The sequence below is a fragment of the Dipteris shenzhenensis genome, chromosome 28, assembly GCF_047967505.1.
Source record: "Dipteris shenzhenensis isolate YYH24624 ecotype China chromosome 28, Dip_SZ_1.0, whole genome shotgun sequence".
Classification (NCBI taxonomy): Eukaryota; Viridiplantae; Streptophyta; class Polypodiopsida; order Gleicheniales; family Dipteridaceae; genus Dipteris; species Dipteris shenzhenensis.
The window spans coordinates 5,670,646-5,814,824 of NC_141623.1; the positions used below are offsets into that span (position 1 = coordinate 5,670,646).

At 42.2% G+C, this 144,179-nt stretch overlaps 3 protein-coding genes across 3 annotated transcripts; 2 read left to right on the top strand and 1 right to left on the bottom strand.

Annotated features, from left to right (window-relative positions):
* The first annotated feature begins 17,841 nt into the window (after positions 1–17,841).
* On the top strand, positions 17,842–90,618 carry LOC147883087 (uncharacterized). The gene is made up of 11 exons (XM_087399681.1): positions 17,842–18,127; positions 30,271–30,490; positions 30,686–30,933; positions 31,097–31,246; positions 31,326–31,687; positions 31,765–31,954; positions 46,046–46,159; positions 56,023–56,232; positions 56,451–56,684; positions 78,055–78,272; positions 89,926–90,618. The coding sequence occupies exons 1-11, from the start codon at positions 17,915–17,917 to the stop codon at positions 90,149–90,151; spliced, it is 2,385 nt and encodes a 794-aa protein (XP_087255807.1). The 5' UTR covers positions 17,842–17,914; the 3' UTR covers positions 90,152–90,618.
* An 18,942-nt stretch (positions 90,619–109,560) lies between these two features.
* On the top strand, positions 109,561–110,462 carry LOC147883088 (photosystem I reaction center subunit IV, chloroplastic-like). Its single transcript, XM_087399645.1, has 3 exons — positions 109,561–109,889; positions 109,972–110,037; positions 110,132–110,462. Exons 1-3 carry the CDS (start codon positions 109,662–109,664, stop codon positions 110,231–110,233), a joined length of 396 nt encoding a protein of 131 aa, XP_087255771.1. The 5' UTR covers positions 109,561–109,661; the 3' UTR covers positions 110,234–110,462.
* Positions 110,463–139,304: 28,842 nt separating this feature from the next.
* Positions 139,305–140,145, bottom strand: MRPL11 (mitochondrial ribosomal protein L11). Its single transcript, XM_087399923.1, has one exon. The coding sequence runs from the start codon at positions 140,044–140,046 to the stop codon at positions 139,597–139,599; it is 450 nt and encodes a 149-aa protein (XP_087256049.1). The 5' UTR covers positions 140,047–140,145; the 3' UTR covers positions 139,305–139,596.
* Positions 140,146–144,179: the final 4,034 nt, after the last annotated feature.

Sequence of the window (144,179 nt, forward strand, 5' to 3'; positions counted from 1 at the left end):
ACATTGCGATTTATTTATGTTGCTTTTGTAGTGCATTTCTCTACATAGGTCGAACTTGTCAGCGCTAACAGTTGTGTCATTGAAGGTGTTGATGTAGATGTGGCATGTGTGTTGCTAGCTGAAGGCAGAATTGTGCATGAAGCTTGTCGAACATCATTTCGTTGGTCATAATTGCCTTCATGTTTGTGGTGTACACGTCATGCTAGGTTGGGTGCGCTTCTCTAACCGTGTGCTCTTGTGATTGAAAAGGTAAATATAACAGGCACAGTCCAAATTGATCTTCCGAGTTTGTATTCTTGTTGTAGTTGTTGAAGCATATAATTTTGAAGCGCTTTCTTAGTTGTTTTGTGCCATTTTTGATGTTAAATTTGCTAGCAAAGGTTGTCAAGCATGTGTCTTGTAAATTCTGGCCATGCTTGAGATATTTTGAAATGATGTCATCGAAGAAAATGTTTGTACTTCCTGGGTCTAGTTTTTGCAGGTCCATGCGCCTTTTCAGCATGAGGGTCATGTTTTCAGCAGTGTTCCTATTTATGTAAATGAATTCTCTTGTCGCACTAGTGAGAGGCAATGATAGGCACACGGCTTGTTGTGAGCTTATGTGTTGCGTATTGAGTATTGCATTGCCCACCTTCCTAATGCGCTCGTTTGCAGGAATGTTGTTCTCGATATTGTGTGCAATTGCAACCTTAACCATGTTGTTTGTTTCCTTGTCAATTTTTGTTATGTAAGAAGCATAGTAGGAGGCCACCCCATGGGAGTTCATCACAATTTGGATGTCCGTGTTTGCCTCCCAAAGTTATGAAATTATAGCATTGAAGTTGTTTTTGTTTATGTCTTTTGGGTCTCTTTTGAAGAATAGTGTTGGTTTGGAGATACTACTTCACAAGGTGAGTATGTACTCATCCTCTACCATGTCTAAACTGACCAAGAATGCGTCAAATCCAAAGCGATGTTCTTCTTTGGTCCAAAAGTAGTTTGACACCTTTTTGAATGCACACATGTAACTTTTCTTATTGGGGTGGTCTTGTAGAGGTTGCAACACACGAGTTTGTTTAATCGGTGGCCACAGGAACCCGAACCGGTACCTTTTTTTCAATTTGGTGCAGGTTTTCCGGTGCCTATGGGTCTGAATGTCTCGCAAGTGTGGTGGCAACCTGTCACTGTCTGTTGAAACATGTTGGTCCACATGACCTCGTTCCGTAGATCGGAGCATTGTCTGACCATAGCAAGCCATGATCGTGTTGGTTGTCCTTGTTCTGATATTTCGTGACGAAGAAGTCCTGCATCGATCCCAGAATGGTATTGTCTTGTCGCAGCAAAGACTTCATTGCAACCTAATGGTTTGCTGGAGCTCAATCAGGGAGTTGTTGGCCCCACTATGTTGCGGCTTTTGGAGAGTTCCTGCAAACATGATAGCAGTGGGGCCCATCATCGCTCGGCAGTAGAGAAAGTCACAAAGAAGGTGGGAGGCCCTAGTTGCCTTAGCATTGTGAAAACATTTCATTTGAGCCTCTTCTTGTAGTCTGTTGATGTGTGCAAACATATGAAGCCTTTGTACCCTATTTGGGATTTCAACAGTTGTTCAATGTTTGTGACGAGGAGGACCATATGTGCTTCCAAATCGATTCCTTACAATTGCCCTTTGCGCATCCAGCCAGTATGAAGATAGCACTTGTTGGATCAGGACCTTCATTGTTTTGAAGAATAAGTTGTCAATGGAAAAGCAAACTGGCAATCTTTGTGCTTTAGCTCCCACTTAATGATGTCTTGGTAGTTCTCTTTGATAATGCATTGTACATTTGGCGCTCATCGTAGAACAGTGGCGATGGGAACCCAAGCTCTTCGCAGTCATGATCATGAAAAAGGTTGAGCGGTGTTCAACCACTAATGGCTTGTCTTCGAAGTCCACCACTTGTTGGGTTGTGTATATGCCATGCACCAATGTGTGTTGCTTCAACATCTTTTGTGCCATCTGTGTTTGTTGTTGTGTGCCTGCGCTATTTATTATTGTCAAAGGCTTGCAAATTTTCAATATGTTGTAGCCACACAGTATTAATGGCAACGTTATTTTCCTTGTAAAGGGGGCTACTCATCAGCTCTCAAAGTGCACGCATTGTAATAGTTGGGCGTAGCAAATTGCTAGCGTAGTTATGGTTATACCGTAGTCGATGCTTGATTGCAACCACAACTGTTGTGTTGTCATCAATAAAGCGAGGCAACAACCTTTGGGCCCTGTCAACATTTGGGAATACATTGGCAACACTATAGTGTAGTCCAAATTGGCCTTCGTATGTCAATTCACGGATTTGCGCAAATGGTATTCTCACTGAAATCAGATGCTCCTCCACTTTGTTCAAAGAAGTGTAGTCTTTCTTTGCAGGAAAAGCCATTTTGTGCTTGCAGAATTTCAACAAACCTCTTCTTTTAACTTGGCCATGGCATAGCGAACAAATGTATTACCCTTTGATAGTTGCAAACTGTGGACATAATTTTTTTGGATTTCACGAAGGCCTCATTATTGCTGTTTGCTATTTTCATTCTCAACTTAAACGTCAGGCAGCCACAACAACAGCATGCAAAACTTGGAGTGTCCGCAACTTTGTTATGGTACCTGGCTCGCGCTTTGTTAGTGATTGTTCCCCTTGTTAAACAAGCTCTTTGGGTACCAGTTAGAGGGGGGGGGAGCGCAGGGTTGGGCATCGATTGTTGGAACTGCTATTAGAGGTCTTTGCTCTTGATAGTGCGTGGTGTAGTTGCGCGAGAAGATCCTGTAAATTTTGTTGCACACACTTTTGACACTGTACTTTCTAGGACAATGTTGTTTTTCAAAGGTTGCAGCAATTGCTATTGTGGGCTCATCAGGATATTCCTTGATAATATTAACTAAGTTTTGTTCATCCTCAACTGCTACCCACATATTGCAAGCTCATTTTGTACTAGTTGAAAGCAATGGAATGATTGTCTTTGGTGTTGTTGAATCATTCAGTAAGAGCGAGTGTCTCTTCTTTCTTTTTGGGTGCCCAATTGCAATGTCACATACTACATTTGCACCATCAAATTTTAATAATTCAAAACAATCACCAAATTTGTCATGAAAGGCCACCTGCAAACATCGTGCGAAGACGATGAATTTTGCAACAATGTTGCGACATTCCGTAGATGCATAGCGAGTTCATGTACTTCTACCATACAGTGGGAAACGTATTGGAGTTTGCCAAGCAATATCAGCATGGACCATGTCAGCCAATGCTTCATAGCCATATGTCAGATAAAATGCCAAGGAGCAAGTAAGAACCTTCGTATTACTAGGATACTCAAGCATAAAGTCATTGTTGATTTTGACATTGTACAGACTGGTATCAAATGCCATGTCCATATTGTGGTTTTCTTGCATAGTTTTTTCTTTGACTACGATTGCACCACGCAAGTTCAGATTCTTCATGTGCCGCAGTGGCTTGCAACAGGTGCAATTTGTTCAATGGAGGACAAAACTCATCATGTGCAGCAATGCCTTTTAATGAAACGTAACAAACAAGTTGGCCTTTAAAAAATTAGAGCGAGGCTTTCAAAACTTCTTTTTTTTTTTCCAAACTTTTATTCTTGCAGTGTATACGTACAATAGAAGTTGTAGGTCTTGCACAAGCAAAGAACTGTTGAAAGCATTACTCTGTACACAAGAAAGTATGCTGCAAAAGAAGCAGACACAAAAATGAACTAAAAAGTTGGAATCTTGGGTCAAACACTTGCTAATGAAAGCAATCACAAAGCCAGCAGTATTCACAGTGATCTCTCTAGAGGGTTTCTTCTCACAACATGTTCTTGGTGGCAAGCGACGACACTGCGAGTGTGAAACTCTATGAAAGGACAATAAAGTTTGAGGATGTCATCGACATGAGCACGTATTTGTATTACCACTTGCAAACCCTCACAATCCACAACACAACTCTTCAAAGAAGGCACACGCACAATACTCTGTGTGGTGTTGCAACTGTAGCAAAAAGGACGGCTTGGGTCCCGGCTAACGCGTGGCCCTCCACAGGCACCACATTGAAACTCGACCAACGGGCTGTTCAGACTGATAAAGTGCAGCACACCAGAGACCTACTCAAAAAAACAAAAGAATTTGTTAATGTAGTTCTTTTTGGTGGGCCTACGGACTTGTAATGAGTTGTTATACCTTCTTCCCATAGCCTAGCTGGGAGACTTGTCTGGTGAAAGTTTCAAGCAGTGTTGCACGAAGGGTGTCCTTTGGGATTGCCACTAGAATGGTGAAATTAACAACTCCGAAGGCATGGCGGGCACGCATAAAAGATATGTTTTTTGCAACATACATAACAATGCCCTTGTCTTTGAACTCTTGCACTAGCGTGCAAGTGTGTGTCTCCTCTTCGCAACAAATGTTAACTGGATGACAATAACGTGTCATTAGTAAAGGAACTACCTAGGCATGCCAATAAATAGGTTTGTTTGTTTTTTATGGACTTATTGTAGCATGGTCCTCGGCATTTGGCCCATTAGCAACAACAGTGATCTGGTCTAATGGTGGGCCGTTGAGGCCTACTGTCATGACAACAAATGCTATGGTGTCCATCAAAGACACGAATGAAGCTTTTGTTGTCTTTACTTGGTTTGCTACCCATGGTGCATAGATCCTTGTTGCTTTGTCTAGCACAAAAGTTATGACACCATCAAATGGTTTGCCTTTGAGAATTGTTGTCATCACGTCAACTCATAGTGATATAAAAGAAGTGCCACCCTCTCCTGCAACTCTTTCAGTGATGGCAGGCCCTTCTACTTTGAAGAAGCTATCAACTTGAAGCACGTCTTTTAACTGCAATACATATGCATGTGGAACATGGAGGGTGATTGTTTCACAACATTGTGCATTCGTTAGGTCTACCCGCATGAAGATAGGGTAAGGGACATCCCTAGCCTTGAAAGTACCATACTTTGCTAGAACTTTGCCTTTGAAAGCAAATCGGTATGGGACAACAAACTCTGACAATACATCTATGGGAAGAATAGGAAGATTGTTTGGATGCATCAAACCCAAGTTTGCCAAAACTATTGCTCCTCCTGTAAAAGCGAGAGATCAAGGGGGATCAAAGCACCACGAGAGAGACATAGGGTAGCAAACACTCAATCTATTGCAATGTATATGATCAACAATGCATGATAGGCTTCTTATATAGAGAGAGCCTTTAGAATTAGTCAACACTTGTGGGATCCTCTGGTTCACATCTCTCCTTGTGGATGTCCTCAATCCACATCTTCACATCATGTAGTCCACATCCTAGGGTGGCTACTTTAATACATTCCTATTCGATACCTTAGCCTCTAATCTATGTGCACATGGCACCATATCTCAACACCTCCCCTTGGTGCCATGATCCTTTGGCTACTTCAAGGTGGTCATATGTGAATTACAAGATCAAATCCTCCCCTGGGTGCTTTCATAGCTACTCTCAGGTGGTCAGGTTTGTTTTACAAATGTGTGGGCTAAAGATGGCAAGGCTTTTGCTTCTCAATACATGTTCTTGTCATTCTGCTCATGGCTTGATGATGACTCCACGTAGTTGACCTACTAGTTCTTCAATCTGCAATCTTCTTCCTTGTGTCCTAGCTTCTTGCAATTGTGACACTTTGGTTTGCTCTTCAGTCTGCAACTGTCACTTTGATAGTGACCTATCCTTCCGCAATGGTAACACTTCGTTGATGTTTTACTGAACAATTAGCTTCTCTGCAAGGTTCATAGCAATGTGTGGTATTCTCAAGATTCCAGGCCCTTAAGCCATTCATGGCTCTTAGCTCACCATGATTGAAGCCCCCATGGTTGAACACATAGTTCTCATCCTCCACCTCATCATCTCTGAGAACTTCCTGCCCACAATTCTAAAACTCCTCATCCTCAGATTCTTTAACCTCTATAATCATACTCAATTTACCTGAGACTGATTTAGCTTTCCATACCTTGTTGTGATCCACACCCCACTTCTCACCACATTTAAAACAAAGTCTCCTCTTACCACTTCTCATGGCTTGTTCCTTAATGATCCATAAATGTTTCCTCAACCTTGTGCTTGGGTTTGGTACATTGCAACACAAGGTATGGGTCATCTTCCTCATTATCCACAAAGTTGGTGACAAATGCAAGTATGGGTTTGGTACATTGCAACACAAAGTATGGGTCATCTTCCTCATTATCCCCAAAGTTAGTGACAACTACAAAGTTATTCCCCTCTTCTAGATAGTCACAGTGACGTCATCAAAACATCCCTAAATTGTGGTGAGTCATTATTTGTCTGTCCATTGTTTGTCGCTCCATCTTCATGTAGAGGAACTTGAATTGCCACCCATCTCTTCATAGTTGCAATTTTCACACAATTGTCATGATCCCCTGTGATGCATACACTACAAAAACAAGAAAGTTTTCTTTGTTTTGAGTAGGTGGTTGTTTGAAAAGCCCCATATGTTGTGAAAACTATGAGTTTCTTTAATGGCCACAGAGTCGTGTCTATTTCTCCTTTGCACTTCATGGAGCACTCTGTGCACGGCACTATTCTTGAGGCTTTGTTTACTATGTGTTGATTATGCCGCTGCGGGAGTGAAAATTTTAGGTGAGCGGCTACAGTTTGCGAGCAAACTTGGGCAAGTAGTTGCCATTTTTTTTTTACTTCTCGTACTTTAAGTGAGCGATGGCACCTTTACTCAATTATATGCTAGGTTATTTATAAGTACACACACACACACACACACACAATGGAGATGGTATAGTTAGCACTTGTAATAAAGGTGCTTTGGACATGTAATGCAATAGGACAATTTTCCATGAACCCTATAGTGTGATATTTGAGATATGTATACCACAAAGAGCTAAATAATTACTTTCATAAACTTGGTGTGTATATATATATATATATATATATATCTATATATATATATATATATAAAGGAGAGTGAGACGCCTATAGGTCCTAAACACATTGAATTGACATTAACCCGATTAGGACTGCTTGGGTAACCCTCCCTAGACATGATATTTTGAGTGACCACCACAGTCACTATATAGATAGCATAATGCATTGGAATGACGCTTCCTGTCTTTCTATCCAATTGAGATGTTTTCTTTCCCTAGAAAACATTATCGGGATGAGCTTTTAACACGTGCAAGTTTTGAGGAATTTGATTTTAATGAAATAATGCGACCTTTAAGCCAAGCATGATGGCAATTTATGGAGCCCCTTGGTATACTATAGAGATTAAAATGAGAGCCATGGTAAAGGGGAACCCTCATGGGTTAGACTCGATAGTACTCAAAAGATATACTAATGAAATATACCTCATTTACCACTAAATACTAATTTTTCCTTAAGGTATTGCACCAAATTACAGCCGCATTGGACCTTATGATTACCATTACTTATATGTATGGGAAGTAATAGGAAGGCGGTCCTTAGAAATGGACTGAAGATGAAGGAAAGGTTTGAAATGCAAAACGCAAAACCTGTTTCTACACCTTTGGCCAATCATTTCAGATTATGCAAGGATATGTGTTCCAAGACATAGAAGGAGATTGAATATATGTCAAGAGTTTCATATGCATTAGCAAATCTGGTAGCTTGATGTATGCAATGGTATGCACAAGGCCATATATTGCACATGCAGCGCGAGTTGTGAGCAAACTTATGAACAATCCGGGTAAAGAATATTGGATGGCCCTAAAGTGTATTCTTAGATAGTTGAGAGGTACGATTGCTCATGCCTTCTCTTTTAAAGGTTCAAACATTTCTCTACTAGGATATGTTGATTCAGATATGGTAGGTGATAAAGATGGAAGGAGGAGAACCACTGGGCATGTTTTTGATGTAGGTGGAACAGCAATAAGCTAGGTTTCAAAGCTGCAAAAGGTTGTTACACTTTCTACAATAGAAGCCGAATATGTTGCAATTACTGGGGCTAGTAAAGAGATGATTTGGTTGCAAAGGTTTATGGAGGAACTTGGGAAAAATCCAAACCAAGGAAAATGTAGTCCTATTTTGGAGCTATTTTAGTCCTTGTGTAACAATTGCTTGTGCAAGGACCGCACTAGTTGTAGTAGTAAATCCTAAATGAGGGAAAAAGTATATCATTTATGCTTTTTTGGAACCATTTTCACTACCAAAGTAACATTAACAATAGTTTTACAATTTCTTGTGCAATGATCACTCCGATTGTAGTTTAATTGTATTTTTCTAATGTATTTTCTTGCAACCAACATGCTAGTTCTTGGAGCTATTGTGGTTGTAGAGACTTGCATCTTGAACAAGTAGATATGAAGACAGCTTTTCTTCATGGAGATTTGGATGAAGAGATTTATATGCAACAACCACATGGATACGAGGTCAAAGGAAAGGAGGAATTGGTATGTAGGTTGAAGAAAAGTTTGTATGGTTTAAAGCTCCAAGGGAGTGGTATTTGAAGTTTGATAGGTTTATGGCAAAACAAGGTTATAGTAGATGCCATTCAGACCACAGTGTTTTATTCTCAAAAACTAGACAATGGTAGATACATGATCTTGTTATTGTATGTTGATGACATGCTTATTGCAGATTCTAACATACAGGATATAAATGTGCTCAAGAGGAAGTTGGCAAATACATTTGCAATGAAGCATTTGGCTACTGCCAAGCAAATTCTTGGCCTAAGAATAATAAGAGACTAGAAAAATTGCAAATTGACATTGTCTCAAATGAGTACATTGAAAACGTATTGGAAAGTTTGGAATGAAGAATCAAAAACCTGTTTCTACACCTTTGGCTAATCATTTTGAGATCATGCAAGGATATGTGTCCCAAGACATAGGAGGAGATTGATTATATGTCAAGGGCTCCATATGCATCAACAATTGGTAGCTTAATGTATGCAATGGTATGCACAAGGCCAGATATTGCACATGTAGTGGGAGTTCTGAGAAGATTTATGAACAATCAAGGTAAGGAACATTGGATGGCTATAAAGTGGATTCTCAAATATTTGAGATGCTCTACTTCTCATGCATTATGTTTTAAAGGTTCAAAAGTAAGCTAGGTTTCAAAGGTGCAAAAGTAGACTATGTTGCAGTTACAGAGGCTAGTAAAGAGATGATTTGGTTGCAGAGGTTTATGGACCAAATCAGGAAGGGGCAATAAAATTGCAACTTGTATAGTTATAACCAAAGTGTTATTCATCCACAAAGAATTTAGCCTTCCATTCAAGAACCAAACATATACAACTCAGATAGCATTTCATCCGATTTGTTTTGGAGGATGGACAGTTGAAGCTAGAAAAGATACGCACTAGCCAAAATCCTATAGAGATGTTCACTAAGGTGGTAACCAGGGAGAAGTTGAGCACTTGATCAATTTCATTTGGTCTTCAAGAATGAGGCCAGATCCAAAGAATTTCAATGAGTGTAGTGATGATGGAGTTACTATGATTAGTTTCCAAGTGGGAGATTCTTCTATGTGGAGCGTGATCTTTTTTAGAGGTTGTTTTTAGACATGCTTTGGACCAGGAGTGCTTATACCCATTATATGAAGGGGTGTAAGGGTGCAACGCCCCCCCTAGGACTGCTGTCACCAGGGGTTCCAAGGGGGCAACTCCCCTAAAACCAAAAATACGTGAAAGTTGGTGCATGAATTGTGTGGTCAAATTTTTAAGATAAGGATGTGGCTCACATAGCAGAAGAGCAATGGATATACTACTCTTATCTTGTATCTTACTCACTTGTTGGGATAAGAAAACTCTAAGACTAGCTGTTTCTATGTGGACGTAGCCCACACTAAATGAACCACATATATCGGTATCTCTTTGTCTCTTCCATTTTGTGCACTTTCTATATTATGTATTTTACACATTGCACTTCTCGCATTGTTTCTCCATTATTACATTGCTCCTAACAAATGATGGTAGTATAGCTACTACTACCATCATTAGTAGACCTACTACTACTGGCAAATGGCCTAGTACCACGTAAATGGCATATTATTAGTGGTTGTATTGGTGATAATATTTATTGTGATCCTACTACTGGTACTACTCGCACTACTATTGGTAGTTATGTAAGCGCCATCGACTAAATGCTACTACTAGTGGTATTAAGTCAATATCAATGGCTTTTTTTAAATACTTTGGAATCGAGAAGTAATTTTCTTCTCCTATCCAAGCTCGACTTGGGACATGGCCTAAGAATTGGCACCTAGTCACTACACCCATAAGGTAGGGGACTAGATCACACCACAATTTATGATTAGGGACCTAGGATCTCTTGTACAAGAGGAGAGATCTTATCTATCATTTTATTAAATGCGTGTCTAATAAAAATTTGTACTTTTCATACAACCTACATGTTTTCTGCAAGTTAGATCATACATGCATGCATCAAATTAATTGTATGTGTCATGTTTTGTGCATGTGTTGGGTCTATTATAATTTGTCTAACAAAAACTATGCGTTATGGATTTGTGCGAATTGTAATGCATCATGAAATTGAACATGTTATATCATATTTGTGTCATGCATACATGAGATTAGCTCTATAATGTTATACATGTGAGATTAGATGGCACCATGGAGGGCACAAATCATGTTCGCCATGTTTTAGCTACCTACTCAGTGTTTCTTTCTTCCTTTTGGAGCCTTACAAGGGATTGTTCTTGTAACTTGGAGCATGAATTTTGAGAATTTATATGACACATAGGATAGCTGTAAAAAGCTCCATGTTATTCTATAATGGTTTGTTAGATTTGAAAGTGGAGTAGGGTTTCCTAACCCATAGTTGCCAATCAGTGAAACATGCTCTACCTTTTTTGGTACCCTAACCTATCTTTAAGAAATGTTTCAAATTTCTCATTGTTGAGCCAAAAGGTATATTCTATAAGACTCCTCACATTGAAACTACATTGTTTCCTCTTTGGATTGAAGCATGCAAGAGCGACATGGATAATTCTCAACAACTATGGTAAAATTGCCCTTTCTATCCTTTAGCTCCAACCTTCCCTTGTTGGTTCCACCATATCTGACTACTGCATTCCATTTAGAAACTCAGTCTCAACATCCATCCCCCATCAATTTTGTGGATGTGTAGATGATACATGGTTGCCTTGAAAACGAATCATGAAGATGATATTTCTTCTAGAGGATTCATATACAAACACCGTGAGGCCAAAAAGGGGAAGTCTACCATAGTGGTTGGCCCTTACGTCCTTACTGTCAAGGTCCTAAAGGGAAATGGCAAAAACTTCAATGTGAGGAAATGATCTTAGAATGTCGTTATGCTCTTTGTTGTATTTTTAGTACCTAGATGCCTACTTATCATCTCGATGCTTGAAGCATAATAAACTCAAGCACACACACGAAATCATTCAATGCCTCAAGCTCTTGCTCACACCTTAGACACACATATACCATACATTTAGCTCCAACCTCTCCTTCTTGCTTTTAGAATATTTGGCTACCTCATTCCATTTAGAAATGTAGTCCCAACATCAATTCCCCATCAATTTTGTGGATGTACGGACAATAGATGGTTGCATTGAAAAGAATCATTAAAATTATATTTCTTCTAGAGGATTTATATAAAAACACATAAAGTCCAGAAAGGGAAAGGCTACCATAGTGGTTGGCCCTTTCGTGCTTATTGTCAAGGTCATGAAGGGAAATGGCAAAAATTTTCAATATGAGGAAATGATCTTAGAACGTCATTATGCTCTGTTGCGCTTTTAGTACCTACTCATCTACTTATCATCTCCATGCTTTTTGCATAATAAACACAAGCACACACACAACCATTCCACAACTCAAGCTTTTGCTCATACCTATACCACACACAATAGTTTGCAAGTTGCATTGTGGTAAGTAAAAGAAACTAATCTTGTTTTGAAAAAAGTAGATGATTACTTTGAGAAGCTTGATCATTGCTTGATGCACATAATATCATTCATTGGCTTGGAGTTGCAGTCCACATTTACCCCAATATGTAGTAGAGTATTTGACCAGTCCCCCAAGCACTGTGCTCACTCACTCTTCCATGACCAAGTGTGTGTTGTCTCTTTTTGATGGATATGCGACGACATAAGGAAACTCTGTTACACCAAATTAGACAACAGGAGGGGATCACACCACAGAATATTGAGGTGGCACAAAGAGGTGTCACTGAACTCTACTCAAGGGAGACCGGCCGATCCGAGGTCTCACCCTTGGTGTCGCTCACTATATACAAAGATTTTGAAGACCATGCCCCCCACCCACAATGAGAAATAGCTCAATAGCTACAGATACATGACATCTTTGTGTCCTATTGGGGGGATACCATGACTCTTGGATATGTCCTCAAAGCTTTTGCACTACCTACTGGAGTCTCTTGCGAGCATTAGAGATTTTTTTTCTGATTTCAAGTTTTTGACATCATTAGCTTGGCTTAGCACTTAGCAAGGGCCTTAGTGAGCCCTTTGCTTTAGCCCTTGGGAGCTCCCTTGGTGGCTTGTATGAGTTATTTTGCTAATTGTACTTTGAAATTAATACAGCTTTCTTTCTTTCTTTCTCCCACCCTATCCACTACAACTCAAAGTATGGTTATGATACTAGGATGACTATGTGCTCTTAATTTCCAAGGTTGAGGACTTATAGCCTCATTAAAGATCCAAAAGTTGGTATAGCGGCGGTTATGCAACATATTAGGGGAGATACAAATTTGGGAAATCTAGTTAGATACAAGATTTGTTAATTGTAACAATAGATGAATGTTATATATCTTTATGTCCTAAATTCATCACCTTGCATTGAACATAAACATGAATTTTTGGATACTAGTATGTTTTAGTATATTTTTCTACAAATCATTAAACATATTCGTGTGGGAGAGGGGTTCTCTTGTGAGTATGATTTTAATATATGATACCATTATCATTAGCTTGTCATACTCCCAAAGATATTGAATTTGTAATTCCTATTCTATTTCTCAAGAGATAAAGCAAAAAATTAATTTTTACATCGAGCTTTGGCCCTCTTGGAAGATGAAAGTCGTCCTTTACAATATGATTCACTAAATGATATGTCAAAAGAACTTCTAATATTGTGTGGAAGGATGGGGATTGATATGGGAGGAAAGAATCCTCCCCCTAATCTAGCTCCAAGTATCTCTAAATTGACACCTGAGGTGACACCTCTCCCTTTCATGCATGGATTCACTCTACGAGTTTGTTATTTTCTCATCACATGAGATGGATGCATGGAAACCAAGCTTCGAGGTAGATGATGTGTGGGTCACTTCCATCCACTTTCCACCTCTTCTCAGTGCCAATGATGTTACCATTCAAGAAGATGAGTTGTGAGGCAAGCGAATCAACCTCTCCTAGTCACCAAATACTGGCAGTGGATCTTCCTGGAAGAAATGGAAGAGGATGAGGTGAAACCTAGGTGGTCAAAGGAATTTGAAGATGATGTCAACCAACAAGATGCAAGTATGAGTGACTTTGAGTTAGATGACTCATAGGAGGAACTTCCTTTGGTTCAAAAGCCGAAAAAGAGTATTGTGGTGCCAGCTAAACCTCAAGCCAGAGTTCAAAACAAGAGACGAATTCCCCAGGTCAAAGGCCAGGGTGTCCCTCCCAAAATCCTTGCCCCCAAGGCAAAAAAGGGGAAGAAAAAAATGGTGAGTAGCCCTTTTTCTTTCCCCACATTAAATGTATGTGGTGTGACTGATCCTTTGAGGAGTCAGGAATTAGCCAATTGGCTGAGAGGGAACTCTCTTTCCCCAACCTTTCTTGCACTACAAGAAGTTAAAGTTATTAATGCGGTTTTGTTAAATAGACTCAAAAGCATTGATAATAGAAGAGTGTGGTATTTAACTTCTCATGAAGAGGGTAGAGGTGGGACTGCAATATGGGTCTTATCTCACTACAAAGACTGTGTGTCCAACTTTCAGCAAGATTTAAACCATAGATGGATCTCCATTGAGTGCAAGCTGAAAAGAATTGCTTTTATTGTGGTTTCTATGTATGCTCCAACTAGTACTATTGCTAGAAGAGCCACGTGGTATGCTCTGATGGATTCTAGCAGTGACTCTGTGATATTAGGGGATTTAAATATGGTTGAGGGGTCACAAGATAGATGGTTGCAAAAAGGGTCTGTTCTTAGAGGCCCTAAGCTGTAAATCTGGGAGGACCTTAAGGAAAACTTACAACTTGTGGACATTGGTTTTTCTGTCATTTTTACCTGGTGCAATAGACAGATAGGGGAGCTCAGAAGAGAGGCAAGATTGGATAGAGTGTATGTCTCCTAGTCGCTTCTTGATCAATCTTTGGAATTCAAACAAAAGATTTTCTCCTCCCTCACATTATCAGATCATAAACTTGTCTCTGCCTGGCTAGATATGGGAAATGGGAGGAAAGGCAACTCATGGTTTAAATCAGACCCCTCCTTATTCAAACTTCAATTTGTTAAAAGACAAGTCATTGAAAAATGGAACATGGCCTTCTCCTCTATAGAATCTTGCTCTCAGGGGTGGCAAAATGTTGTGTGAAATGTTCAAACATTCTTAAAAGAAGCCAGAAAAAGCAAAGCTGCCATCAGGGCCAGAAGAATGGACAAGTTGAAGGAGGAACTAGAACAACTAGAACAAAAGGCAAGGCTACAGGATAGTAATGCCCAGCAACAACTTCTAGACAAAAGAAAGGAAATCAGAATTTAGGAGCATGTCAAAATACAGAATGCTAAGATTTACTTCAGAGACTAGTGGGCTGGTAAAGTTGATAGGCCAACTAAGGAAACTTTTAAGATGATTAGAAAAAAGAGGAATCAAGAAGAAGTCCCTCTGTTGCGGAAGGAGAATGCATCATTTGCCAAGTTAGAGGAAGAAAATATGGAGGTCATTGTTGGTCATTTCCAAGAACTGCTTAGTACAGTAGATGCAGATGATGAACATATTATTGATGCCAGGATGAGATGCCAGCAAGTCAGGAAGTGCACAATGTCTAGCTTGGATAGGTTGTAGTTGGAAAATGATTTTTCCATTCAAGAACTTAAAGAGGTTGCTTTCTCTGTGGCTAATGGCAAAACTCTAGGAGAGGATAGACTCCCAATAGAGTTTTATAAGTCTTTCTAGGATACAATTGGCCCTACCCTAATGGCAGTATGGAAAGAGAGCTCTAACCAATGCTTTCTGCCCCATCACCTAAATGGAGGGGTTATCAAACTCATTCCAAAAGATGGGGATAGGACAATCTTAAAGAATTGGAGACCTTTAACTATGTTAAATTGCTCTTACAAGATTTTGGCAAGTTAAAACTTGAGTGTTTGGATTTCCCTAATTATAATGGATCTCATGACCTTGATAATACATTGTTCATCAATTCAATCAATACTTCACCAAATTTAAGCATCATAATGGGCACAATTTGGCATCAACCACCTTACACTTAGAAAAGCCACTTTCTTACCACTTATATATAAGGAGGATCAAATTTTCACATTATAATGTTTACAACAATTTCATAAAAAGTCATTGAAAGAGTTTACTACTAGATTTGGCATTTATGTTTGGATATTAAAGCTAAAGATGATACAAAGAAGCTGTATAGATTTCTATTAGGCCTTAGATGCTATATTTGACATGATTAAGAACTTATAAGCCTAAAATACCCTAAAAATGGTGCCATTGTAACCAAAAGAAAGGTGGGATTGAGGACAATAGGTGCAACAATGCACATTTCTTGCTTAAAACTTACCTTTTAAGATTCAATGGTATGAGGATTGATGTGAATTTATAGTGGCCCCATTGCAAGAGGTTTACATGATTTAGGTAAACCTTGGAGGTATCACTTTGAACTAGTCATGGATATACAAAATATACATGTACTTTTAAACACCGAGCAGAGCAAGTGTCTTATACAAAAGAGGTCTTGATTAGGTTATAAGGAGGTGTGTTCTTGACTTTGAAAAGGGTGCAGTGCTTTCAGAGGCAAGTCATGGAATTGTTACAAAGACATTTTTCATGAGAGAAATAATAAGTAAAAAATTCATGTAAGCAAGCTCATGGTGGCTTATAGTCTTCAAGAATTCCTACAATTATGCTAAGAAATGTTTGTAGCATTAGAAAGAATGCTAGCATCACGTGTAATTAGGTGGTGACATTCCATGAGAATTTGCTCCCAGGTCTCTATGTAGGGTAAAAACTACCATGGATGGAACAGGTAGAGTTAGGAAGTTAATAATTGGGGTTGTTGGTAAGGAGGTCATGAAAGGGGGCTGAGTGAGGAGTATAAGGGATAGGGGTAGGGAGGTCTAAAGAGGGACATGAGATTCGAGATGCAATTGAGGTGAGTCTTACAGTAAGTGGAAAGGGGGGATAGCAGAAAACCAAACATCATGGCATGCTGTGATAGCCAATCCAAGGGATACCAGACAAGTTTTTCAAAGAGAACAAGAATGAGTTTAAGAAAAATGAAAATAAGAAGACAAGAGATGTATATGTTTGCAACCTAAGATCACACGATAAGCTTCTTTGTAAGGATAGATAAGGGATCTCATAAGTAAATATGTTGTAAGTAGGAAGACAACACACTAGAAGACCAAGGCCCTAAAATAGGAAGACAACAACACTAGAAGGCCAAGGCCTCAAAATAGGAAGACAACACTAGGAGACCAAGACCTTGAAGGTTTAAAAGAAAGTGAGTGGCACACATTAGACAAGTCTTTCCACATTTTTGGAAAAAAGCCATGAGTAAAGATGTTGTAAATTGGAAGCCAACAACATTAGGAGACCAAGACCTTGAAGTAAAAAAAAAAAGAACTACCTTGAAACCTTACTGTGAGCGCCACACATCCGATAAGTCTTTCCATGATTTTGAAAAATTTAATCCGTTAAATATTTTGAGCACAGATGGGGAGAATAAGGGTTGGGAGGGTTAAAGTAAGAAAAAAGCTATGCTCTAAAATTCAGGCCTTTAAGGGAATTACAAAGAGCTAGTGTGAAAATATACTTAGAAAATGCATGTAAGTAATGTAGATCTTTAAGAAAAATAATGGATCACTAGTGAAGAACTTTAAACTCATCTCATTTTGCAGTTTCATCATTCATGCAACATAGTGCAATGGTAAGCTAATTTTTGTTATAGTGATGGTACTAGCTGTGGAGACGGTAATTATGTGCAGTATGAGATAAAGCCTTGTGTGTTGTTTGGTGAGACAAGGAATTCAATTAAGATTTCTCCAACGAGATTTTCTTTATTAAATCTGAAGAGGATACTTGGTGGCTTGTTGCATTTGAAAATGCCAAAGATGCCATGAGACATTGAAATTGGTTCTTGACGAAACATGAATCTCTCATTGATTAAGAGAGGGCAAAACCTATTTGTGGATGGGCATGGCACATTTTGACTTGAATGGCATCTTACACTCAATGTTTGTGTGTGATACGAGTGCAAACGCAAAGTATACTCGTCTCATTTGGTACCCACTGTGAAGAGATGCAAAGGAAATGGTTCTATGGGAAAAGTAGGATGGACTCAACGAAATTACTTGCAAATAAAGTGCAAGGCTCAAGCAAAATATGAGGAGTTTGAGAAAAAAAGCACACCAACATCCGAGTATGTTTACGTAGATGGGAGCTTAATAGCGAGCATCATTGATTGGTACCTATGGACAGCTACGTGGAGGCAAGCCATAGAGAAGCAAACCGCATTAGCCATAGAGAAGCTCGTCCGTTTATCATTCATACATAGTGTCACAAGGTGATGGGATATAGATTACATTACTCACCACCTCGTTTCATTATGTAGCCAACATCCCATAATCGCATAGACCCAAAAAAGAAAAGAAAAGTTGCATACGGTTACACGTCTTACGTCTCAATCCTGTTTGTGGTGTCTTGCATGAAGCTGAGCTTGCTTTAGACATGGGACGTGCCAGTACACCCACACCCGACTCCGCATCGTCAGTACCATCAGGCCGTGCAGGGACTCCCACGCTCTCGGGGCGTTCCTGCACTGCTTTGGGTCGCCGAGAGCGTGTACAAGTCGTTGTTCGTTGCCGACCACTTTCTTTGAAGGAAGCTGCTGCAGGCCATAAAAACTGTGTTTCGGTTGACATCAAGCGAAATACGGTGGAGGTGTGTTTTATCTTGCTTCCAGAACAGTCATGTCTCAAAACAGTTTTCGATGACTTCAGCTGCTTTATGTGTCTTGGCAATTTTGCACTCAGTATTTTTGGGAAAGTTTCAGACATACTCAGTAGCGACTTTGTGGCATTAGTCTAGCAGACCATAAACCTCTAATATACCGGCATTTCTATGCAAACAAAATACAGGTGTGCGAGATGGCAATTCCGTATTTAAATTAGACATTACTTTGCGCTACAGAAACTTCAGTTTTTATAGATATGTGTGTGTGTGTGTGTGAGAGAGAGAGAGAGAGAGAGAGAGAGAGAGAGTTTCGCCCATGAAGGCCTATAGCATGCAAAATGCAGAAGTTTAGTGCTTTATCGGGCTCACGGCTCCCACACAGAGTTCATCTTGCAACATTGCCATGTCCACAAATTGTGGAGCATGCTATTGCTGCATACATTGCCGAATACTTCTCCAGAACCTGTGTTTACGTGTGTGCATATACATGTTTGACGGAGACTTTAGAGTAGTGTGCATGGGAACCCGCTGCAGGGGTGGCGTTGGTGAATGCTACGCTAGTATCTCCAACACGTATTTGGTCTTCTTCTCACTGCCTTTTCTCATTCAACATTACAATGTGGGGCATTGAGGCTATGTCATTGCTTGGGTTTATGTGGTAGTAGCTGCAAGATGAGTTCACAACTTTGCATTGGCCATTTAGCTTTTTATGTTTTAAATAAGAGAGAGAGAGAGAGAGAGAGAGAGCGATATTCCAGTTTTTTGGAAGATTTTGTTTCTTGACTTGCTTGTTTATTTTTGCTTAGTCACCTGCTTCCTTTCTTCTTTATTTCTAGTTTTCTTTCTCTTTTGTTTATTTGACATATTTTAGTAAGCACTAGGTTTGCCCAAGAGACTCTGCGGGTCTTTAGAAACCCAATATAGCTGCTTATGCGTGGGCACTGATGACGACATAAGTGTTGCTTTGCTTGCTAAGTATGTCTTCCTTTTGTTTTTCATAAAAGTTTTTGTTTACCTCTTTTTTCTTCTCTTTCTTTTTCTCTTTTATTTTCTGTGTAGATTTTTGATCTTTAGAACAACAAAAAATCTAAATTTGTATGATTGGACTTATTCTAGTCCTACAAAGGTATATACAATATTAGAGGTGGTATGTTAGTGGCTTCTGGATCTTGCAAAAAACGAGAGAGTGAGCTAGTTAAGGACATTAAAGTTTTGGTCATCACCCACCATGTAGAGTCCTTTTTGGGTTTTATATGTGTCAATGTTCTCATCGTCTGGAGTCCTTGTGGATAGCTATGGTTGAAGTTCTAATGCCAAATCCTTTCCCCAACTAGAAGACAGCTTCAATATTCAATTTGCAGCAAATCTAAGCACCTAGCACTTGAAAAACGATGGCTGGAAACTCAGTACAGCAAGAAAAATTTAAGGATGAAGTCGGAACTTGAATCGCAATAGAGGGACAAAGAGAGAAAGAGAACAGGGTGCCCATACTAGGGGCAAGGGCACCCCCCACCCCGGGGCCCCCAAAGGTCTTTATTGCTATAGAAAACTCTTTTACAACTGGTCTATGGAGGAGCATGAAGCTGATACAACTTGGATTCTCCATCTATACAAAGAGTAGGATTGCTCTCTAATTTATAAACTTGGCACGTAGCCAAAAATCTAGGCTTTCCCCAAAAAGTTGGGGCTTGCTTTTAGTCAAAATAGGCCAGCTTCTCGTAGAAAGCAACAGCTTTCTTATCCAGATACGCGATTTCCTTGCTTTTAGCCATGTGGGCCCTCTTTTAGGTTGCTCGCCCCGTGGCCATCTCCTTTCTCCACAAAATTGGGCGCTCTGTCATGACAAGAGAAATCACCAATCCGTGATTAGCAGACATTAAAACATTATTATAAAATGGTGTAACATGTATTTGTATTTATGATGGACACCGGCCGATTTGTTATGGTGGTGGATCATCTGAGTAGACATGACTAGTAGAGCTGGAGCCACTGCTTAAGACGGCATCAAATTTGGACATGTGACACTTATTTTATTAATAAAGATGTGCACACGTGTCTCGGTCTTAGGGGCAATAGGAAGGGAAGGGTGCATTAACGTGCATTGAATGATGCATGGGTCATAGGCTAAGGGTAGGCGTAAATGGGAAGATGGAACTTGAGTGATCTCAAGGAAGATTAATGAAAGGGTATCACCCTTTCAATCTGAATCAGGGAGCATTCTCTCTATTCACATTGCATTCATCCACCTTCATTGATCTTCTGATTTGCGCTCTCTTGCCTAGCTAATGGCAAGGATTTGATGACACTGCTTGGGTTGTTTCAAATCAAGTGCAAACTGTTAGAATGTCACTGTCCCCACCTGTGAGTCCCCCGATTCGAGGGGACAAGGGGGCAGGAGACTATAGGGGACGGGGGGGGGGAACCTAGAAGACCTATCTGGCCTGGAACCCACGCAACAACAGCATGATGGCGCAACATTGGGGGCGCCTCCTAGAGCAGGAGGTAGCTGTGTTTGTGGACTGCATCAACATCTATGATACCCAAGCCCCGCAGTGCCTGTGGCATGATCACCGTCTGCCAAGTGACCCGAGCTCTAGTATTCCGTGTGCCGTCCGATCCTACCCAAAGGAAGTTCCGAACCAACCGTCAGAGTTGCCCAGTGCATCCTCTGTGAAAGCACCAGCAGGAGGCGATATACCAGGCCGTGGCAAGAAGGACCTGGTTTGCTACTAAGGCACGCCCTGCTAGGGAGAGCTTGGCCGAGCTCCAGTGGAGAAGCTTGCGCCGAACACTCTCAAGGACCGGGGCGATTTGCTATTTTGCTATAATGTCAATATCAACCTGGCAACGGAGGTATCTCGCTATCTGGCCCCGCTGTATCCATCTGAACCCAAAGTCACTCCCCCACTCACGGATCTCTTGTGTCTCCTCATAGCCCGTGAAGAAACCTATAGACTTTGTCGAGTTGATCCGCGCACTCAAGGCCTCGCAGTAGATAGCCAGGGCTCCATTGACTCTCTCCAAACTCGCTGTGGTGCCCTCAGCATACAAGGCCGCGTCATCTGCAAACCCCGAATCGAGCAGTTTCTCCTCTTGTCGGATTGGGAGTCTCAACCCTGTGAGGCCCGCCACCTGTGATCTCAAGTAGTAGCCCAAAGCCTCCACCACGAACAAGAAGAGGAAGGGAGCGAGTGGGCAGCCCTGGTAGACCGAGCGTGAGAGAGGAAAGGCCTCGCCCGTGTGTCCTCCGATAGGCATCTGGCTAGAGCTCCCTGCATAAAGCGCTGAAACTCCTCTCACCCATCTGTCTAAGAAACCCAATCTCTGCATAGTGCCCTCCAAGAAGGACCACTCCACCCTGTCGTAGGCCTTCTCAAAATCCAAGAGGACGGTCAGCGGCTGTGAGTCCGCCCTGGACCAATCCATTGCCTCCCAAAAAGTGAAGATGTTGTTCAAGTTGCTGCGCTCCTGGGCAAACCTCGTCTGTGTGTCGTGGATGATGTCAGTAAGATGGCGCCGTAACCGCAAGCTCAAGACCTTGGCGAGGATATTGTAAGCGGTATCAAGTAGAGTGATCGGTCTCCACTGCCGGATGTCTGATCTATCTCCCCCTTTCAGGATCAAACAAATCCACTCCATCCTGAAGCTCAAGGCGAGCGCTCTCGAATCTGTCGCTAAGCCACTGAGAACCTGGGTCCTATTCTCTGAGCTGCTCTATGGAGGTGAGGTCTCTCCTCAAAGCCCGCTCACGCTCTCAAAGCATCCTCCTCCGCCTAAGGGCGTGAGCCTATAACTCCTCACTCCTCCTCTAGATCGCATCGGCCACCCACGAAGGCCAGCCCTCCTGATGCTGCGGTGAGGGAGCAGAAGGGGACGTCGTCTTACCCTTGCTTGCTGGCAGGGGTGTCAAAGCAGGGGAGGGGAGGGAGGCTGAGGAACCTGCTACGGAGCTGGAGAGGGGGGCAGCGGGGGCGGGAGGAGGTGGGGGGCGGAGGGAAGGGGGCGGGTGGTGAGAGTGATCATAGCAGGAGGGGTGGGGGGGGGGAGTGGAGGGGAAGGGATCTGGAGGGGGAGGGGGAGGGGGAGGGGGGGGAATAGGGGCGATCACACGCCCCCTCTACTAATCAGGCTCGTCGGGGCTCTGGATCCGCTCCTCCTCAACCGTTGTTTGGTCATCATCCGCCATCGCCATATAAGGAACTCCTGGGGCTCGCTGTTGATGCGAGGGTGGATGTGGATGTTGAACCTCTACCACGTGAGGATCATTTGGCTGGGCGGTGGCCCCTTCCGCTGGGGGGGTGGATCCCCACGCAAGGGCTCATGCTGCTGCTACTGCTCCTCCTTAGGTGCCTCGCGACAACCCTCTCTCTCTCTCTCTCTCTCTCTCTCTGCGTTTGGCCCTCTGCCTGTGGTGCTTGCGAGCTTGTTTGCTTGGTTTCTTTTTCATTTTAACTTGGGTCTAGTCCCCTTCTGAAGGGGTCACCCAGGGGGTCTGAGACTTTTGCTGCTCCTGTCTGAGGGGGCGCGGGACTCAGGTCTGCTGGCTCTGCCTACTCTCCGGGGGAGGGGGGGAGGCGCTTGGCCATGGCCACAGGGGCAATCTCTGGCTAGGTGACCCATCTGTCTGCACTGAAGACACTGGTTTGGTAGCCCATAAATATCCACACGCTGGCGAAGTGTGCCCCCTTTAAGGGTCTCTAGGAGGATCAACTCTAGGAGGGACTCTGGGCTCTCAGCCACTAGTCTGATCCTGGGGACCCCGTCATCTGCTACAATTGAGGCGGCCAACTTTGGCAGGGACTCGAGCACGGTGCCAAATGCTTGACCAATGGAGGGGAGGATGGCCCGATACTCCTTGGGGAGCCTTGGGAAGCGGAGCGTCATCGAAAAATGGGGAACACAGTGTGTCATGTCCATGTTCTCCACTGTAAACCCATGATACTAAGGAAAGGTAAACTAGATGCGGGCCAAGGAGGATGGGACTCTGCTCCACGAGTGTAGAGGTAGTGTCGGGGGAGCTCAGCTGGATGAGGAAAACGCCTCTTCCATAGATGGTGACCTCTTGAATGTGGTCGCCCTCTAATGTCAAGCTCGCTTGGATCCACTCTCGCACCTGTCTTTGTGTAGGCGTGAGGCCCACAATTCTGTCCGCGCCTTGTTCTTGAGGGACTGAACTGCCTGCTGTACCTGTTGCTTGTCAGCTAGGGAAAGAAGAATCTTAACGGGTGTGGGATTCGAGGGTGCTGCCATAGAGCCCCTTTGGCAAGACCAAGGGTCACCGCCAAGATTTTCTTTCGCCTTAACAAGCACAAATGCTCCCGCTGCAGGGAGGAAGAGGAGCAAAAAAGGGGGGAGGGGAGGTGAGGAAGAAGGGTGTCTGAGGGGGAGGTGAAGGCGAGGCGAAGAGGGGGAGGAGAGAGGTGGAGAGGGCGGAAGGGAAGGTAAAAGGAAGAAGGAGAAGGAGAGAGAGAGGGAGAAGAGAAGGAGAGGAGGAGGGAGTGAAGGAGCGGAAGGAAGGCGGGGGAAGAGAGCTTGCGGGGGAGGGAAGAGGGGCGGAGAAGAGGGCGGGGGAGGCGGAGGGGAAAGATGAAGGGAGAGGCGAGATGGTTGGGGGGGGGGCGCAATGGCGGGGGAGGCAAGAAGTCGGGGGGAGGAGAGAAGGTGGAGAGGATAGAAGGCGGGGAGGTGAGAAGGCAGGGAGGAGGAAGGGGGGAGGGTGGTTGTGATGCGGAAGGGCAGCAAGGGGGAGAGGCGGAAGAGGCGGGGCGGAGGAGCAGCGGGCATTAGGGCAGCCAGGAGGCAGCGAGGCGAGGCCGCCGCGGACGAAGGGGGGAGCTCACCCGCTCAGCTCAGCTTGTCAAGGTCAAACGGTCGTGCCTTCTACACCTTCCAAGACGATATAGACAACTGGGGAGAAATCCTCTTCCCTCTTATTAGTCTAAAGGTCTTCGGAGTGGGCTTGCCAATCTTCCTAGCCCACTCCTACATTCTTATTCTTTCTGTACTGATCCTTAGCTAAGATAAAATCAATACCATGTCACAAATTTCTTGCTATCCTATCTTCTTTCCAATTTAAGTCACAAAATCTAGTCAAGGTCTTTCCCATAGCATAGGTTGTGCCATGCTCTAAAGTACCTTTGATGTATTTCAACACGGACATCCTTGATCCAATGGTTCTCCCCATGCTTTATGGGAAAACTACTCAAAACACCAACTACATAGTTGATGTCTGGTTTTGTGTTGCATAAATAAATGAGACTCCCCATGGGCCTTCTATACATAGACTCCAATGAGAAGAATCTTCCTTTGAGAGCCTCACATCAGCCTCCATAGGGTGCCCACTTCTTTGCATTCAGACATTCCAAGTGCCTTTGGAATCTCTCCATCATACTTTTGTTGTGATATCAAGATGTGATCTGGCTCCTACCAAACCTCAATTCCCAAACAAAATGCATAAGCCCAACTTTTGTCATCTTAAACCCTCAGTGCAACATCTTGTGTCTTAGACAGCTTGACTTCATGTCTCCCTACGATGATAAGGTTATCCACATAAAGGATAATCATTGTATAATTGCCTTGCTCAACAAAAACATATTAATTAGCATGTGAGGGGCCTCTATTTAAACCAGTACTCACAAAATAAGTGTGAATCATTGTTGTTACCACACGTGGGGACCATAAAGTACCTTCCTGAATCTACAAACTTTGCCTTCTAATTGAGATCCCAAAACCTAGTGGCTATTCACCATGCATACCTTCTCCTTGATATTTATGCTAAAAAAGGTAGATTCTTCATCCATTTGCAAGATTGGCCACTCTTCTTGTGTTGCTAAGGCGGGTTAATCAGCAAATGTCTCCTATTAGCCCAATGTTTCATGTCAATTGTGGGGGAAAATGTCTCCTATTAATCAAATCCTTCACTTGTGTAAATCTTTTTCAATGAGCCAAGCCTTATACTTATTTAATTAGCCATCGGAGTTATACTTGGCTTAATGAATTCATACTTTGATTGCATAGCTTCCATCCAATTTGGGTCTCCTTGCATTTCTATTAGACTTGTGGATTGTTCACATCATCAACTCAATCATAAGTGCATTATTGGCCCTTCATTGCTTGTGGACAAATACCACTTGGATACTCGTGGACTATATCTATTTTCATAAGTAATAGAAAGCATATGCAAAACCTTAGTAGGGTAGTTATAAGCAACCGCTTCTGAAGTGTGTATGCTAGTAGTTAGAACTGTCATATAGATGGGATGGTCGTTCTCTGTTCTATGTTATTGATTCAAAAATTTAGGAGTTCCGAATGAGGAAGCATTATCTGTCTGCAAAACTCTATTTTGTTTAGTCTTGACTATGTTTCCTGTCTGATGTACTAAGTTTTCAGCAGTAATGAAATGTATTTCAGCCCTATTTGGGCAGAGAGATATTCGGTTATTTATTGCCTTTTCGGTCCCTTTTATATTCCTCCCTCAGAGTCTCTCACTCACTCCACGTGTCCCCATGTGAATATTTTCATCTCAGTTTGTATGGTGATTAGAGAGAGAGTGAGTTAGGCTTTCTCCTCTCCCTGCTACAGTTCGTTTTTTATTAGCCTTCTCCTCTAGTGCTAGCCTTTGAACACAGCTGAGTCTGCTTTGGAGTGCTAACAGAAACTCAGTACAAAGATCTTTGTATAAACGGATGCTCAAGTATGTGCAGGTGTGTGGATATGTATGTGTGACAGCATATGTTGTTACTATGGTCTACACTAGATTGAAACTGCTGTTGGAAGGGTCACCTCCCCATCTGTAAGCCCCCATATGAGGAGAGCATGGGGGAGGGAGACGAAAGGCATGTGCCCAAAAGAAAAGGGGAGGGAGGGAGCTGCCACATGGGCAGCACCTCATAGGTAAAGGACAGCCAAAAGGGGCTGCCACATGGGCAGTACATGAGCTGCCATGTGGGCAGCACAGCAGCCTGGCAGAGGCGCTTCAAGGCCTGTGTGTACAGGCTGGAACAGGCCCCCTAACAGAGGCGCATAGGAGGCGGGACAGAGGCTGCATGTGGCGCAGCAAAAGCGCACACGTGTGGGCAGAACATGGTGCCGGAAAGGGGTGCAGCAGAGGCGGGACAGACCAGCAGAGGGAGTCGGCCAAGAGAGAGGCTGGTTGGGCTGCTTGGAGGCAGCCAACCAGGCCTTATATAGGGCAGACCAAGGGGGCTGGGATCCTGCCTTGAAAGGAGGGCTAAAGTCCTAGAAGTGTGGGCCTAAGGCCCCGGTTTGAGAGCCCTTAAAGGGCTGGACCAGCAGCAGACTGGCCGGCCAGTCTGGTCGGCCAGAATGATGCTGACCTATCGGTTTTTTGGAGCAGGCCCGGGGCCTATAAAAGGGGGCCATTCAGCCCTCACAAATCATTCTCTGGAGCAGCCTTCACACAAGCAGCAGGAGCAGTCTTCTACCCATCTTGGAGCCTATACTTTGGAGGACCAAGAGACCTAGAGAAGCTGCAGATGGAGCTTGAAGGGTTGCCCACCTAGGCTGATCTATAGGCACCAAGGTGGAGAGGATCATTCTGGACAGAAAGTCTGTTAGAAATGACCCAACAGAGGGTACACACAGCGGAAGACTGATAGAATTGCCCAGGAGCTCACACAGTGTGGTGTGGGGTGTGGAATCACAAACTTCTTAACTTAATGTGCATTTGGTGTGCAAGCCAGTAAATAGACAATGCTCAGCGACAAATATAGAAGCAACACTTTATATTTCCGTCCGTCCCACAAAGTAGGACAGGATACAATACCAAAAGGTTCTCCTACTAGATGTCAAGCTCTTCTAGATCTCTGAGCCCGTGTGCTCCACCTCGAGCGTATGTAGACTCTCTGTCGAGAGTGCTCTTCTCCACCTTACTGCCTGTGAATCAGCCTAGGTGGGCAGCACCTTGCTGAGCTAGGTCTGCAGCCTTCCAACTCCCTTGGTCCTCCAGGATAGGCTCCAAGTGTGCTGGGTATACTGCTCCTACTGTTCCTGCTTTTGCTACTCCAGAAGATGATTGTATGAGGCTCAATGGCCTCCTTTTATATTCTGCAAAACCTCCCTAAAAGGGCTCTCATAACAAGGGCCCTTGGCCCACAAAAGTAGGGCAGATGCCCTCCTATATATGCAGGGTCCAGCCCCCCGCTACCCTGCCATTTTCTAGGGTGGTAGGCTGCTTGGAACCAGCCCTACTAGCCCTATACCTAGCCGACCAGGCTGCTGGTAACCCCCGCCATGTTGCGCCTTTGCCAGGCCCTTCTCCAGCGCCATACAGATCCGTACACCCTGCAGATGTTAGTGCTATGTCATCACATCCAAGGATCTGCACAGTCCCATACAGCCATGCGTAGTCCCTATGATCAATGCCAAGGCATGGGCATCTCTGTCTTCCCAAGCTTCGAGCTCCTCTTTGTCTATTGCCATGAGTATATTCCCTTGTTTGTCCACCATGTCCTCCGGCTTCGCCTTCACTCCCGTTGTCAGTTTCCACAACTTCCGAGCCACTAAATGACTCCGGATCTTCACCTTCCAGATCGAGTAGTTTGTCCCATCCAGTTTCCCAGACTCTAAAAAGTTAGGGATAGTGAAAGAAAGATAACTGGGGCAGGATGAAGGGAGAGCAGGGACTGAAGAGGCTGAAGAGGTCGACATCTCTGCTGCTAAACCACATAGCAAAGTCGATCAAAGTCAATCTTTAGTAGACCAAAACTCTGATCGCACCTGATTGAACCTGAGTCACCCTCCTTCTTGCAATGGCGCTGTCCTCCAGTCGTGGAAGTCGATTCCCAAGAGCTTCTGAATCAGGGTCGTCCTTCAGCAAGGTCCCTGCCTTCAAGCTCCCACACCTGTGAGCCTTCTACTTGGGCTCTGATACCATGTTAGAAATGACCCAACAGAGGGTATACACAGTGGAAGACTGATAGAATTGCCTAGGAGCTCACACAGTGTGGTGTGTGGTGTGGAATCACAAACTTCTTAACTTAATGTGCATTTGGTGTGCAAGCCAGTAAATAGACAATGCTCAGCGACAAATATAGAAGCAACACTTTATATTTCTGTCCGTCTCACAAAGTAGGACAGGATACAATACCAAAGGTTCTCCTACTAGATGTCAAGCACTTCTAGATCTTTGAGCCCGCGTGCTCCACCTCGAGCGTATGTAGATTCTCTGTCGAGAGTGTTCTTCTCCACCTTACTGCCTGTGAATCAGCCTAGGTGGGCAGCACCTTGCTGAGCTAGGTCTGCAGCCTTCCAACTCCCTTGGTCCTCCAGGATAGGCTCCTAGTGTGCTGGTGTCTACCGCTCCTACTGCTCCTGCTTTTGCTACTCCAGAAGATGATTGTATGAGGCTGCCTCCTTTTATAGGCCAAAGGCCTTCCCCAAAAAAACCGACTAGCAGCCTCAATCTGGCCGACTCAAACAGGCCGACCAGGCTGCTGCAAAACCTCCCTAAAAGGGTTCTCATAACAAGGGCCCCTGGCACACAAAACTAGGGCTTTGGCCCTCACTTCTAGGGCAGATGCCCTCCTATATATGCAGGGTCCAGCCCCCCGCTACCCTGCCATTTTCTAGGCATGGTAGGCTGGCTGGAACCAGCCCTACCAGCCCTATACCTGGCCGACCAGGCTGCTGGTAACCCCCGCCATGTTGCGCCTCTGCCAGGCCCTTCTCCAGCGCCGTACAGATCTGAACACCCTGCAGATGTCAGCGCCATGTCATCGCATCCAAGGATCTGCACAGTCCCGTACAGCCACGACGTGCAATCACCCGTACTAGAGACGCTGCTGTTCCGTACTGTTCCTTCAGGGATCGTGCTGCCCATGTGGCAGCCCCCTCCCTCTCTCTTCTCTAGGCATCTTCTGCCCTAGGTCTCCCTCCCCCACGCTCTCATCATATGGGGGCTTATAGATGGGGAGGTGACCTTTCCAAAAAGTCTACAGATGCTTGAGGTGGAGCACGCGGGCTCGAGTCTAGAGATAACCAGCAGATAGGAGGAGTACCTTGTGGTAAGATCAGAGGACCACACCACTGGTGGGACTCTAGATCTATCTCTTTTGTATTGTGTCCATAGCTTTGGACGGAAATATATTATTTTGGTGGTTTCTCTATCTGGCTGGTTCATTGTCTATTGATGAGTCTGCACACCTATGCTATGCACATAAGTTTAAGAAGTTTGTGATTCCACACCCCACACCACACTGTGTGAGCTCCTGGGCAATTCTGTTAGTCTTCCGCTGTGCGTACCCTCTGTTGGTCGATTTATAACTACTGCACTATGTATTGTGTCTTCAAAGCATGGGTTTGGGCATGTTCTTGGATTCATCAGAGATATATACCATCAGATCCTTGGATTGTTGAAGAGGACCTCATAACACCGATGTTATAGTTCTTCTTTGAGATGCTATTTTCCGAGGAAATTATGCTTACAGCGGGAGAATCAAAGTATTACAGAGCAAATAAATCTTATTGATTTGAAATTACAATTCTTCTGTTATTGTAGACTCTGGCATGCTAATGCACATATGTTTAGAGTTCTCAGTGCTGTGGTAAGCTGCGGGTCATTGATCTTGCGTGGGTTGAGCTTTCAGAGTTTTTAAAATTTAATCCAGATTAGAGACTTTGATTTTTTCCAAGGTTTGACATTGTTGCCGCTACATTGGGATTCTGAGTTTCATGGAAAACCAACGTTTGCTATAACCTGTTTCCTAAAGAGTCACAGAAATGGCATATTCATCATTTTTGACACTCCATCATGTCCTGCTACCCAAGGATTTATTGGAGAGCACAAACCGAATTTGGCTAGCTGCTAGAGACTATATCACCTTGGAAGGCACTAGTATCACCTCGGAAGGCACTAGTATAAGTGCAACAGGGACTCTAAAGTGGCCAGAGAGAACATCTAGATTTCCAGGAGATTGGGTTGTGGCATATTTTCAACTTCTTTATAGCATTACAAATCACTGGGTTTGTTATATTGGATTTTTGAAGGATATGGAATTGCCAACTTCAGATCTCTCCCCTTTTGTACTTTGTCTTTTTTCAAACATGTGTTTGACATTCTAAAGAGATATGTTGGGAAAAAACGAGGGACTGATTAGTAAATATATCAACAGGTGCATAATGTTGGAGGACGATTTGCCGCTGATTACCCACCAAAAACATTCACTTTTGACAGGGTCTATGATGAAAAATGTACACAGACAGAGCTTTATAAAGATGCGGCACATCCTATTGTCCATAGTGTAATGTGTGGTTATAATGGAACAGTGCTTGCTTACGGACAAACTGCTTCGGGAAAGACTTACACTATGGAAGGCTTTGATCAGCCTCAGGGTAATTTTATTTCTCACTGTATAGACTAATTCTGGTGTATCATCACTTTTTGATATGCCAATGCCTGTTCTTTTAGTTGAAACTCTTGTATTGAAATATACAAAAAATACCTGGAAATTTTTTCCTTGGTTATATCAAGGGAATTTAACCTATTCACAGCAGAAGAAAAAATAAAACTTTTTTTTTTGGGCCCAGATCTGTGGGGTATTATTCCCAATGCATTTGAGCATATTTTTCACCACATAAAGCAGAGTCAGAGCTCAGACCATTTTCTGGTGCGAACCTCTTACCTTGAGATTTATAATGAAGAGATACGTGACTTGCTTTCACCTTCCACAAATGGAAGTTTGGAGCTAAAGGAGAGTGTGGAGTCCGGTGTGTACGTGAAGAATCTCACTTCTCTGACTGTGAACAGCTTTGCTGACATCAATCATCTTCTGATGGTTCTAATTATTCCTTTATCTCTAGTGTACTGATTCATTTCAGATTGAAAATAACCTTCACTATTTCAAAATTTTAAAGATAATCGATTCTGTCCTTTGACTTTTCTCCCAATAAACAAATCAAGAGGAGTCACTATATTCTATTATGTATGATTATGCGCAGATAGGTAAGAAAAACAGGGCAGTAGGAGCCACAGTCATGAATCAAGATTCTTCACGGTCCCATTCAATCTTTACAATAACAGTTGAAACCAGCTCAAGTGGGCCTAATGAAAATGGAAAAACACATATACGCGTTGGGAAACTGAATTTGGTAAATGCTTCTTCCATCATCATGAATTGTTGCCTTAGTGCTGAGTGCATTTCCTTAACAAAAAACTTAGTAACTGCAGGTGGACCTTGCTGGCAGTGAAAGACTGAGCAAGACGGGAGCAACTGGTGAGAGATTCAAAGAGATGACCAAGATAAACTGGTCACTATCTGCTCTTGGTAATGTTATATCTGCACTGGTTGATGGGAAGAGCTCCCACATACCATACCGAGACTCAAAGCTTACACGCCTGCTTCAGGACTCCCTTGGTGGGAACACTCGAACTGTCATGGTGGCTAACATTGGACCAGCTGATTACAATTATGAGGAGTCTTTAAGCACCTTGCGATACGCTAATCGTGCAAAAAATGTAAAGAACAAGCCTCATGTGAATGAGGACCCAAAAGATGCTATAATACTTGAATTCCAGCAAGAAATTCAAAGGTACAAATATTCTTACATTTTCAAAGATGAGTCATGCAATTCATCTCAGAAAAAGCTAAGCCAAATTAATTCTGCAGGCTCAAATCCCAGCTTCAAGCGAGTGGCCCAGAGCTGGATACCATCAGAAGGATTCACTCTCTAGAGAAGGAGAAACAAATGGTTAGTGAGCAACTGCAACAGTACAAGGAAAAAATTATTGAAGCGACTTCGAGTCAGCACATGAGTGAGCAAGCTATTGCATGCTTAAAAGCAGATCTAGAAGGGAAGGCAAGTCATCCCATCTCCATCTCGAGAGTTAAAGATCTTGCAACATTGATTGAATTCATACTTCGAGTCAGAAAGTTAGCGAGCAAGCTATTGCATGCTTAAAGGCTGTGCTAGAAGGGTAGGCAAGTCTTCCGTCCCCATATATCTTGGACAAAGCTCTTACAACCAGCTTCCGAGTCAGTAAATTCTCATTCTTTTCTTTGACTGATGGTCTAGGTAGATGTAAATGAAAAGTCCGCAGGTCTTGTCAGGTCAGAGCCTATCTGTATAATACATTTCAAAAACCTCAGCATTTTCTCCTCATACGTCACCCTGCTTCAACATGTATCCACTTGCTTGTTAAATTTTCTTTTGTATTTTTATTTATTTAAGACAACATGCTTTGCAAGAGAATGAAAATGTTTTTCCTACTGTTCAGTTAGGTCATGGGGGCTAGGTCTAGCATTTGAGGGTGGACCCCCTTGCTTGAGATTGAAACTGCAATGTCCTGATTTTAGAGGATGAGTTTGGGAATGCTCCTGGATTCATCTAGGTATATGGACCCCCTTGCTTGGGGTTATGGGCATTAGTGACCCAGAAGAGTGTTGCAGACCGACCTAGCAACCATTTAAGAGAATGTCTCAGGGCCTTGGGTGTGAGTCAGGATACATGCCAAGAGGCATGGAGATACAAGATAAGAAGACAAACGAATGAACCTCTTCGTTAAGGTCAATCAAACTCAAAAATGACTTTAGAATAGGTCAATGTCTACGACTACCTCCTGTAGGAACCTGCCGGTGAAGTCAGAATTCAATTTTGACAAGGTTGAATTTTAAGGGTTTTAGGTGACACATGGCAGGCTGCAGGCTGAGCTGGCAGCATGGCCAGCTGGCCCAGCAACTTGGCAATGGGAAGGGGCAAGTGGCATGAGAGAGGCGGACAAGTTTGGGGGCCCGCCCACCATTTGGTGGGCTGGAAAAGCTTGCCTCTTTGAGACAGCCAGCCCCCAAAAACCTGCCATTTTGGGCAGATGGTGGGCTGGGCCTATAAAAGAAGACACTCCCCAACCCTCTCCACACATTCCCACGAATTTTGCAGCAGCCTCTCCCTTTCAGTGCAGCAGCCCTCCTCCCTCCTCCATCTTGGTGCAGCCAACTTCTCACCCAAGCCCTCTTGGTGGTGTAGCAGACTTTCTCTCTCCTTTGCTAGTTGTCCTCTCTCTACTGTGCAGGCTTCTCTCTCTACAGCTCCAGGCCTTTCTCTCAACCCTGGAGTAGCAGCAGCATCCCTTTCTCTTCCCCCTGCCTGGGAGCAGCAGCAGCAGCAGTCTCTCTCCTGTGCCAATCTTTCTCTCTCTACTGGGCACAATTTCTCTCTCTACAGTTTCAGCCCTCTCTTCCTACAGAAATCTCTCTCTCTTCTCATCTCTGGAGCAGCAGCCAGATCTCTTTCCCTTCCCCCTACCTTGGAACAATTACATCATTTTCTCTCTACACCATTACTCCTCTCCAAGGCTTTCTCTCTTTACCCTATAACAGTTTTTCTGAGTTTTTCTCTCCCTTGCATTGAAATTTATCTTTTCTAGAAACCTAGAACATACACGTACTACTGTGGGATGTAGTTGTGACTATTCAGGCATCTTCCTTGCGGATGGAGGTGCCCTTGGTGTCTAGTTCTCACTGGCTCCAGCCTTTGAGTCATCCTTTGTAAATGGTTCTACTTGAGCACTTTATTCTATAGTCGTCTCTACATCTTCACTCTCCAGAGTTTGAGTCAGTGTGCATTGCACCTTGGTCTTGTATCTCGATTTCAAGAAACAAAAGAGCCTGGATGAAGGAGGGGGGGGCGCCTTGACCCCTCAACACAAGTGCAATTGTGTATATCTCTTAATTGCTATTCATATTAAGCAATTTTTCACGTTATGCAAACTCTCACTCATGCAATCTCCATTTCAATATGCATCCATGAGCACCTCGTAAAATTCTGCATAGAAAGTCTGTAAATTCCTATCTCCAAGTTGTTAAAAAGCACATAGTAGTTTCATCATAGGATAGAGATATAATTAACCAAGACCATCCCTTGTTCAGCAAAAAATTTCAGATAGTTCCACTCATCCTAGGTTGCATGCACCTTATATTATGCAATTTACATTGTGTCTAGTAAATTGTTACCTTCTTTTAGTTTATATCTCCATTGGCTTCAGAATGTTTGTAAACGGCCTTCAGTTTCCTAAAGGGCAGTAAACTTCTTCTACTTTAGCATCCACATTGCATTACAGCCAATAAGCATCATTTACAGCCACTCCTCATTTACCAAAACCACACATTTGATTAAATCCACTTACGCTTAACAACAACTGGATGGAGGCTAGAATGCCCCTACTCAATGAAAGCATACTCAAGTGACACCCCATTGGCCCCAAACACTTGGCGCCCCATTTTATTGCATCTTTTAGAGAATCTCTTCTGTTTACAACAAGTGTTCAATCTCGCACACTGCCACATTGGCAAATCCACTATATGAGCCAATGCTTGGCTTCTTTAGGCGTCCAAACCTTCAGTGCAACGCTAGCCAATGCTTGGCATTGTTAGGCATCCAATCCTTCCATGCATCAATAGCACTCAACTGCTAAGGCATAACTAGAAATCTCAAGGCTTCTGTGACCAATACAAGCTGTCCAATGCATCTCACTGGGCATCCAGCTTGTCTAGAGTGGTTAGGCAGTCCCAAAACAACATGTCTAGCACCACAAAGGTAGAAAACCACAGCAAAGTCTTCTGAATTTGCTCAAGCATCAACCAAGCTCAAAAAGCACTGCTGAACCTGACGTATGGATCCAATTTGGACACTTCCACAACCCGAGATTGCCAGGGAATGGTTCGAACAGCAAGAAGAGACTAAAAGAGCTTCAAAAAAGAAGCAGCATAACTTCAAAAGGGTAGCATTCTCGACATTAAAGTCTTCCAAAGAAGGTCCAAACTTTTGTACTAGCCATGCATCAGAAACACCAAGATGAGTCGAGGACTTGCTTCGAGTTGTCCATGGAAGAGGAGCGACCCAAACTCTGTGGAAGTGGAGAGTAGGAGCACACCGACACACACTAGCAGGATAAACACAAGAGTGTGGGGATAAAACAATGTGTGTACCTCCCCTAGCACACAATCAACCTTTTATATGAAAGGATAAGGTTACAACACTAAGTACGGTGTACTTAGTGTACTTAACAAATAAAGTACTAACTGTACTTAAGTGTACTAACTGTACTTGGGTGGCCATAGTGCCTTTACCCCAACAACCTCCCACTTAAAGGCAATATGCCCTCAAGTAAAAATAAATGAGGCTCAACCTATACCCATCAACTGTCGGCAATGTGCAAACCGCTGTGCAGGCAAGCCTTTTGTCAACAGATCTGCTGGATTATCATCTGTGTGAATCTTGACAAGCTGAATCAGCTTATCATCTATTACCTCCCTGATGAAGTGATACTTCACATCAATGTGCTTTGTCTTTGCATGAAAGACAGGATTGTGTGCCAACTGAATAGCACTCTGACTGTAACAATGCAACAATGGAATATCACCTGTAATGCCCAAGTCTCCCACTAGCCGAGATAACCATAAGGCCTCCTTGCATGCCTCTGTAGCTGCAATATATTCAGCTTCTGTGGTAGACAAGGCTATGCACTGCTGTATCCTTGACATCCATGACACTGCACCTCCAGTGAATGTATAAACATAACCGGTAGTAGACTTCCGGTTATCGGGATGACCAGCAAAATCTGAATCCACATAACCATGCACCTTTGCATCTCGCTTGCCAAAGCATATGCACAAATCCTGTGTGCCCTTCAGGTATCTCATGATACCTTTCACTGCATTCCAATGCTTCTTGCCTGGATTTGCCATATACCTGCTAACCACTCCCACTGCAAACGCAATATCAGGTCTGGTAGCAACCATGGCATACATGAGACTGCCACAAGCTGAAGCATACGAAATCTTGGCCATTTCAGCCCTATCAGCATCTGAGTGTGGGCTGTCCATTGCACTGAGTTTCACATACGGAGGCAATGGAGAACTAAGGGTCTTCCCCCCCTCCATATGAAACCTGTGCAATACTTTGCCAATATATTCGGTTTGAGACAAATACAACAAACGCTGTCCCCTGTCTCTCCGTATCCGCATTCCCAGTATGTGATTTGCATCACCAAGGTCCTTCATATCAAAGGCCTCATGCAATCTTTTCTTAAGGTCATCAAGCTCCTTACGAGCTCTACCAGCAATAAACATGTCATCCACATATAAAATGAGAATGATTAAGCTGCCATTTGCAGCCCTTTTGGTATATAAGCAGTGATCGTCATCACTTCTCCTGAAACCTTGGGACTTCATGAAGGTATCAAATTTCTTATACCATTCCCTTGGTGCCTGTTTCAGCCCGTAAAGGCTCTTTTTAAGCTTGCATACAAGTGACTCCTTGCCCTTGACTGCAAATCCTTCTGGCTGCTGCATGTAGATCTCCTCATGAAGATCACCGTGAAGAAAGGCTGTCTTCACATCCATTTGGCATAATTCCAAATTCTCACATGCAACCAAAGCAAGTACAATCCTGAGTGTGGTCATCTTAACCACTGGAGAAAAGATCTCATCAAAATCGACACCATACTCCTGCTTAAAGCCCTCGGCAACCAACCTGGCTTTATACCTTGGCTTAGCTCCAAGTGTGACTTTCAATCTATACACCCACTTGCATGGCAGTAATTTCATGCCCTTAGGCAACTGCACCAATTCCCAAGTACCATTTTTATGGAGACTGTCCATTTCAGACTTCATGGCTAGTTCCCATAGCCTTTTATCATGCATTTGCACGGCTTCCTTGTAACAGGAAGGTTCTCCACAATCTGTAAGCATAATAAAATCTGCTCCTGGAACAAATCTGTCTGGCGGTTTCATTTGTCGAGTGGACCTTCGGATCCATTGGTCTTGCTGTCCAACTTGCTGCTCACCTAAAACAGGTTGCTGTTCTAGTAGATCAGGCTGCAGAATTATGCCTGGGAGGTCTTCCAAAGGTGGCATGTCCCGTTGTACATCTTCCGCCACTGCGGGCTGTCCATTTGGACCTGCTGCAGCATCATGCATTGGCTGATTACGGTGCTGTTGTGGCTGATTCGCAGCCTGCCTGAATTGTACAGGATGTCCCGAGTCATCAATGTCAACCTCTGAAGCATCAGAAGGCTTATCTGCTGCCTTAAACATACATGACTCGTCAAATAAGACATCATTGCTGCGTATTAGCTTCTTATTCACAGGATCCCATAGGCGGTAACCCATCTCACCACTGTCACCATATCCAAGAAAAATGCATTTAAGAGACTTAGGATCAAGCTTGCTGCGATCTTCTCTGCGTATATGCACGTACGCAGTGCAGCCAAAGACCCTCAAGTGCTTATAGGAAGGAGGTTTTCCTGTCCAAAGCTCCTCTGGCACTCTGCCATCTAGTCTTTTATTTGGTGACCTATTGATGAGGTGTACTGCTGTTTTTACAGCTTCAGCCCAAAATCCATGAGGTAAAGCAGCATGTGACATCATAGAGCGAGACTTTTCCTGTATGGTTCTATTCATACGCTCTGCAGTGCCATTTTGCGCTGGACTGTAAGGAGCAGTGAGTTCTCTTTTAATACCTCTAGCATCACAAAATGCATTGAATGCATTAGACATATACTCCCCACCGTTATCTGACCGCAAAGCCTTCAGTGTTCTGCCTGTTTGGTTCTCAACCATAGCAAGCCATTTCTGGAACACTGGAAAGACATCACTCTTCAATCGAAGAGGATACACCCACACCTTCCTTGTGGAATCATCTATAAATGTGACAAAGTACCGTGCACCTCCAAGTGAAGGACTAGGCATCTCACACACGTCTGTATGCACAAGCTCAAGTTGAGCATCTTTATGTCCTAATCTCCTTTTATGAGGACACTGTAACTGTCTACCATATATGCAGTGCTCACAAAACTTTAAATCAGAAAATTTAAGAGACGGTAAGTAGCCAAGGCGAGCCAATTGCTCCATTCCACTTATGCTCATATGTCCCATCCGGCTATGCCACATAGAAATATTCGGCAGCTCGGTGGCATGAATATCAGCATGATTACATACTTTAGCATAAAGAGTATACATTGTGTCAACCTTAGAGCCTCTGGCAACAACCAGGGCACCTTTGGTGACCTTCCAGAAACCATGACCAAAGCTGGTCACAAAACCTTCGTCATCCAACATGCCAGTAGAAATCAGATTTTTCTTGACTTCGGGTACATGCCTAACATTGTGAAGCATAAGCTGAGTACCATCAGCAAATACAAGCCTGACATCTCCAACACCAACAATACTGCATGCATGATTATCCCCTAGAAAAACGACTCCATTACTGCCTGCTGCATATCTTACAAACAATTCTTTGTAAGGTGTAACATGGAATGAGGCACCTGAGTCAATGATCCAAGAGTGCATGTCTGCAAAATCTCCTGCATGGAGAGAATGAGCATCCAAAGTAGAGAGAAATAGAACCTCTCCCTCACTGTCATAACCGTGTGTAGAATGAAGCTCTTCAATCTTCACACTGCTCTTGCCATTGCTTACTGGTACAATTGCTTTTGCATCTGACGCATCAGTGTTTTTGGCTTTGTCTCTCTTATCATTTTTCAGTTTAAAGCACTGCTTTTTGGTATGTCCCTTTTTGCCACAGTAGTAGCACTCAACATCTTTGTTGGAGCGGGACTTGCTCCTCCCTTTTCCCCTTTCCTGAGATTTGCCTCTTTGCTGACTTCTCCCCCTTGCATTTAAGGCATTGTTAGGTTTTACTGCATCTTGAGCTTTCAGCTTCTGCTCTTCTTGCAAAATCAGCCCCGTGATATCTGAAAAACTTATGAAAGTGTTTGCATTTGTTACAGCTGTGGTGAATGTATCCCAACTTTCAGGAAGAGAGATCAAGAGTGCCATACCCTTGGTTTCCTCATCCACCACATATTTTTGATTTGCAAGTTGAGTGACAATTGAATTAAACTCATTGAGATGTGCATCCATGCAGGTCCCTTCCTTCATCTTCAGATTGAAGAACTTGCGCAGCCAATATATCTTTGTGGCTACACTCTGCTGCTCATATGTGTCCTGTAGCTTTTTCCACACACCCCAGGCTGTTTTTTCACCATCCACATTCCAAACAACACTCTCATGGAGTGACAATTCAATTATGGACTTTGCTGACAGATCAGCTAGTGCCCAAGCATCATCAGATGTGCCAGTGGGCTTCACACCTTTGTGTATAATAGGAGCATGAAACTGCCTGAGAATTAGCACATTCAGGACCATCTTTTTCCACATTGGGTAGTTAGCAGCACCCTGCAACTTTTAAATATTGAGAAGAGAAGATTCCGAGGATGAAGCCATTACAATCAGCAAGAAATATAACCCACACTTGGGTGCCTGACTCCCTGCAAACTAAGTGCACAGATGCACTTGTAGTTGTGCTCAAAAGTTAATTCCTGCAATGGAACACAGGACCTGCAACTTTCTCCCACTTAACAGTAAATACTGTCTGTTTCCTGCCTGCTGCAGATCCAGAACAGAAATACTTAATGCATTAATTGATGTTCTGTAGTACAGTACAGCAGTACCTTTATTTGACACAATGTATGTCCCTGCTGTAACAGTGAAAACAGCACTATTTTTATGCACTTTAAACTTCAGTAAAGTGACTGTTTACAGTCCAAAAGTTGACTCCGGACAGCACCTGACTGTACTTTCTAGTACAGCAACAGAAATTGACTGTATAACTGTCCAAAAACTGTCAGAATTAGACTTTCTCTTGCCTCTATAACTGTGTTACACAGTTTAGAACTTGAATGAGGCAAAAGCCCCTTGACTGGAAGCCAATTTTTGAAGATTTTAGTGCATACACCGCTTCCCAAAGCTCCATTGATCACATAAGGCATCTAGGTGTTTCCCCCAACACTGATATGCATAACAATGTCAAAAGCCCCAATTCATATGCATCTGCCACTGTCCCGTAAGTCATAAAATGCATCAAATCCTTGCACAAATCAACTCCAATCAGGAGGATATACGCCAACAAGTGCGTGTATAAGCCAATGCTTGGCTGTGGCTACAAAAGCCCCTTGATTCCGCAATTCAAAAAAAATGAGAATTTCTCTCACATAGGAGGCATAGATCTGCAGATCTACCTCACTGACAATACATTTGACCCACAATGCTCAAGTATGAGCTCAGAAATTGCGCTGGGACAGAAAAGAACTGAAGGCTGAAGGAACCAAAAAAAGGAAGCGGATGAAGCGGGCTGCTCTACGATGTGTTGCGCATCGTGAACGTCTCCGAGCTCTCCGGCGATGGCGATGGTGAGTACAAGCACCTGTGGCCACTTGTGGCGCTGATGGCGGAGTTGCTGGCGCCTGTGGCGCTGGTAGCGCCGCTGCTTGCGCCTATGGCGTTGGTGGCGCCGCTTCTGCTGGCGCCTATGGTGTTGGTGGCTGCTGGCGTCGCCGGTGGCTTTGGCCGCTGGCGTCGCTGGTTGCCTTGGCAGCGCTAGCAGCTGCTGGCGTCGCTGACGACGCTGGCTGCTGGCTGCTGGTAAGACCCACGTTTGGGCACCCACATGAATAGGCAGCTGCTGGATAGGCGAGGATAGGGAGAGTGGCTCTGATACTAGTTGTGGAAGGGGAGAGTAGGAGCACACCGACACACACTAGCAGGATAAACACAAGAGTGTGGGGATACAACATATGTGTGTACCTCCCCTAGCACACAATCAACCTTTTATATGAAAGGATAAGGTTACAACACTAAGTACGGTGTACTTAGTGTACTGAACAAATAAAGTACTAACTGTACTTAAGTGTACTAACTGTACTTGGGTGGCCATAGTGCCTTTACCCCAACAAACTCTTTGCACCTATCTCCTTCTAGGCCCCCCAGTTGAGTAGCAGCCCACCAAAATCAGCCGGCTCCAGCCCTAGTGGATGAAGAGCAGCAACAAAAGGGCCCGAACCAACTCCAAGACAGCTTCAGGAGGAGGGTGTCGAGCTTCAACAACTAGCCCTCAGAAGGGCAGCAAAGGCAAAACGAGAGAGAGACATCATGAGCGGCGGGCTAGCAAGAGATTCCTGCTCCAAAGGTAGACGCTCCACTCTAGGAGGGCCGACCACACCAAAGTACCTCTGGCAAATGGTGCAAGGCAAAGGAGAGGGCGCAGCATCAAGTCGGCAGGAGAGGAGTTGCTGAAAATGGCAGGCTGAAAAGACACGCCACCCAAGAGAGAGGTGACCAGCAGGCATCAAGCAAAAACAAGAGCCCTCGAGGGCCAAACGCGCAAGGAGGCGTTGGGATAGGCACACACGAGGACGTGAACGCACATGCAAAGCCATGCATCACTTTGACTACTAGGTGGCATTTTGACCTACCATGTCAACTAAAATTCTAATCCACTCTTTTTGGTCACAATTCCTTGGCCTTGCCCCTAGCAGTTGAAGCTAATAAATGCACCTAGGGACTAGTGCCACACATAACATCAATTCTTAGGGGGTATTTTAGGAACTAACAATTCCTCTAGGCCAATTCCCCAAGGCCCAACTTATCCAAGGGTTTATTTGCAACAAAAATGTCACGACCCCGTGACAATGTCTAGTTTCCACTGACACTTGTTTTTTTCCAAATTGCTAGCTGAATATTTATTTTGAGGATATTTTCTTTGAATGATTTTTATTGGTCAATAATTACAAGGAGGCAATCTAGATTTCGTACCTCCATCTCTTTGATGGTGGAAGAAACCTAGACTAGTATCCAAATCCGCAGACAACTAGCTAGTCTCTCCACGCAATGAAAATATTAAATGGGTATGGCGTATGCAATGGAAAAATCTTGTGAACATAAAAGGGAATAGTTAATCCAAGTGTGTCCACAAGAGAGAACTTACAAACACCACATCTGCAGTAATAGACAATAGTAGAACAGTCCAAAATATCTCAAAGTATATTGCACAAAACTGAACCTTGTATAGTATTAGTTGAGTTTGTTGCAGGATCATATCCCTTTGACTAAAGATCAGCCTTATTTTTTCGACAATCTCTTGTCAGATGTTGAGGCTTATCACAATAAATTTTTCTTTTTTTCTTCGTGTTGTCTCTGTTAGAAGAGTCTCCGTCCTTAGAAGCGTCCTTGCTTTTCTCATTAGCTTGCCTTTTCTTGCTTGCCCTTCCCTTTTCCTTTGGTGTTGACATTGAGTGCCTCCTCATTGCGAGTATCTTCACATGGCTTCCACCTTGCTTCATCTTGGATCAACAAGGGACCAAGCTCTTGAAAGTCAACAGCTTTGATCTCTCTCTCATTGTTAGGGTTGTTGCTAACCTATTGAATCTCCTTGGCAATTTACAAGCTACCAATTGACTGTTGTCCACCTTCTAACTTGTAGCGGCCAATAGATCTTTTAACACTCGGACTTGGAGAGTTCACTTGAAAGAACTAATTGGAAATAAGAAGAGAATTTAGGCTATCCAAGCAGGACCTCATGAGCAGGATTTCAATAATCATCAATATTGCCTCAGCATATTTAAGCACCCATTCTTTGACATCCTTTGGATCTACCATTGGGATTATTGTCCGTGTTGCATCCATGTGGTCCTCCGGTTTCAATTCTCATCCTTCAATTACCTCCCACAATGCACCTGCAATCATATGACTCTGAATATTGGTTTTCTAGATCAAATAGTTTGTACCATCCAGCATCCTCGTTGCACCAAAGTTTGGAATTGGCATGTGGGACACCATGTCACACCTGTGAGATTTATTGCAAAGGGAATTTTTTCTTACACCTTTATTGATCAGAAGTCGGCGGTCGCCTTCCTCTTTGAGTCGTTGAAGTTGATCTTTGGATGGATGGCTTGATCACCAATGCATACACCTCTTGGCGTCAGTTCTCACCCTCCTTTGAAACCCTAGGCTCTCATATCCCTCTTCCACACACCATCATCTCATGGCTCTCTAGATAGGCAGTTAGGCTCGGATACCATGTCAAAAGAAACCTAGGCGATACCCACATTCTTTCTACATGGAAGTCACAGTAGCCCATATGGCAGTCTACTACCCACATGTCTGCCATGTAAATGTCCTCTGCCTAGATCTTCTTATGCCCACATAACAAAGACTCTCGTTCCCCCCATTCCTACACTGGTACCATGTCCTTGTGCTCTTCTCATATGGGGGCTTACAGGGAAGACAATGGACCTATTTGATGTTTCCCCTCAAAAGAATTCTTAACAAATCTTGATCTGTGTGTACCAATATCACCCCTGTATTTCTTGTCAGCATACTATCTTTGTTGAATCAAACGTGGGCAACCGACCTCATATATAGTCTCGTAGCCTCTAGACCCAATCCTCTCCCTGAACAATCTCTTGATCTGGGAGAGTGTATCCAAACGTCACATTCCCTATGTGACTAGCTTGATGCTGTAACCTTTGTGTGGTACCTGAAGGAACATGTGGAAGGAGTGGAATGCCAAGCTAGCTAGAATGGAAAGATGGAAAGCATAATGAAAAGCAAAATGAAATGAAAAGAAAGTACAATTGCAAGAGATAACCAAAGTACTCACAATGTATTGATAACTTGATGTTGACAACTATCAAAAGACTCAAGACTAGTACAAGACTATATAGTGTGAGCCTCTAGACTCTAGAAAGTCACAATGCATATGGGATAATCTCCCATATGACACATGGCACTGTCTAGGACTCACTAGACTATAAAATAAGTCCTGAGGACCTAGGACACACAAATACACTCACTTTGACTTCATATTCTAACATCCCCCCATGAAGGAAAAGTGAGGGAGTATTGGTTCTGAAACGTAACCAAGAGCTGAACATGGTAGTGATGGAGTCAATGAAACCAAGAGCAGAACATGGTCATCTATAACATGATGGAGTCTATTGCTCTGTGCACCCCAAGTAGCTCAGAGGCTCAAATGAAGCATGGCTACCTGGCCAAAACATCGGTCTAGGGAATGCACCAATATCTAGGAACTCGGCCAGGCCTGATAGCTCGAAACATCTATCCATAAAGACCAATAACATGGTTCATCTATCCATCAAGACCAATACATGGTTCCCCAATACATCCCTCCCTAGCTTCATATTGGGAAACCGGGATGAAGTCACACACCACTCATAAAAGAAATAACATTAGTTTAGGAGGACTATCCAAGGTTGAGTACCTTATAGAATCAATGAAAACAAAATACTCAATACATATAATTTTATGAGGACTTCCCAAGGCAGAGGACCCCAAAATAACATCAAGCATGTAGTAATAAAAAAATACATCTCTTATGATAAGAGATGTCCTCCAAGTAGCCATTGCACATGTGTGCACATCCCTGTGAGACGATGATGATGTCGATGAAGCGCTAGGCAGGAATGCCCCAAAAGATGTGTTGGTGAAGTCCATGGGGTAGCTAAATGGAGCAGTCACATAATGACTCTCAAAATGGCTAAGGGAGAGTCACCGATGTCAAAGTAGATGCTGGAGGTGTCACAAGCACTCTTAGAGTGGGTCAAAAGTGGAGCTTGGGCACCAAGGACAATCGGGGCGGTAATTGGAGAAGTCAGGAAGTGTTTGGAGCTCACATAATGCTCCCACAGCTCTTAGGAACCTTAAGAGCACAAAAGCCTCAAACAGGGCAGAAATGATGTGTAGACTGAAGTAGCAACAGGCGGAACTTTCGAGTCATGAAATGAGGCATGGATAGCAGCAGTCGTTGGTGGGAATCCCGAGGGCAAGAGCAGTAGCTTGGCAGCAATCCCGAGGGCAGCGTGAGCAGCAGATCCAAGGCTGATGGCGAGGGAAGAAGCGATGACAATCCCGAGGGCTGGACGTACAATCGTACGGCAGGCGAGTCAAGTTGTATGGCAGATCGTACGGCAGCTGCGTAGGCAGTATGGGCAGATGCAACGGCTGGTACGGGCATGTACGGCGGATCAGTAGGCTGGTATATGGCGCACCAGTCCGTATAGTTTGTACGGATTACGGCTGATTCGCAGCTGCTAAAGGAGCGGCCGATGGCGAGGCATAGGTCTGGCTGAAGGGGCTGAGAAAGAGGGCAACGAGGAAGAGGAAGGACAGCTCCATGTTGAGGCTCAAGGAAGGAGAGAAGAGGGCAGCGTTCCAAGGAGGAGGAGGGAGAGTAGCTTCATTGGCCTCCCTCACCTCAACCTCTGAGAAGGGAAAGGGAAAGAGAGAGCAGGGCTACGAACATGGCTTTGATACCACATGAAGAAACATGTGGAAGCAGCGGAATGCCAAGCTAGCTAACTAGGAACGGAATGGAAAGATGCAAAGCATAATGAAAGGCAAAATGAAATGAAAAGAAAGTACAAGTGCAAGAGATAACCAAAGTACCCACAATGTATTGATAACTTGATGTTGACAACTATCAAAAGACTCATGACTAGTACAAGACTATGTAGTGTGAGCCTCTGACTCTAGAAAGTCACAGTGCATATGGGATAATCTCCCATATGACACCTGGCACTGTCTAGGACTCACTAGACCATAAAATAAGTCCTAGGGAACTAGGACACAAATACACCCACTTTGACTTCATATATTCCAACAGTACCTCCATGTACCCTGCCTTTCAAACCCATAGTGCCTTCCTTCTGCTCAACTCGTTTCTCTGCAATTCTAAATATCGAGGATTCTTTCTCATCTATATATGCACCAAGCTGCACATTTGTAGATTCAAATCAACCAAAGGACAAGGGAACCTCAAGAAGGGACTTCTTTGTATTTGTAAAGATTTTTTAAATAAAAAACAGTGAACTGATCGGGAACCATATTAAAGTCATATTAAAGTGCAAAAAATCTTAGGACTTTTGTTTTCATATAATTACATCCCCAATCTTGAATTCTCTGGTAAGTACTTGGTGAAAATTGGATCACAAATTCTCAATGCTATTCTCTTGCCGAGATCACTTAATAATCCTATCAATTGATGATAGCCTTATAGGGTTGAAAGTCTTACAAAAAGGCTTATGAATCCATGCAGGCACAGTTAGAGTTGGAATCCTTAAAGGCTGAGAAGGAACGGACTGAGGAAGAAAAGGAAAGAGTTGTAAGCCAGTTGCTGAGACAGCTTAGAGAGATGGAGCTTCAAAATCAGGTATGGGCAGTTTTAATGTAAAATTTGAGTACAGGTTCCATGCCAATTGTGATAAATGAAACTGATGGTCAAAAACAGAATTTCATGAGAAAAATTCAAAAACTATGAAAGTAATCAATCCAGTAGCATGATTAGAGTTTCCATGATGAATTATGTGTATGCATGCAAATTAAAGACTTCTCTGTTGAAGTCATTCTCATTTTTGTGTTGCGAATCTTGCAAAAAACCTGGTAAATTTGTCGAACCTTCACATATCAGGTGCTGCTCTTGGCCTGCTACCTTCCTGCCCACGTTTGCATGTGTGGTGGCAGGATCCTATCTTGCGGAAATGGTTGCATTAACTGCTCCTTCAGGCAAGGGACGTTTTGGCAGTTCTCATATTCCCACGTCGATAGCATGTAGCTGCTTTTATTCATGTGGTTTCTTCCTGCCCTTTTCTCATGAGGTGCTGCCTTCTTTACTCAAAGGCTAATGCCCATCATTAGTAATAAGAGGTGTGTAGCTAACAAGGGGATGTATAGTAGGTGAATTTGTGAAAGCTGTATACATTAGTAGCCACTGCTTGACAAAGACATTTCTTGAAAAACAGATCCCACTTTTGATGGAAGCTTGCTTTGGGGACCAAATCTACAAAGAAAATCTTAGTCTCCACCATAGGGGTTTGAACTTTAGCTGGCCCGTCGCATGGCTCCAACAACAATATCTAATTGGGCCCTTTCATGTATCCATTAGGAAGTCATGGTGTAAATATCCAAAAGGTATGAAAAGTGGAAGGTGTAGCAGCTTGACACTTGAAAGGCAATCTCAAAAACAATGTTTGAACCTTGACACTTGGCCATCGAATTCCTCTTCCATTCTTCTTTTCCTCTGAGGAATGAGATCTTTTAAGTATGACCGAAATAACAAAGTCAAGGATAACTTAGTTGAGAAGGTCATGTAGTAAAGAAGTGAGGTGATCACATCCAATCTGGAGAGTGGAATGCCACTAAGGTGCCGTAAATCTTGCCCTAGGTGGCCATAAGGGTATGAATGATGTCCTGCCAAATAATATGAAGTTATTAAGAGGCAAGGCTTGAGTCCCTCTATGTCGCTCATTAGCCTCTCTGTCGCTCATCGATCATTAGCCTTGGTGTACAGCCTGTTTTGGTACAGCCTCGCTACTGATTAGGCAAGTCTCGGGTATCCATGCTTGAGATGGAAAATGCCCCCGGAACCTATGGTACAAGCGTGGCTGCCATAGTGTTTGCTGTGTTGTGACGTAAGTTCTCTTTTGGAGAAACAGGTTGATGTATTAGGATGTTTGTTGCCTATAGGGTGAGAGACTATAGGCAGTGGCAGTCCAAGACAGTGGAGAAAGCTCCTGTATGCTTTCTCTTTCTTCTTTGAGCAGATAGGAGGTTAATTGGGCACTAGTGACAGCTATGGGGAACTGTGTGGCCAATTGTGGTTACTAATAATAGTTCTGGGCTGTGTGCAAGCTTCCTGGATTAGGGATGGAGACCTGTTGCCAGGGTAGGTGAGAGTGGTGAACAACAGAGGGGTATGCAGGGTTTGTGGATGCCTAATGGAAATGTGGAATGCCCAAGATGCAAGAAAGAATGTATCGTTTGTGTAGCCTAGAATTCATGGCCTCTCGCTTAATTAAAGAAATACCGAAAGGGGCGCCAAGGCTTGGGGCCAATTAGTGTCTTTGTCTTGGTGGCAAGCATGCTTGGGCAAGAAATATGTCTTTGGTGTGTGAAGGGAAAGACACAGTGTGTAATGATTGCAGTGTCGATTCGCTCCATTGTTGAAGGGAGAAGTGGATTTGCTGCAATTGCCGCAGGGGCGCTCTAGCTCCCATTTTGTCAGGTGTATATTTGCTGAATTGTTGATTTAACAATGTTGGCTGGTTATTTGTAGTCTACTGCCCTTTAATTTATTTAAGGCTGGTTTCAGTGAACATGTTACATATTCTGTTCCTACAAGACTAGATGAGAGAGTTGAGGATGCAACTGGCGGATGCAATAGTTAGAATCCAGGTGCTTGAAGGACCTGGTAAATAGGGAAGTAATAGATGAGGTTGTAAAGTCTTGCACAACTTCCCCCCCAACCTCTTCACAGCCAAAGATTTAGTCCACACTGAAGTAGAGACAGCCAAGCAGGATGTCATTGTGGAGTTTGATTCAAAGGTAAACAAGGTTGATATTGAAGAGGAGATTAAAGAACATGAAGCTAGATAGGATAATGCACTTCAAATAAGAAGTGGAGGAATGCCAGACGGATGGTACAATGAGGAGGACTCATTTGATGATACCTTAACACATGTCAAAGCAGCCTTGCCTAACATCGATTGGTCAGCAAACGAGGGCGACGCGCCTGATAATCTTAATGAAGATGGTGAAGCTAAAGCAGTCTGTATTGGTCAATGTAAAGGACATGCTCTCATTACATTTAATTCACGAGATTTACGATTCAAGGTTCTAAGGTAGTCTTACAAGCTGAAGGGACCAAGGTATATAGTTGAGGAACTCACAAGAGCTCAGCTAAAGGATAAAGCAACGGAATTCGCCAAAGTTAAGGCTGCTGGGAAGGATGGAAAGTGGGCAGTGTATCGTGGAGGAATAGCACTCATTAGGGAGTTTAAATCAAAACCAAAAGACGCTCAGTCTTAAAATGATGTATGACCGATTACGTATGCTATCTTTTAGGATTTAATTTAGAGATTCTAAATAATTGGAGTTTTGCACTCCTTGGGAGCTGCAATGTGCCCTCCCTAAGCTGATGTACTAGATGGTTCTTTTCTATTGTTCCATAGACTTTTGGTTTCTCGTGGACGTAAATAGACTCTCTCTCTTTCTATCTTTATGTAGTCATTGTCATATCTGCCATGCAGTGAGACTGGCTATGATCTCTGAGGACAAAAGTATACATGGAGAATGAGGCATGAACATAGTAACTAATATTGTGTATAGTGTTGTGATCTGAGGGACTCTTCTTTGGTTCAAGAATGCCTTCTCCGAATTTGCTTCCTTGTAAAACACCCAAGGTCCTGACTGTGTGAGCTAGTGGCAATGGATGGCCAGGCGATGTAGCAAGTACCTCCCCTTCTCCTCCTAATCAAGGGTGCAATTCCTTGCCCAAACACTCTTGCCAACTCAAGGGTTTTCACATTTTCTCTAGTTGGAATAAACCGAGCCATCTTAGTTAATCTATAAACTATTATCTACTTAGAGTCACGATTTCTATGTGCTCTAAGTAGAACATCGAGATACTTTCCCACTTGCTAGATGGGATCTCCATTGATATGAAATAGACCATCAACTTCGAACGTTTTGCTTTATTTACTTGTGGATAATAGCATAGCTGAATAATATTCTAAGCTGGGTCTGGTTTCTTACTTTAATAAACACGGCTCCCGTAGCTTTGTCAAGTCCAAAAGGTTTATCAGGATATTAAGCCAATGGCTATCAATTATTTTATAAGCTGAAAATTTATTTCAGCTTTCTCCCAATTGGTAAAGACCTTGATTCAAAGTGCCTGTAGTGATTATTTGCTAGTCATTTTCCCTATCGGTGACAATGCATTGCCAAATGGCATTGTAGTGACCTAACCCTATTTGCTAACTTTATCATCTTCAAAAATTCCAGTCAAGCCTCTTTTCACAAAAGAGGACATAGAAATTAAATTCTTCTTTATCCTTGGCACATACAAGACATTTGGAAGGAATATATCAGTCCCATCAACTGTTGATAGAAAATTCCTCCCAACTCCTCTCACAGGATATGAAGAATTATTTGCACAAGACACTCTTTCGCCCGCCAACAAGAACAGGCTGCAAATCTGCAAATAAATTCTTCTTGGAAGTAATGTACCTAGAAGCACCACTATCAAAGTACCAAATTGCATCTGAGGCGTCACTCACATTGAGTGAGGCAACCTCATGTTTGGCATCACACCTGGCAACATAACTGCAAACCAAAAAGACTTATTTTCTGTATGAGGGTTTGCTTAAGACTACCCTTGTTTGCATCTGATGCATTGGAATCTGACACTTTCAAAAATTTTCCTTTGTTTTTCCTTTCTTTCTCCAACCTTTTCGTGTATTCATTGCCGTGGTGTTCAAGAATCTTGCAATAATTGCATTTACATTTTTTCTTGGGTTGATCTGCATTTTCAGATATTTTCTTTGATGGCTGAGCTGAATCAGTCCTAGACTGAGAGCCACCAAAATGAGGCTTACTTTTGCCTTTAGCCAACAAGGCTCGATCGCCATCATGCACATCAAGAAAAGTATTTCTCCTTGTTTGTTCTTCCTACAACAACAGCATGCCTCATGGACAAATCAAAGAAGTATGAAAATACAAATAAGTCTCTAGCAAATAAGTCAGAGTTGTAAGATATAAGCTTACTATCATGTATAACTTCATCAATGTTTAGCAGCTGCTCTCCAAGATTCTAGATCCTAGTCAAATCATTTGACATTGAGTCACCCTCCAACATCTTGGCATTATCAAGCTGTTGTTTCAAGAAAGAGCCTGGCCTCATTCCTTGCCTGATGCATATTCTCCAAGGTAGCCCAAGCTTGCTTGGAAGTCCTAGAGGAGCAAATAGGAGGTATGATGAACCTCTTAATAGACACGGTATGAGTGACAAAGCATGGGCATCTCTGGCATCCATCTCCTTTGATCTGAGTAGGGGCAACTAGTACAACTAGCCTCACGTATATGGCTGCATCTCTTTGATGGGCATCTTCACTTGCAACAAAAGCCCATAGACTCTTTGCAACCAACGGATCCTTTATCATAAAGCTCCAGAGGGAATAATTGGTGCAATCCAATTCATCCTCCTAAACATCTCCCGGATTTTGATTTTGGTTAGAGCCATCTTCAAAGATGTATGTGCAAACAGTCCCAAAAATTGATGTGCTGTGAGCTATACTGCCCCAACAAAAGAACACTGTTCCACAAGGCTAAACAAATGCAGCCTCAATGTATCAGTTTTGTTTTGATAAAATGGACTGTTTGAAGAGTGCCGATACATAAATAAATCTGCCCCAGTTCTTGGACCAAATGTATAGTAGATACAACAAAATTACAGCAGGTACAGCAGCAAAAACGGCTCCGAAACACCTGCAAAGGTACTGTTTGATGAGCACAAGTATTTGTTCTGAATCAGGTCCAAAAAACTCCTCCAGAAACCTTAAAAGCAGTCCCACAACAGTCGCCTAAGAGGCAGCTGTACAGAAACCGTGACACCCAAAATCAGCTCCCAAATGGAGCTGCTGTTGGTTGCTTAGTAGGTGCTTGTTTGCTGCAGCAAGGTCCACCAGAAACAGCTCCGAAATACTGAGATGTTAAGGCTGTGCCAAAGATATGGAAATGAGTCGCCGATGTAGGAGACCTCTGAAAGAAGGCAGAAATAGATTAATCAGCAGGCTGGAGTGCTCTAGGAGCACATAAACCAGTCGATTTTTCAGAAAAGTAGGTGCCCATCTATGGACAGATAAGTGGTAAAAAAGTCATCATCCTTGCACATTCAAGGAGTTTAGACAACATTATCTGAAAAAAGGCAGCAAGCACGCTCGCCTTATTCTATCACCAACAGATTTGGTGGCCTTGCGACATATCAAAGAGCAGTAGGGGATGGCCAGACCACCACAGGACATAGAGGATGAGTGGGCACAGCGACACGTCACAAATTTCTAAACATTTGAGTCAACCCCAAGACACAGTGAAGTGGAGGAGGAGGAGCTAGCCAACATGAGAGCAGTCTGGATTAGTAGCCGACACAGTACCACCAAGAGAGGGACGCAGAGACCACATGCGTGACAGAGTCCCCAAAGTACACTCTATTAAGGTCCGACCTATCTCTGCTTTCCTCAAGGGGGACCGATAGAGACGAGGGGTCACTCTGGACAGAGCTTAGAGAGTTTAGAGAGCGAGGAGACCGCATCCCCCATCACAGTGCGAGACAACTCGACAGACAGATACGAGATATCTTCGCAGCCTACCAGAGAGCCATCACTGTACCAGGCTTTGTTTTTGATTTTGTTTCTGAGTCCCAGCGCCGAGACCGACTTGTTTTTCAGTTTGTACTTGATACTGGATAGATTGATATGGCCTACTATGCAGTTGCAGTTGACTATTTCTATTCATGATCATGATTTTGTTAGCATAGATTAGTACTCAGCAAGGGCCCTAGTGCGCCCTTTGCTTCAGCCCAATGAGGCTTGTATGAGTTCGCGCTTTTCTGTGTACTTTCTCCCATAGGCCCGCGAGGTCTCCCGTGGATGTTAATACATCTTTCTTTCTTTCTTTCTCTCTCTCTGTGCAAACACACTAGGGCCCAGAACCAACGGGCTGGACCCCCCCGCGTATGGTCTATATTTCAAATGAAAGTTTAGAGTACAGTTAGTTTTCAGCTCAAGGCTGAACCATCATAAACATACGTGAATCTCACTCTTTACAAGAGCTCATGGCTCATTTCTTTGGCAACATGCCACTTGTCAAATTCCTAGTCTACTTTCCTAATTAGATGCTACATAGGGAAGCTCTGGGATCTTTGTAGACTCCCCTTGCTAAGCAGCCTTAGCTTCCCTTAAATGTAGGGTATGTTATCCCTCTTGGTACTTGCAACCATTTAATGAAACATACCACCATGGCGCCCATTACATGTTAGTGCTTTTGCATGCAAAATAAGATTCTAGACTATTCCTAGTCACTGTGGGCGTCCCCACTAAGCACATGTGTGCACATACATAGAAATACTCTGGTTGACCCAAGTCAACCCTTTTGACTGTGATTAAGCTGCTCTGACCAAGGGTCAAGGTGCCTTAATTAAAGCCAAAACTTTCCGACCGGGGTCAAGAATAACTTGGTTCAACCCTCCTTGGCTAAAGCCAAGTCTTGTTGGTTGAAGCCAACATTCTCTAACCGAAGTCAGCTTTGAGATGCTCTAGTCAACTGTAGTTAACCCTCTTGGCGTGAGCCAAGTCTTCCTAACCAAGGTTAGGCTTACCTAACCAAGGTTAAGTAACTTTGACCGAAGTTAATACTTTGACCAATCGAAAATAACTCTTTGACCATACTTAAATAAATGAAGAACTCCATAATTATGATCAAATAAAATTGTCAACTGGAACTTTGACTTGGAGTATTTCAACTTGGTGACACTCCAAGTTCACCAGTTGGTTCAAGAGGGCTCTGTTTGATAACTTTGATGACCTAACTCAACTGGATGGCCACCTGAATGAGTGGTTGACCAACTGTGGTGGTAGGAACCGTGTCTTGATGTCTTTCAGGAATCCGGATTTCATATAATGCACTATCTTCATCAAAGCATCATAATGCCACTTCTCATATGGCAGATGCATGGAAGCCAAGATAAAATTCTCGTTGTCCTTTGAGAGGACCACTAAGAAGTAACTTGTGGACTGATTGAGCCAGGAAATAAACACCCAATGGGTGTGTTTCCCATCGTACCTTTGGAAGTCCAATTTCCCTAGAAAGCATGTCTTGATAGCTTTCTGGCCTCTCTCCAAATTCGTTGTTGCCTGGATCAGTGAGAGGAGTATTTCCTGATCTTGGTCCTCCTTGTCTGCTTGTTGCGTGTCTGAAGTCGCTGTTCTGTTTTGGCTTGTTCCTCCTAGAGTTGGAGCATCCAAACGAAAAAGGTTCTCTGACCTTTATTCTGCTTCTACATCATGGCGACCATGGCTGATCGGGTTACCATGTATGAATTAGAGGTGCTCCTGTAATCATGGTGGATCTTTTGGAGCGTGTCTGTACCATAAACTGAACTGGCTCACCTGATCTCTCAGGGGAAAAATAAAACTGAAGCTCGGATACCCGGTGAGATGCCTACCTTGCTCTCTCTCTCTCTCTAGCCTATTATCTCTCTACTACGCAGAATGAATAAGCTATAAAGAAAAATTACACACAAGAACTCATGTGCTTTGCTGTGAGTGAGTGTGAGGATGAGGCAGAATTTGGTTGCAATAGTCTGTTAGCTTTTAGGCTTGCAAATTACTCACTTTGAGGTGCATGAAGGAAACCACATAAAATGATAGACAGCCTCATGAGATGACACTGTGCATGCAGATTTTTGCAGCACCACACAGGCCGTGGGGCACACCAAAAAAACACAATGCTGATCAATCTTAGATCAAGCTTGCAAAAAATCGAATCTTCTTCCAAACAGAGCACACACGCTTTGGCAAGTATAGCTAATGCACGCTTTTCCTTCTTTGATTATTGCTTCTGCATTTTTTGTGCATTCAGAGAGCAAGAGGTCGTGCATGATCCATTCTGCCAAGCCTCTGACCAGTAATCTCTGCAAGACTGCCCATTTTCATCAGATCGCCGCTACACAGATGACAAGCTTGCATGCTCAGTTCTGTCTTATGACCCTCGATCCAACATGGAGTCAATAAAAAGATGCCAAAACAGAGTCGCCACAATCGTGGAGATTCACAAACTACTGTGCTCACGAAAAAAAACCGTCCCTCCTCCAAACTGGAACAAAGAACAAAACTGAGCACCTGCAGTATGCCGCAAACATCCTTGTTCCCCACAAATAAGGTGAGACACCAGGAGAGAACACAGCTACCAGAGATGTACAAAGGTAAGGAAACTCAAGACTCCCTACACGACTCTCTACCAAAATCTGTGAGCAGCTGCTTCTCAAGCATTACAGAACAGACTCACAACTCTCATGGAGTTGAATGGACAAAAGGACCGCATTCATCTTCTTCATGTGGATATATAGGCTCGCTGCCGCTCCGATCACAATCAGTTGCGTGAAGTCTCGAAACCGCCACGTGGTCAAACATGCAAACGTTCCAGAGCATCCATGAGTCACAGCCACGCTAGTCAACCAATAAACTCACTCCAACATGCATGTTTCAATCATATACTAGCTCCACATCTATCAGCCAATCAACACTTACCTTCACAAAGCCTTGTAGAACCTCAGAGTAGCTGAACCCCCTATGAGGGCGTGCCCCTAAGCAGTCAATAACTTCAACATAGTCCCCATCTTCACAGAGAATATTTGCTGTCTATTACTGAATCAAAAAGTGAGTACAGTTGTGGCTCGTAGATGGAGAACAGCTGTATGAAGGCCACCCTTCCTGTGAGGATGGAGAATGGAGATGAGGCAGACTGCTCCTTCCATCCTGCTCCCTGCTGCTGTCCACGCGGGGGCCTGGTGCTGAGCTATGTTTGGAGCTGCTGCTTGGGGATCCTCTGACTGGTCCTAGAATGAGGGGAAGGGTAGTGTTGGGCCTGTCCTGCTGATAGCTGACTGTACTTGCTGACCCTTCCTACTGTCGGACCTGACTGGACTGCAGCCATCTATCCTGACTTGCCATGTGGCAGATCAGGTACTTCTGCATGCTTCCATGGCAGGTCTGGCCTGACTGCCGACTTGTAGCATCCTCTGCCACTTTTCTGGGAACCTGCACCTGTTCCTGTACCTGCACCTGTGCCCGCAATTGATGTTGGCAACCTGCAGGTGGTGTCAGCAGTATGCATAGGCTGTACGGGTGCACTGCTGTCTGCTACGTCTGCTGTTGAGGCTGCTGCCAGCAAGGCAGTTATGCCACGGGCTTACAGATGCCCGTGACATTGTATGGGACAATGATTGAGTGCACTTTCTGTATGGAAACTGCTTTATTTCTAGAAGACATATGTACTAAGTATCTAAATCATTACCAAAATGCTAAGACATGGAAATTGCTATCCATATATTTCTTTCATCATACAATCGACGTTTTTGTCTTGGGTGAGAATTGTTATATTAAGAAGAGATGGGATATATTGCTGATCTCTGTTTCTTCCCATTTGATGGGCAATCTGAAATCGGGTTATAGCCTTGGGCAGGAATTGTCCAAGGGAAAGGAGGATCGTGCCCTACTCGAGAGGAATCTCAAGGCTCTTGAAGACAAGCTTTTGTGTGGGACAAATACCAATAATGAAGTTTTACTGGAAAAGTCAAGGCAGAAGGAACAGGAATTGGCAATAGTTGAGCAGCAATTGCAAGAAAAGCAAAATCTTGATGAAGAGCGCCAACGCAAGATTGCTGAATTAGAGGTTTCTTATATCTCCCTCCTTCCCTTTTCCCCTAAATGCAACAAGACCATTGGAAAGCAGCATGAAAGGACACCCAATTTTCCTTCATGACCCTAGCACAATGGGGAAACATTTCTACATTCACGTATGTTTAGCTTGGGTATGCTTTGTCCTTCATTTAATCAGCCTTATCATGTAAGAATTATTTATCCAGTCATCATTATTTTACGTTGATGCAGGAAGCACAACTTATGGCTGAGGAGAAATGCAGCACTATGGAAGAAGAGTTGGAATCCAAGACTCGGAAGTTAAGAAGGTTGATGGCACGGTATCAACAGAGTAAGGTTGACATTGCTGCTTTAAGAACAGAGCTTCAGGACACAATACATGAATTTCATCAAGAACGAGCAGATCTGCTGTGGTCAATCCAGTCACTCAATCAACAACATCAATTGAAAAATATTATAATTGAGGTGCCTCATGCTTTTCAAGTTTTCAAATAATAATGGTTCTGATCAGTTTTACCCATACAGCTGTCAAATTACGTTTTGTCAAAGAACTATTCAAGAGCGTGTCAGCCCTCCAATTAGTGAATATTTTTACTTTTATATTATCTTGAAGATTGGGACTATCCTAAGATTGATCTCGAATGATCAGTTTTTCTTCACTCTTCCCATGCAATCTCAGCCACAAATGAATATATGTACAGCGGGCATGCTTTTTTGCTTGATTTATTTAAGTCAAAGGGTATCATGCATGCCACCACAAATAGATGAATCCATCCAAATTCTCTATCCAAGTCATGCTCTGTTGACTAAAGAGAGATCAAAATGTAGTTCGGTTCGAACTAAATTAGTTCTCTTTAAATAAAAGTGTATGCTTTTGAGCCTCTTTCTAGGACCTCTCAAAATTGACGGAGACCCATGCCCTTTAACAAAGTAACAATATATTCCATTTGACACAAGAAAAGAACAACTGCTGGCAGAGTAGGTAAAGCAATCTTCTTGGACCAAATGCTAGGTATTAAGAAAAGTGCTCGACAACAGTCAATGGAAGCAACAGGAAAAAGACAAAAGAAGACAACCCTTCAAGGGAGAGGTAATAGTTGAGAGGTGCCAGACAGAGGTAGAAGGCAGCATGCACTCATGTATGACATAATCGTTGGGATGGTCTTGCCTAATGAAGCAAGTTCCAAGGTGTCACCACAATGTAAATATCCTAAGTCAAAGTACAGTTGACCATTTATTTGATCATAATTAAAGAGTTTTATATGTGTTAATTACGGTCAAAGAGTTATTTTAATGGTCAAAGGATTGACTACGGTCAAAGATACTTGACTCTAGTCAAGTAAACCTGACTACGGTCAGAGAGTGTTGACTTCGGTCAACAAGACTTGGCATGCGCCAAGAGGGGTTAACCCCGGTTAACCAAGATGTGCCAACCTCGGTTGGAGAGACTTGGCTATAATTAAGGCGCCTTGACCTTGGGTCGAAGCTCTTTAATTATAATCAAGAGTGTTGACTCCGGTCAACCAGAGAATATATATATATATATATATATATATATATATTTGTTTAGATGTGCACATGTGTTCAGTGGGGACGCCCACCGTGACTAGGATTAGTCCACAGTGTGTTATTTGCATGCAAAGCGCTAACAATTAATGGGTACCATGGTGGTGCGCTTTAATTAATTGTTGCAGGTACTAGGAAGGATTATTTTTCCTAAGCGAAATGGGAGCCTGACAAGCACCTAGGAAGCGGTTCGTGTGACCGAGAGCTTTGAAGACTCCAGAATAGCCCTTAGAGGCTTGTAATAGGTTTTAGTCTAGATTTTAGACAAGTGGCATGTTGCCAATTTGAATGGGGCTTGAAGCTCTTGTAAAAGAAGGATTTTTCTTTTCACGTTTTATGAGAGAGACTTACGAGACAGCTCTAAGCTGAAGCTGAATTTCTGTAATAGATTTTCTGAAATGAATAAAGACCTTCGGGGGGGTCCAGCCCGACAATTTGTCCTGGGCCCTAGTGTATGCTCAGAGAGAGGGAGTGAGGGAGAGCTTTGAAGAGTTCAATTCTGTTTTTGCAGTGACGCCATAGCTGTCTCTCACAGTCAGTACGGTTTTATTGGTATCAGAGCGTAGGCTCATAGCCTCTCAAGGCTGTGACGATTCTAGTAAAGAAGCCTAAGAGGAGCTAGCTGGTAGGCCTGCGGACGATCGACGAAATGTCTTTATTAAAAGCATTAACGAAAAAGGCAGCCGGACAGACGGGAGTCACCGGGTGAAGGTTTTGCATCGCCAATCGATGCTCAATGCTATGCTTTATAGGCGCTTGCGCTGAATTGGTGTTTCGTAATCTGTTTTGTTGGGCAGCCCTCGTCGAAATCCTGAGCCATAGTCGACCACAGAAGAAATGATGGTTCTGACGCAGAGCTAACGAGAAGCAAATAACTATGCGTGAAGTGATGCATAAAGAGGCTAAAGATATCTAGTGGAAAGCCCACGCAGGGTGCCGTGGAGATTTTCGCAGGTGACGAAGGCGCTGTAGCGTGGGTCGCGAAAAAGAGGCGTGGAGGTAGTTGTAAAGCACCGCTCCTGTGCAAACGTAAGACTGACGGTCACCAAGGCGCGACGCGCAACGACGAACAGACTATGACCAAAGTTTGGGCAGGTTTGCAGGCGCTGACGTGGCGCTGATGTGGCGCGGGACACGTGGCAGAGGTCTTGCAAGGTGCTGATGTGGCACACGTGTGTATTCTGACACGTGGCAGGTGACGTGGCAGACACGTGTGGATTCCTGACGTGGCAGTACAGGTGGCAGTCAGCTCAGATGCTGACATAGCACTGACACGTGGCAGACAGGTGGTAAAACTGTGGTTAGTGTAAGTCTGGTTAGCTGGACTTTGATCAGATGTCCAGTTAGTTGGCCCAACCAAACCAGACCAGAGCAGAACTAGTCTGGTCAGTTTGACCAGACAGTAACTATCCAGTCATAGACTAACCAGACCAGAACCAGTTAGTCTGGTTAGACTAACTAGCAGTTACTCCATCTGGTTACTGTTCTTTCAAAAAAAAAAAAAAAAAGGACAGTTGCAGAGACAGTTTTGGCTATCAATTTTTTTCCCTGCCTGTCAGACTTTTACTGTCAGAAAAGTAGCAGAAAACCAGAGAAAAGCAGAGAAAACAGAGATTTGCAGAAAAAAGAGTATGCATGCCTTTGAGCAGTAAAAAGAGGGAAAAACAGATGCCTTTTGAAGCCATCTGCAGCAGCCAGAAAAGGGCAACATAGTTGATGATGCTTTGGCAACTGTGTGGGTACATGCCTTGAACTGACAGCCCGTACTGGCATAGATTGTGAATGCGAAACACCTCTTGTTGAGGTACTTTTTCTGTTGGAAAAGCAAAGGTAGTGTGCATTAGTTACTTGCACAGTGTGAGAAAATCTGCAGATCTCAGAATATGGATCAATCACCTATCCAGTGGGATTCTCAAGATAGGGATGTGCATCCAAGACAGAGGAATGTGCCGCAAACTCAACAAGAATTTGAACAAATGGTACGCACTCGTATACAAGAGCTGGAAAATCTAAAAAGGGATCCCAGGGCTCAGCATTTGTTTCCAGCAGAAGCTATGCCTAATCCAGTATATGACGTGCCAATGCCAGAGGCACACTCTCGTGTACAGTCTGAGAGAGAGAGATCTCATAGATCTCATAGGAGACGGTCCCATAGTAAAAAGAGATCGAGGCGTCATCACCGATCTCCTAGTCCATCACCGTCTACCTCGAGTTCGACTTCTGTGTCTTCTTCTTCCTTATCAGATAAACCATCCAGGAAAAGAAGGAAACACGAGAAGTCTGGGAAGAGAAAGTCTTCCAAAGCGACCAGGGAATTTAAAGAGGGAGGAAAATCTGTTAAGTTTATGACCTACAATGGACAGTATGGTCATACAGACAAAGCATTGCAGTTTATCAGACAGTTTGATGCTGCATTCGGTACAGAGAAATTTTCAGAATCCTCCAAGTTAAGAATGGTCAGCCTACACTTAACAGCAACGGCTAGTGCATGGTGGAGTGCACTGACCACAGATGGGTCAGCCCCAAGAAAGTGGAAGGGCTTCAAGAAAGCCTTCTACCAGCAGTTCATGCCTAAAGAGTTTAGAGACCATGTTCTTCAAGACTGGGACAGCTTGCACATGGATGCAGGAGATACAGTGGATGGGTACAACCAAAAGTTTTGGGATGCTTATTTGCAGGTTGCACCGTTCAAAAAGATCTCCAAAGGCACCCAGATGAGGAAGTACAGAGCAGGTCTCACTCCAAGAATTCAGGCAGTAGTGAATGCTTTGGGGGCAAAGAATATTCAAGATCTTATGCATTCAGCCTCAGTAGCGAGTCTTGTGCCGCTACAAGATCCATCTACAGTGCCATCCTTGCATGCAGGACGTGCTGATAAAAAGAAATCTGATTTTACAAAATCAGAAAAGAAAGAGTCCCCTAAGGCTGAAAAGAAAGGGTTTCAGCCTCAGAAGTCGAGGGGTACTCAGTTCTCAAAGACCTATAAGGGCAAATCTCTATTCACCCCTGAACAGATAGCGGAATTCCGTAGAGATGGGAAATGCTTCAGGTGCGGTAAAGAGGGGCATGTGGCTGCCCAGTGCCCAGAAAAGCCTTCAACATCGAAGGGAAAAGAGGCAGAGAAGCCACGAGGACCGCAAAAGCCAATGGCGGGGGGAATTCCTGATATATTGGGTCATGCTTTGAACCCAGAAGAACGAGAATTGCTGCTATCATGGGGCAAAGTTAGAGACCAGCAAGCGCTAATTTTATTTGATCCAGGGGCTACTGATAATTTCATATCAGAGGATCTAGCCCTGAGGCTGGGAATAAAGACGGAAGAGTTAGGCAGGGCTTTGGATGCCGATCAAATGTTTTGTGGGAATCCTGTGCCAGTTACTCCCTTGATAGGGAAGCTCCGTCTTCATATTCAGAGTTATGTGGATCAGGAAGACTTCTTCATTTCTCCACTGAAACATTATGATGTAGTTTTGGGGATGCCTTGGTTTCACCGCAAGGCAGTGAAGTTGACTCTTCCTGAAAGAGTGCTGGAATTTGTGCATAGGGGGAAAAATCAGCGTGTAATTGCCAGGAATAAAGGAGACACTATCCCCATTGTATCTGATGTTTCATGCGGTAAAGCAATAAAGTCTGCAATTTCTGCGTACATGGTTTTTGTAAAAGAAAAAGAGAATGATATGCATGCTGAAATGAATGATGCAGACAAAGACAAGTTTCAGTTTCTTGTAAACTTTAAAGATTGCTTTTCTGATGTTTTGCCAGGGGAGTTACCCCCAGAGAGACCAGAAGATCATCAGATAGAGTTAATGCCTGGTAGTGAGCCACCAAACAGACCCCCTTATAGAGTCAGTGCGACTCAGAGAGAGGAGATTATGGTTCAGGTACAGGACTTGCTGTCCAAAGGCTTGATTCAGCCCAGCTCGTCTCCTTTTTGTTCCCCTGTACTGTTAGTACAGAAGAAAGATGGTTCATTTCGTATGTGCGTCGATTATCGCGCACTGAACAAAATGACCATCAAGAATAGATTCCCTATTCCGCGTATTGATGATGTCCTGGATCAGTTAAATGGAGCTTCAGTTTTCAGTAGGATAGACTTGAAGAGTGGCTACCACCAAGTGAGGATACAGCCTCAGGATGTGCATAAGACAGCATTCCGCACAACATTCGGGTTGTATGAATACTTAGTGATGCCTTTTGGATTGACAAATGCTCCAGCCACATTCAACAGAATGATGGATCGCATCTTCCGGAAGTACAGGCATTTTACCGGTACTTTCTTTGATGATATCTTAGTTTTTTCTAAGACAGAGGAAGAGCACAGACAACATCTTGCTATAGTGTTTCAAGAGCTGAGAAATCATCAGCTCTATGCAAACAGCAAGAAAAGTGAGTTCTTCTTGGAAGAAATCCACTATCTGGGGCATATAATATCCAAGAATGGGATACAAATGGATCCAGCGAAGATCCGTGCCATCCATGAATGGCCAGAGCTGAAAACTGTGCATGAAGTTCGAAGTTTCTTAGGCCTGTGTTCTTACTACAGAAGGTTTATCAGACATTTTGCTGATATCGCAGCTCCATTACATGACCTCACTAAGAAAAATGCAGCTTTCACATGGGGATTATCACAGAAGAAAGCATTCAATACACTCAAGGAAAAGTTGACTACAGAGCCTATTCTGGTAGTTCCGGATCTGTATCAGTCTTTTGATGTGGATTGTGATGCTTGTGGAGAATGTGTTGGCGCTGCATTGCATCAGAATGGTCATGTAGTAGCCTATGAAAGCAGACGACTTCGGGATGCGGAAAGATATTTAGGAATCTATGAGAAAGAGTTATTGGCTGTAATTCATGCTATCCATACCTGGAAACATTATCTTCTGGGTGCAGATTTTACTGTCAAAACAGATCACCAAAGTCTGAAATACTTTTTGACTCAGACCAAGCTTTCAGAGAAGCATATGAAATGGGCAAACATGTTGTCAATGTATCATTTTCAGATTGTCCATACCCCAGGAATTCGGAACAGAGTGGCAGATGCCTTGTCCCGAAGACCCCAGGTCAATAATGTGACTATTGCTTATCATCAGGACCTGGAAGGCATGAGGGAACAATATGCTCATGATTTTTAGTGAAATCTTACAGCAAATGCAAGAAGGGCAATCTACCAGTCACTATTCCCTGAAAGATGGGTATTTAATGAAAGATGATTGCCTATGCATCACCCAGGAGATGAGGAAAAAGATTTTGGAAGAATGCCATGCACCTCCCTATGCTGGACACAGAGGGATTACAGCAACAACTCTAGCACTAGAGAGGTATTTCTTTTGGCCAGGAATGCGGAAAGATATACATCAGTTTGTTACTGAATGCCTTACGTGTCAGAAAATGAAGTATGATAGACAGAAGGCACCTGGCCTACTTATGCCTCTTCCCGTGCCTCAGGCACCATGGGAAAATATTACAATGGACTTTATTTTTGATTTGCCGAGATCAAAGTCAGGGAATGATGGGATTTGGACTATCATTGATAGATTCAGCAAGCAAGCTCATTTCATTCCGGTTCGCAAAACCATAAAGGCAGATCATATGGCTAAGCTGTTCATGGCACAAATTTTTAAACATCATGGTATGCCTAAGTCCATTGTTAGTGATCGAGATCCCAGAATGACCAGTCTATTCTGGAGAGCTTAATTTGATAACATGGGGACGAATCTGAATTTTTCTTCTTCTTTCCATCCCCAGACAGATGGTCAAAGTGAAGTAGCAAATTCTACCATTGTGGATATGCTGAAATGCTACGTGGGTGACCAGAGTTCAGACTGGGAAAAGTACCTACCCTTAGTAGAGTTTGCTTACAATAATACAGTACATAGCTCTACAGGGAAAGCCCCTTTTGAAGTCATATATGGAAAGGTGATTTTGCTACCTATATTGAGGACTAAAGATGAAATATTTGCAGCTGATCAGTTTGTAAGAGACCTCCAGACAGCTTACAGCCAAGTCCGGACAGCAATTGAAAGGTCTCAAGAGAAACATAAAAGGGCTGCAGATAAACATAGGAGACAGCTAGATCTCAAGGAAGGGGACTGGATACTTTTAAGGTTTGAAAAAGCTAGGCTCCGCAAGTTTAAAGGCAAACAGAAGTGTATGCAAAGTTATCTCCCAGATATTATGGCCCTTTTAGGGTTACAGAAAGAATAAATGAGGTTGCATACAGATTAGCATTGCCAGAGCATTGGAGGATTCACAATGCATTCCATGTGAGTCTTCTAAAGAAATTCCAGGGACCAGAGCCTACAGAACCAGTATCTGAAGATCCACCAGAAGTGGATGAGCTGGAGGAAGTCCTTCAGCCAGAGCAAATTGTGTACCATACTGTACGTAAAGGCCCTTAGGGTAAGGAATTTTGCAGGTATCTTGTAAAATTCAAGAATTATACGGCATTAGATGCCAAGTGGATGGACGAAGACATGTTATCCGATCATCCACAGCTTTTGGATGTTTACAAGGAAGCTTTTCAGTTGAGGTCAACTGAATAGAAGCCGAGGGGATGTCACCACAATGTAAATATCCTAAGTCAAAGTACAGTTGACCATTTATTTGATCATAATTAAAGAGTTTTATATGTGTTAATTACGGTCAAAGAGTTATTTTAATGGTCAAAGGATTGACTACGGTCAAAGATACTTGACTCTAGTCAAGTAAACGTGACTATGGTCAGAGAGTGTTGACTTCGGTCAACAAGACTTGGCATGCGCCAAGAGGGGTTAACCCCGGTTAACCAAGATGTGCCAACCTCGGTTGGAGAGACTTGGCTATAATTAAGGCGCCTTGACCTTGGGTCGAAGCTCTTTAATTATAATCAAGAGTGTTGACTCCGGTCAACCAGAGAAAATATATATATATTTATATATATATATATATATATTTGTTTAGATGTGCACATGTGTTCAGTGGGGACGCCCACCGTGACTAGGATTAGTCCACAGTGTGTTATTTGCATGCAAAGCGCTAACAATTAATGGGTACCATGGTGGTGCGCTTTAATTAATTGTTGCAGGTACTAGGAAGGATTATTTTTCCTAAGCGAAATGGGAGCCTGACAAGCACCTAGGAAGCGGTTCGTGTGACCGAGAGCTTTGAAGACTCCAGAATAGCCCTTAGAGGCTTGTAATAGGTTTTAGTCTAGATTTTAGACAAGTGGCATGTTGCCAATTTGAATGGGGCTTGAAGCTCTTGTAAAAGAAGGATTTTTCTTTTCACGTTTTATGAGAGAGACTTACGAGACAGCTCTAAGCTGAAGCTGAATTTCTGTAATAGATTTTCTGAAATGAATAAAGACCTTCGGGGGGGTCCAGCCCGACAATTTGTCCTGGGCCCTAGTGTATGCTCAGAGAGAGGGAGTGAGGGAGAGCTTTGAAGAGTTCAATTCTGTTTTTGCAGTGACGCCATAGCTGTCTCTCACAGTCAGTACGGTTTTACAAGGGGTATGGGTTGAGGTTACTTAAAGGAAAGTGGCCCAGTCAAATAGCAAGCTACAAAGGCCTCAAGCTGAACTAAACATTTGTGCTAGGAAAGCTAGAGATCCACCTAAAAGTGAAAGTCCACAATTCAACATGACTTTGGATTTTGGGGAGTCGTGGTATTAATTATGTGTGTCTGGGTGTATGGACTTCTAGAAGATCACTGGAAACCACAAAGACCATGCCCTTTATATAGAGAGCATTGATAACCGTGTTCAATTTGCACCAAACTTCTTGAACATCCAACTCCATCTAATTTGTTGATTCAACCACTGAGCAGCGGCATTGTTATAGCTATCTCAATGCCTCGTGATTGGTCATGACGACGAACTCTTATTTAAATGAGAAATGCTTCCAAGTCTTGAGGGCATGCTGACTACAATGATTCTTTGTCATAAGCTAAAACCTACACTCTATTCGTTCCTCAAATGCAATCACTACCCTACTACAATCTTGCTCCGCCGATGACAGTCTCTAGCATCAGTCCTCACATCAAAGGCTGATCCAGTATGGACTTCTGAATCTCTGATGTTGGACATGCCATTCCTTGGAAACACTTGCCTAACTACTAGACACTTTTAGGTGCCTTGCACAATGCAAGGTACCTATGATGTTGTTCCACTAAATGTGTGACCATTAACCCAATTGTAATCACAAATTTTCCTAGATATATGAACAAAAAAGAATTAGCTCATACCTTTTAGGGTTTCATAGTCTTCCCAAAGCCATAACAGAAGGGCTCTTAAACATCGTTTAACCCTTTGTCCCATGGGTCAAAGCAACCTATGGAGTGAAATGAAATATGCTAGAGAAAGCAAATAACCAAGAAAGAGGGGAGTAAAGTTATTGGATACTATGTGCATCAATGATTAAGAAGGACTCATGATGATTATGGGTTGTGTTCAAGATGTCCTACCAAGGATAGATTATGTAATGAAGGGGGAAAAGAGGCCAATTTAGAGGACCTTTAGAGGCCTCTTAGGTGGGAAATGGGAAGGGACTATATAAGTTCCCATCCACCCCTTATTGTACACTTTTTGATGTGACATCTAATCTTATCTACTCCCACCTCCTTCCTCCCACGTGGGGGTGTGATATTTCAGCAGCAGAGTGGAAGAGATTTGAGCGGCTACAGGTGATTATGGGCTCCAGGATGATTCGGAGTAAGCCCTCGGTCCCCCATCAGATAGTACAGGCAAAGTTTGCCATCACCCCTCTCCAGGTTGATGCTATCTTTAAGACGTTGACTTTCCTCCACAGAGTTTGGGACCTACCTCGTGAGAGACTTCCGAGACTAGCACTAGAGTCCTCCATACGACTATGTGAGAGGGGGGCAAGTACATCATGGTTTGCATGCATTACCGCATGGTTTGCCAGTCATGGGATTCAGATGGATCGGCTTCCCTTGTTTCAGTATAGCATAGATGCACCGCCCGAGTCGATCCCACAAGATGAGATTAACCGCATCATATGGTTAGATCTCCTCCAGCTCTACACATCTCGCACTTGCGGGGGGGACCAGGAGTTCCCCACCAAGACCCAGCTCTACTATGACCACTTTCTGAGAGTATCGGAAGACGGGCTCATCATCAGACCTTAGTATCTCAAGGACAGAGGAGTCTCACACGCACTGAGGATTGCCATCAAGACAGATGCGGGTCTCTTCCTATCAGCTGAGGATTGAGACAAGGAGAGCTGCATGCATACCCAGAGAGCAGCGGACTTGCAGGTTGTGTACGATGGGGGCTGTCGAGACAGAGGAGCACTTTTGGTGTGTTTGCCCAGCCTACTATTAGATCCGAGGGTGCTACCACTGCCTTTTTCAGGAGGGATACGGGTTTGGCCCACTCTCACGACTGATCCACTTCCAGGACCAGGTCTGCATTGGTCTCTACCTAATGGAGATGCGATGACACAGGGAGATACTACTACGACATATCAGAGAGCAAGAGGATGGGACCACCGTACCATAGGGTACTGAGGTAGACCGAGCGCAGAGACATGTCATGGATTTCTATGCATTTGACTCGGTCCCAGGGCACTCTGGGATAGAGGAGGAGGAGCTAGTCGACATGAGAGATATATGGATCAGTGGAGGTAGCTGACACAGCACTGCTAGACGAGGGACACAGAGACCATACACGGTGTGACAGGCGACCAGGGCACACATGATCGAGGTTCAGCTCTCCTTAGGGGAGATCAACCGAGGCGAAGCATGTGAGCTCTTTGCATCTCATCAGAGAGCCATCATGGAGCCTGGATACGTAGAGCCGGTCCACGCACTTGGGACTTTATCTCTGAGCACTTGATATCTTCATGTCACTCTCATTTTGCATTTTGCTACTTTGCTACTTTGCTATTTTGTACTAGTATAGCATTTTAGTACTCAGCAAGGGCCTTAGTGAGCCCTTTTGCCCCGGTCCACAGTGGTCTGTATGAGTTACTTGATTTCGTACTTTGTCCCATAGGCCCGCGAGGCCTCCTGTGAACGTTAATATATATTTCTTTCTTTTCTTCCAAAATCTCTCTCTCTCTCTCTCTCTCTCTCTCTCTCTCTCTCTCTCTCGGTCCTCTATCCCCACCTATAGCCTCGCCCCTCCCCGCCTCTCCCGGCCTCCTTCAGGACCTCTCCTTGCCTCCCCGCGTAACTCACAGGTCGCCGTACCTCGTCGTACAGCACAAGTCGTCGTACTTCGCCCTTACCTCGTGGTACAACAAGGTCCTGTACAGTAGGTCGTTATCCGTTCGTACACATGTCATCGTACAGCAGGTCGCCGTCCGTACTAGCTAGTCTGTACCGCTACCTCTGTACACAGCCGCCGCCTCCGTACAGCCTAACAGGAACAACACCCCCTGGTTGAGCTGAGCTCTTGGCTCAGCTTGGGGGGTTAGCGTCAGTAAAGGGCTTGGAGAATCTGCAAGGCCACCATGGATTTCCCAAAGGTGAAGACTTTTGCCACCACCCCCGTCAGCATGCCCTCTTACTCCGACGTTGCAGCAACACCCAGCCCCTATGCTTTGACCTACAGGAAAAGGATCGGATTAGACCCTCATGAGCACATTTACCACTTGGAGCATGAAGTCAGAGAGCTCAAGCTGCTAGTTGCAGCTCTTAGCAGAAAGGTGAACGAGATGGAGAACAAAGGCAAGCAAGAAATTATTGCAGAAGCTATGGAGAAGCTCAACACATTTCCACTAGCACCAACTCTTGTCTCCAAGGTCAAGGAAATGATCAACACTCAAGTGAGTTCAGCCAAGGAAGAGATGGCCATTGTTGCAGACAGCAAACTTAACAAAGTAGATCTGTACACAGAAGTAAAAGAGCAGAAGTAAAAGAGCAGCAGGCTATAGCACATAATAAGAAGATACTACGCATTGGAGGGCTGCCCAAGGATTGCCTTGGCCTTTTCAATGAAGAAGAGGATTACACAGCAGACGAGAGGATTGCATGTCTCAAGAAGGAAATACCACAAGTAGAGTGGGATCATAATGATATTAGCTGTGTCTCCCAAACAGGAATGCAAGTACTAGTGTTTTTCAAGGAGAGAGTGGGGAGAATTAAGATTCTTCGACAAACAAACAAGTTGAAGGGCACAAGGATTTGGATCTCCGAGGAACTCACCTTAACTCAGCTCAAGCAGAGGAGTCTCGAGCTCACCAAAATGAAGGATGCACGTAAAGCTGGAAAATGGGCTGTGTAGCGAGATGGAACAACATTAATTAGAGATTTCAAATCTAAACCTAAAGACTCTCAATCTTAAACTGATGTTATGAAGGCCACTTCTATTAGTTTTATAGACCTAGTATTTATCGTTGTGATATAATAATCGAGTTGAGATGCCATGTGCACTCCTCGATTCTTTGGCTTATCCAGATGTTGCAAGTCTTTTTGGCATTTTGTACTTTGTCCCATAGACCCGTGAGGTCTCCTGCGGACGGTAATATGACTTTCTTTCTTTCTCTCTCTCTCTCTCTCTCTCTCATGTTCAGGCCCTGGACACAACCCACAGGGGTTACGATAGCCCTGGTCAGGAGCAGAGTCATTGCTAGGAGACCAAGACGGGCAGCACCCACAGACAGTCGCCAACGCTCCATCACTGGCTACACATCAGTGCCTCTCTGACACACATATACCCTTGTGGGGGCGCATTGCATTGACCAGAGCCAGCCAGCCTTGTTGGTGATTGATGGTGATTGACTCGATGATGATGATGATGATGATGAGGATGATGACATTATCAGTGATATGACTATGTACTGCTTAGCCTTAGCGTTCAGCATGGGCAATGATGCTCGTTTAGTAGCTCCACCCTTTCTGCTTGTTGTATCAGTTTTCTATTAGTCTCATAGACCCATTGGTCTTCCAAAGACTTTAATAAACACACACACACACTCTCTCTCTCTCTCTCTCTCTCTCTCTCTCTCTCTCTCTCTCACACGCATTGGTGATACAAGATGTTGCCGCCAGATCCTTTCCCACGACACGATCTACATGTGTTTCAGATGGGAGGATGCCTCAAAATCCCTGGTTCGATGATGAGTGCAGAGAGATGAGAGCCCACCTTACACGTGAGATAGCACTGGGACATTTGACTTTACTAGAGGCACAACAGATGTAGCATATTGTGCATGGGCAAGAGATCCAGACCCCGATCTTAGCACATCCATTCAACTATGCCGTATGCCATGGCTTCCCACCTACCTGGAGCACCACCACCATAGTACCGATACACAAGGCAGGTGATCCCATGGACACTGGGAACTACTGTACTCTTATGATTGGCCACACTTTGGCTAAGATATATGGGTCGGTACTAGAGAGGGAGTCAACAGCCACACATAGGGTCATGGCAACGGGCACTTGGGCAGGCAGGATTTCGGAGACAACACTCCACCCTGGATCACATTTTCACCTTGAGCGCTATTATTGAGGAGGTGAAGTCGAGGCATCAGAAAGTCTACACTTGCTTCGTAGACTTCCGTAAGGCATTTGACACTCTCCCACGCTTTCGCCTAATCAAGAGGTTACAGGAGCTACAACTCCCAGATAATCATGATGTAAAGCAAGGCTGCCCCTATCACCGACTCTTTTCGGGCTCTATATCCGCAAGATCACTTCTTTTGTCGATTGACTAGGCGGAGAGGGTTCGCTCCTGGCTGACCTGATGGTGCAAACATAGTCCTCGTATCATCCTCAGCAGAGGGACTGCAGAAACATCACGATGATCCATGCGGGTACGGCACGACTCACACGAGGACGGGGTGCTTTGGCCCGACTAGAGAGGCGATGCTTCCGGGCACACTTCCAGGACCCCTTGACGAAGGGTTGACTCTTTGACACATTGGTGAGACTGACTGCCATGTACGCAGCAACTTTCTGGGGAGTGATATTTCAGCGACTGAGTGGAAGAGATTTGAGGGACTATAGGTGACCATGGGATCCAAAAGATTCGGAGTAAACCCTCAGTCCCTTATCAGATTATATAGGCAGAGTTCGCCATGACCCTTCTCCAGGTTGATGCCATCTTCCAGACAGTGACGTTCCTCCACGGAGTTTGGGCCTTACCCTAGTGGAGACTATTGAGGTTAGCATTAGAGTCCTCCAGGAGAGAGTGGTGTTGATACGGCATTGTACGCACGGATATCCACGTGGTTTGGTAGTCACGGCCTTCAGATGGATAGACTTCCTTCCTTTCAGTACAGTCTGGACGCACCACCCAAGATGATCTCATGAGATGAGATCAACCGTATCATACGGTTGGACCTCCTCCAACTCCATAACATTTAGGGCTTGGGAGGGAGAGGAGCTCTCCACTAAAATCAGTTCTATCATGATCACTTCTTGAGGATCTCAGAGCACGGTCTTGTCATCAGACCTCAGTATCTCGAGGGCAGGAGAGTTTCACATGCACTGAGGATCGCCATTGGTCAGTTACAAGTCTCATCACATCAGCTGCGGATTGAGGCAGGGAAAGATGCAGGCATACCCAGAGAGCAGAGGACTTGTACACTATGCAAGATGGAGGAGATTGAGACGGAGGAGCATTTTCTATGTGTCTGCCCAGTCTACTATGAGATTTGAGGACGATATTATTGCCTCTTTTAGGAGGGACATGGCTTTGGTCCACTCAAACGGTTGATACATTTTCACGATCAGGTCTGTGTTGGGTTCTACCAGCTTGAGATGCGTCGACGGAGAGACACATTGATGCAATAGGCCAGAGAGCAGCATGGACTGATGCCATAGGTCACTGTCGACAGATCACAGACTTTTGTTACAAACTCATATGCATCTGAGTTAGGTGCTACTGTCGCTGAGGGAGAGGAGCTTGATGATCATGGATCAGCAGTAGGAGTGTCCACCACGATGAGGCCAGACGAGGGACACACACTCAACGTGTGACACGAAGAGAGACCAGAGCACGCACGATCGAGGTTTGGTCTATCTCAGCCTTTCTTAGAGGCGATCACCAGAGACGAGGCATCACCCTTGACGTAGCCCACCGGATCTAGAGATCGAGGAGACCACGCCCTCCCCCACGTCGCAAGACAGCTCGACAAACACAGATATGAGAGCTTCTCACATCTCATCAGAGTGCCACTAGGTTACCTAGATATGTGGAACCTGAGCATGTACTAGGAGTGCTAGCCCTGAGCACCTGGCACTCTTTTGTTACTTTGCTACTCTAGTATTTTGTTCACTAGTTTAGCATGTTAGCACTTTAGCTTTAGCTTTCAGTTTTCAGCTTTCAGCAAGGGTCTTAGTGAACCCTTTGCTTCAGCCCTCAGTGGCTTGTATGAGGTGCCTTTTGGATTCACACTTTGTCTCATACACCTGCGAGGCCTCTTGCAGACGTTAATATATCTTTCTTTCTTTCTTTCTTTCTCTCTTCCTCTCCCTCTTCCCCCTTCCTTCTCTTCTCACTCCTTCCCCCTTCCTATCTCTACCTCCTCCAATCTTCCCCTGCCTCTTTCATTGCATTGGTACCAAAGCACTGGTTTCTGGCACCTTTGTGCTTCCATTCACCCTTTAGTCGTTGAGCTATTGTCCAACCGTAAGAATTGAAGGGCACAGCCTCAACGATTCGTCCAAGCGTGAACGCCCAGCCATCAGACGACGGGCGACTGCAACGATGGACATGCAGCTAGCAACCGCCATCTATAGCAATCCAATGTGGGCTGTTTTCAATGAACCGAACTAGCAGACAACCGGCTCTCCTACTGGCTGAACATGAACCAGCTTGAGCAGCCTTGTGCATATCAGGACCGGAGGGAGCCGATGACAATGGTGAGCAGCAGCTATGAATAGACGGCGGGCTTCTCCATTTGGACGGATAGTAGCTCTGTTGCTCGCTCAACCGCTTAGCCACGGATTCTTGTGATGAACAGATACATCCACGCCGCATTCATGGTGGCCCAAATAAGCCCGAACAGGGCTGGGAAAGGCTCTGAAACGGCTATGAGAAAGCAGCTGGTACAAGGCCCTTTTTTGGGGGAGGGGTCCTAAGTCACCTAGGACAGTTAGGACCTCGACCTAAGACTCCTAGGACTGCTAAGACACTTAAGACACTGAGTTAGTTGAGCCACCACTTGGACTAACCCTAGTTAGCTTAACCCCACTAACCTAACCAACCCCAACTAGCTAAAAAACTGACTAAACCAAACCTAACTAACTAAAACAAACTTACCAGCTAACCTAACCACAAACAAACTAGGCTGGTTAATTAACCTAGGGATTAATAATTGCTTTGTGTGCTAAGGTTCTGCAGGGAGCGTGAGGTCACGAAATCGACGCAGGCGAAGCGGCAAAAATAGGCGTAGGCACACGTGCGGTTTATGCGAAATCAAGCGACATTTTGCAGCTTCCTCATCGACCTTCTCTCAAGCTTCTCCATTGGCATTTCAAGTGCTTCTCAGGGGCTCATTACAGCAGGTTTTGCTGTCTATTTCTCGGAGTCAAGTTCATTTCTTGCCTGCATTTGTACTCCCCCGCGAGACAATCACGATGCCAACCAAACGTTTACCTCGTGTTGAGGAGTTGTCACGGGCTGAGGACACACCATTTGAGGCTGCTCAGCAGGAGCATATGGCATTTACTGAGAGTGCTGCTATAGGTGGGATAACTGCCACTACTCGCCCTGCATCTCCTATACCTATGGAGCAAGGAAAATGTTGGAAGCTCTCTCGTCTATGATTTAGAATGCCTTCTTGCAGATGGGACAGCAGAAAGCGGGCAAACTTATGCTTTTAAGTGTGGTGAGAAGTGGACTCTTGAGCATCGAGAAGTTTGCAAAATGCGTAACAGTGGCACTACAAAACTCAGCATGATTATTGAGATATTGGATGATGAGGATTTAAAGGATGCTTTCGAGATCTTGGATGCCACTCATGATGATTTAGAGCTTGCACATGACGTGGAAGGAGCTCCAAATATTGGAGCCACGAAGGGGGTTGATTTCCCCTTTGATCGTGGTGGTGCTATCAAGCATAATATGCATAGTATACAATAATGACACTTTGAGGAGACCTTTGCTACGACTATTTGCTTGGCTTACTGTCTGACGGCTCCTCCTCCAGTGTCCTTGAGCCCCCTCATGCCTATATTTTGGGAATTGAGAAGGATCTCATGCCTTCCATGCTCTCCATGAAACACTAGTCCATTTTGCCATATGCCATCTTGAAGTTGTGAAAAAGAATGGCAATCTCATACCCTTATTCTTTTGACCACTTCACTACCTCCAAAAAATAGATGGTGTCAATGATGCTCCTGTTTGTAGTTTGAGGAGCGCACTAATGCCACTATAGTAGGAAATTTCAAGCCAAACTTCAAGCAAAAAGCCGTGTCCTTTGAGTGCCCCTAAAACATTCAAGGCCATAACTGTGTCATCCATGCTGCTGCACTCCACGCTCTAAAGGAACTGCCTTGAGTGGTTTTGAACATGAGGAGTGTCATCTTCTGCCAAACGATTACTAAAAGCAATCCCTGTTGGGATATCTCAAGGTGTATGCCTCAGGCACACCTTGGTTTCTATGTGTGTGCGCTAGAGGCACAACTAGGTGCCCATAAGCACAGTTAGGTGGGATAGAAGCCACATAGGATGATTGAGAGAATCTAGGAGCAGATTGAGGAGATGATTGTGGAGCTCAGAGGTCATCAGTGATGTCAGTGATCATGTAAGAGGTGCCTACTTAAGGACCTCATCTTTCTTCATTCCATAAGCAAGATTTCTGAGTTTGTGTTCACTCCGTGCTTTCTTTTCAGTTTACCAACATGGTATCAGAGCCCTTTGATCCCCCTTGAGCCCATTTCTGCCACATCATCATCTTCTTCTTCTTCTTCATCTTCACCATTTCTTCTCTTTCTTCCAAAATCTTGCTAAAGCTTGTTCTCCCTCAGTTCTCCGCCATTCTCCAAGCCCTTCCTGCTGGAGATACCCCTCGTTTGGGCGAACCTCCACCTGCAAGCAATTGAAAAAAAAACGTCTCTACTTGCTGCGCCATTGCTCGAGCCCTGAGTAGATGGGCGACCTCAAGACGAACATTTTGAGTCATTTTTCAGCTCATTTGGTCCAGTAACGAAGGAGAAATCGTCAAAACTCAGGTTCAGCCTGCAGCAACTCCCCCGGGCAAAACAACGCGCCATTTCGCCCAACCTCTGCAGTGGATTCTCTCAGGTATATGAGCTTTCTTTTGCCTCAGAAAGCCCCTTTTTCTTTGCTTTGGAGAGTGAGATACAAGCCCTCTAAGTTGAGGCCTCTGTTTTTGACAGTTTTGACAAGGTTGTGAAAGTAATGCTACATTAGATGCTATTTTAGCATTTCTGAGGTTTTGAAGTTTTGAAAAGCATTAGTACAACTATGGCTACAACTTTCTTTTAAGTTGCTATACTTGGATTTGATTGGAAAGCTTTCATTTAGCCACCTCTGTGAAGCATGTAAGAAAAAGCATCATTGATTGAAATTTGGTCACAAGTCTTTGCTACATTAAATGCTTATATTTTGAAGCTTTTCAGTTGTTATTCTAGCCTTGTAAGAGAGAAGACACTGCCCAATACCTGGGTTAGATCCTCTCATGGCTACCATATTGAATATAGATAAGCTCAATGGTAAGGGTTTCCACACATGGCAGATGAAGGTGAAATTTGCATTGATGAGGGAAAACCTCTGGGGACTTGTCAAACCGGCTTCAACTTCTTCTTCAACAGCCTTCAATGCTGGAGAATCCTCAGCTCCGACACGCCCGGCAAGGGATCCCGCTAGAGAGGAGAAAGCATATGGCATCATTGCTCTTGCTTTAGGAGATGATTATATTCATCACATCTCTGACTTAGAGTCTCCTTCAGAAGCTTGGCAGAAGCTTGACATTATTTTTGGTGCTAGCTCTCACATCTCAAAATTATCACTTAAAATTTCTTTCTTTGAATTGAAGATGGTTAGTGGCACTCCTTTGGCTGCCCATGTCAATTACATGCGGAGTCTTATGACTCAACTTGCTTCTATCAACTCTCCTATCACTATAGATGATGCAATGGCAGTGTTGCTCAAGAGTATGCCTGAAGATTATGATCATATTGTGACCACCTTGAAAAATCTTCCTAATCCTAATCTTGAAGGTCTTATCTCTGCTCTCCAAGAAGAAGAAAGGCACATGGAGCTCCGGAAAGGCAAGGACACAGCCTATGCCATAAAAATCCAGAAGGGCAAGTTTTCACCTTGCAATCATTGTGTGGGAAGACAAATCACCTCTCAAAGGACTGCTTCAAAATCAATCCATGCAAACACTGTGGCAAAAACAATCATCATGAAAGGTTTTGTAGAGCCAAAAAGGAAGCAACTTCAAAGACAGAAAATGCCAATCTACTTTCAGTTGATGTGCCTCCACAAGATGATGCATCCTTTGAAGATTATGCTTTTTGAATCATCTCTATGTATGCTCCAGATCTCTCTTTTGTTGAGTCAGGGTACTCAGCCTGGATAGTCCTCCAAAATGAATGAAATAAACTATTGTGTTTTGTGTGTTTTGTAAACACCTCTGGTCACCATATGATGTAGGCCATGTGTATGTGTTTTCTCCATGGTACCTCCTGTAGACATTGTGTGCATGTACTTGCAGGGGAGATAACCATTGGAAGATCTTTTGTATCCCTTTTGTTTACCTTACACCCATGGGAACCCTTGCTAGCTTGAGATCCTAGCCATTGATAGATCCATGACCACCATGAGATGGCATGTGACACCTTGTGCTAGATGTATCCTTGACATAGCCTGAGGCATTCTCTTGAGGGGGGGTTTTGTTGGGATATCTCAAGGTGTATGCCTCAGGCACACCTTGGTTTCTATGTGTGTGTGCTAGAGGCATAGTTAGGTGCCCATAAGCACAGTTAGGTGGGATAGAAGCCAAGGACCTCACCTTTCTTCATTCCATAAGCAAGATTTCTGAGTTTGTGTTCACTCCGTGCTTTCTTTTCAGTTTACCAACAATCCCCTCATGTGCCTGGCAATGCGGGTAAAACAGGGATGCACTATTGACCGCTCTCCTCTTAGTAATTCATAGGCCCGCCGTGGCCCAAAAGGCAGAAGAAATAGGAAAACCCTCATGAACATAGTCCGTCTGTTGTGGATAAGATCATTAGCATTGCATGCAGCCTTGGTTGATTGTATGGTATGCTATTATAGCAAATTGATGAGATGCAATTGCTGTTTGAGAGTTCTATCGTTCCCCTTGGGGATGAGATAGATGAGGCCTTTGGAGAAGTTGTGTGGTGGCATCCATCTGATTCATGATCTCCATGAAAACAATATTGACACAATTTGTAGATTCAGCTTTGTATATTCTTCAATGACAATAACTTTACAGACTGGGGAAGCTTTTCATTCCACCTCAAAGTTTAATTAAAAACAAACTGGTTTTGTTTTTAATGCTGATTGCTGAGGCCCTTATGTTCAAAGATATGCTCGCAACAGTCCCCAGTGGCAAGACATCTTGTTGGATTTTGTCAGTCGACATCCACAAATATGAAGCATGCACATTGTTGCAACCATGGAATGGGTTGTTTTTTTTAAATGTTTTTTTGGACCATAGCCTGACTTTTGTGCAGCCAAGGTGTTTCTTTCACTTCAAATTTTCGAGGCAAAAGGGAGAACAATCAATGTATAGCTTAGTATACAATCATGGCCTTGACACCAGTGGGAGGATACCAAAAAGCCTAGAAATTGTAAGAGGGCTTATTGCTGTGTTGATCTTAGGTGGAGCATTATATTTTATTTTGTTCTAGTCCTTGAATTAGAAACTCTTTCTCAGCTCATTCAAACAGCATGCGTGTTACAGATCCGGTCACAAAGATGCACTTTTGAAAATTCCAGAAGATGGATCTCATGCGAGTGAATGTTGATATAATTGTCTGTCTGCATATCTTTTGAGAGTCATCTAACATGCCATGAGAATGCTTATTAATTTCACACACACAATTTAAATTCCAATTGTTTGCTAGAGAACTTGCACATGTCATGCCATCTACGTTACGTTTTCAATGTTTGTATGATGGGTTCTTTGCGATTGCCAAGGATACAGCAGAGCGTGTAAAGGCCAAGAAACTCCAATTGATAAAAGAGTTCATTGTAGGATCTTCCAGGATTTTCTCTGTCAATTAATAGAAACATACGAGATATGCAACCATCCCATAATAAGCTTCCTGTTATGAATTACAGCTCTGCCTGATAGTGTTTGTACATGCTGTGGAACAGAGATTTATTCCACCAGAAGAGGTGGCAAAAATAATGCAGCGTATGCACTGGGATGAAGACAGTGAATCTTGGATTTTCAGAAGCAATCATCATTATTCTGCGAATGGGCTTAACAATGGGCCACTGCAGCGACCGGCATCAGCGGTGGGACGAAGTAGACCGACATGTCAGCAAGCTTTACACTACCTGGCTCAAGGCACTACAAATCCAAGATTTTTGTAAGACGTTTTCTGAATAATGAATACAATTGATATAAGTATGTAAAAGAGTGCATACAAAGTTAATACTCATTAGGACGTAATAATAAAGTAGGTCGTGACAGACAATGTCTCAAATTGCAGAGTATGGGAGCTCTTGTAATGAGAGAGTTTCCCACAATCATTTGGACTTTATTGCTTCTCATGGTCTTTATCTACTCATGGAGGACATAGGGAAGCTCCACATAGGGAAGCTCTCTTGGGGTAAGCAGAATAGTTGAGAGACATACTGTAAACTTCTCATGGTGTTTATCTACTCATGGAGGACATAGGGAAGCTCCCTTAAGAGGCTGCAATCTGTTCTATTGCTGCTGCTCAAGATTGGAACACCTCATTTTTTGCCTCCGTTTTGTTGCTGTCACTTCTTGAAAATCAGAAAATTGTGTGCTCGAGATACCTCTACCCTTCGCTAACTTGACAGTCTCGGTCTAGTGCACTGAGAGCCATATTTCTGTTAGTTAGTTGCTTTTTTATTTGTTGGTCATCGTGCCATGGGGTTAGTTACTTCCAGCAGAACCAAATACAGTTTTCTTGAATTGCATTAGCACTCAGTTGGTTACGGGGACCATATGCAACAAGTGTTTTTTGCAAATAGTACTGTACGTCAGATCAGTCTCACAGTTATGGCTGTTCTTCTTGCTGGGTTATTTAGTTGCAAGCAACCTCTTTTCTTGCATCGGATGAGTCTGTAGTAGGGGTCAATTCAAATTATTTGTAGTCTTTCTTGCAACGGCTCAAAATGATAGCCTGTTTGGTGGAGCTTTGTCCTAGGAGGACAAGCTTGATGGCACCTTGTGGAGTTTCATGATAAAGAATTTGTTGGTTGCCAAAGGTCTATGGGGTCTGTGAATGGAGATGAACACCGTCCCGCATATGATGCACTTATTGCATCAGCTACACCTTGGTAGAACATGGGCGTAGTGGCGGGTGCACCTACAGCCCTCGTAGCTTCTAAAGTTGATAAAAGGAGTAAGTCAAAACATCGACTGACTGCGTTCGAGCGAGCCCAGAGTTTGATCAATGCTTGTGAGGAACTTTGTATAAACCTATAGTAGCAATAATGTTTTACTAAAAATGGTTGAATCTACATGACACTATCAAAGATTGTTTTTACTTATTTTTACAAAGATGAAAATGAATACCAAAGGGAAAATTCTTAGCAACATACAAAGAGAAAACCTATAATTTGATAAATAATAAATCCATGCAAGTCAGCAATCATTCAATGGATACAAAAGGGGAAATGTTGCAATGTCTACACCTCAATTGAAGGGGTTTCTTTATTTTGTGGAGTTACATACAAACAACAATAGTCCCACCCATGATATAGAAACTCCTCGTATAAAAACCCATTACAAATCGCTATTTGTAGCACATTGATTTTTATGCTACCCATATGATTTGATTCATTTTGTACATGAAATGATCATATGAACAAAATGTTTAAACTGTGGAGCTAATAAGTTATTGATCACCATGCTAACTAAATATAGATCAACTTCATATGTACATGACCATGTATACACCTCTAGGATGGAGGGAGGAAACCAAGGATCCGAACTCTATATGAGAAAAATTCATGGTCATAAGAAAATATAGAGTTTGATAAGGTCTAGCTCTAATGAAACAAAGATAAGTACAACTGTCTAAAGCTCTAGAATTTTGACATTTTCCGATCATTGTGACTACAAACATGACCATATTTGGAGTCCGATTGACCAAGTTATGGCCCAAATAAAATTGGTAGGAGGAGCCTCCCAAGAGGCCGCGATATCGCGGCCTCCTGGGCAGGAGGCTCCATTCATATGTTTCCGATCATTGTGACTACAAACATGACCATATTTGGAGTCCGATTGACCAAGTTATGGCCCAAATAAAATTGGTAGGAGGAGCCTCCCAAGAGGCCACGATATCACGGCCTCTTGGGAGGCTCCTCCTCCCATTATTTTTTTCCTTGAAAATGGAATTGTATAAGAAATACACATATTTTGAACCCTTTCTTTCACCCCTCTTTCTTTGACCCTCCCAAGAGGCTGCAATATCGCGGCCTCTTGGGAGGCTCCTCCTCCCATTATTTTTTTCCTTGAAAATGGAATTGCACAAGAAAAACACATTCTTTGAACCCTTTTTTCCACCCCCCCTTCTTCCTTGACCCTTGCAAACACATAGTCAAACATTAAGACAATTGATTACTCACAATATCATGGGTAGGACAACAACCGTAAAATTAAGTATTGCATGATACTTTTTGAACATTAATCATCACACTAGAATATCAAAATTTATGAAATTATTCGCTCGAACCGCCGCCTCGCTCGAATTCTGGTAATCCTCTGATAAAAGGAGATGGGATGCTTGTGATGCCTAGGCTCTTATCTTGATCTCTTTGTCAATCAAAATGTTTATTATTCCTCACATCAGGTCTTGCAGGACCTCTTTGCATGCATGGAATGTTTTGCAAGTGAGGGTGATAGTATGTTAGAGCGTCTGACTGAGGTCCAGGATCTTAGATAGCAGCTCCTGGATATTGATGAGATTATTTCTGAAAATTACTTGATCTCCAAGACATTGCAATCATTGCGGAAGTCCTACATGAGTTTCCACACTTCTCTCACTTTGTCTCTGAGGGCCAATGCACAGCCTCTACAATTTGAGGAGCTAGTAGGTTTGTTTTTGTAAGAGGAACAAATAAGGAAGTACAAATCTTCCTCCTCCCATAGCAGCGATCAAGTACTTGCTGTCCATGATAGGAGTAAGGGCAAGGATAAAGGTGGTGCGCGGTCTAAGGTTGCTTTGAGGACAGCCATCTAACAAGGCAAATGATGATCTAGGCAAAAGAAGGGAAGCTGTCGTTATTGTCACAAGCTAGGTCATTATATTAGTGAATGTAGAAAAAGATTGGAAAAAGTGAAGAAGGAAGCCGGAATGTCAGCCTGAATTTTTAATGCTTCAAATGATGACAAGGACAATGTTTCAACAAATTATGTGAGTGATCCTTTCTTGGTATGCAGTTATAATCCCAATCTTGAGGTGAGTTCACTCGGTGTGAGTGATACTTCAGCTGTAGTTTGGTATTTTGACAGTACTTCCAAGAAACACTTATTTGTTGATTTGCAGCCCGCTCCTATTGGCAAAACAATATCGTGTGCCAACAATTCTTCACATCGTGTCGAGGGAGATGGAAAGATTAGTAATTAGTTTTGTACAACAGACTTCAATAGTCTGATTACATTCTGTTTGGTCAAACATGAGGTTGACAGCAATTGTTACCGAGGAACAGCGTTCCGTACCGCGAAGACCCGTGGAATGTGTGTGGAATGGTTGCATCGCATTCTAGTACCTTTTGGAACACCTATGAATGTTTCATAGGCCGTTAAAGGCCTTCTCTGCTCAGCCCACCCTTGAGCTGTTGAGCTACTCAATTTAGCAGATCTGTGGCTACCTCATCTATGTTCATGCCCTTAGTGACATGAGTGGCATCCTTAGCCTCGTGTGTGCTAATGGTCTTACCCGTATGAGACACTACAAAAGGAGCAACGGGTGATTTTTTAGGTTGTGCTTTATCTTCATATTGTTGTCCAAGAGCACAACAGTCTTGCTGCACAGCTCGAAGGATGTGGAATTGTCTCCTGTCACTTGAAGGCGTCAATGAATTGACAGAAATTGTGGCAAAAAGAATTAGAAGGGACTAAAATCCTAGAGTTGGAAGATTTGCCAAAACTCATATCCTTTTATCGAACTTTGAGATGAACTTACTAAAATAGTTAGTATGTTTTGTAAATGGCCTTATTCTGTAAAATAAACTTAAGGAACTAGCTATAAGAACTCCCTAAATACTTTTTCTAACATTCCATGATACCATATTATTTAGATACCTTCCAAAGAAACTTGCAGATGGACATATATGATTTGTAGTGCATACACATTGATGTGATTTCAAGGATCGGGGATGCATATATATCCCATATATATATATATATATAGGATCTCTCTTCTTTGATGCATGCTCTTTCTCTTTATGGTTTAGTTGCTGGTCTTCATGTGAATTTTCAGAAGTCCAAGCTCTTGATTCTGCTTTCTAAAGATTGGCATTCTCTTTTATGGCCGGGTGATATTATCCAACCTACTTAGTTGATCCGTCATCTTGGTTACCCTCTTGGTTGGATGATCACGCGTCGTCAGCAAGTTCATTGGGTTCTTGAAAATTTAAAAAAGAAGCTGGAATACTGGAAGCTTGCTACTTGGCCCTTGCATGTCAGGCTTCGTATTGGCAATCTATTTTGATGGCATATATACAGTTTTATCTGCCTTTGATTATGTTCAGAAAAGGGGATTTGACAGTTTTCATGTCCATGGTTATGGAGACTTTTTGGCGCTCCAAACATGGCAAGAAGAGTTTGCATTTGCTTTCTATGCAGCATCTGTGTCCACCTAAGATGCATGGAGGCCTCAATATTTTGAACCTTCATGTGCACATTCTGGCTCACAAGGGCAACATGATGCTGCAATTTCTGCAAGGATCACAACCATGGGTTGCCGTGATACGTCACTTGCTTTCTCAGATTACTACCTCTGCTTTTGGTTTTTGGCAGCCCACTCCCTGGGATTTCCTTTTTGGTGCTCTTCAAGGGAAAATCAAAGGTTGCCCTCTAGTTTCCAATAAGTTGATGGATTGGAAATATGTTCTTTCACATTTGGAATGGGATGGCCGGGATACTTTACAGGGTAATTCCTTGAGGAAAGTGTACACTGGTCTCGGGCCTTTTCCCCTCCGTTGGCTTTGCAAGAGCCTCGACGGTCTTATTTTTTGAGTCTAAAGGGGATCCTTTTGGTTTCAGATATTGTTCATGATGATGGGACTCCTCTTTTTTTCCCTCAGGCTGCTGCAAAATATAGTCTTGGATTGCATTATCGTCCAGTCTGGCATAAGATTATCTCCTCGATTCAGAATTTTACTCCTGTACCTGCATATCCTACTTTGGGATGCTCATCTTGTAATATAAAAGCAACAATATTTTCACCCAAAAAAAAAAGGTATGTGTGCATCCAATCTGCAATGTAATAGAAGCATGGCCAACAAAATCTTAAAAAGACTAGGATGAAATTGAGGCATGGGCAAGATTTGTTAACATTTGCACTATTCACCCTCATTGGCATGCTCAAGCTGGATTTTCCCGCTTAGTCATCACTTTGCAATCTACAGACTACAGTATCCTATGGTCCAAGGCAATCTACCGTGGTGATTACAATAGCTACTTGGTTCCTATTTGCAATTCTTGGGTCCTGCAAAGATAGGCGTCCAACGCAACTTGTCAGTGATGCAAGGAGCATCTACGGTAAGTGCATAGTAATATCCATATTGATGGCAATTGATTTCAAGATATGCTTTTCAAATTTGGTGTTGCATCTCATGCAAGTTGCATATTGCACAGTGCAAGTAGTCCCCTTGGTGGAAGGATTGTACAACTACTAGTTACAGTAATGATTCTACTATTATAGTTTTTGGACTGATGGCTCCCATCACGTGCCGATGCACATTGGGAGGCTGATATGGAGAATACCAAGGAGCAACTTGCCGGAGGATCACGCAAATGGAAATGCCGCTATTGTGGGCAACTCAAGAAGGGTAGCTCCATTAGAGTACAAGCTCATTTGTTGGGAATTCAAGGCAAAGGCATCTGTGTTGCCCTTTTGGTGCCTGAGACAGTGCTCTTACTATTGAAGTGATGATGGATGCACCACACTCCAAGCAAGAAGTTAAAGAGTCTACATCATTTCAGTGCAAGTACTCGTTTAGGTACTTTTTCATCTTCATGATTTCACTACATTGAGCTTTGGGAGATCAGGTTCCACAAGTTTGCTAATCTTTGCAACTGGAGGTTCCGTATCTTCTACCCTTCTTGTAGGAAGCAAGAGACATGCTATCTTGTCTACAACATGGCACCTTGGTAGGAAGTAGAAGTGGATGATGCACTGGGGTTTTTTAATAGTGGAGATAGTGCTCTAAAATGGATACTGTCAAGGCAATTGCAGCTTTCGGTCAGTCTTACACTCGTCCATCATACGAAGCTCTGAAATCTAGGATTTTGGATGGGGAGAAACAGAACATAGAGCAGGCTTTGGGTGTCATCAGAGAGGAATGGAGGAGCCACAATGTGTCCTTGATGGTGATGGAATGGTGTGATACTCGTAACCGGGCATTCTGGCATATTGCAGAGGAAAGTCATGCTTTTTGAAGACAATTGACAACTCTGAAGGTGGAAAGGCATCATAGAGTTTGGCAAAGTTGCTTAGAATGTCATTCAATTCATTTCAGACGAGGGGGGATGCTAATAGGGTTGAATTCTTGAACTTTGTAAGAGTGGAAAAACTGGCAAAGAAGATTAAATGTCAGGAAATAGTTACTGGGATGCTGTTGGTGGGATGTCATTTTTGCTATGTGTGATAGAGTAAAATGGCTTGTATCCTTTTGGGTGACTGTCATGAGGTTGCACTGTTTGTATTGTTTTTTGTAAATGAGTTTGCGCATGTTCCTAGATTCATCTAGATGTATGTGTTCGAATAAGTACACATGTCAAATTTCACCCTGTGAAGTTTATGATATCAGCATAATTAGTTGCGGTCTATTGCCCTATTATCTATCTTTTCTAAGCTTTTTTGCTTAAGGAAATTCTTATTTGGGAGAGGCTAGAATGAAATCTTTGTCTTCATATGCAGTTGTGGCTCGGAGGAGGAGCATGTGAACTACTTTTTTTATCAGCCGCCTCCTTTGGATCTACCCTTAACCGTTGCAGTGCTGAAAGAAATTCAGTATAAAGACTTTTGTACAAATGGGTCCTCATGGGTAGGTGTATATGTACGAGGGAAGATGTTTATATTAGGATCTATACCCACCAATGGGGGCCAATGAACTTGGTTGGGATATCATAGAAGCTAGTCTTTGCTCTTGGGACTAGCTTCTATGATATGCCAATATAAAGAATTTTGTATAAATGGGTGCTCATGGTGTGTGTATGTATGAGATAAGATGTTTATATTAGGGTCTATACCCACCAATGCTCGGGCGCCAACAACGTTGGTTGGGATATCATAGAAGCTAGTCCGGGAAATTATGGCCTTTATCCTTGTAGGTGATTGTCATGATGTTAAGACTGCAAAGTCTGCAATATTTCTTTTATTTTTAGAGGATGAGTTCGGGACTGACCTAGATATGTCCTCTGTCATATTAGAAGTTACGAAAATGAAAATTGAACATGATCACAAATTCATGATTTATCAAAACCATAGAAACCAAGAATAAGTGGGGGAGAGAAGAGAAAGAGAGAGCGATACTGCATGAGGTCCAATCTTCCCTCCTAGATGGTGGCTCTTGCTTTCCATCTAGAGTATTTATAATTGTAATTCCAAAAAGCAAAGAGCTAATAATAGTACATCCAAAAGCATTCTTTGTCCATAATTAGAGGGATTGCTCAACATAGCTCCACGAGCTTAAAATATCACAAGGCTTAATATGCCCTCATCCACAATTAATAAAATAAATTAGCCCACGCCTTAATATGCATTACTTTACAACATGGCCCATGGCCTTTAGCAACCAGTCGATACTTCGATCAATCCAAATCACCCCTTCACCATCTCCGTCCCTCATTATCCAACTCAGCATCAGTACTCAAGCCGCCAATTGTGTTAGTTATTATAATCAATTGATGAGTCATCACATCAACTGATCCCAACACACTCGTACGCTTGATATACAGACATCAAAATACACACCTTGAGACCAATTGCAATAACACTAGTAACACTAGCGACATAAGTATTAACATGAAATCACCCACAATACTAACGATCTAGCTTGGCAAAACACTGGTAGCTAGGCGTCCCCAACTAAACCCCATAAAGCATCCATTAGGATCCCCGCCGCATCTGGTGAGCTCCTATGGAATACTTTGCCATAGTCACAATTGACTAAAATAAAATGATTTTCATAACAAGAAATATTGGAAATACAATTTTGTAACATCCCTCTTGCTTGGACCTTAGCTGTGTATCTGACTTTCCGAATCAACGAGTAGAGATGTGAAGAGTACTCTCTTGGATATTCATCAAGTATCGTAATGGTAAAAAATAATAATCAAGAGGTCTTAAGCTCTCATTAACCAAGCGATAGCCAATTCAAAACTTACGAAAGATAATTTTTATTCTTATCATGTAGCAAGAGAGTATACTATATCACATTCATGCATTGCTTATGTTATTTTGGTACAGGTCCAAGCATTATAATTGTCATATTCCTCAATATCTGTACCGTCCCATATCAATATGATATTGAGAAATAATAACAAATACAAAGCATAATTCTTTTTCCTTATGATGCGAGTAGCAATAAGTGACATTATTCTGTGATCAGCAGAAGGGTATATGTACGTCATTGTCTAATCAAACATTAAAAGTTTATGATTGAACTTGGTAGCTAGTAATGATCTAATATGTCTTTTCTTCAGCTGTGCTAGAAAATACATAGAAGATATTATTTGACATACCATCTATTTTTCATTATCTATAAAAGTAATTTTGTAAAGAAATTACCAGAGCAAAAAGCTTGCCAGCGAACAATCATGCTTTTTCTTTTGCTTAGCAAAAATATCATATGCTTTTTCTTCTCTTTAATTTTCTCAAATTCAATTCACTTTAGCATAACACTTTATCAAATCATACCATATATATCACATAATAATAATTTTATTATTGACAACTAAGCTAGGATTGGCATCCATGCAAGCAAGCTATATGACGATACAAGCGTTCTAAGTAATTGTATGTCTTATTCATACATACCACATGATATACATCTTCTCATCCTTATCAATGCACATAATCATGCTTATTTAATCATAAAAAACTCTTAGCTCACCTAGATTATCCTAGATCCTATATAGGCTATCATATTTATTCTCATTTTCATGATATTTTAATATGATCTATCACTGTTCTTCAGATTTAATTATTCCCTTCCATCGCCATACCATTCTTTCTTGTCTCTATATGAGTACTTCTATGAGAGTAAGAAAAATGAAAATATGGAAAAATAAAAATATGAATGTACATACATATCTCCTTTGTTCGTTCAAATCTTTGCTTGCTTGGTTTAGCCCCAATCAACTTTCTTTTGCTTCCCGTTCAATCGTCGGTTTGATAACTTTGTGGTTCAAAAGAGATTCCTTGCAGAGCCTCTCTTTCATAGTGACCTCATCATATGCAACTTAAGAAAAACAATTAAGTAAAAAGAAAGAAGAAGAATAAAAGATTTATCTAGAGATGCCTTGCTCGTCTCGTCACAAGGCTTGTATGCTTGATTGTGTCTACTAAGCTAACATTGGAAATTGCCGATTATTGTCAAAGCAATAACATGCATATAATGCATCTATTTGTCCTTGTTTCATTTGCAACTCTCGATTCTTGATTTAGTTCTATTGCTTTCTTCATAATTAAATGGCTGTGGTCTTTCGCTTAAGAGAGCGACATCCTTGTTGTGATTTTCATACGACTTCTATTCTTGAAATCACATGATGCTACTATTACTTCAAATATCATTCAATCTATAAGAATATGAATCTTTTCTGTCCTCATGCCTTAAGATTAAGTCATCTCTGGTCGTGGATGTTCATCTTCCTATACAAAACTGCTTCTACCAATTTGTTGATAGTAAGCAGTGAAAAGAAACAACCATAAATTTCTTACCGCAGGTCGGAATATAGTGATCCAACCACTCAAAAGAACCAATGTATACCCTTTGAATAAGCTCACGTGGGCCGTTTTTGTCAATCGCAATTGTAGCATCGATTTTCAAAGCATCTTTGATAACTTTTGCATATGAACTCAAAACCTAGCGATCAAGTAGTCGAAACGATCAAGAAGAACATCCTCAAAACGACTGTGTTATCAGATTGGAGAAAATCATGTTGCTTGCCTCCCACAGTCAGGCTAGAGCATAGCTAAGCTCTGATACCATTGTTACGAAAATTAAATTTAAACATGATCACAAATTCATGATTTATCAAAACCATAACAAGTGGGGGAGAGAAGAGAAAGAGTGAGCGACATTGCTTGGGGTCCAATTTGCCCTTCCTAGATGGTGGCTCTTGCTTCGCATCTAGAGTATTTATAATTGTAATTCAAAAAAGCAAAGAGCCAATAATAGTATATCCAAAGCGTCCTTTGTTTCATCGGTAATGCTGACAAAAACACATCACAAAGACGCAGATATAAATGGATGCTCATGTAGATGTGTGAGAGCATATGTTTGTACTAGGGCATACACCGATGTCAAAGTCATAGTTAGGGGAAACGGAAACGGGGAAATGGGAAAATGGAAAAGTTTCGGGATTTCTCGGAGGGCTGAAATAGGGAAACGTCATATCAGCAAGGGGAAAAGAAAAGGGGCTTTTGAGATTACATTTAGCACAATGAGCGCACACACATTTAGAATGCTATAGGTAACATCCTACAGCCTACTTGTACCTTAAAGGTAGTGCATAGTACATACTCGTTTCAGGCCCCTTCTGAAACGTTTCAGAAGGGTCACTGGGGAAAAAACGTTTCTGGACAGAAACACTGTTTCTGTCCAGAAGTTTTTGGCAAAATAGCCTTTGAAACGTGTTTCAGCATAACTACGGTCAAAGTAACTAGTCCCTACGATGGACGATGGAGTTCACAGTCTTTGTCCTTATGGATCACTGTCATGAAATTAAAATTGCACTATTTGTTTTGCTTGTAGAGAAGACTTTGGGCATGCTCCTGCATTCATTCAGACATATGCTGGGATGATGCCGCGAATCTCTGGTAGGGCAGTCTCTTTTTAAAACAATAGAGCTAGGTACTTTTATTTCTGCAACAGAAGGGAGAGCGTGAGTATGAGGTCCAAAGTTCTGGTTTTGTACTATGCCCTTCTGGACTTAGGGCTGATGATTCATCCTAGCCGTACACTTGATTACCTTATTAACATGTTATTATGAGTTATAAAAATGGTGATATCTCTATGAGTATTTTCTTGGACTCACCTACTTCTGTAAGCTGAGGAAGGGATGACAAAACCAATGATTGGGAAGGCTTTCGCTCGAAAGTGTGAGTCATAATTCCTTTCTATTGTGAGCTTTTTGGTGCTAGGGTTAAGAAGTCATTTAAAGTCAAGTGTAAAAAACCAGTTATGGAGCTGAAGATACCAACATGCCTGCTGCTGTTCTGTTCTGCTCTTGCTTTCGGGTGATCCCATTTTCGGAACGCCATTTCAGTGTTCACCAATATCTGCCATCAATAAAGCTCTCATACTTCAGCAGGCAACACGATTTTGTGTGTGTGTTTGTGTGTGCGTGTGTTTTTTCAAAGCTGTCTCCACTCAGAGACAATTGAGTATGAGATTTTGTTACAAAATGTCACAATTGAGAGTGTAAAACGGTCATTCGTTCATCTTTAAACTCAAACAGGAAAACTGTTTTCAGAAGATTTTATGCAAATTTCTAGGGTCTGGGATCCTTTAAATTATTTGTACCTCTGACAAGAGAAATTTGTAGTTTCATTCCCTTTTTAATGCATTTGCTTCTGTATATATATACAGGGATGATAATGTATTGCAGTTGGAGCTTGATCTACCAGAACGCACAACTTATGACTACTATGATCCATTGGATAGGACTCGAGCAGAAACTCAGATTCACCAATATTTCAAGGAGTTTGACAAAGCAAGCCCTTATTTTTCTTATGATTCACAAACGCCTATGCAAATTAATTCCTCAACATTGAGACCAAAATCAGCCCATGCAACACAGCATACACGGATTTGAAAACAAGATTTCTTTTTGAATTTGCTAAGCATGAGATGAATTGTGTCTTTCACTGAATCGCTATTCAAAACGTCTCATAAACATATTGGTTTGCATTCCTGCACTTTGTAAATCGAAGTGACGAAAGTGCTGCTTCAATTCACGGTGGATAAATTGTCAATGTATGTGCTTGTCAGAGTAGTACGCATACAGTATGGTCTAGTGATATTTGAGGTTGATCATGTGTGGACACGTGAGCAAAACAAGTGGACTAAATACTCGAGTTAATGCTCATAAACACTTATCGAGTCCTCTTCTATATAAGCAAAACTGAACAAGATTCCAGGTGGTACATAAGGATCTGATGCCTCCAAAGTTTTGGATTTGTGAAAGTGGTAAATTCCACAAGCATATGGTATGCTGTTTCAAACTACTTCAGTACCATTGACTAAAAGTAGTAAAGGTGGCTTTGACAGAAAACTGTTCTGAATTCGCAAAGACTTGAAACTTACGGAAATTTTGTATATAATGAAACAGTGATGAATTTTGTAAGCATTTTGCAAAATGCTACAATAGCATTGACCCAAATGTCTCTTCTGCAAGTTAAAGGTGGTATCAACATAAGAGTCACCTGTTAGCGATCAAAACTTCCAATTTTCAAATTGTCCACGCCTGCTGGAATTTGTATCGTCCTCCAGATTTGTGTTTTGCTGTGCTACGAAACAAACTTTTGCTAGGTGGACATTGTGAGGACCTGAAAGTGCTGCCCTAATTTGGGTCTGGAATGTCCTTGAAATATAAACAAGCGTATACTACTAGAAATGTTATTTTGTATACCTTTGAAGCTATGCTCTTCGCTCATCTTTCTCCTCTAGGTTACTTTCAACTTGTATGCAGCTGATTCTATTCCAAGTTTTATCCCTTGGAAGACGTAAATTGATGAACTGGGCAAGACTTTTTGGAAAGGTGGCAGTAGCGCATTGTAGAGAAAACTGTATGCTAAGGCAATGTCTGATTTTGCTTTATATTGATCCAGGCTAGCTGCATGAATTTTATTTAGTTGAAAGATCTACAGGCATGCAGGACCATGGAAGGGTGAGTTCATTGTGGGTTTCTGCCACATCTGCTTCTAGTTGACTTCATATATGAGCTCATACTTGCATGGCAGAGTAGTTTGGAACTCGCAGTCTTCTGTTTCGCAGAATTCTTTTGGTCCTCGTGGCCCCTTTCAACAGCAAGATCGGACTGATGTTACCTGTTGCTTGTTGTTATTGAAACTCAGCTGTGGATTGCATCATTTTGTTGCTGGAGGTCTTTCAAGTGACAGAGGGGTGTGTGTGAGTGAAGGCACAACAGCCTCTCATCCCTTAACAAAGTTTAGCCTGAGGTTTTGTTTGCAGTCATTAATGTTCATATGGCATCAAAAGCTTTTGGTCATCTTTTATCGTGAGCCAGGTGTTACTAATGAAATGAACAGCTTCCGCATGTGAGCTTATCTTCATGATCATCATTGGAGCAAGTGCCTTCAAACATTCACGGTAATCTTAATTTTAACAAAATTGGAATCACCATCTAGAGGATTAATCCAAAGATGGGAAAGAATACTTTTAACATATGAACCTCTCACCATCTAGAGGATTAATCCAAAGATGGGAAAGAATCTTTTCGATCCTCCCTCCATCTGAGGGTTGTTCAGTATGGATACTCGATTAACAGATTCCCAGCAACCATCAGCCAAAGCGCACAGAATACGCATGCTACGCCAGCACTAATAGCCCATACTGGCCATTGGAGTTTCCGTGAAGCTACTATTTTGTTTCATGAGCAGAACAAAAATTACATTACAAAGAAAAACTCCTTCCACTGCGCTTATGACATAAAAAGTGCGGTATGAAAAGTTATATTTCTACTGTGCTTATAACAGCACACATTCCATAAACTAACACCTTAAGCATTTGTGTAAAGCTTTCTGCTCATATGCTGGTCATCCTCTGTCAGTTGCATAGTTCGCCACGAACCTCTTTGTCATGTATTACATCTACAATGCTAGCGCATTCAATAGCAGATTCTTCTGCTTTACGAGCTAGATGATGACCTTCCTCACATTCCGTGTCAGCTTTCATTTTGCATCTCTAAGGACCAATGAAAGCATATTTTCAAATTGTGTAGTTATACAATACTGTCGTATTTGTGCCCTATTGGCACGGCACTTATAGAATCTTTAAATCGCTTATTTTACTAACCACAACGGCTTGCTTATCATTCCTTTTTGTTCTTGCATGCATTTTATTCCATCTCTCTTTCTCTCATGAGGTGGTTGTTAACATGTTCAAAGTTTGCTCACGCACAATGAGCATGGCCTAGAACAACACTCGCATATTCTTCACGACACTCACCAAGAGCAATGCTTGTGCAGTTGTCGCCTCCACAATAACTTTGATAATATCGCACTGATGCGTAACTAACTTAAAGTAGCTTAAAAATTGGCAACACTTTCACTCGAACCCATGCGCATGTCAATGAATTGACTTCTAAGAAACACCTTTCCATCTCATATTTATTCCAAAAGTCACATCAAGATGATCCCAAATAAACTTTGCCATTGGAGAAAAGAGCAATGGATAAGTATATACACAATAGAACGTTGATATATCTCATATGCTATTACTCATGGCTTGCGATACCCAATGGGGTCCCAATGTACTTGTATAGCTCATGTTGGTGATTATTTTCATTAGATGTTAAATTTTTCATCAATCTCCTAATTTCTCTCATTTATGCACTTTACATCCTACATCTCATAGATGTAGAACATATTCATCTCTCTAAGTTTCTATTCGCTTCATTTTAGCTTGGCAATATCGGGTCCTAAGAGACTTGGTTCAATATCAGACATCATTGTTGGTTTTGAGAAGAGAGAGTTGTTGCATGCATTAGAGAGCTCAAGTGCTTCTTAATCCTTGGTTTTGGCCTCTCTCCATTGTGTGGCAGGAGGTAAATACTCCCACAACTTTAGTAATGGTGATAGTAAGTTCAAAATGCCACCCAAGAAAAACCCCTTCTAGTCAATCCACATTTGTAGCTGCACTTGCATTTCACCCGACTATGTGAGGAATTGCATTCCATTGGGATATACTTGGCGTAGATGCTTGTACAGTTTGCAAATACTTGCAATTGTCTTCTTGTAGGTTGGGCATGGTTCGACTATTTTAATAAAATTGAGAAATCACCTGACTATGTGAGGAGTTGTATTCTGTTGGGCTATACTTGTGCCGTATGTTAAAATCACTAGATGCTTTTGCAGTTCGCAAATACTTGCAAATTGTCTTCCCACAGGGTTGTGCGCGGTTCGATAAGGCTCTATTAATAAATTTTAGAATGATCATTCATAAGGTTTTGAGTTTGAAACATACTGTTTGGAAGCTTCTTGATAGCACTCGAAGGGGGCTATCACGGCTTTTGTACATGTTGGTGAGGACAGTCTAAAGTTATGGGTAGCAAGGAAGTTGGAGGCTAGCCATGGTATCATGGGTAACTTTGATATTGTGAAGGATTTGGTTGTTTGCCAAGGATTTACTTGAAGAATAGATGCCTTATGTTGTTAGGATACCATTATCTTGGAATCAACAAGGTGATTTTTGAAGCTCAGTCAAATAGAAAGTGGTTTTTGGCTTAATGATATTTATTGGAGTTCTTGGCTTGGTCATTGGGTAAGCTCTCGTTTATTTGTGTGTCTGCTAGATTACTTGAGGCCTCCAAAGATCTCTCACATGGCAAATGAGATAAGTATTTCAGATACAAGATTCTTGTGCACATGATTTGCAATTGCACAATGTAGAGTAGAGAGCACATAGAGAGTAGAGAGGGGCTAATTAATCATGCATGTACAAGGGGAGGTACTTATTTGTGACATATCTTAGGAGGAGATTGCAAAAAAGGGGTGTGGCAGAGCTATGAGATCAAGGGTACTAATTCCAAGGGGGGGTGTACTAATGAAATCATGCATGGCTGATGGAAAACAATGGAAACAATTCATAATGCAAAACATGAAAGGAAGGTAAAGGGCTGAGGTGAGGGAATTCTTAAAAGGCTATGGAATTTAAATTTTTATGAGACCAAATGGGGGGGGTATGATTGTCAAAGGGACTACCATGCAATAGGAAGTACGAAGTACATAAAATGTGATGGTGCACGTGATAGAGGGCCAAAATTTGCAACACAAGGGGAGGTGGGTGGACCAATTAGAAAAAACGTTATGCCAATGAGAGAGAGGAAGGGTTTCCCCTTATTTCTTCTCCTTCTCCTTCTCCTTCACCTTATTCTTCTTTTGTTTCTTCTTCTTCTTGCTCTCGTCATGCCTATATCACAATCTTGAATCTTTTACAAGGAAAAATGTTCTACTTTTTTATACCACTTGTTGTGAACACAACTCTTCTTCAATGATGTAGTATGCACATATATGCACGATGATGCATAATCAAGGTAGATTGGCTCTCCAAGTATAGGGTGGAAGGAGTGTACTTATTTCTATCGATGTTTCCACATACATTGCACATTCCTGATATGCATGTACACATTCTTTCATTCATCTTATGCATTAATGGTTACACCCTCTCACACCTTTAGGTCAGTAGTTTATCTAATTCCAATAGGGAACTCCCTCTCATACCTTTTGGTCATTGGTTTATCTAATTTCAATAGGGAACTCCCTCTATTGACACCCATTGGCATCCACATTATTCTACTCTTAACTTATATTTACTTGATGTTGGCCATGTAAATGCATTGATGCATCTTCCCATTCCTACCACTAGGACCTAACACATGAGTTTTCATCTATTAAATATCAAGTAGCCAAACATATGATCCATATCTCTTGTCCATTATACCTATCTAACCTACCTTCTATTTAATACATTTTATCCACTAGCCTAATACAATCTTAGCCATAAATCTTGCCATGACAAAAGTACTAAAAAAAATTAATGGTCTTAAGTACTATAAGGAATCCCATATGATTAGTTAGACTACAATGAGGGCAATATCAAATCAAATGCACACAAAGGAAGAGTTATGAAAAGAGTATTGAGGAATGAATGGAAGTCATGGCAACTTAGCTTAAAGAAGAGACTGGGGATTGACTATGTCGAACCGATAAGTCTTACTAACAAAATCCCTCAAGCTAAATATATTATTATCTTATTTTCACCAAATGGGAAGATGGTAGACTAACACAAGAATAGATGCCACAAGGCACCAAAAAACATTTATGAGCAAGTGATCACCCAATGTGGATGTCCTTTAGAAAATGTGTTTGAAGAGGCACACATTTTGGCAATGATTTAATTAAGATGATCCGAGAACTTTTTATGGGATTTATGGCCATCCTGGGGCACCAACTCAATATGTTTATGTTGCTACCCTCGTCCAAAATCTAGGGTTTAGGGGACAAGGTCCATATATAATGTGCATGGATATCCTACAAAAGTTTTAAATATTAAAGGGAAAAATATGACAATCTCCAGTCCTGCCTACCACAAAGCATAACGTTTATACTTCAAAAAATATGAAAGATTTTAAGATGTGTACATGTTTTTTATAATATGTGAGACCCGAGGGGTCTTTTGGACGAGGGGGGTTAAAACAAAAAATACACTAAAATATAAAAATAGATCTCCTTTCAAGCTCATGTAGCTTTTTCATGTGTTACCCAAATTTCAAGGTGTAAAGACATATTTGAAGCTCTTTTAGTGTAGAACAAAATCATACTAATTTGACTAAATTTAACTCATGGCATATTGTTCAATTCATCTCATACTCAAGATTCTCATAGGTGTTTTTACTAAAGGGAGTTGGCGCCCCATGATGGCCATACATATCTACAATATTGCTAGGTGATAAGTAAAGTGCACAAATAAAGTGATGTGCAATGTCCTCACGATCACAATGTTCAAATTGGCAAAAAAAGTTCAATTATTGTCTTATGGGCATATAGAACCACATTCAAGTTGGTATTGGATTTACATCATTCTAAATTGTGTATGGCCTTGAAGTGGTGCTCCCCCTTGAGTTCATTCTACCGTTTTTGCCTATAGTTAACTACAAGAATTCCAATTCCTTAAGTAAAGACTCTATCAACTCAAAAGACACACAAAAATAATGTTGGGAGCCTATCATGCTATGATAGTGAAAAAAAGAAGAAAAGCATGGTCTGATAGGAGTATCCCACGGATTAAAAAACAAGAAGAGCAACCTAGTTTTGCCTGGCAATGCCCAGGTCCACCGAGGGGAACTTAAATATTTAGGACAAGGACATTATAGAGTTAATATCACTTCAATCAAAATGATCAATCAAAATGAGATTATTTGAGACGTTAGATGGTATCCAATCCACTTCAATGATCAATGGCAAACAAACTAAAGTGATTCTATGGGCCTTTTGATCCATCAACAATGAATTCAAGGATTTGGGTTTACCAACTCCTCCAATTGAATAAAATTGGCATACCTAGATACATAGATTATGAGCACAAGCACACAAGTTTTCAAGTATATAGACATGGTAAATGCACAAATAAGACCCCATTGACTATGAAAGGGCAAAAAAATTGTTAGGTACTAAACAATTTGCATAGTCCCTAGGTGTTTAGATGATCAAAATGAAATATACACTCTAGGCAACATTGGACACCCACCAAAATTGAAACATGCAATTGCATAGTCCATAGTGAAAATACATAAATGGAAAGAAATGATAATTGCATAGAGGCTTTTGATCTCTAATTTAAAGTAATCAACAAAACAACATGTGCACTTGGTTCAAATCGATTGGCACTACCATTGCCGTTGAGAAAGTGTGAAAAAGTCACCCAAGCAAGTAGGTGCACTAAATTCAAATAATTTGCCACAATAAAGAATCCAAAAGTCACCAATTGAATACAAAACTCTAATGCAAATCATAAGCAGCAGCATCATCATGATATAACTATATCTCTATAACAAACAATTCTCTTAGCCAACAAAATTCCTCTCCAATATCAGTAACTTATCACTTTCTATTTAAGTTGATTCATTATGTCTTCAATTGTATCAATCAAGTGAGAAGTTCCTTGGAGTCTATCGATTAGCATAATAACAAGTCATCAAGTAAGAAAGAAGCATTTCTTGTGAACAAAATTTATATTGAATTGATGCAAAACAAGGAAAGTCAAGCACAAGACCTATCAACAGATAGCTCTAAAGGCTAAGTATCATCAACATACAAAAATGTTGTACCCACAATGTACAGTCCTCTTAAGAATGAATTGCACTTAATAGAAATCCCATATTAGAGACCCATAATTGAGACACCACTTCATCTTCCCACAATCAACAAAAGTAGAATGGAACTCTAGAAACAACTATTAGAAATTTCCCTCAGCTTAATTCAAACAAAATGACTCGTATTTAGCAATAAACTTTTAACTAAGGACAAAGTCATGTTCAAATGCAAAATATCAAAGAATCATAACAAGACACTCATATTCTTCAATAAGCTTTTATTGACACAATCTATAATATGAACCAATCCAATTTTTCCAACCAACACAAATCTAACAAATCCATGGTAAGCCCAATAGTGGAAAGAATACAATCTTAATGCCCTAATACCCAAGGGTAGGTAAGAAAATTGGTTTGAGGGACTTGTTATCCCTATATTAATTATGGACAAAGTATAGTCAAGTGAACTCCACATGGGATCACTATGTGTGGACTAGTGGCATAGCTTCATTTATAATAGTAAGGAATATCTAGCTCAATTGACATCTCAAGTGGCAGAGGATACTAAAAAGTAGTTTTGGGATATCATATGGGTGCATCAAAAGGTCCAAGAGACAAAAATCATTGATACATGCAAAGCATATATTTTTACACTTTTAGGATATCATATGGGCACATCTTGGTCAAAAGGTCCTAGATATAGAAAATCATTGACACATTCAAAGCATATATTTTTATTTTAGAAAATCCAAAAACATCCGTTATACAGCACCCTGTGCTGATCTAAGCAAGTTAAGAGGGGGTGTTAGGGCATAGATAAGTTGCATTGGATAAGGTACAATTTAAGAGGGGGCATTAGGGCATAGATAGATTGCATTGGACTTAAAGGTACAATCCTATTATGAACCTGTGGATGGAAAGGAGCATCCACTAAGATGCATATATTCTATTATCTTCATTTGGATAGCATTGTATAGTCGACTCATCTTGTGGTGTGTAATCCTCTTCTCTCTCACCCCTATCTTTTGACATAATTGAAGTCAAGTATTTTGGAATTTTATTGCTTATGATTGTATTCAAACAAATTGAGAATATATAAACATGGACCACTTAGGGCTAGGGTTTAGGATTTATCCCATGAACCCTATTTATTAGAAGGGGAAATTTACAACATTCTCAACACCCCGTCTTAAAGGCCTTCTCTCTGCCTTAACTTTGAGTGGTCAGCGTGGATTGCACTGTATCAAATGGTGCATGCCAAGAAATACAATGCATCATTGGCACTATTGGCTAAGGCAAAACAAAAACTATAGTCAGTCTATCAAAGTATGACAAATCCTCATCAATGTTAATTCACTGGATGTGATTAGTCCTTGTTGCTTGACTAGATCATAGAGTCAAGATGCCTTTGATTCTGTAGCATAGCCTACAAAGATGCACTTTGTTGACTTAACATAAAGTTTATTTTTTGGGTCTATTAGGAACACGGTTGTAAGAAAGAGGGTCAAATACTCTCAAGTGGTTGACAAAGAGCTTAGTCCTTTTGAATGCCTCTACTGGTGTCATGTTATTTAATAGAGTGATGGCACTTTTGTTCATCTAGTACACAGTTGTGTCACATCCTTCGGCCTAATACTTTCATGGAGCCTTCTTCTCATCAATCATGCATCTGATTGACTCTACACAACTGTGTTTTTGCACTAAAGACTCCATTCTACTTTGGAGTGTATTTGTCGTTTGAATTGACATTTGATTCCATAATGCCTGCAAAGACATTGGACTTTGTGGACTTGTATTTGCCTCCATTGTCACAATGGAGGACCTTGATGTACTTGCTGGTTTACTTCTATACCAAGTTTTTGAAGTTCTAAAGATGTTGAGTGTGTCAAACTTCTATTTAAAGAAGTAAATCCAAATCTTCATGGAGTAGTCAGATGTGAAGGTAAGTACAATGCCTTGTTAAGACTGTGTGGAATTCAGACCCCATTGATCAAAATGCACTATTTGAAAGACATTTGTGCTTTGAGACCAAGATGTTGAAAGGCTTGTTTATGTTGCTTACCCATACAACAAGGCTCAAACTGTAGTATGTTTGTATTTTTAGGAATAAAATGCGTTTAAAGTTGAGGTGACCATACCTCTTGTTCCACAATATACTCAAATAGATAATCTTGACTATGGTGGTGAGCCACTAGGGCTCTCTGGATTGGAATAGAGAAAGAAAGCTTTAACATTGTTCCTGTCTTAACACCTTAAGAAATGATGGATCTGAGACTCTCCCTCATGATGCGGACTTGATGCCTTGGCAAGAAGCAAGGGCTTAACACTCATGAAAAGACTGTGAGCACCATAGGTTCTGATACCATGTTGAGGATTTCAGGTGGAAGGGGGGGGGGAGGAGACAAAAGTGCACAAATAGTTCAGTCGTATTCCAAAGAAATCCAAAATATACCCATGGGAACCCATAAGGTTAAGGTTAGGGTTTGTCCGATAAACCCTCTCTAGATGGTGGAATTTACACCATTCTCCATAGAGCTAGCTTTGAGAGCTGAATCAATTTCAAATGAAGTAGTGTTGTGATTGTTGCCTTTACCAACTACATTAAAAATTAGATATGATGTAATTAAATTAGAACAAAAAGAGATCTAAATTTTGGGATCTAGACATCTAAGTTGAGTGCACATATCTCCTGAACACTAAATATGGAATTTTCTCTTGGAGAAATTCAGTTACACTTTGAGCTTTAAGGCCCTTTTGCTTGTAGGTGCTCAAATGTTGATGCATTGAAGTGAGTGGGCGAGTTGCTCAAATACCAATGGATTGAAGTAGGTGGGTGAGTTTCTCCCTAGATCTTGAGTTGAGAAGGTAAACCAAATTAGAAGAAGGAATATATAAGCTCCAGGATTGGCTTTCAATCATAGAGTGCCACTTTTATTTCACATAAAGGGGTCTTTGCTCATGTGAATTTAGTAAGGCTTGCATGCATCATTGCAAATGCAATGATGCAAGCCATATTTGCTTCCCTTCATGCTTCTAGGTGCTAATGGGATGAAGTGGGTGGTTGAATTACTCTCTCTCTCTCTCTCTCTCTCTCTCTCTCTCTCTCTCTCTCTCTAGTTAACCCTTTATTGAGGGAAGGGGACCCCTCCCCTCATTTTTATGAGGGTAAGAAATTTAAACCCTTTTATTTTGTTTCGTTCACAACATCTTTGTGTAGCCTAGAGTGGGTAAGGGATGTGTTCCCCCTTTGCATGAAATTCTGAAGCTATTCCTTTGATCTTAGTAATGCTATTATAATTTTTCACCTAAGACATCAAATGAAAAAGTTTTTGCTTAGGTTAATTTATATGTATGGAATAATTTATTGACGTTACCGATGTTTAGCATAGGTAGATGGGAGATAGATGAGAAAACTAATTGAGGAACTAGCTAGAGCCAAATAGGTGCGGTTATGTATATGATTTGATTTAAACTTTGGTTTCTAAAAAAATGAATGGAGGAATTGTGTGAGGCTACATATGGTTTGAATTAGGGTAGTTACACAACTCGTGCTTGCCCATGCTAGAGAAGGGTTCAATGGAGCTTCTTCTTGAAGGTAGTGAAGATGTACTTCTATGTCCTATTTATAGGTAGGTTTTGATGCATCTACCAGTTCTATGTCACACCTTGTGGGCATAGGTTTCACAAGCTCAAAAATAGTTACAGTTGGGCCGTTTATGCTATCTTGCAAAAAAAGGAAGCTTGGTGCTTTGATGCCCCATTAAAGCTTTAAGCTTTTGTAAATTGCAAACTCTTGTATCTTGCATTTGCCATCTATTTTAATATATGGCATCCACATATTTATATTTTTTGAGTTCTTAACATTGAATCTTGAGTTCTTGATATTGAAATGTTCACACAACCTATTCCAACTTTAATAGAGGTTGTGTGTACTTGAATCTTAAAAATATATTTTCACATTACATATATAATTGTGTAACAAGAAAACCATGGAAACAACCCACTGAAGTAACCCATTGAAGCAACTTATTAAAGCAAGCATGCAAAAAATCATTACCACATACGTGCTAACATTAAGCCAACACACACATGTTGTAATATAATGCATACAATGACATCACATTTCTTCTATGAATTTATTTCACTTGCTAACACTTAAGAGAGTTCAAAAATTTACTCCATTGTCACTAATTTAATCATCAAGAATACATGGATTAGAGTCATCATCATCGTCCTCATCTTTAACCCATTAAAGTAAGCATGCAAAAAATCATTACCACATACGTGCTAACTTAAGCCAACACACAGGCATGATGTAATGCATACAGTTACATCACAGTTCTTCCATACATTTATCTCATTTGGTAACACTTAAGAGAGTTCAAAAATTTACTCCATTGTAGCTAAATTTAATTATCGAGACTACATGGATCATCGTCTGCATCTTTCTCATCATCATTGTGGTTTGAAAGACTAATAGGTTATCCTTATCACTCTCATTGCTAGTATCACCTTCTTAGTTGAGCTCCTCCTCAATTGTTTGGAGTGCAATGGTAGTTAAAAGTTTCACAATGGGAGGAAACTTTTCGTAAGGGGTGGAATTGGAAACAATATCATATGTCCATTCTGGTATCTAGCATCTCCTAAGGTAGATAACATTTTATGATTATAATAAGTATATACACGCTTCTCAATGTGATATTTTAGGAGTCTGTTTCTCAAACTATTGTTGTAGTGACAACAATTCCTTGTGACACCTGAGTTGACCATGGTTGTGCCAAAATACTCATAACAAGTGGATGCAGGAGTACACTTAGCTAGCTCAATGATAACACTTGGAAAATGTAGCATCCTATGGATAATATGCTTGAACTCTCCCCCAATACACTAAATATTGGAGCAATCAACCACTTCCGCAACCACAATGAACACTCTCTCTCACTCATGACTCAATTGTGATCCACCTTACCTTACCACACTAATTGCAAGGGCTATGGACTATAATCTTGTAAAATGAAGAGTGGTTTCGGCTCACGCAAGTTTTCATACACAAAAAATGGGGGAGAAAGCTAGTAAAAAATACCATCGATACATGTACAAATACCACTAGTATGTAGGCCTTTACCACCTTCAATAATGAATTGATACTACAAGCATCATTTATGCTACCTATGATATTGTGCCTATTATGACTGATATGTTTATTGGATTCACTGGTGAATTTTTTAGGTTACCAATGTTATCAATTATTTTCATGCACTGTTGGACTGAACATGACGTTCTTGACTAACGAGTTAACACAAACATGAAAAAAAAACTTGTTGATTATGAATGGTTTTAATTCAAGACATGTTTATGATGATATTTTCACACATGTATATGATAATTCATGTAGATGCATGGGTCTATACAACTAAGGTTAAGTAACTAGCGCTGGATTTATATGTGCTTCTAACCCTAGTTGATAACCCTACGTCTTTGTACTACTATCTTGCATCTCTTTCTTGAGGATAAAGGGATGCCAAAATAATTTTTACCTGTAAGAAAAATACTCAACATAGATAGATGTACTGATCTATAGCTAAGCATTGCGCTAGTGGGGAAGATAGATCTTTGGTAGAGAAATCATTGCAAAAATTTCAATCATTGGAAAATTAAATGGAGTGATAGCTTTTTCTTATAGTCCTTTATTTTAAATTTTCTCGCTTTCAATGCATCTTTGGCCTATTATGGAGACCTTCAACCTATTATATATCTCCATATCATGCTATCATAAGAGGCCAAGAATCCCTTTGCTTTGCATAGGCAACCTTGCTTGCATAAAAATTATGCTGCAATGTCAAATTTTGTGGGTTTTCATTCATGTGCAGTGTCTCTTAGGCTTGTCCCATTATTACATTTATCCCATCTCATGACAAGCTAGCATCCCTGGATGTAACTTCATCAAAGTTGCACATGTCCTCACTAGATGAAGTGTTTCAACCTCTACATATTTATATTGCGGGTGTTTTTTTACATCCCTTGAGTATTTATATTATAGGCCCCTCCCAAGAACATAATCATTTCTTTTGCAAGCCATTATCTCCTACTCTAGGGTGTTTCATACAACCTTTCTTGCTTAGCAAAGTCATCTCACCTTGTAGACTAATATCAAAAGCGTTATTCTTTGGGCGGTCAATACAAACCCTCTCGCTTCCCTTAAAAAACAAGTGCAATTAGTAAATTCTCAACTTTTCCTTTTAATGTAGGAAAAGCCATTCCAATATCAATGAAGATGACAAAAAAAACAACACCCACATTCTAGAGTTGACACATTATACCTTAAATGTTCAGTCTGCAAAAATAACTCAACATGCTATATATATATATCATTGTGTGTGTGTGGGTACGTGCGTGTGTGTGTGTGTAGAGAGAGAGAGAGAGAGAGAGAGAGAGAGAGAGAGAGAGAGAGAGAGAGAGAGAGAGAGAGAGAGAGAGAGAGAGAGAGAGAGAGAGAGAGAGAGAGAGAGAGAGAGAGAGAGAGAGAGAGATCCTATCACTTTAAGAAGAAACATTTCTTTTTCTTTTTGCAAATGGGAAATGTCCTTTCCTATATGAATTAAAAAAGGGTTAAGAAATCATCTTCCTTTTGCATGCAAGAAAAAAATTTACAACTATAAAGGCCACTAACATAAAGAGAATTTATCTTTCTTAGATTGGTATATTATACGTTGAACTTTAATCCACCTACAAGAGAATCACAAACATGCCTCCCACTGATTAGAATCGAAGACTTTCATATTAGCCATAATGTTTAATGATTGTCTATACAATTCCCAAGAGGAATGGGGCCAATTACTAGATTTCCAAGGACAAATTCACTTCAAAACCTTGGTCAATGGATCAAGGCACTACTTGACATCCTTAAACATGTATCCTAGAATGTTCACACCCACCCAAGTCACTCAAGATCACTACATGATCTTGAAAATATGCTCTCCCATAGGTCATTTACATTCTTCTTGCAACCAACGGGAAAGAAAAGCAAGGTAACTCCATGATAGAATGTTTCTAGCACAATATAGTATTCAATCTTAAACAATTAGAAAATTTAACATGCAAAACTTAGAAAATTGCATGAAAATGTTGCAATGGAGCTTAGCTTACAGTAGATATTCTCCACCATCAATTAGACAATGCATGGAAACATGAGTGCACCCTAGGAAGAGGGGAAAACTCAAGGAGAAGGCTTTGGAATAGTTTGGCCAACATTTCCATGGTAAAGGGGTGAGAAATATGCCACTTCAGGATAGAATGTCATAGGAGAATGGTGAGGCATGAGACCCATGGTGGAAATGCATGGAGGAGATGCTTCTAGAACAGGATGAGGGGTGACCTATTTTTGCAGCATCTGGGTACTTTGAGAATGAGCTATGGTGCTTGCTTGGCATTAATCTTTTGTAGGACTCACATGGCTAGAATGGAACCAATTGAACTAGTAGTTCACTTCTAGTTTTGTTGGGATCCCACCACTTTGATACACAAATTTGGTGCAAAGCTATGATGGGACATGGTTTTCCACACATGGTTTTATAAAGCCATGTTTTGCTGGACATTGGTTTGGGAGGCCAATAAGGAGGAACTAAAGAGAAACTAAGAGTTATACACCTTAATTAAGTTCATCATGTTCAAATGAATCCCTAGATCTAATTGTCAGCTTTTAAAATGTGAGCTTTTATGAAAAAAATTTTGGGTCCTCTTATAATTTTACATTAAGAATGGATTCTTGTGCTCGTAACATTTTTCTTAGATCTTGAACATGGAATCTGTTTCCATGGTTGACTTCATGGCATTATTGCTTGTTGTCTCTTAGCACTTCCCAAATGCTTTTTCTCTAGACCTTGTCTAGGGTCAACTCAATAGTGTTTATGAGCTTATAGCTCTATATGTCACTTGTTTTTGGCATACTTAGGCCATGGCCATTACATGACCTTCCCTAGGTTGTGGCCATTGCATGTGCCAACATAGATCATCCCTTACTTTTGCATTGTTATGAACTAAGGGTCCTATACCAGTCTTCTCATTCTCTATATCTACTTAGAGCATACGTAAGATTTGTAGGCTCATTCAATAGAGCATATAAGTAGTGACCAATATGCCATTTAGGCTACTATATCATGGCTATAGCTTCCTCATAAATATGTGCATCATCTACTGCCTGCCATGGCATATCATGGATTTCGCACAGTCTATTCTTGTCATCCACACATAGATGCACATTGTGGCACTTTGCAACATCTATTAGTTACATATAGTCCATTAGACCTTGCCATTATCAACAACTCATTGGATTGTTGATGGTTTATGGATCACTTGATAATACATGCAATGCACTATTCTTAGCCCATGGTCCAAATTTTGCATATGAGCTCCAAGTAAGGGTGTAATCCTCAAGTTTAAAGTGATCTTTACTAGGATTTAGATATGTTTATCGTGATCATACTCATACTTCTCGAATATGGTACTATGAAGAGCCCTAGAGATAGTATTTGGAAGGCAAAAAGCATGTGGAAAACTACAAGGAGCAACAAAGGCACTCATGGAGAATACTAGAGATGTGCTCTTATATAAATGACTAGAAAGTTCCAAGGGAAAAAATAAGGATGAATATTAGCCCAATGGCAAATCTAGAGCCTTCTCCAAGTTGCCTAGGCTAATATTTATAGCTTTGAATTTGATAAATTCACCCAAAACTTAACTCTCTTATATGAGCTCAAAATTTAGCCCTTCAAGTACTCAAACTAATTGGCACAAGTCATATCAACCCATCTATAAGGTTAGATTTTTCAAATTCTACCTTATAGAATACCTATCTATAAATTTTAAGTAGAAAATGGTAGCATGGGATAATATTTGTACCTCTATATTGGGGAGACTTTTGACAAATGACATACAAATCCATAGCTATGTTCTTGAAAGATTCTCCCAATGACCTACACTTCCATAATTATGTTCCTCTCTTATTTTTCACCTTGCTAGTAGAAATGGTCTATAAACCACTTTAAACGACCTCTCAATGGTCTATAAACCACTTTAAATGGCCTCTCAAGTACTTGGAGTCTCATTCAAGAGATCAGGATCCCTTTTAATAGAAAAAGGATTTCAAGATGCTGGCTAGAGTCAATCCTCCTACATATAGTCCTTTACTACAAGCTACAAAAGGGAAACTTCTAGCAGTGGTTTCATACTAGTATTGAGTTAAAACTAGGTGATATTAAAATATTACAATGCTAGATGAGCCTCGTATTTGAAATATTGGGTGGTTGAAAAATTTTCAATCTTATAAAGCTACATTGGTGTTTGCCTCTAAAATTATTTGTGAATTCTAGATGAAAACGTTTGATTGAAGAATTAGTGGCTATGAATTGGAACATATTGTCAAGAAAAATGTTTAGAGAATTTTCCATAAGAAGATTAGTGTTTCCAGACTCCTCCTCAATTAGATTGGCTAGTCACCCTGTTGTAGCCGCTTGTTGTAGTATGGCCTTCGACATCTTCCTTCACCATTATTAATTTTGCCACCTTTTTCAACCTTCTGGTTGTTCTCATCCTTTACGGCTTCAAAGCTAGCACCCATCATTTTAAAGATGCATGAAAGTAAACTTCTCACCAAGGCAGGTCTGTAGATTTAGAACCAATGTGAATTCGCTTAGCTTTTGCCTTTTGCTTTGTGTTTGTGCTAATAGTCCCACTATCTAATGTATGCATAGTCTTTTTGCACTACTCATTGAAGTGATAAAGGAAGTAGCATTGATAGTGATGATCAAATCAAGTGAGATTAGAAAAGATTAATCAATGCGAGCTTGGCTATGTGATGATAAAATCAATAGGTTCTAAGACTATGTTGACTCCTCAATGGTAGAAAAACATGAGCATAACACTAGGTACGTAAGCTTTGGAGATATGCTCATTATAGCATGGTGAATTAGGAGAGTAGATTGATAAATTGAGGTAAGGCACCTCCACAAACATAGTTTCACAACACTCCACTAGCTTGTCTCTCCTCTTGTTCAAGGCATTGATATTTTGCGCTTGTACCTTATGTGTGAATTTTATTAATCTTGGTGTGTGAATGGTTATGATTGGTTTTCATTTGTGAATTTAAAATTATGTTTTTAGATATGATGACATGATGGATTCTCTATTCTTGGATTTGAAAGAAAGTATGTAGCAAATTTCAAGGAGGATTGATAATCATCAAATTACCTGAATTGATGTCATAGTTTCCTAGAAGTACACAACATTGATTTTTGCAAGATCGAAAGTTACGTAGTGAGTGCTGGGAGAATTTTGCAAATGATAAGATTCCAGTCATTGGTCTTTTACTATGCATGCATTCATTTTCTTCAAAATTTACCATGCTTTCCTTGAATGTCACTAGTTTTTTACCATGCATGCATTCGTTCTCTTCAAATTTGCAGTAAATGACACTAGTTGAAGCTATCATAGAATTTGCCCATTCACCCTACCATGTGATTTTTCTTTCATAGTTGAAACAAATGTCATTAGTCTTAACAAGAACATCCTAAGTTGCAAACTTTGTAGTCTCAAAGAGCTATTTCAATAGGATATACCCTCCCCCCCCCCCCAAAAAAAAAAAAGGGAAAAAAGAAAGAAAAAGAAAAATATTTGCAAACTATTGGATTAGTCTAGATGAAAAAGTTTAATTGCAAGATGGGTATGCTGTAGCGCTTGCACCTCTTACATGACTGCACTTTGCCACTGATTATGCTAACCACAAATTTGGTCATTTATTTCCAATATTCTAGATCTTGTTGCACGGTTGTTCCTATCCTTAACAGCTTCACAGCTAGCACCCAAAAGATTTTTAAAAAGCATGAGAATGTATAACTACTAACTAAGATAGGACCGATTTATTTAATAGTAGTTTGTGATGCATAAATAACCAACATACATTCACTTAGCTTTTGCTTTTTGCTTTATAGCAATGTACATGTCTCGAGTGCCTAGTGCATGTGTAGCATAATGACTCAGCAGTGAAAAAGGGCAAATGTGAAGCAATGCTAATAACAAAGTGAGAGATCAGTGTGATGCAAGTAGACAGAAAGGTCAAGACTATCATTCTCCTTGTGCTAACACAAGTTTTAACCTGCGTTTACAACTGTCTGTTTTGTATCAATGAACAATGATTACAACTTGATCATGGTTGATCATGGTTGTGAATACCTTGGCAGTTGCCATCTTAGCTACCTGCCACATTAGCATACCTGTCTTGTCTTTCCCCCCCTAAATGATAAAACCGCCTAGGAGTTTTCAGTGGGAGATATGGGCGGCCATCTTTGTGCGAGGGTGATTTGGAGAGCAATGTTTAACTGCATAAGTGGTCTTGCCGATGGGATGAAGAATTTGGTATAACTAGTTGTTGAGAATTGAATGGGTGTGCAAAAAAAGGGGCGTCCATCTGATGTCCAGCTCCCCATCCATGTAGGCTACTAGGTACCTGATTTAACATGTGCTCTTGCTTACACACTAAGCACCTAATGATGGGAAGGTAGGGGCATGTGCCGCGGTAGCCTCCACGTGGTGAGAAGTGAGTGGGCGTGAAAAAAAAGGGGTGCACATCTGAGGTCTAGCTCCCCGTCTATGTAGGCTACCTTGGCCCAATGTGTTCACTTTTTGTCCTATGTGTGTGTAACCACACATGGCATAGGGCGGTGCCCACATAATGAGCGGGCAGTGGCATTTTTGAGCGATAAGCAACGAGTCGTTCCTAGCTTGCTTGAACGTTGCAAACCTTTCAATTGTGAGTTAATGGGACCCATTGCAGGCCTGTACATTGTCAATGTCTTGCTTGAACGTTCTGAGTAGCGAATGGTGTGTGGGTAGGATTAGGAAAAATCCGAATTAGTGTCAGCTAGACCTGAAATGCCCGGGTAGCAAGCGAAAAACTCCGTCTCTATTGGGGTAGTGAATCACTGCTTTCCGACATGGCAGACTTTGTCATGGGAACGTTGCAAGAATTTGCGAATCCTGGCAATCCCGCTCAAGTAGGCATGAGCGGGAACGCGCTCTAACCATGGTGAGGTGGAGTTGGGGAGTTAGATGATAAGCGAGGGAAAGGGAGCGGGGGTGACGGAGAGGATAGATAGATAGTGGTATGAGAGCCAGCCAATGAAAGCCCAAGGCTTAGCCACATCATCATCCCTGCTTCGTTTCCTTTGCCTGACCTGAAGCTTGCACTCTCCATAGCTTCCCAACACAACCCACTGCAATGGCTTCCCTCGCCTCCTCTGCCTCCCTCGCCTCCTCTGCTTCCCCGTCCCTCGCCCCTTGCTCTTCTTCCTTGTTCCCCTCCCGCCTTCCTTTCCGCCCCTCCTTCTCCCCTTCCTCCTTGTCTCGCCTCTCCATCCGCGCCTCCGATGCTGCTTCCCCCCCCGCCCCCGCCCCCGCCCCTCCCGCCGAGAAGCCCAAACCCATCGGCCCCCCTCGTGGTTCCAAGGTAATCACCGCCCTCCTCTTTGTCTCCGCGCTTCCCCTCTCCTTCCCCTTTTTGGCCTTTCCTGACTCCTCGTTGATTGCAGGTTAAGATTTTGAGACCTGAATCTTACTGGTTCAATGGTGTCGGTACCGTCGTGGCTGTAGATCAGGTGTGCATCTCCCTTTTCCATCTCTGCATTATTGTTATGCTCTCTTTCCTCTTCGTCCTTTCTGCCTGCTCTAAAACTTGGTTTTGTCAACTAGGCTCCCGGTGTCAGATACCCTGTCGTCGTCAGGTTTGATAAGGTGAACTATGCCAACATCTCCACTAACAACTACGCCCTAGACGAAATTGTGTCGGTGTAAGCAGCTAGCTACCCGGAGTCGCTGGAAATGAAACATGGGAAAATATTTGCGGGGGAGAGAGATGCCTGAAACTTTAATTTGTGCGGTGGATCGGGGTCAAGGAATTGCTCCTATTGTAAGCTGTAAGGTGTGAATGTAATGCATCTGATCTTGTAAAGCCGAACTGAGTCGCTATTATTTAGTGAGCGTCCTCCTTTTTTTAATGAATACATTCTGATTACACCCTTAATTGTCCGTCTCCGATCTTTAAAAGCGAAGTCAGTTTTTCCGTGTTCGACGTGCGCCTTACCCGATTTTACAAGCCAGTATTCTTGTGGATAAGCCTGTAATCTATTGTTTTTTCTCCGGTTATCCAAACGTGTCTTGCGCTTAAACTGTTTTGGCCGGCGTGAAAAGGGTTCGTAGGTGGGGCATTCTTGAAGGGATATGTAATGGGTACATCTATTAGATAGGGTCTTCGAAGTTAGGAAATTTCCACCTAGAGTGTACTTATCAAAATATATGGAAACTTGTTTTATTTAATATAATTCCTAAGAAGTAGTACATTGGAGTGTAACAAAATGGTAGCTTGACTAATAGAGAGACGCCATGCCTTCTTGATTAAAAGCTACGTTTTGACTATAAGATCAAGGGCAGGATCTTTAGGATGAAAGATGAGATAACTCAATCCCATTGGTCTTTGGGAGAGATGATGTCTTTGGTCTTACAGCTTGGTAATGGGGGGTCAGTAGCTTCCCCTAGTAGCTTTCTTTGCCATTTGGCAAGATATTATATATATATTTTATATTATGTGATAGCAAGGGAGTGATGGGATCTCGGACAACTTGTTGAGAGGTGGGTTTGTCTTTGAAGGACTTGGTGTGTAGGTCTCTTCTCCATGTTCATGGAGCAAGGCATTCATTACTTATGTAGGTCTAACACCTAGTTGTTGGTTTTGGTGTTTCTTAGTCGATGAGTTAGGTTTTTTTTTAAAAATAGTTTGGTTGAGAATGGCGTTGTACGAGTGAAGATGAAGCTACCCAATGTTGAGTATGCCCATTATCATTTTTAGTGTCCATGAAGTACTTGCATCCAAGAATAAGATGAGTTGAGGAAACATGTGTAAGGAGTTCTTATTTGCATCTTAGGTTAACAAGGTGAATGATACTTAATCATTCACAAGGCTTGCCCAAGATTAAAAAAGCAAACAAAAAAGAATCCACTCTAGATGGTGTGGAGCAAGATCCCCCAAGATAAAGGAGAGAGGGGGAGAGAGAGAGAGAGAGAGAGAGAGAATGTATGAAATGAAGGAGAGAGAGAGGGAGAGAGTAGGAGGGGGGTGGAGAAAGAAAAGAAGTAGATGGTGTGTAGGAAAGCTTCATGAGAGAGAGAGAGAGAGAGAGAGAGAGAGAGAGAGAGTCAACCACTTTAAAGTTTGCATTCTCGAGAAAGCTTCATGAGAGAGAGAGAGAGAGAGAGAGAGAGAGAGAGAGAGTCAACCACTTTAAAGTTTGCATTCTCGTCCATACTTAAGAGAGAAGCTACGTTTTAATATTCGTCCAATAGGAAAAATGCACTTCCAAAATTTCTAATAAATGCCTTTTTTTTTCTTTGCTTAATTTGAAACCTTGCTAAGGTTACCCATAGGCAGGCCAAAAAGAAAATACATTAGCTCATAAGTATTGAAGAGAGTTTATGTTAGTAAAAACATGTATGACAAGATCACATCCATCAAGAAATGGAATTAGCTTTATTGAGAATTTTTCAAGTACTTTCTTCTAGTATAACAATATAAATCTTCATGAGCATGTATTGAAGAAAGTTTATGTTAGTCAAAACATGTATGAGAAGATTACTTCCATCAAGAAATGGAAGTAGTTTTATTGAGAATATATTTTCAAGTACTTTCTTCTAGTATAACAACATAGAACTTCATGAGCATGTATTGAGTAGAGTTTATGTTGGTCAAAACATGTATGAAAAGGTCACATCCATCAAGAAATGGAAGTAGTTTATTGAGAATATATTTAAGTACTTTCTTCTAGTATAACAATATAGAACGTGGATAGAGAGCTCTTTCCTTATCTCTGTCTTTGTCATTGGTTGTTAATGTTTGAAATGTTAGGAACTTGAGATTATGTTTCAGTAAGGCAATGTTAATGTTCCAAATATGTTGGTCTCACTGGCATGGTATTTATTTGTAGTACTTTCGTTGCATGGTATAATGCCAAGGATTTGGTTTGAATGCAAGTTTTGTGAAACATGATGTAATAGATGGCATACTCAATGATCATAAGAATATAAATCATAGGTTGACTTCTCCCAGCACTCACTATATTCAATATCATAAGTACTCTTGATCATACAAAACCTTACTCTTGTTATTTTGTTATTCCATCTTTATTTTCAATTAATTTCCTCATCTCTTTCAAACTCTTAATGAAAAGGAATTTTGTAAAGCTTTTCCTTGTGCTTATCAAGCTTTAATTTTTTTGCAACTATAGATTAGCTTTGATTTGATTATGGTTATCTAACCTTTTTGTAGCATTTTATAACCACATATGAATTTAATAAAGGATGTGGAACACCCTCCTTGATTAGTTTTGTCAAAAATTGTGATGGTCTTTGAGGGATGTGGACTACCCCTAATTTTTTTTAAAATGTCACTATTGGTTGTGGACTACCCCATTATCAGTTAAATGGGCACCGCTATTGATATATCAGTGTGCTTACTATCAATCAAAAGACACTCAAGATTTGGTGGAGATTGTTGATGTGATCATTGCCACTATTGCACACATAATCTTGCTAGTATCACTAATAGTTGCTACTTCCTTTACCACTCGAATGGGTGGTGTGAAAACAATCAACATGATGCATGTGCTTGACGTGGCAGATAACTAGTGTGGCAGTTGCTAGGGTGTCCACAACCATGATCAACCACAATCAAGGTGTAGTCATTGATTAGTATGTTGATATAGAATGGACCATTGTACAAGCAAGTTTAAACTCACACTAAAAAGAATGGAATTCTTGGCCTTTCCATCTAGTTGGTACTCTCTTAATTTGTCATTAGCATTGCTTGACAATCAACCTTTTTCCTTACTGAGTCATTATGAATCGGTGGAGACATTGAGTACTATGGAGCCTGATAATGCATAACATTCATCCCAAGCCCAAAATGCTTCTAGGGAGTTATTACCTTCTTTGCTTGCCGAATTGGTGTAGTCCAATTTGCATGTGGCATCATTAACAATGCATTTAACATCTTGGCAGGTCCACAACCCAGGCCATGACTCCAGGGTCTAGTCCAAGCTATCTTGAGGGGGGGCCATAAGTGAAGACATCTATCTTTGGCTTGATCATTTTGCAATCTATCACTGGACTGACACCCAGAAAGTAGACAAAATGAAGCCTTCATGTCAAGGTTTAGCCGCGGCATGGGGCAAAAAACTAACAAGGGCATCATGGCCTCCCTTAGTGCATGTTATCACAATAACATTTGGGAGCACAAATATGATAAAGGATGCTCTAACCTAGCTGCAAAATTAGCATCGGTTGCTGAATGAGTTTATTTTAGAGTTCAGGTGCATTAATTCCCACATAATCGATGATTTGAAGCTTTTCTTACTCTAGCTGCATTTTACATCCTAACATTTTCAACGCACCCAAGATCAAGGCCCCAAACATTATCTTTGTAGCACCATATCCCTATAGGTGTGTCAATAACCTCAATGCCTAGGAAATACCTGAGCTCTACTAGGTCCATGTTGTTAAACTTTGATAGTCTCTTCTTGATGGCTTTTTATGATGATGAAATCATTGACATATATAACAACTACAACATAAAGAGAGTAATCGGATCTTGATTGGATGAAATTTATGCTCTTTACAATCATATATTGATTCTCTCACACCATGCTCTCGGTGTGTGCTTCATGCTTTCTTCAACTTACAAACATGCAAAGGGTATTTAAGTGTACATACCTTTACAACTGATGCTTGTGTGCCTCTTTCTATAGAATATTCAAGAAATCATTTTTAACATCCATTTCCCATAACTTTTATCCACACGTGGATGCTAATGCAATTACTGTCCTGATGGTAGTATCTTTGCAACGAGACTAAACATCTCGCCATACTCAAGACCAAGAGTTTGTGCATAGCCTTTTGCCACTAGCTTGGCCTCATTTCACTTTGTAGACCCACTTATAGCCAATGGCTTTCTTTCCCTATGGCAACTTAACAAGTTACCATGTTCCATTCTACACCAATGCATCTATTTCTTCATCCATTTCCACATACATTCCAAAGTTCCTACTTCTTCCTCAAAACACATAGGCTCCTCATGCGATACTCTCAAGTCCATCTATGTATAATGCATCCTCATGTAGCCATTGTAAGTCATTTTGCCAATGGCATACTTGACTCAACCGACTACATCAATTGCAATGTACTTTGCACTTTTGTTCTCGCATGAGCTACATACTTTTGCATGTTTTCTACCAAGTGTTCTTACATGCGGTAAATTGTGTTCCTCATCCATGTTGTCTTCTCCAAAACTCTATCTACATTCACCTTTTTCTTGCCTTTATCCGCCTCCTTATTATCCTTGAGTCTACTCCTCCAAGGGTTGACACTATCAACACTTTGCTATGATAGGCCTATCATCATCCTACTGGATGGTCATGCATGCTAAAATTCAGCCCTAACATCTTATGCCACATGTGCATCCTCAACCAAACTAGTTTGGGCTGATACCAAGACTCACGCTCGCTAAAATGGACATATCGACGTATGAAAATTTGCCTCGTATGCGGGTCATAGACGAGGTACATGCATATAACATACATGGCCAAACAATGTCATGTAAGCCATGGTCGGCTTGGTCGCATAATGCTTCTCATACAGTGATATCTCATGTGTAACTATAGTGGGTGTCCTATTCATAATGTGGTTTGTTGTGTGCCTAGTACCTCAATAGCATATGCATTTTATTCATCATCGCATGAGAAATTTTAGCAATGACCCTATTCTTCCTCTCGACCACTCCATTTTGCTATGGAGTATACTTGCATGTAACCTGTCTCTATGTTCCTTACTAATGCAAGTATGCATCAAATTCTCCTAAGTGGTACTCACCACACCATCTGTATGTGAACACTTCATACAACACTATAATATTTTGTTGATCAAAGAATGGATACCACCATGTCTACACTACATCTTGAAAATAATTGGCAACACTAGTGATAGTCTCACATATCTCAGCAATGCAAGTCTCTATGGTTATTTCCCTAGATATTTTTGGTACTATCTCAAAACAATAAAAATTAGGCAAAGGCAATGATAACCTTGCAACATTTTCAAACAAAGACGATATACTGGCATTTTTTGTACCTATATTGGTCTCCATAGGAGATATTTCCTTGTTTTGATGCTCTTTCTTACTTGACGTGTCCTTAGGGCTGGGAGAGCATGAGATTTTGCCTTTGCTACCTTCTTATGGATGATGCATAGATTGTATCTTCATCAAAGTTGATGCTAGGGAAACTACAAGATGCTAAGGAATCAAGGGGTGCAAATTTCTTATAGGATGAAACTGTGCCTCTTCTCTATTCAATTTGAAGCATAAGCCTTTATTATAGGACATGACTTTGTCTTGAGTTCCCTATCTCCAATGCTTGGTTCAAACCGTTGGATGTAGTGCTCGACAGGAGGAAGACAAATACATCACAAAGCTTTAAGTATTGTTAAAGGATAAATTATGCACGACAAACCTCCATAAAGAAACTCACCAAGCACAAATGGTCTTCCACAATTTTGGAGTGACTTAAAGGTTTGTGACACTAGTTACTAATAGTAATAAGGGTTTGTAATTATGACAATCTTCAAAAGGCTTGGGAAGGTCATTCTCACACTTCACAAGATTGCTCTCTTTATGCAAACCTATGTTGGCTTTATTTGGTTAAAATTCTGCTTTTGCAAAGCATCCCATTGCCCATTACGTTCTTGAACTACTCTATATCATGGAAATGTGTCCTTTCAATTGTACTTGTTATTGGTTTTGCAATGTGTATACTTTCAATTGGTGGTGGTGTCATGGTTAGGCTTAATGTTTCTTCTTTTTTGGAAAGTCATTTCCCTTGCAAGTTTTTATCATATGCCAAAGTACTAATTTATAATGCTAATGTGATTAGTGTTTTTCATTTTCATTGCTTTTGTACTAGTATTAAAATTACTATCATAGCAATTGAGTGTAATTTTAACGTGAATCGATGCTAGCATTGACTATTATATTAATTGTAAACAAAAGCACCATGCCAATAGGAACATTATCCATCGATGCTAGAATCGATAGTGTGATTTACTTGCACTAGAGATAGCCTTGTAAATTGTTCTTCACTTGCTACTCCATTCTAGCATCAACAAATAAGAGACAAAAACATGCTTTTTGTGAACTTGTTTGATCACTTGATCCATGGGAGCATCGACTCATAGAGTGAAAATAAAATAAATGTGTCGCTTATTATCGTTGCTTTGAAAGCATTCAATGTTGGCGTCAACGTTCAACTCAATGAAGCTTTTGGCTACTCAGATTTTTGCATTTTCAACAACAATCATGCTTGTAATAGCATGAATTAGTCAACTTTCAGGTGGACCTTTCACAAGTCTTGGCAACCCATGAAGAAATTAACGAATCATCAGTGTTGGCGATTTTAGACTTATGGTACAGTTGCTCGACATTTTAAAGGAAAACTAGAGGCAAATGGAAATAATTAAAAGAAAACAATTGGGGAAGTTAGCAACGATAGTTCCAGCACACCATCTCCCATCATTCCAACACAACAAATAAGTCCATCGATTCAAAAATGAGAGAAAGTGTACCGTTTACATATCAAGCGCAATAGTAGAAATCATAAGGGAGATAGGGCTATAAACATTGTTGAAACAATGCAAAGAGTTGCAAAAGGTTGGTAAACTATTATAACAAGAGTTTCAACATTTGTACTCATCACCATCGTGAACTCACACCTTGAACTTGGTGTTGAGAAATTGATACAAGCATGTGCCATGGTTTAAGGAGATTGTACATGATGCTTATGAAATTGTCAAATTTGTACGGTCACATCAACAGATCGAGGCAATATACAAGTCAAAGGTAGGGTCCATGATGTTACAATTACCTATAGTAACAAGATTTTGCATGCACTCTTACACATTAAAATCGTTGATAAAAAGTAAGACTATTTTGATTGAGACATTCCAATGTGACATATTTCGGAGATGGATCTCCAAGGTAGGGAATATAGTGATTAGAGATGAATGTGATGATATGAAATAAAAGATAGTGATGCCAGCATAATGAAAGTCTTTTGAGGATGCCACGAGGATAATGATGCGTGTCATGATTGCATACAATCCATGGGCATATGCTGTAGCTATGCTTGCCTTAGCACACTTGGGTCTAGTAGACAAGACATGAGGAGGTGTTGAGAGGCCATGGGACATGCTCCACGACGAGTAGGACCAAAACACAGGAGGGGCAATGGGCCAACCCTAACACTAGTCATCCAAGACCATAGAACTAGTTAGCAATAGTTGACTACCAATCTAACCCTAACACTAGTTGACCAAGACCACAGAAGTAGTTGGCAATAGTTAACTACTAGTCGGCCAACAAGAAGGGGTTGGCTTGAAACTATAAAAGGAGCCATATTCCACCCATTTCACCATTAGATAAGCAATAGTACCAATCTTCAGTGCAATAGCCTACAACCCTCTAGTAGACCTAGAGGAGTCAGCATCATTGTGAGAGAATATAGGGAGTGAGAGAAGAGGAATGGATTACTCTCTACACCTCCATCATTGCAAGAAGGGACAACCCTCCACTATAGTTGTATACTAACCTTTCGGTAGCAATATAATAAACAAAAATACTCTCTACGGAAGGGAGGGATAGTTGCAACCCAATCTCGCATCCCCTTACATTCAATTATAGTTGAAAGCAAATGAGCATTTGTGACCTTTGCATTAGTAGATAGCTAACATGCTAGAGAGAGAGAGAGAGAGAGAGAGAGAGAGAGAGATGTATTACCACCTTTCGAGAGGCCTCGCAGGCCTACGAGACAAAGTACAATCACAAAGTAACTTATACAAGCCACTGTGGGGTGAAGCAGAGGGCCCGTTAAGGCCCTCTGTTGCTGAGTACTACGCTAAACTAAAACTCCAATCTTAATAGACAAAACTAGTACTCAATCTTAGAGCCAAATACATTGCTAGGTGCCATGGTGGTTCTCCAGTGAGCTATGAATATGTCTCATATCTATGTTTGTTGGGTCATCTCTCTCTGTGGTAGGGGCTCTCTGTATCCGATGGGCCATGTCAAGAATGACGCCTCCAGTCGTCCCCTATGAGTAGAGCTATGATGGACTGAACTTCCACCGTGCATGTCTTGGTCAGTCTCCGCATCTCTTCTCATCATCGTCTCATCCCATTAGCCCATGTAGCCCTCATATCATCTATTTCCTCCTCCTCCACTCCGCCATGTCCAAGGGCAGATTCAAATGTGGAAAAATATGTGACATGTTGCTGGGCTCGATCTATCACAATCTCATGTGTCCCTGGCTGCTCTTGTTCTTTGATCTAGTGCAATAAGGTCTCTCTATGTCGTCGCATCTGCATCATATAGAGACCGATAGAAACCTGGTCCTGGAAGTGGATCAGTGAGAGAGAGGCCCAAAACAATACCCCTCCTGAAGTAGGCAATGGTATCGTCCTCAGATCTCATAGAACGGGGCAAGTATACATGAAGTGTTCCTCTATCTCCACCTTCTCCACTGTGCATAATCTACAGATCCGCTGCTCTCTGGGCATACCAGTGGCTCTCCTTGCCTCATCCTTAGCTGATGGGATGAGACCCGGTGGCTCTCCTTGCCTCAATCCTTAGCTAATGGGACGAGACCCACATCTATTCGATGGCAATCCTCATGGCGTGTGAGACTCATCTGTCCTCCAGATACTGAGGTCAGATAATGACTACATCCTTCGATACTCTCCCAAAGTGAGCATGGTAGAATCGGATCGGTGGGAAACTCTTGCTCCACCCCACCCCCCCAAGTCCGTGACGTATGGAGTCGGAGTAGATCCATCCATATAATACGGTTGATCTCATCCTGTGGGAGCAGAGGATTAGGGGCATCTAATCTATATTGAAAGGGTGGCAGACAGCCCATCTGAATGCCTTGAGATTGCGAAACCATTTGGTTATGCATGCAAACCAAGCCATGCTAACCTCACTCTCAGCTAGTCATATAGACGACTCTAGTCCAACCATATAATATAGTTGATCTCATTCCATGGGAGTAGAGGATCAAAGGCATCTAAGCTATATTGAAAGGGGAGGGAGACGACGATCCATCTGAATTCCCTGACAACGAACCCATTTGACTATGCGTGCATACCAAGCCATGCTAACCCCACTCTCCATTAGCCGTATAGATGACTCTAGTGCCAATCTCGATAATCTCCCTCTAGGTAAGGTTTAAACCCTGTGAAGATAGGTGACCGTCTAGAAAATGGCATCAACCTGGAGTGTTGTCATGTTGACCTCTACCTATATGATCTAGTCACCTGCAACCTCTCGAAGCACTGCTACTTAGTCTTGCTGATAGATCCCCTGCCCATAAGGGTGCTGCATACATGTTTATCAATCTCATTAGTGTGCTGAATAGCCATCCTGACGAGGGGTCCTAGACGTTTGTGAAAGTATAACCTCTCTAGATGGGCCAGAGGTACCTGCTCTCGTGTAAGTCATGCCTTGGCTGCATGGGTCATCGTGAAGACTAGGCCTTGGCTCCCCTCGATACATGAAGCTATGTCGGTAAAATACTACCAGTGAGGTGCACAGATTAACTGTCAAGTCTCTCTACACCTCTAGGTCTTCTAGGTGTCTCTATAGGGTCGCTGCTGCTGAGGAAGATAGGAGGACTATGTCATCTACATACATCAGTATCCATATCATCAAACCGACCAATAATGACCCGTTGATCCTAGGCGGTCAATGAAAGTCATGATCTCATCAATGTATAGCCCAAATAGTGTTAGTGAGACAGAGCATCCCTATTTTATCCCTATCATGCTCTCGATCCAATCTGACAAGCCTCCAAGGGCACATACTCTCCCTCTGACCGACTTGTATTAACTCATCACCTCCCAAATCATGACTCCTTGGATCTGCATCTCCTCAAGTCGTGTGATCATGTGGGATCGTGGGACTCTATCGAAGGCCTTTTGAAAGCCTACAAAACAAGCATAGACTTTCTTGATCATTGAGCTATGTGACGATGAGGAATTGGTAGATGCTACAGACTCCGTGGATGCCTCTCATCAGTAGATGGAGGGAGCACATGGGCCAGAAGAAGCTCCAAACACTGGAGCCACGAAGGGTGCTGAATTCCTTTTTGATCCTGGTGGTGCTATTGATTCTAACATGCATGCTAGTGACACATTTAACATTCATCCCTCCTATCGTAGACCACACCGTATGCTTAGAGCTGCCTTTGTGGGGCATCATGTTGCCATGCCATTTCATGCACGGGAGGATGCGGATGGGAATGCTCCTATGGGCTGAGGAGGAGATATATTAGGATGCTCAGCCAACACTATATGGTATCTCCCTTGATGCATTGATGGGTGCTAGGAGTGCTGAGACTACAGATAAAAGGGTGAGATCAAGGGACAAACTGTTCACATGCTTGTGGATAGCGGGAGCACTCATAGCTTAACCAACACCAAGACCTTGCAGAAGGTGGGGCTGATTGCTACAGAGATAGACCACGATGTGACAGCAGAAGTGGGCAATGGACAACATATGATTAGTATGCTACGTTGCCAGGGTGCGAGGATCAAGCTCTCTAATGACTATGATTTTGCAAGAGATCTTTTTGCACTAGACATGGGTCCAATTGATGTTGTCTTAGGCTACAACTGGATGAAATCTCTAGGAGAATTCAACATGGATTTGAATGCCTTGACACTATGCCTTGCACATAGTAATAAGCCCAAAAATGTAGGTCATTTGATCAAGACAGTTGGGCAGAGAGCTCAAGAATGGGAATGCCATCTATGCCCTGAATGTGTCTGTAGCCCAAAAGGGAAGCATTCCCCATGTGGATGACTTAGATATGCAAAAAATGCTCTCTGAATTTGCTGATATCCCAACCCAAGAGGGATGTGGATCATGCCCTTGTTCTGGAGCATGGCATTAAGACCATAAGCAAGGCTCCATACCGTCTTTCTAAAGTTGAGTGAGAAGAAGTGGCAGTACAGGTGCGGGAATTGCTTGAGAAGAAGAATATCTCTCATAACACTTCTCCTTTTGCCTTCCTAGTGCTTCTGGTGAAGAAGAAATATGGATTGTACTGCACATGCATTGATTAGCAAGAGGATTGATGACTTGTTGGATGAATTCAAGGGTGCTCAATTTTTCACGAAGATAGATTTGAGGTCTGACCACCATCAAATTAGGTGAAAGAAGGAGATGAGCACGAGATGGCCTTTCGCACAGAACGAGGCTTGTATGAATTCAAGGTGATGCTGTTTGGATTGACTAATGCACCGACCACCTTCCAAGTCTTGTATGAATTCAAGGTGATGCCTTTTGGATTGAGTAATGCACCGACCACCTTCTAGGCGCTGATGAACAAGATATTACAACCACTTGTTTTCTTTGATGATATCCTCATTTACAACAAGGATAGGTAGGAGCACATTAAGCATGTGAAGCAGGCGCTCGAAATTCTGAGGATGCATCAGATTTATACAAAGACTAGCAAATGCACTTATAAGGCAGAGGACGTTGAGTACATACGGGCATCTGTGAGTAGACATGGCGTTCGGGTGGATCTTGCAAAGGTGAAATGCATTAAAGATTAGCCACAGCCACAACCACAACCACAACCACAAAACCCATCCAATCGAGAGGATTTTTAGGTCTTACTTCCTTCTACAGGTACTTTATTTGCAAATTTTCCAAGACGGCAGCTCCTCTTATTGACCTCTTAAGGAAGGATGCTTTTATGTGGTCAAAGGAAGCACAATACAGTTTCAAAGATTTGAAATGTGCTCTCACTCAAGTACTTGTCCTGGTGTGCCTTGATTTTTCACGTCATTTCATTGGGGAGCCAGATGCCACTCGCAAAGTTCCGAGGCATGAACACAAGGTAATAGCTTTTGAAAGTAGGAAGCTTGATGCCAAGGAACTCAATTACCATGTTTATGATCAGGAGATGTTGGCTATCTTGCATGTTTCAAAAAATGGCACCACTATCTGTACAGGAGCAAAATTAACGTGAAAACAAATCATAGGACACTCACATTCTTCCTCACTCAACCAAATTTGTCATATAAGCAAAAGAGGTGGTTGGCTGTAGTTCAATCCTATAATTTTACATTAAGTATAGAAAAGGGACAGGAAAATGTGGTTGCAGATGCCTTGTCTAGGATGTGAGCTTGCAATTTGTCTACTATCTCTACCATATGCTAGGAGAGAATCCATGGCATTTAGGGAAGAGTATATGCAAAATTCTAAGGTAGCTCCCATATTTTCAGATTTGCAGAAACCTTCTAGCTAGGGTCATCCGGAATTCAAATTGCATAATGGGATGTTGTGCAAGGACAGGATTTATTTAGTGCCAGGCTCACAACATAGTCAGCTGGTTTTGCAAAAAATGCACTCCTCTCCCATGGCTGGACATGGGGGTGCCACTAAGACATATGAGAGAATCAAATAGAGCTTTATCTAGGAAGGCATGTGGTGGGATGTGGTTAAGTATGTGGTTGAATGGTTGCCTTGCCAACAAAATAAAGTGGACAACAAATTACCCATAGGTCTCTTGCAGCCATAATTTACCCATTCCAAAGGGCAAATGGACGCACATAGCAATGGCATTCATCACAAGATTGCCTTCTAATGAGAGGGGATGGGACAGGATCTATGTTGTGGTGGATAGAATGACAAAACAAGTCCAATTCATACCGACGAAGACCCGATTCAGCATCAAAGGTTGCTTGGAAATTCATTAAGCATGTCTTTAAGCATCATGGCTTTCCTCCAGAAATTGTCACTCATAGAGATGCAAAATTTATGGGTCACTGTTGATAGGAGTTATTTACAGTAGTGGGAGCTTTATTCACACCTAGCACTACATACCATCCTGAGACTAATGGATAATCAAAAAGGGTGAACAAATGGGTGGGGGGGAGGCACTTTTGTGATGATACTCATAAGTCTTGGGATAGATGGTTGATTTTTGCTGAATTTTGCTATAGCAGTACCAAGCATCTTTCTATTAGCATGAACCCGTTTGAGGCAATGTACGGATGCAAGATTGGAATGCCCTCTTCAATGCAGACATGGCTGTGAAAAATCAGCAAGCACAGAATGATTTGGAAAGGATGGATGCCCTTCTGTAGTTGGCAAAAAAGGAATATGCAAGATGCCCAAGCCAAGCAGAAGTATACAGATGAACATAGGAGATATTTGTCTTTCAAAGGGGATCATGTGTGCACTAGTGTCTCCATAAGAATAGTTATGCCACGCTAAAAGGAAATACCAATGCAAAGCTTGCTCATAAGTATTACGGCCCTTACAAGATCATCTGCAAGGTTGGAAAGGTAGCGTATCAATTGGAGCTACCCAGTACCTCCAAGTTCCATGATGTTTTCCATGTATCCTTGCTGAAACCACATGTGGGACAGCATGTCCATGTCCTACTTGAGTTGCCACCTATGGATGAGGAGGGTCATATCCTCTATGTTCTTGAGCGCATTGTGGGTTTAAGAGATTGAGTACTCCGCATCAAGGTATACATTGAGTACCTCAGAAGATGGAAAGGGCGTGTAGAGGAACAGTCATGGCAGCCAGAGAGTATTGCACAGGAGTACCCCTATCTTTTACTAGGCTGATCAGCATCACTTGGATGTCCCAGCACCCTTGCGTAGCAGCCGGTAGATGTAATTTTGAGGGAAATTTTCTATGGGTAGAGATGGCTGTAAAGAAGGGGGGGAAACGGCTATTTTAGTGGGCCTTTAGGTGGCAAATTTGGAGGGACTATATAAGTCCCCATCCACCACTCATTGTGTACTTTTTGATGCTATCTACTCTCCCTCCTTGCTCCTCCTTGCAGCCTATTCTCTCTCTTCCTCAATCTCTCTCTCTCTCTCTCTCTCTCTCTCTCTCTCTCTCTCTCTCTCCCCTACCCCTTCTCCTTCCTTCTCTCCTATTCTCTCTCTCCATTCCTCTCCTCAATCCCCCTTTCTCCATCTGTCCCCTACCCCTTTTCTACAGGAAGGACGGGCAAAAGGGACAGCAGAAGCCAAAGTGGCGGGAACTCCAGTGTCCTGCTGTGCTGTGCAGGAGCCTGGGTGTTCTCGACTCACGTCACTAGGGTGTCTGCTAGAAGACAAAGGTCTCACCCTCCGGGGCACGACCTGCTAGGGCACCCTCCGACGGCTTCCCCTGCGACTGGGAGGCTACCTCCCGCTTTGACCTCCTGCACTCTCGAAGCCTGGCATGTTGCCTATGTTTTTTCAAAGCCTTCATGCTGTCAGTGAGGACACCCTGTTCACCGTTCAAGACCAAAGATTTTCAAAAAAATCCCTTCTCAGAACCTCGGAGATCGGTCGTTCGTGATCCTCTTCCGCAACTTCTCTTGCGACTTTCGTCGTCTGCAACTGTCGCCCTCTTCTCGTCCCGCTCGTGGATCGTCACCGCTCTGATACCAAATGTGAAAATCCACACTTTTCGAGAATGCAAATGTGTGCAATGCATGTAGAATTTGAATGCCGATTGGCCCTCCAATGGGGAAGAGCGCCCTCGTGAGAGTACTTGTTTCTATTTCGACCTACATGCAAGGTGGGAGAGAGATGATGGATGAATGCAATGTGGTAGAGAGAATGCTACGTGAGATTTCCAATGAAAGGGTGATACCCTTTCATTACTGTCCCTTGAGATCACTCAAGTTTCATCTTCCCATTTACACCTACCCTTATCCTATGACCCATGCATCTACCATTCAATGCACCTTAATGCACCCTTCCCTTTCTATTGCCCCTAGGACCTAAACACATGTGTGCACATTTTTATTAATAGAATAAGTATCACATGTCCAAATTCGATGCCGTCTGAAGCAGTGGCTCCAGCATACCGTTATAGGGGGTACTTGATAGGTGGATCACCCCCCTTAAAATCTTATTCCGATCCGACTTTTCGTTGGGAAGAACGGGGGATCCCTTTTCCTCACGGTTTAAGGATTTTAAGGATACATTCACTGGGGGAGGGGGGGCGCAATTCACCTAGTGAGGACACCCCATTCACCGTTCAAGACAAAAAATTTTCAGAAACATCCCTTATCTCAGAACCTCGAACATCGGTCGTTCGTGATCCTCTTCCGCAACTTCTCTTGCGACTTTCGTCGTCCGCAATTGTCGCCCTCTTCTCCTCCTGCTCGTGGATCATTACCGCTTTGATACCAAATGTGAAAATCCACACTTTTCGAGAATGCAAATGTGTGCAATGCATGCAGAATTTGAATGCCGATTGGCCCTCCAATGGGGAAGAGCGCCCTCGTGAGAGTACTTGTTTCTATTTTGACCTACATGCAAGGTGGGAGAGAGATGACGGATGAATGCAATGTGGTAGAGAGAATGCTACGTGAGATTTCCAATGAAAGGGTGATACCCTTTCATTAATGTCCCTTGAGATCACTCAAGTTTCATCTTCCCATTTACACCTACCCTTATCCTATGACCCATGCATCTACCATTCAATGCACCTTAATGCACCCTTCCCTTTCTATTGCCCCTAGGACCTAGACACGCGTGTGCACATTTTTATTAATAGAATAAGTATCACATGTCCAAATTCAATGCCGTCTGAAGCAGTGGCTCCAGCTCGGCTAGTCCTATCTACTCAAATGATCCACCACCATAACAAATTGATCGATGTCCATCATAAATACAAATACATGTTACACCATTGGCATATAACATAATAATAATGTTTTAATGTCTTACTAATCACAGATTAGTGATTTTCTTGTCATGACATGCTGCCTATGTTTTTTCAAAGCCTTCTTGCTAGGGTTCTTATGATCCAACCTGGTCCAAGCTGTCTCGGACTTCGGCTACTGTCTGTTCGTACTCGTACTGTCTGTTCGTACTGTTCGTACACTGCACTCTATCGAGGCGTACTGTCCTCTACTCCTGTTGAGTTTGAGGAGGAGCCCTGCCCAAACCACTCTGACAATCACGTGCCAAATGCTCGATTTGTCTGCATCATAGACATTTCCCGAGATCTTGACTTGTTGAAACTCTCCACTGATGAAAGCCTCAACCTCTGGTAGGGCCTCCAAGAACTCGAATGAGGCGAGGAACTCCATCATCTACTACCACTGACGCTGTTGGCTGAGGCGGAGACTAAAGTATAAAGAAAATACTTGGAGACAAATAAAACAATACTGAAGACAATCAATGGCTGAAGAAGATATATATATCACAAACGGAACTCAGTACAAGTGAAGATATGAGAGAAGCTCTGGAGGAAACAAACGTCAGTCCTGACAACTGTAGTGGACTTCTGCACTAGCTCCACAAGTTGGAACTGAACCAAATCTGAGACAGCAAACTGATGCAGGGGTTGCTGCAGATTTGGAATAGAAAGAACAGAATCTGGAGCGGAAGTTGGAGGTAGATCTGGAGCAGAAGTTGAGGGCAGATCTTGGAGCAGAAGTTGTAACAGATCTGAAGCTAAAAGAAGGCAGATCTGGAGCAGAAATTGGAGCTGATCTGATGCAGAAAGGAGGGCAGAACTGAAGCAGAAAGGAAGGCTGTTCTGGAGCAGAAAAGAGGGCAGAACTGGAGCTGAAAAAGGGGACAGATCTGGAGCAGAAAGGAGGACAGATCTGAGCAGAAAGGAGGGGCAGATCTGGGGCAGAAAAGAGGGCAAATCTGGAGCAGAAAGGAGGACAGATCTGAGCAGAAAGGAGGGGCAGATCAGGGGCAGAAAAAGAGGACAAATCTGGAGCAGAAAAGAGGACAGCAGAGGAGGCAGCCAGGAGGCAGAAGTTGAGGTAGCAGAGGAGGCAGCCAAGAGGCAGAAGTGGCTCAGGGTGTGCAGGAACCTCTGGAGTTGGAAGAGAGATTGTGTTTGAATACCTAGCCCCCCCCTTTAAATAGGAAGGGGCTTTAAGTCGGTCAACCAACAAGTTGACCGACCTGGTCAGATTTGACCGACCAGGTCAATCTGGTCGGCCAAATCTGGTCAGGCCAGAAAAAAAAATATTTTTTTTTAAAATAATTTTTTTATTTTGTTTATCCTCTGAACCGGGGCTTTTGACATTTCTTTGGTTGTGGTTTTTGCCTCCGATTCGGGGTTTCTTTGACAGGATTTGGAGAGGCACCAGTGGTGTTTGTACCTGTTTATCTGGTCCTGGAGAATTGGAGATTGCCTGGCTTAACACCCCCTCTCAATGTCCAATGCAGACAGGAGAAGCAAAGAGGTGTTCCATGAGTGATCTATCATCTTCATCAGCCCTTTTTTTTTTTTTTTTTTTTGGGTTTTCATTTAGATGGAGATGCCTACAAAGTAGGTTTTCATCTTCACTAAATGCCCAGAGGATGGTACAAAAAAAAAAAAGAAAGACTTGAAGGAGTGCCCTCGCAGGGGATTTGTTCACTTCCTTGAGTACACAAAGAGAAAAAAAACTGTTAAAGAGAAGGAGGAGGTAAACCAATCCCCAACCGTGGGTAGAGATGCTCAAGAGTAGAGCGATTAACCGGCTTGGTAAGAATATCAGCATGATTATCGGCAGCTGGAACATAGATCAACCGAATAGTACCTAATTCCACTTGCTCGCGAGTAAAATGAAAGTGAACACCAACATGTTTGGTGCGGTTGGAAAAAATGGGATTGCCTGCGAGAGCAATGGCACTTTTGTTGTCGACGTAGAGGATCGTGGGTTCAGTACAAGGAAAGTGCAGTTCTGCCAAAAACTGTCGGAGATATATGGCCTCTGTGGTACAATCATACAAGGCCCGGTATTCAGCCTCAGTAGAAGAACCAGCAACAGTCTCTTGTTTACGGCTAGACCAAGAAACAGGTGCCGAGCCAAACGAGAAAATATAGCCACCATGAGAACGACGATTGTCCGGGTCACCAGCCCAATCGGAATCAGTGTATCCCTGTAGGGTTAGTCCTGGTCTGAAATGTAAACCATAAGAGTAAGTACCATGAATGAACCGCAAGATACGAATACATGCATGCCAATGAGTGAGCTTGGGTTCATTAAAATACTGACTGAGAATAGAGACGGAGTAAGCAAGATCAGGACGAGTGTGAAGGAGCCAGAGGAGTTTGCCAACAACCTGGCGATAGAGATGTTCATCAAAGGGAGGAGACTCCAAGTCTTTTGAGAGCTTTACGGTGGGATCTAAGGGAGTGGCAACCAGCTTAGGCTCATGAGGAATGATTGGATCAAGGAGTTGAAGAGCATATTTCTGTTGAGAAACAAAAGTACCACCAGAATGTTGTACAACTTCCATGCCTAAGAAATAGGAGAGCCGACCGAGATCAGTCATTTCAAAAGTGATGCTGAGTTGAGTTTTAATGTACTGAAGTGTAGTGGGAGTGGAGCCTAAAAGCAAAAGATCATCGACATAGAGTAAGATAAAGCAGACCCCCTCTGACGAATGATGGATATATAAATTTGGATCAAAGGGAGTAGAATGAAAACCATTAGTTTTGAGGAAGGTGTCTATCCGGTGGAACCATGATCGAGGTGCTTGTTTGAGTCCATAAAGAGCTTTGCGGAGACGGAAAACCTTATTTTCATGGCCAGGAGGAGAAAAACCTGGTGGGGGAGTCACATAGACTTCTTCATCAAGGTAGCCATTGAGAAAGGCACTCTTGACATCCATTTGATAGATAGTCCAGTGGTGATGAGCAGCTAGGGCGAGAAGAAGACGAAAGGAAGTTAACCGAGCAGTAGGGGCAAAGGTTTCCTCATAATCGATACCATGTTTTTGGCGGAATCCTTGCACTACTAAGCGGGCTTTGTATTTGTCTAGGGTGCCATCGGCTTTGAGTTTTGTTCGGAAGATCCACTTGGTTCCGATGACCTTTTTGTGAGTGGGTTGATTGACCAAGATCCAGGTCTGATTGCGATCAATACTTTCAAGCTCCTGTTCCATAGCACGATGCCACGCAGGATTTTTAACTGCTTCCTGCCAAGTGGCAGGTTCAGAATGTATGATATAGGCCGTGGTAAAAAAAGAGGCAGTGGCAGTAGAAGAAGTTATTCGAGTAGAGCGGCGAGGACCAGAAGGAGGAAGTTCGACAGGAATAATCCCGGAATCCTTCATAGTTTGACGATACCAGCGTGGCAGTGGGTCGTGAGGAGAAGCAATGGGTGGGAGGAGAGATGTTTCGGGAGGAGAGGAAGGAATTTCGGGTGGAGAATTGTCGGAGGGAACTGGAGTAGAGACGTCATCAGGAGAGAGAATAGAGGAATTTTTAAGCACTGCTCTTTCATCGAAGACCACATCTCGGCGAACCAAAACTTTGTTTGTACGAGGATCAAATAATCGATAAGCTTTGGCTTCTGCCGAGTAGCCAACTAGAAGAAAAAGTTCAGCACGAGGTTCGAGTTTACCGCGAGTATCATTGGGAGTATGAGTGTACGCGCGGCAGCCAAAGATACGAAGATGAGAAATAGAAGGACGATAGCCATAGAAGGCCTCAAAAGGCATCATGTTCAGGATGGGTTGAGTAGGACAGCGATTAAGGATATAGACAGAAGTATTGACGGCTTCGGGCCAGAGACGTTCAGGCAACTCGGCTGCAAAAAGCATGGAACGGGCCATGTTCGAGATGGAGTGAAGTGATTAGTGACATGGCCCTGGGGTCTCCAGAGACCAGTGTTCGAAGGAGGAGGAGGAGGACCACCCCTAGGACGCCAACGAGGTGGCTGAGGAGTCGTGATAGGGGGCTGTGGAGTCCAACGGGGTGGTTGAGGAGTCGTGGTAGGGAGCTGAGGAGTCCAACGGGGTGGTTGAGGAGTCATGGTGGGAGGCTGAGGAAGAAGGCCTTTGGCTTTGGAGCGACATTCATCGTCAATATGCCCAACTCTCTGGCAATGCTGACAAAACCTATTCTTTTTGGGAAGGGAGTGCTAGGCGGGTTTACTACTAGAGGGGTTAGGAGTAGGAGAGGGCTTTCCGGAGCTAGGTTGATCTTTTGGAATCCCGAAGAGGAGCCCCCTCTGAAGCAGGAATGCTATGTTTTTTGTGGACCTGAGAGTAAAGACGAGCATAACGCAAAAGTTGACATTCAAACTCATAAAAAGTAGGAAGAGAAGATTGAGAAATGATTTGTTGCATAAAACTGAAATACTTGGGCGGAAGTTTATTTAAAAAGAAAGTAACTTGGTCATCCTCGGATTTGGGAGGACCAGTTGTGGCAAATGCAGCAACTAACCGCCGGTAATCGGCTAGTTTAACCTTGAGATCATCGTCAGCAAGAATCTGGAATTGTTGGAGATCATGGTCAAAATTGATGCGACGAGTACGATCTCGAGCTGCATAGCGGTCAGTGAGATGTGCCCATCGCTGCTCAGAGGCAAGATCAAAATGCTGTAATTGAGAGTGAAATTCAGATAAAAGACCTTGCATAATTTCAACAATGGCAGTGGCATTACGATGTCGCCACGAACGAACTACCTGAGGAGGATAAACATGAGGATCAGGTGGCGATTCGGTACCTTGAACGAGTTTCCATAGGTCTTGAGAATCAAGCACATGGCGCATAAGATTTGACCATGTGGTATAATTAGACCCGTTAAAACGAGTCATATCAGTGAAAGCATGTTTGGCTGTTGCAGAGACAGGGTGAGGGGAAGAAATAGAATGATAGGGAGAAGCAACCGGTGGAGGCAGAAGAGAATTTGGAATAGTAGCAGAGTGAGAAGAAGGGAGAGGTGGCATCACCGGAGGAATAAAAGAATTTGGAAAAGGTCCTGAGGGGGAGGGATGAATATGAGAGGCGGGATAAGACATGAGAGGTGAAAAAGAGGCAGCGGGAGAGATAGAGGGAAATAAACTATAGGAATCCAGTGGCATGGGAGAAGGAGGAGGATGAGAAACCACTGGAGGAAAGATGGCAGCGGAAGAGATGAGAGGGATGGGAGGGAAGGAGGGAGGGATGTGAACCGAAAGCAAACTCATTGTCAGACGCATTTCTCCTTTCTCGTCTGCGAGTGTTCACATGCATGTATGGATCTGTGTCCTCGTGATTACTTGTTCCTATGCCTTGCATAACAGAAGGAGTTGCACTAAGGGAATAGGGCATCATACCTTGCACTGATTCTTGTGAAATAGGCACTGTCGAATAATCCAATGTTCTCATGCCGGCCTGTCCTCTTTCGTCAGGGGATACTTGTTCTTCGTTGGCACCGAACTTGAGATGTTGCTCAGCTTCTTCTGAGTTGAATAGAGGTCCTTGTTGACGTATTGGAGAGAACCGTGGAGAGGTAGAGGCACGAGGTGTGCGGGTACCTGCTTCAAGTTCCTTCCATTTCTAGAATTCAGTAAATTCTTTAAAGAGTTTGGAGAGGTATTCATCACCTTCAATCCTAGCAGACTCTCTCTCGACATATGTCGAAGGTGATGGTTGAATAGAGGTTGATTCAGGCTGAGATCGCTTCGGAGAAGAGTCTGAGAAGACATCTTCAGGTGATGATTTATCTTCCAAGCTTTCCAGATCAAGGCTCAGGTGTCGATTGGCACACCTGGCTCTGATACCATATAAAGAAAATACTTGGAGAAAAATAAAACAATACTGAAGACAATCAATGGCTGAAGAAGATATATATATCACAAACGGAACTCAGTACAAGTGAAGATATGAGAGAAGCTCTGGAGGAAACAAACGTCAGTCCTGACAACTGTAGTGGACTTCTGCACTAGCTCCACAAGTTGGAACTGAACCAAATCTGAGACAGCAAACTGATGCAGGGGTTGCTGCAGATTTGGAATAGAAAGAACAGAATCTGGAGCGGAAGTTGGAGGTAGATCTGGAGCAGAAGTTGAGGGCAGATCTTGGAGCAGAAGTTGGGACAGATCTGAAGCTAAAAGAAGGCAGATCTAGAGCAGAAATTGGAGCTGATCTGATGCAGAAAGGAGGGCAGAACTGAAGCAGAAAGGAAGGCTGTTCTGAAGCAGAAAAGAGGGCAGAACTGGAGCTGAAAAAGGGGACAGATCTGGAGCAGAAATGAGGACAGATCTGAGCAGAAAGGAGGGGCAGATCTGGGGCAGAAAAGAGGGCAAATCTGGAGCAGAAAGGAGGACAGATCTGAGCAGGAGGGGCAGATCTGGGGCAGAAAAAGAGGGCAAATCTGGAGCAGAAAAGAGGACAGCAGAGGAGGCAGCCAGGAGGCAGAAGTTGAGGCAGCAGAGGAGGCAGCCAGGAGGCAGAAGTGGCTCAGGGTGCGCAGGAACCTCTGGAGCTGGAAGAGAGATTGTGTTTGAATACCTAGCCCCCCCCCCCCCTTTAAATAGGAAGGGGCTTTAAGTCGGTCAACCAACAGGTTGACCGACCTGGTCAGATTTGACCGACCAGGTCAATCTGGTCGGCCAGATCTGGTCAGGCCAGAAAAAAAAATATTTTTTTTTAAATAAATTTTTATTTTGTTTATCCTCTGAACCAAGGCTTTTGACATTTCTTTGGTTGTGGTTTTTGCCTCCGATTCGGGGTTTCTTTGACAAGATTTGGAGAGGCGGCACCAGTGGTGTTTGTACCTGTTTATCTGGTCCTGGAGAATTGGAGATTGCCCGATTTGTCTGCATCATAGACATTTCCCGAGATCTTGACTTGTTGAAACTCTCTACTGTTGAAAGCCTCAACCTCTGGTAGGGCCTCCAAGAACTCGAATATCACCCTGAGGTGAGGAACTCCATCATCTGCTACCACTGACGCTGTTGGCTGAGGCGGAGACTAAAGCCCCCTGCCAAATGCTCTCCCAATGGAGTGGATGATAGGACAGTACTCCCTTGGGAGCCTTGGAAGGCGGAGCATCAACAGAAAGTGTGCCACATGATGAGTTGAATCCATGTCGTCTGCACTGAAACCATGATACCAAGATAGCAAATAAACAAGATGAGGACCAAGGTTAGAGCAGTGCTGGGGAGTTAAGCTCGGAGGAGGACTCCCCTCCTGTACATGGTGACCTCCTGAATGTGGTCATCCGCTCATATGGAGCCAATCCCGCACCTGCTTCCTTGAGGGTGTGAGACCCACAATCCTGCCCACTATGGCTCTGCCTGGTGACTGAACTGCAATTTCAACCTGTTGCTTGTCCTGTGGAGGAGACAACAATGGGAGTCGAGGATGCTGCCATCAAAAACCAGGGCTGCACGACCTCTGTGAATGCTCCAAGGAGGCCATGTGAACAGTAGAAGAGCTTCCCTAAGAAGAAGATAGCCACCTGCAACCTGTCCAGGGCCTCAAACCTGCAGAAACGGCCAGTAGCCAGCTCCTAGACCCAGCGGGAATTAGTGAAACAGCTCGCAGGCCAGGAACAAACCAACCAAAGCAGCCAAGAAGCTGCAGAAAGGCGAGGGAGAAAGGGGAAAGAAGAAACTAGGCGCGGGGGAAGAGCACAACACGAAGGGGAGCAGGGGAGCAGCTTGTCACTTCTTGCTAATCTTGAAACAGACTGATCAATTCTTTGTATGCAACTCCTCCATTTCCATTGTAAAGGAGTCCACGCTCCCAAATGTGAACAACCAATACCGAGTGGTCACCTACTGTGACTCCTGCTTGTTGGTCATGTGCCTGGTGGCACTATATCAATGTACCAAACATCGTTTGTTTCCAATACCACACTGGTTTTACAGGGTATCTCCTCAATGAAGGAAAAAAACACATGGATTATGGAATTGCTACTGCTCTTGGTCTCCTCCTTAGGCTGCTCATTGCTGTCCTCCTTTCTTCCTGCACTCCTTGGCATAATGCCCCATCTTCTTGCAATAGAAGCACTTGACCTTCTAGTTCTCCTTCTTTAAGTCTAAAGATCCCTCTTCTTGCCCATCTTTCTTCTCTAGAGAGCCTTGCTTCGCCTCTCGAAGTTCTTGGTATCCAAGTCCTTACCAACTGGGGTTAACTGGTCCTGAACCACCTTGATTTTGTTGAGGAACTCGTCAGCCTCTTCACCTTCTCCTAGCTTTAGTGCATAGAGCTGGTTCTAGAGGTTCGATATCCTTGTTGAGTTGTCAATGTAAAATTAATCCTTCTAAATGACCCACACAATATGGGCACTGGTAGCCAGATGAAAATTGGGAGGAAGCCATTGATGGTTGAGATAGAATTGATACTCCACATACTTGGGATATTGTGGCTAGTCCAACAAAGAGGAAGTTCATTGGAACCAAATGAGTTTTCAAAGTGAAGTACAAGTTCGATGGCTAACTGCACATCACAGATGGTTAGTGCTTCAGATGGACATGAAGTCATCCTTTCTAAATGGAGACCTTGAGGAAGAAGTATATGTGGAACAGCCGCCAAACTTTCAAATCCCTAGAAATAGGGTGCGTAAACTCTAGAAATGCACTCTACGTGCTGAAACTGACCCCAAAGGATAGCATATTTACATATCTGACATTTTTCCGATATTCCTTTATTTTGGTTATTGCATCTATTTTTACGTAGTGGAATGCTACTGAGTTGTGTGGAGGTTTTCTTTGCGCAGGACTCTAAACGACCAGGGTCATCAATTTCAAATTGAAAGAATCAAATCATCTTTTTTTTTGGGCATTCCAGGAGTCCATTGGCAGGCCCACCGGGTCACCCAAGGTCAGCCCTCATGGCTGACCAAGTCGGGTCAACTGACCCGACCTAGCAGGTCGATCAATCCCTGGTCAGGTTCGTCAAAACTGCCTGCCAGGTCCGTCAAAACCGCCTGCCAGGTCGGCCTGTTTTCCAGCCTGGCTATTTGCCTCTCAGTTTGCATTCACTCCCCAGCCTCCAGCAGCAGTTCTGCAATCCTCAGCCCACCCCCAAGCGTGCCGTACAGCAGCAGTCCATCAGCCGTACCAAATCGTGATCCAAAGGGGAGGCCGTCTACAGCACTTCAGCCAGGGTTTGGCCAGCACAAGCAGTGAGGTTTGGGGTTCTGTTTCAGGAGTGTAGCTCCATCTCCCACAGTTGCAGTTAGGGGAATTTTCTCAGCTCAGTTATGTATGCTGATTCGGCACTCATGTACAACAGTAGTCAGGGCATTAGGAAGATCTCTGGTGTCTCTCATGCTTAAGTTCTGAGCATTCATCTATTTCCGCACAGCAAGTTCCTGCATGTTACAGTAGGCGGCAGATTATAGTAGCTAGTAGGACATGACATCGGTGGCTGTAGCAGCAGCTCATGGTGCAGCCTAAAGAGGTGCCTGCAAGCAGCAAGAGCTGCTTAAGGCAATAGCTGGCATCACAGTATTGGCAAATTGGGACCGAGATATCTTTGCAAGGAGCCATAAGGACCAACTTGAGGGGAAGTTGCCAGGCTGTTCCCTGCTGCCAGCTTATAATGCTAGAAGGGCATTGTATAGCATTAACGGGCAGGCTGTTACTGCTTGTAATCGGCAGTATAGGCAGCAGGGCACCGATATCAGATGGCTTAGAGCAGTTGCCTCTATATATATATATACCTTTGTAAGACTAGAATAAGTCCAATCATACAAATTTAGAATTTTTTGTTGTTCTAAAGATCAAAAATCTACAAAGAAAATAAAAGAGAAAAAATGAAAGAGAAGAAAAAAGAGGTAAACAAAAACTTTTATGAAAAGCAAAAGGAAGACATACTTAGCAAGCAAAGCAACACTTATGTCGTCATCAGTGCCCAAGCATAAGCAGCTATACTGGGTTTCTAAAGACCCGCGGAGTCTCTTGGGCAAACCCAGTGCTTGCTAAAATACGTCAAATAAACAAAAGAGAATGAAAACAAGAAATAAAGAAGAAACGAAGCAGGTGACTTAAGCAAAAATAAACAAGCAAGTCAAGAAACAAAAACTTCCAAAAAACTAGAATCTCTCTCTCTCTCTCTCTCTCTCTCTCTTATTTAAAACATAAAAGGTTAAAAGGCACTTTACACTTATGTCTCGTTTCTGCAAAGAGGCAAAAATACATTTCTAACTTAGAAAGCACAAGTATACTCAAACAAACTCTCTTTTGAAACTAAAAGAAAAACGGGCTATTCAGCTCCCCGCTTTTTGTTTTCAGCTTAAGTTCAATCATTCTAAACAAACCTAAGGCCGAAACACCATAGATAAAAGACTTCATATCTAAGAATGTGCGAACTTTTTTCATTATTTTCCTTGGATTATACCTCTTGTGTAATAGTAAAGTGATCAAATTACTACAATGAGTGATAAAAGACTCCTTAGTTGTACAAAGGCGGGAAAATCTATGGAATTGGGAAGAAATGACTCCATATTTTGCCAAATCAGAAATGTTTGAGTCAATGTGAGGCATTTTTATAATGTGTAAACCACTATATTCAGGTTGTTCACGTTTATCGTATATATCAACCTCTAATCCTATGGTAGATTGAGAAAGTCTAAGATCTAAGAAAACACAAGAATCGCCTTTTGAAGTGCAGTTCAGTTCACAAGAGTCACGAGGATAGATTCCTTCTCCAAAAGCTCTAGCGTCTTTGTACATAAAGTCTTGAAAGTTAGGAACATCTGGTACAAATAAATCATCTATAAAACGCCTAACTTGACTAAGCTTATGTAAAATGATAGGGCAGGTATTGATAGAAATAAGACGTTGCATAAACTCAAATTCATAAGTGAAAAGATAAAAGTTTGCTAAAAAGACGGCACAATTAGTGCCCATGGGGATTCCTATAACTTGTTGAAACAAAGAATCACCTATTGTGATGTAAAGATTATCTGAAAGAAAATCTATCCAAGAGCAAACATCTTCTACACTTACTACCTTTGTGTATCTTTTCTTTTTAGAACCTATGTCATGATCTTTATTTTTTAGCCACAAAAAGTCAAAGCATAAGGCTGTTTTCTCAACTTTTAGCACTTTGCATCTATCTTTGTCAAATCTCAGCTTGAAAACTTCAGCCACTAGCTTTTTAATTCTAAACTTCAGGTCTTCCAGCTCAATCTTTGTGTAAAGCGTCGTAAAATCATAGGTTTGAAGGAGAATAGGAGACTCTTTTTCCTGAATGCTTCGAGAGGAATTAAAAAATTTTACAACAGGAATCACTCCTACAGAGTCATTTAAAATCCAGCTTGAGTTCGAGGGGACATCTGCCTCTTTTAATAAGTCCCTCCAAAGTTCATGGACACTAGGCAACATGGCTTTGAAGCAGTAGCTTAGCCATTTAGAGATATTCGTCAAAGTAGTCTCACAAGCAGCTACAATAAATCTTGGCTTTTTTGGAGTTTTGTGAAACTTCCAAGCAGCACAAAGAAAAGGTATGCTTGGATTGCAAACAAACCCAGAAGACTTGCAAAAACTCTGATGTTTTGAGATCAAATCCTTTTGAGAAACTAAGGGGGGGGCATAAGTTTTGGCAGACGAGTTCACTTCTCTCAAAAGACATTCTAAGTAAAACTTTTTGCAAATAAAAACAAAGTTATTGGAACATTTGTCCACATAAGAAATGACAAAATTCCTATGGAATTTTCGAAGAAGAGTTTCATCTTCTTTCGAAAGATGGTTACTTTTCTTTGAGCAAATAACCGAAGGGACTTCTTCTAGTTTCAAAGCAACTTTCTTCAAAATCTTCCCTTTCCATTATGATAAGATATTTTTAACTCCTAAACATTCTTCTAATTGCAAAACAAACTTTGAGATTCCCTTATCGATAGCTTTTAAAAGGCAAGACTCTTTAAAAGAGTACAATCGAAATTTTGTGCCTTTCATGAAAAGGTCTCTTAGGTTACTAGAAAGCAAAATTGAGTTATCAGTTGTGACTACATGTCCTAAATCAGCATCAATAAAGCTTTGGAAACTCTTACTTTTACAACAACAAGGTTCTTTAAGGATAGAAGATTTTGAATGCTCTGAAAGGTGGAAGAGTGCACAAATGAGTTCTTATGATCTCTTACAACGTTCTTGGTTTGGCGTTTCCAATTTAGGGTTTGTGTTTCTTTGGCTAAGGCTCATCCAAAATTGGGCTTTCAGCCTTGACTAGCGAACAATTAGCTGTATCCAAATTTGCAGAGGTTTGGGGCACTTTCCAAGGTGTATGCTTGGGTTAAACGCTAGGTTTTGTCTTTAAGGGTTGTCTTACCTATATAAAAGCACGACATCACTTCAATGCGCATATAAAATAACAAAGGCATTACATGTTCATCTTTGGATCCTGATAGACATACAGCACTGGCTAGGCCTAGGCTTAATAGCCAACGTCATAGGCTTGATAGCCAAACATCATAGATATTACGTAGACAGGCCCATTATAGCCTCGTGTGTCTGATTGGATTATGGCCACTATCTAATATCAGGTCCATCTGTTGTGGATGCTCTAGTATACCACTATCGCGCAGTCGCCAAACACATCTGGGTGATGGCAGGCTTCTACACCCACCCCCAGCCTAGTGGCGGTAGTATAAAACTTAGGACGCTAAGCTATTACTAACTAATTCGCCTAACTAGGCATAACTAGCCTTTAGGTCAATTAAGCCTACTTTTTGCTGGCGCCCACTGTATAGGCTCGTACCCAAAACAACTCTCTGAAGGACAACTACACATTACAAGCATCGCAGCAGATATTATGTCATCACAAAGGGAACAATCCTGAATGTACATTCCAAATGTAACTACATGATATCCTCAACTATGACATGTCATGTCTCACTTTCTTTCGACTTTTGCGTTGATCTTACCCAAGGTCAAATTGAAGTACACTAAAAGGAAAGAGCATTGTTGCTTGTGAGCAAAAATGAGACATACATGCAGGCAGCACAGTTCTTAAGAAAGATTTAAAGAAACAGGTAGTTTAGAGTGCTACAATTTCTCTGCATACAAGAAGTTAAGAGGCAAGGGTTTCTTTCCATGCATTAACTGGGGTCAAAATTCAATTTTGATGTTGTATGCACTGATCAATGTATCGAATGCGATTGATCCAACTACGCAAATCCGACAACCAACCAGACAACAACAAAGTTGAAATATGCGTAATCTGGACGTTTTGCGAGAGGAACCGAACCACGGTCCATTATGCTTGTTCGCCTGCGTGATAATACGTCCATTTTTAGGAACTCGAGTCAAAAGCAGACGAATCTCTGGTCAGGAAATTGACCAGAGCTGTAAGGCCTTCACTTTTCCAGCTCTTTCGTTACCTCTATGCCCATGGATCTCGCCGTGCCCATTATCATTTTGCAAATTGCTTCTAAAGTCAGGTACTGGCACAAAGGGTCGGTCTGCTTGATCTTGGCGATTTCATAAACATGCTTCATCGTGACTTGCCCCACGATCTGGTGGCCAGGCTTGCGACTGGCTAGCTGCAACCCGGCCGCCTTCTTCAAGAAATAAGAGACAGAAGGCGACTTCACAGTAAATTCAAAGCTGTTATCCTTGTAAGCGGTGACGATCACAGACATGGGAACATCGGGTTTCATGTGCTGCGTACGGGCATTGAAATCCTTACAAAAAGCCATGATATTGAGGCGATGCTGCCCGAGGGCAGGGCCGACCGGAGCGGCGGCCTTGGCCTGGCCTGCCAGGACGGTAAGCCGGATGAGAGCTGACACTTGCCTTGCGGCCATAATCCGAGTTTGGTCGTGCTGCTGCTTTTCCCACTGCACCCACACGGATTCTTCTATTTCTTGGGTGCCATCTTGGCTTCCACAAACGTAGTGTGCAATGACATATATATATATATTGCCTACTATACCCTTTCACCTCAACCGTTGGGGCTCTCTTGAGCTGAGTGATGTGCCAAAAGTTTACCTATCCACCCCATCCATCATACCAAAGCACTTTCCTAAGTCTCAAAAGCTTCCTAACTTGCTCATCACATCAACCTTTTAATTGCTCATGTGTCAATTCCCTGCCCCGGCCGAGGAGAAGCCATGGGTTGGCCTCTCCCTCATATGAAAGTGAATCGCGGCTTCACCGCTTGCCACTTTCATATGAGGGAAAGGCCTCCCGATGGCCTCTCCCTACCCATGCAAGCTCTCCAGGCAGTGCTCCATGCAAGCTCATTTGTCTTTTCGTGGTCTGTTTTGTTGTAATCATAACTCTTTCAAGATGTGCAGGTAAGTTTGGTGCTATATTCTCTTATGTCCCTACATCGATCGTTGCGGCTTTGTTCTATGTTCTATTTGCTAAAGTTGGTAAGCCGTCCCTCCATTGCATTCTGCTACTTAATGTGCATCGTTCCACTATTGAAATTTCTTTAAGGTTTCACTTTATTGAACTTTGATTATCACTACACTTGCATTGTAATGCTTTATTTTTACTCACGGTGGCATGTAGCATCTCATTTTTGCAATTTGTGTGGCATGTAGCATCTCATTTTTGCAATTTTTAAACGTAAATGATTCTCAGAGCAAGTTCATCCTTGGATTCAAATGTGCTCATGGGCATCTATGTTTGGGTTTTGCTGATCTTTGTAGCGAGAGATTTGGAGCATTTTTTCAATGAGGATGTTTCTCACGATTGTGTCTATGATATTTTGCAATTTAACGACTATCTTTTTGTGATCTTATTTTGGAGGACTCTTCAACGAAATGACATTGCAGGTGCAATCAACACGGGAGATATATTCGACTTCCTTATGGACGTCATTCCTCAGGAGGAGCCGAAGGTGAGCAATAGAAAATAAGGCATGTGGTCTTTCTTGCATTTGACTCGAAAAGCTTTGCTACCTTGATGAAACCGTTGTTGAATTTCAAATCCTTAAAACAAGAAGACGAATACAATGGGACTTGCCCCATGATTGGAGCTCCCAAGCCCACTTCGCTTGGAGGGGTGTTCTATGATCCCAACATGGTAGCACAACAACAGCCTACGCACCATCATTTTTCTCCACATGTATGTTGTCTGTCTTTCGCCCTTGCGATTCCACACTTTCAAACGATCACAAAGGCAAACACAACTGATATATGCAATGATGAAGTCTTGAAATCTGCAAGCGAAGGGAGATGCAATGCATTTGTTTTTTTCTCCAATTCAATGGATGTTTAAATGCCCTTCCATCTTCTTTGACTGAGATCTAACTTCTTCTAATATTTTCCCTCTTTACAAAACATGATGTTGGTTTCAGCTTTAGCTGCGCTCGATAAAAATGGACAGTAGATCTTATATCAATTACCCCAGATGAGCAACTTTGATGCTCTTGACCATGTACATCTCCACAAAATAGATTAAAAGCTGTCAACAGTCGACATCCACTAGAGTGCCTGTTATCCTTTCTTACCAATGCCTTCATTATATGAAGAGTCAGCATTCCTATTATCCCTCAGATTTAAAGTTTTGTAGATTAAAGAATAACGCTTGAGTAAATGGTTGCCATTTTCATGTTGGAACCAGAGGGGTAGTGCTATTAGGCACGGACTGTGCCCTCTTATTTTGCTTTATGCATAGGTTAATCTTTTAAGTGTATGTTTAAGAAAACAATCATTTAAGAAAGAGAATATTATTCATGTTTATTGTCTTCTACCGTGTTAAATAAAAATGAAAGTAATATTAATTGAGCAACTATGGGGTATGTCCTTCTTTATGATAATAATTCTCTGTCTATAAATGTTGGAGGTGTGTCACTCACTTCATCATAATCATCCAAGAAATGACATGATATCCAAAAATTGTAGAATGTGCCACTCGAACGATGCTCTCGTTTGAACAGTCGCTCGATGTTTTGACTTACTCTAGATTCTTTACTCAAGAAAGCTATTTCCAAGCTTGAAGCGTTGATTTGGATTTTTGTGAGAACTGTGTTAATGGAAAACATACGAGAGTCATATTTCTTAGAGTTGCAAAAGAAAATAAGAGAGAAAAGTTAGCTATGGGCATGATTTGTAGATCTATAGCCTATACTTGTCATGGATTGCTTGTGCCATGAGCCTCATTCGTAGCTTGTTTTATTTTTAGCACCTTGCGCTTGATGCTGGAAAGAGATATGTTGTGCGAAGGGTAGCTTTGTTGAATAGCATCTTTGATTTCCTTAAGTTTTGTTTGTCCTTTTTGTAGCACAAAATCAATCTTCCATGTCTACAAACCATCTTTTTCTTTTTTTGGAGTGTTCTACAAATTTGCATGGGTAAACATTCGTTTTTGGACATTGGATTACAATTTGTATGGATAAATTTTCTCCAATCGAATTTAATTTTTCATACATTTTGTCCCTCTTTTTGTTGTTCTCATAAAATAGCTTTAACCAAAATACATATGTGCCAACCGGTGTAGATAAGGAAAAAGAATCAAAAGGACTTAATAAGAAGTTTATATCTTCTAGATAGTGAAGGTAAGTTTCAAATTTCTAAATGTTTGGGTAGATACTTTCGAAGGTTGGATCCTTGAAACATTTCTTCCATTCGTTGAAGCCCATACTTGTTGATATTATTAAATCCTTCAATTTGTTGGATTTAATTTTATAAAAGAATGAGTGGATATTTGGAAGTTGAGAGAATATGATATGCAAAATAAAACACACCTATTATGTGGAAATTTTGCTAGGAAATCAGTGTCCATGTAAATAGAACCCTTTCTTATCATATGTTCCATAGGTTTTCCGAAATAAATATGATGAATAATTTGATTATTTAATGCAATGGGCAATGTAATGTAGCAATTTTGAAGCAATAGAACAAGGATTGAAGTTAAGTCTTTATTGCAAAGGCAAGAAGTTTACAAAGTGATTTTTCATAAGAACACTTTTTCATTACATCAAGGCAAGAAGTCACTTTGCTTCCCCAAGTGTGTGTTGCTAGGGAAAATAATCTACAAATGGTTGAGGCAGCTTCAAAACTTTGTCCACAACCACATCCTTCAGTTTCACCTCGATGGATGATCCCTTAGCTATGGTTATGAGATCCTTATCGTTTGGGATGTTAATCAAGTTAGATGGTTTGTCACAAGCCAAGCAATAGACCTTTTTTGAGTCCCTAGACATTTTGTTTCCTTTGCAAGTAGCACATGCACTTTCATAAAATGCTTTGACCCCCATGATGGTCAAAGTCCCCACTACCTGTAAACGATTAGAAGCTACTTAGCAATCTCTTTTTGATTAATTCCAATAATTTCCAACTTAACCCTTGTGTGTCACATAGAGAACTTGATTTCTATAGCCGATGTGCTGGATATGAGCACTAAACACTTGCAAAAGGTAGACTGCAAGTGTCTAGTATATTTAATGCAATGGATTGCATGTTTTTCTTGCAAGTGACATTGTATAATATGAATTGCACCTCACCAAAGGTCTAAAAATTTTCAACAATCTTAATGAAGACCAAATCTAGTTGCTCCTAAAGGTTAGCTATGTCAACACGTTTTCAATCGTGACAATGTAATCTAGATGTAACTCTCCAAAGAAATAGTTGCTCAAAGTGAAGTAAAACGCCCAATTTTACTATGATAAGATCTTAAGCGATCTCCCCAGCTCCATACAAATGACACAATTAATAAGTTCAGCAACAACTATATATGGATCCACTATATACCATATTTAGACAAATAGCAACATACAAAATATTATGTATGGAACAAACTTTGCCTACTAGTTAGATCACTCGATTGTTTACACAACACTTTAATAATTTTATTAAAGGCAAAAGGGCAGGCCTAGTGAATATAATTCACCTTGTTCTCTCTCAACTTCTAGGGTAGGCCTTTTGAATTTTGTTCAACTTGTTATGATTGGGTCAAGCTGCACTTGCTATTTGCATCCCATCTTTTT

Bases quoted from the DNA above. Each gene is read 5' to 3' on its own strand.
- LOC147883087 (XM_087399681.1), top strand. From the start codon at position 17,915: ATGGGACGTGCCAGTACACCCACACCCGACTCCGCATCGTCAGTACCA. The intron at 56,233-56,450 runs GTTTCTTATATC...ACGTTGATGCAG, and splicing joins GCAAGATTGCTGAATTAGAG to GAAGCACAACTTATGGCTGA. The intron at 78,273-89,925 runs GTAAGACGTTTT...ATATATATACAG, and splicing joins ACTACAAATCCAAGATTTTT to GGATGATAATGTATTGCAGT.
- LOC147883088 (XM_087399645.1), top strand. From the start codon at position 109,662: ATGGCTTCCCTCGCCTCCTCTGCCTCCCTCGCCTCCTCTGCTTCCCCG. The intron at 109,890-109,971 runs GTAATCACCGCC...CGTTGATTGCAG, and splicing joins GCCCCCCTCGTGGTTCCAAG to GTTAAGATTTTGAGACCTGA. The intron at 110,038-110,131 runs GTGTGCATCTCC...TTTGTCAACTAG, and splicing joins CCGTCGTGGCTGTAGATCAG to GCTCCCGGTGTCAGATACCC.
- MRPL11 (XM_087399923.1), bottom strand. From the start codon at position 140,046: ATGGCCGCAAGGCAAGTGTCAGCTCTCATCCGGCTTACCGTCCTGGCA.